Genomic DNA, 144,179 nt, shown 5'->3' on the forward strand with positions numbered 1-144,179 from the left:
GGACCTGTCTACATGATACTGGTGGAGCTTCAAACTAGGGGGCCTAGAAATATTGAATTTCTTGTCCACCGGTCTCCCACCCCGTAATTCGAGTACCTCATCTATTGCTAAAGGGTATGGTACTAATCCTGACTTGCTCTGACCTTGAGGTACTTGTGAGCACACCCAGCATTCTGTCTGGTTAAAGACCTTACCCACTAGTGAGTGGTAATCACTCAACGGATGACGGTCCATGTCGATATTAAGGTTGGACTGACATCTCTGGATGCACCCATCCTCAACTATATTCTCACAATTCCTACAAATACAATATTCATCAGACAATAACCCCTCACAGTGCCTCCGAGCTCCCTGACTACCAGAGCGTTTACTGATTCCAGCCTTTACCAAAATGATGTGCTGATCCTGAGATCCTACAAATTCATACTTGCCATCAGAACCCATTCCAGATCCCTGCTCGACCTCTCTGGGACCCTCACCAAAACACACTGTCCTTATCAAAACCAGAATTACTAATAGAACCCGAAACGCAGTCTCTTGTGATCGATCCTTTTCGTTAGGGGAAAGGAGGAAAATAAGAAGGAGAAAAGAAAGGAAAAATGCAGGGGGAGGTGAAAAAAAGAAAGTGGTATGACAACCGTTCTAGCTCTTGTTACTCTTTGTGCTCAGATGCCTTTCAACAGTCCTGCCTCTCAACTTTCCCGGAACAAACACTCTAGTGTCTCTTTGCTTTGCTCTTTGAACACACAGTTACCACACCACACAAACTTGATGAAACTGCACGAGTTCTCTCCGGGTCAGCGACCTGCTTGCAGTGGGACGAGTGGATCCAAGTCTCTCTTTCGGCGACCTTCAATGCTGTTGTGCTGGTTAACAAGACTTGATATGGTCCTTCCCACATGTCTATGAGGCAACCTGAGCGTAAGAAATTTCTAATCATCACATAATCCCCAGGTTCAATGTTATGACAATTACTGTTCGGTAGGTCAGGAATCACCAGCTTTAAATTTCTTTGTTGATTTCTCAGCTGCTGGCCCATCCCAACCAAATATTTCACAGTCACTTCATTATTACATTTCAAATCATCCTGGGGGTCTATCATTACATGAAGGTGTCGACCAAAAAGAATTTCAAAGGGTGGTAGGTTAAGGGGAGACCTGGGAGTGGTTCTGATGCTGTACAACACCAGTGGCAAAGCTTCTGGCCACGACAATCCAGTTTCAACCATTAATTTGCTCAGCTTGTTCTTAATAGTGCTATTCACTCTCTCCACCTTTGCACTCGCCTGTGGACGGTACAGAGTATGCAGCTTGCTATTAATTCCCATCAGTTTGCACATGACCTGAAAGACTTCACCTGTAAAATGGGTACCCCTATCACTTTCAATTATTCTAGGGATACCATATCTACACACAAATTCCTGCACAATTTTTTTTGCAGTGAACGTAGCAGTATTTGTGGCAGCAGGGAACGCTTCTACCCAGTTAGAAAATACATCAATACAAACTAACGCATATTTTAAATTCCTACAGGGTGGTAACTGTATGAAATCGATTTGTATTACCTGAAAAGGTCCGTCGGAGGGATATGGGATGGCTCTGTTGGTATTGACTTTCCAATATTCTTCCTCAAGCAAGTAAAACATGTCATTGCTCTCTTACCTGCATGAGAAGAGAATCCTGGCGCACACCAGTAGGCTCTCACCAGCTTACACATACCCTCTTTACCCAGATGAGTCAGACCGTGTGCCGCCTCAGCTAAGCTTGGAAGATATGCTCTGGGGGCCACTGGCTTACCTTGTCCACCTGTCCACAGTCCCGAGGATTCCTGGCCATATCCCCTTGACCTCCAGACTGCCTTTTCCTGTAATGAACACAAATCTTGCATTTCAATTGTGTTTAACTGTTGTGTATTATCAGTTGTGTGAAGTAAACCGTCTGTGGAAAATAAAAAGAGAGGGGAAATAATAATACAATTTTTTTTATCAGATTTGCGTTCACCATCAGGCTGTTACACCATCATGCATATCGGTGTCTATGCACAGTCTCCCTTCACAGTATTCTCATTCTCCACCCTTTGTGCATGACCAGGCACACTGCGTTAATACTGCTGTCCCTATGCTGGTGAGATATACTGGATTTGGGCAGAGTTCTGAAAGACCGAGTAGGCATGTGGCGTTTGAACTGTAATCCTGTCGGTGAACATAAGAGATGAAGAGGAAACTTTGAAGACAAATCACATAGAGTTTAGTAACAGATAATTTTGTAGAGGCAAAGAATATTTTACAAAATTTGACATCTGGATTGGGCACCACGGGGGAATGGTTCTCTACTCAGTCTGACCCCTAAAAGAAATTCTATGTGTGTTATATCTCTACTGGGACTATCCCAGCCATCAATCCAGTGTCCTGTCCATTCTAAGTTCATAGGGAACCCGGTATCTTTTAGATAATTTCCTCTACCTGTGATGGACATGCATCTAGAACAGTGAAATGCAACGTTAGTCTTCGTGAGTATCCCACATACTTTGTGCTTCCTGGGTGGGAGCACTCTATATGTATACCATCTCTAACAAAACTCCTGTTAAGTTAATTAGAGGTCACTTCTGCTAGAGAGAGAAGCAGAAGTTTAGAGACCTCCTCCTAACCCCAGTAAGTTCTGTCAAAAGAGTAAAGTTGCATTTATTCTGTTCTTCCCATTAACCGAATCTGTGTTTTCTATATGGCTCGTGATTTCTTACTATATGTCCCTTGATCCCGTCTATGTGTTTAATAACGTGGCTTGTTTTCTCTGTCTAGGGGTCTATATTGACTATGTGTTCTACTATACCTACAATCTCTGGCAAAATGCCCTTCCTTTTTACAACTGTAACATATTCTTGGTCTTTTCCAAACAGCAGGGGTCTGGGGTTTAGGCTGAAGAGACTTTGGCTTAAGAGCCTGTATACTTTCAATCCTCAGCTTCTCCTCCTGTTGTTTTCTACACCTAACAATATTCTTGTGGTGTACAATTGCGCACTCTCTAAGGCAAGCTACTGTGACCCCTTTCCAATTAGGCAAATATGTTTGTACCCTGTCCCTTACTGTCTTATTGAGTCCGTCCATTAGCACAGAGACAGCCACTTCCCTATAATTCGCATCGTTCCCTGTATCTGATACCCCAATGTATCTATCCATTATTTGTAGGGCTCGATGGAAATATTCAGATGTCATTTCATTTTCCCTCTGTTTTATGGAGAAAATTCTTCTCCACTTAACATTAATGGGGAAACACAACTCTAGTTGTCTATTAATTCATTCTAAGTTCTCCTGATTGTATTTGTCAGTCATAAGACTATCCGACTCTAACCAACAATCAGTGATACATTTTTGGGTGTCAATATTAGGGGGTAGGCACGCTTTCAAAAATATCCGCCAGTGTTTGTTTGTCGGTTTATACGCATTACCCAGATCTCTGATAAATTTCCGACATCTGGCTAAATGCTTCCGAGGGTCGGGGAATTCTGAAATGATTGATCGCAGCTCATTTCTGGGCCACGGGCAATACATTGCATTATTCCTAGTGAGGATTACTCCCTGACTATCGGTTCCCCCATTGGGAGTTACTATTTCTAAGACAGGGTGTAATTCTACCATTCCGTTCCTAATCTGTTTACTGTGAGGTGTTGTTGTCTCTGTGCAATGAACTGTCTCACACTTACCGGTAGCTGTGACCTCACCAGTTCTTTCATTGGGGAATATTGTTACTGCTCTACCTGGTTGGACAGGCCCCACCTGAGTTTCCTGCAAAGTGACTGCTTGGAGGAGAGCTGCGATTTGGCTGGATCCTTCATCTTCCTGTGACCTATAACCTTGAAAAGACTTCAAAACAGGATACATCTTGCAAAAATTAGGGTTAATACATTGTTTTTGCATACTACTATCATTTACGGATATACCATTGATTGTAGCCATCTTTTCCCCTTCGACCTGTGTCGACAATGGTGTGTTTGTGTTCTCATTCCCGCTAGGTTTTGAACCTGTTTTGCGAATTTGTTCTCTTTGCATATCCCCCTCTTGCTGCCATAATTTTAAACAATCATTATGTGTAATCCTTTGTTTTCTGGATTTAAGAAGACATATTTTACTGCTTACATTCTGCAGTACCTCTGGTTCAAAGCTGCCCACCCTAGGGTATGGTCACACGTTCCCATTCAGACAAAAAGTTTTCAATACTTTTTTCTTTAAACTTCGCTGACCCCCTGGGCCGCGGCTCTTCAACCTGAACCCTGGTTACAAAACGTCCCTTACTTGAGCAACTGGCTCCCATTATTGTGGGCCTTTTCCCACAAACACCAAAATACTCAATATAAGGCAACGGTGAAAGTTCTCAGAGCGCTCTTCACCCGCTCACCGCCCACGTTGGCCAGTACTACCATACACTGTCGATAGCGAAGGCAATGTACCCAACTTAGGGCCCTATGTGACCTATATTTACTGGAAGTTTTTAGGAATAACTTACCCTTTCCAGTAAAGTATCGGCCGTTGGAGATTTTCCTGAGAGAGACCAGCGAAAACTCCCTATGCACTTTATTATACACAAATCACGCTTGCGTATGCTCTATACAGTGCTGATAATACCACGATTTTACGCAAAAGCTCGTACAAAGGATATCACGTTGCGCTATATATCGCACCCACTAACGCGTGGTCCAATCGCACAGCATATAGGTACTTGTTACTTATCTGCCGTACGACCACTGGAATCGAATTTCAAGCTGCGAAACCTCAGCCGGAGCGTATAAAAAAAAACTAAATGGGTCACAACACAATTCACAATTCCATACCACGCTCCTGTAAGTCTCCTCATGACTTACGTATTAAACCTTATACTAACGTGAGTCAGCCTTCTCACGCCACCAAGTCTCCACTCACTTGATGTACCAAACAACGGGATCCTGGGTTCGAATTTCACTCACTCCTACGTTCGCTCACTCAGGTATACTTTGTTTTTCTGTACAGAAAATTTGGATTCATTCAAGTTGGCAGCTTTACCCCCAGAGGCAATTTAAAGAATATTTATACTAAATTTTGTTTTTATACTAAATTTCTTTAGAAACCGGGTAGTTTGGTGCTATTGTAGCGTGGCTACTGTTCCACCTTTAAACTAAACGAACTATTGCGTAATTTGTACTTAGCGACCGTATTCTTACACAATTTGCGTAAACACGCGACCGTGCGTGTTTCTTATGCTGCGTGTGCAGTTCCGTACTTTGTCCGAGACACGTGTACAAAACCGTACGTCCGCAATAGCACAAATCATACAATTCTATAAATGTGAGCAATAAAACTACTATTGCCCACTAAACACAATCCACACTTGTTCCGTTTTAACCCTCTTTACTACTGGGCCAGAACTGCGTTTTGTGATTTTACTCTTACTTCCTTAGATACTTATTTTAGTTTTAACTATATAGCAACAAATAACTCCGGTTTCACACAGGTCTAAATGAATCTAGCAATCTGAATGTTATGGCAACAATGTGAGAGAGTATGCAAAGTATGGGTGCCGTGTACGCTTTTGGCGCCAAAATTTTTTTCACAGATTTTAAATAGCTTTTTTTCCTGTTTACCTTACGAGTTCTACCAGCATCTCTACAAACCATACAGAGCAGACGCCATCTAATCAGCAATCAAGTAGGGTTTTCAGTGCATCCATCGACCAGGAAAAGGATACGTAGGATACTTTCTGTCAACCCTTTGCTGATAGATGAAGTCTGCAGTGACCTGTTAGGTAGTAAGTTTGTGGAAAACCGGAGGAGCCCCCAATTGATAATGCTGATTTATCCTTAGGAATGAAAGCTATACCTTAAACACACCTTAAATACACTTTATCATGGAGTCGCTGCGGCTGCTGTACTTAATACACACTCTACGTACTTTGTACGCTATTAGCGTACAAAGTCCCGTGCTGTGTACGGACTTAGCGTACAAACGCAGCGCTGGCGGTACAAAGTACTCACAGCGCGTACACACCCAATGAACACACTTTAAACCTTATACAGCAATGTGATGCGTTACTAATACACTTTAAACCTTATACAGCAATGCAATGCGATAGCAATTCACCTTTAAACCTTAGCAGGGAAAGGAAGACACAACACCGGTTTGTAATTTACCGCTGGGTTCCGTCACCACAGCGTATTATTGCTGAAATGGGGTTACAATACAATCAATACAATACAATGTGTAACCTGAATAATATTTACTACCCATAGTTTAGCATTAAATTAATATATTTTAAATAAAGGAGCGCTTGTTATGAATGTTACCGCTCATACCTGTAAAAAAAGGGTTGGTTAAAAATAATGTTTACAGCCCCTTTTAGAGGTGTTTTTGTTTAAGATGAGGATATGGAGTATTGAGGATTCCAAATGTATAATGGTCCGGTACTAGAAGTGGGTAAGGTGCATATGAAGCTGTCCCGTCTTATCTAGCCCTGCTATCCCTACCTTGCAAGCCGCTGACCGCGGCTTGCTTCCGGTCTCCGGACCTGGTTTCCTCACCGCCTGTTAGCGGTATGCGAGCAAGTTGCTTTGCCGAGCGTCCAATGATGACGTGTAGCGGTACCTCCTTCCTCCGTCTCTCTCTCTCCAACGCGTTTCGGGGTTCAACCCCTTTCTCAAGAATGAGGGAGTGTCATTTCCTTTTCCTTTTTATTTGTTAAATTTTTAAAAAAACTTTCAAAAAACTTTATTGTTCTTCTGTTTAAAACCGGAAATGGTCATTCCGGAAGTTATATATTTGGCGGCAACCATGTGCCAGATTAGTTAGTTCTATTAAAAAGGTTTATTATATGGTATGGCGGTATTTTCAGTAGCTAAAATAATAGAATAGGTTTAGGATAAAAAATGAGGTTTATATGAATTATGGAAAACATATTAGGTTTTCAAAAAAGCATTTATATCTATTTCTACATTCAAGCCAGAAGGTTGCAATGTTTGCATGAAATAGATCCATTTAGTTTCCTTTCTTCTAAGATCCAAACTTAGATTTCCTCCTCTCCAATTTTTTTGGACTTTTTGTATGCCCATGAACTTCAAACTAGATGGTTCCTGTTTATGGTAGTCTTTGTAGTGTTTTGATACGCTGTGAGTCTCCAGGCCTTTTCGTATATTGTATATGTGTTCTGAAATTCTGATTTTTAATTTCCTTTTTGTTTGTCCGATATACTGATATCCGCAAGGACATTCCAGGAGATAAATGACTCCTTCTGAGTCACATGTGATTCTTTCTCTGATTTTATATGAGACACCTGTAGTCTTTGATTTAAATTCTGTTATTGGTTGAATGGAGTTTTTACTTGTCGTTTTGCATGCGTTGCAATTCAAACAGAAAAAATTACCATTGTGTTCCATCCGATTCATTCCTTCCTCATGTAAGTGGCTCCGTACTAGATTTTGTTTTAAGTTCTTTGCCTTTTTATATATAATTTGTGGTTTTGATTTGATATATGGAGTCAGTTGTTTGTCCAAAAGTAAAACATGCCAATGTTTCTGTAAAATATCTTCTAAATGATGGAATTGACTGTTGAATTGGGTGATAAAAGCTGTGTTATAGTTATTGTTGACTGTTGTGTGGTTGTATTGAATCATGCTTTTCCTGTCCATGGTCTTTATTTTTTCTATCTCTTTGTTTAGTAATGTTTCATCATATCCTTTCTTCATAAATTGATCTTTCATCTTTGTACATTGTTGATGAAAAGTGTCTTCTTGTGTACAGTTCCGTTTGAGACGTCTGAATTGGCCTCCTGGGATGTTTTGGAGCCAATTTTTATGATGATTGCTCGTACGGTTTAACATGTTATTTCCACTGACTTTTTTTAGTATGGTTCCTTGTATGTAATTGGTTATTCTGTACAAAAATTTCTAGGTCTAAATATATCACCATTTGGCACATGGTTGCCGCCAAATATATAACTTCCGGAATGACCATTTCCGGTTTTAAACAGAAGAACAATAAAGTTTTTTGAAAGTTTTTTAAAAAATTTAACAAATAAAAAGGAAAAGGAAATGACACTCCCTCATCCTTGAGAAAGGGGTTGAACCCCGAAACGCGTTGGAGAGAGAGAGATGGAGGAAGGAGGTACCGCTACACGTCATCATTGGACGCTCGGCAAAGCAACTTGCTCGCATACCGCTAGCAGGCGGTGAGGAAACCAGGTCCGGAGACCGGAAGCAATCCGCGGTCAGCGGCTTGCAAGGTAGGGATAGCAGGGCTAGATAAGACGGGACAGCTTCATATGCACCTTACCCACTTCTAGTACCGGACCATTATACATTTGGAATCCTCAATACTCCATATCCTCATCTTAAACAAAAACACCTCTAAAAGGGGCTGTAAACATTATTTTTAACCAACCCTTTTTTTACAGGTATGAGCGGTAACATTCATAACAAGCGCTCCTTTATTTAAAACATTGTTGGTATTCTTAGTATGTGGAGCAGCTAATATACATAAGCGCAGTTATAATCACATAATTTATTCTCTTGCTATTTTAATTACTGCAGCTATGACTAGTCGTATAACACACCCCAGTAGATTAAACATAATAGACATTTTTACAATAGACAAACCACCCCCTGAACAAAATGACCAGGAGGAAGGGTTTTGTACACAGTTTTTAAAATTAGAAAAAGACTACCAACAAGAAATTAAATATTGGTGGGAGGTTACAACCCTCACCAAATATTTGGAAAAGGGTTTTATACCTAGAGGTTTACGGATACAAAAAAATCCTACTTTTGACCCGATAGACTCAAATAACTTTTTTTCGAAATGGAACACCATTTTGGACAATTGTTCAAATGCACTAATTGCTTTAATTATAGAGGAAAGAAAAAAATCTCTGGAATTATTAAGCGAAAAAATTAAAACAACTGAAAATAAATTTGAATCATTGAAAAATATGCCAGATTATATTAATTTAATGAAAATGACAAATGTCAAAATGGAAAAAATGGAGGAAGACATAATTCAACAAAAACAGAGAAAATTCTATAGGGACTATCAAGAAAATCCACAATATCTGAAGAATGACAGAAGAATGTCCAATCCACACATCACAAATATAAAACAGAATAAGAGAGATCCTTCGCAAGTACGGCAACAACAAAAAAATTATACTTCTTATAGACCACAAATGAAGAAAACATACCAGGAAAACATATCAACTAAAACCTTGATAAAGGAGAAACCACGAACACCCTACCAGAAAAAAGAATATCCCCCGTACAATCCTAGAAACTTTCAATATGATCGAAAAGAGAAATCAACGGTGGAATTGAATTCTTTCAATAAAGGTCGAGAAGAAGCCAAGAAAGAGGAAAGACTGGAATATCAAGCTCTTATGAAAAATGTGGAAACAAACAAATCAATAAGTACATCAAAAAAGAGAACACTTAGAAAAGAGGAAGAAGATGAAGAAGACCAAGAAGAGGAGCTACATTTTTTAGGGGAGCTGATGGAGGTACCACAACCTCCAACGTGGAAACAGGCTTCAGGAGAACCGAAAACAAAACGACTGGCCCTCTCAACAGGAGAAGGGGGGTCAGGGGTGGAAAAAAGCTACACAAAAAGAGACTTACAACAGAAAAAATAATCAACCTGGAGGACGAAGGAATATACAACTTAAGTAAGAAGAACCTATCTGTGCACCACATATCCCTATTAAGGAAAGGACTTAAGTTTTCACCACATTCAAATGCAAACAGCTTTGATATATACATAGATGTCCACAAATTCATACGCAAATTGTGCATTAGAAAGTTTTATTCAGAGAAATCAACAGAACCTTTTTTGGGTGAACAATCAACAGAATTTCAACATAGTCAATTAAAACCAACGTCAACATTCTTCCCTGCACATGTAAAAGGCCCTCATATAGAAACCTTTCAACGATTAGTTGAGAAAGACATTGTTAACATTTCAAAAAATACAAAGAAAAGATATAATCTCACAAAAGAAGAGAAAGAAGCCCTACAGGAACTCAAGAAAGATACATCTATAGTCTTGAAGCCTGCGGATAAGGGTGGTGGCTTAGTAATAATGGAAAAAGAGAAGTACCAACAAGAAGTTCTTAATCTATTATCTGATACAAATACCTACAAGACTCTAAAAGGAGATCCAACAGGAGTATACCAAAAAGAACTTTTGGAACTTTTAGAAGAAGGTAGAGACATAGGAATCCTGACAGAGAAAGAAAAGGAATTCATATATGTTGAACATCCTAAAATTCCCACCTTCTATCAACTTCCCAAACTCCACAAGAGCCTGACTAATCCCCCTGGCCGCCCCATAGTATCGGGGATAGGGTCACTTTCATCAAACCTTTCCCAATACGTTGATTCTTTCCTGAAAGATCTGGTTCAACAACAGAAGAGCTATCTCAAAGATACCTTGCATATTTTACAGATAATTGACACTTTTGAATGGCAAGAAGAATACATTCTATGTACCTGTGACGTAAGATCCCTCTACACATGTATAAACCATGACTTGGGATGTGAAGCAAGCAGATTTTTTCTTTCAACTGGTACACAGATACCCAATGCACAGATAAATTTCCTTATTGAATGTATACAATACATACTCAATAGGAATTACTTTTGGGATCATGAAGTTTACTACAACCAAGTAAAAGGAACTGCAATGGGTTCTTCCTTCGCGCCTAGCTACGCAAACTTATTTGTGGCTAGGTGGGAGGAGGAAAAAATTTGGAACAGCAACCCTTTTCAAGAACATCTAATCTTATGGAAAAGATATATAGATGACCTACTGATCATCTGGAAAGGGCCAACACAACTACTTATAGAATTTTTGCAGTACATAAACAACAATAAATATGGATTAGAATTCACATTCACAATTAGTAAACAAATGGTGATATATTTAGACCTAGAAATTTTTGTACAGAATAACCAATTACATACAAGGAACCATACTAAAAAAGTCAGTGGAAATAACATGTTAAACCGTACGAGCAATCATCATAAAAATTGGCTCCAAAACATCCCAGGAGGCCAATTCAGACGTCTCAAACGGAACTGTACACAAGAAGACACTTTTCATCAACAATGTACAAAGATGAAAGATCAATTTATGAAGAAAGGATATGATGAAACATTACTAAACAAAGAGATAGAAAAAATAAAGACCATGGACAGGAAAAGCATGATTCAATACAACCACAAAACAGTCAACAATAACTATAACACAGCTTTTATCACCCAATTCAACAGTCAATTCCATCATTTAGAAGATATTTTACAGAAACATTGGCATGTTTTACTTTTGGACAAACAACTGACTCCATATATCAAATCAAAACCACAAATTATATATAAAAAGGCAAAGAACTTAAAACAAAATCTAGTACGGAGCCACTTACATGAGGAAGGAATGAATCGGATGGAACACAATGGTAATTTTTTCTGTTTGAATTGCAACGCATGCAAAACGACAAGTAAAAACTCCATTCAACCAATAACAGAATTTAAATCAAAGACTACAGGTGTCTCATATAAAATCAGAGAAAGAATCACATGTGACTCAGAAGGAGTCATTTATCTCCTGGAATGTCCTTGCGGATATCAGTATATCGGACAAACAAAAAGGAAATTAAAAATCAGAATTTCAGAACACATATACAATATACGAAAAGGCCTGGAGACTCACAGCGTATCAAAACACTACAAAGACTACCATAAACAGGAACCATCTAGTTTGAAGTTCATGGGCATACAAAAAGTCCAAAAAAATTGGAGAGGAGGAAATCTAAGTTTGGATCTTAGAAGAAAGGAAACTAAATGGATCTATTTCATGCAAACATTGCAACCTTCTGGCTTGAATGTAGAAATAGATATAAATGCTTTTTTGAAAACCTAATATGTTTTCCATAATTCATATAAACCTCATTTTTTATCCTAAACCTATTCTATTATTTTACCTACTGAAAATACCGCCATACCATATAATAAACCTTTTTAATAGAACTAACTAATCTGGCACATGGTTGCCGCCAAATATATAACTTCCGGAATGACCATTTCCGGTTTTAAACAGAAGAACAATAAAGTTTTTTGAAAGTTTTTTTAAAAATTTAACAAATAAAAAGGAAAAGGAAATGACACTCCCTCATCCTTGAGAAAGGGGTTGAACCCCGAAACGCGTTGGAGAGAGAGAGACGGAGGAAGGAGGTACCGCTACACGTCATCATTGGACGCTCGGCAAAGCAACTTGCTCGCATACCGCTAACAGGCGGTGAGGAAACCAGGTCCGGAGACCGGAAGCAAGCCGCGGTCAGCGGCTTGCAAGGTAGGGATAGCAGGGCTAGATAAGACGGGACAGCTTCATATGCACCTTACCCACTTCTAGTACCGGACCATTATACATTTGGAATCCTCAATACTCCATATCCTCATCTTAAACAAAAACACCTCTAAAAGGGGCTGTAAACATTATTTTTAACCAACCCTTTTTTTACAGGTATGAGCGGTAACATTCATAACAAGCGCTCCTTTATTTAAAACATTGTTGGTATTCTTAGTATGTGGAGCAGCTAATATACATAAGCGCAGTTATAATCACATAAATTAATATATTTATTGATAGTATAATAAATGTTTGGTTCATATATATATATATATTGTGTTAAGGGAAATATAAACTAAATATATGTGTGTAATAGAATATTATATATGATAAAATATAAGTATATATATATGTATATAGATGGATTTTGAGGGGATAAATATCTGTAATTTATTTATTAAATATATAGTCTGTCATGTGGTAATGCTTGTGTGATAGTAGAGACCTGGTGGGCTAGCAATAGTCTGCAGCTGCAGATGGGGTCCTTGTGTGGTCCGCGCGCTGCTGGAGTAATCACCTGCAGGGCGGGAAAAGCAGGTCCACGAGCAGGGGATACAAGGCTGCCCACGAGCTTAGGGAGAGACAGATACTGATTGGCGGCTGCTAGGGGATAGCGTGCGGCTCTGGCGGGACAGGGGCCGCACGAGCCGGAGGTCGGGAGAGAATAAATAGAGCTCCCCTCCGGCGGTGAGGCAGACTGCGGTTCCCCCTGTGAGAGTACACACCTGGATCTACTGTGCAGCTGCACTGCCAGTGGAGTCCAGGTGATGTGACCGGCGCAGGGCTGACGGAGAGGTGCGGATGGGCGGCAGCGGGAGTACTAGTTAAGTGCTCACCGTATTGCCGGAGCTGCTGAGGACGCCAGCGGGTTCCTGGAGCTGTGAGGTCCGGCGCTGGTGCCAGCAGAGGAGTGCCGATGATCCCTGCAGCGACGCCCGCGAGGTTCGGGAGGAGGCAAGTGTAGCAGTGTCCCTGCAGCTAAAGAGGGAAGAGGAGGGCTGGTGCTGGCGGACGTGACGGCTCATAGCAACCAGGGATGCTACTCTGGTTGCTGAGGAGTGAGCAGCGTCGGTGTCTGTGAAATGAAGAGAGTGATCTCCGCCCCAGTATTCAGTTCCATTGAAAAGGAGGATGAGTCGGGGAAGCGCTTAGCACAGCAAAAGCACAACTGAAGCGTGAGTGACCCACCAATCATTTTGCACCCATTTTACACTTAAGCCAAAGCACCTCCTTCACAGATAAACTTAGCACAGGAATGCCAGCCATAAACTGTCCTAGCACCTCTTTAAGCTAATACTATAAATAGGCATAATGTGCCTGGAGTGAACTATATTTTGCATTACTAAAAGTGAGAGACATATTATTGCTAAAAGTGTTGAAAGGATTCAAACAGCCTACTGCAGTTGTAAATCTTAACTCAAATGGCAAAGAGGTCCGACTGACCCAAAGAAATAACATCAATTGTATAACATAACCTATATATAGACTACTATTAGGGGATAATCATTCACTTACAGCATTTCAATCTAATGGTGCCATATATATATTTTCCCTGTATATATATATTCTGAAAGCAATCTGAAAGAACTGTCAGCTGAGAAGAGGCGGAGGGACAGTGTTTTATTACTGCCGCAGCCAGAAGCATAGGTGTAAATGCATTTACCGGCTGTATGCACCATATACTAACTGTCATATAACTCTAGTTATCACTATAGAGGAATCAACTAAATTAAACGGCACTAAAGACTATGGAAATCCCAGATGTCCACACTAATGTAGTACAGAATGTAGTGTATTAAAGGAACACAGAATCCAGTTATAAGAAATTCCAATTCTTTTATTGCATATATTAATGGACAGCTGATGTAATATACATCTGAGGAAAAACAACCCTTTTCTCCACTAATAAGAAGAGAAACATAGTTGGAAATTCATTGCAACATAGTTGTCAGTACTTGTTACAATAGCATTCTGCATGGAGAAAATCACATTCCTCACAGACTGAGAAAAAGAGAGGAGATTCTTATATGACTAAATATGTAATGTGAAATGTTTAGTATCCATTTTTTTTCCACTTTTATTAGTTTTTACCATTGTAGTGCACTACTATCTTATGAGTACCCGGGTCACTCTTATACTAGCATTAAGGTAATTTTTGTGTATGCATGCAGACAATTTGTATAGGGTCCTGAATGGGAAATAGTTGTATGGGATAAACATATAATTATTTTTACCAGGATTTAAAGTAAAGGTATACATTCACCATTACATTGTGTTTGGGATAAATAAATACTTGTGTTTATACTTACCATGTGTTAATGTGAATATTGAAATTCCATCTGGAGACCCTGGAAGTGGAAACCGAAACAAAGGTATACTAACATACTGACAAGAATGTAATCATATATACAGTTATGGTATAGATCCATTTGCATTTAGAGTACATATAAAGGACGCAAAGCCAGGGTGGGGGCTTACCCAGGCAAGCCTAGATAATCGGCTTGGGTGGAGGCACAAATACTAAGTAATCATCCCTTAGTGATAAGTAAATGGCTACAGTCAATGTTACATACGTGAGTGGATTCGCCGCGCTACCCAGTCTGGTCCTCCGTCATCTGATAGATAACATTGTGAGTCTTGTGTCTGACCAGGCCTGCTACAGGCTCTCTTTATACACTTCATCCAAAACATAACACAATGGATACTGTAATCTCTTTGTCCATTGGACACAGGGATGGTCATTTACAGTACAGGAGAGGTCATAGGTCGGTTTGAATAGGTAGGCGATGTCTTTTCCAACTGCTCTTGTGGGTGGTCTCCTCTGGATTCCCGCCGCATACATAATGTACAGTAAATACAGTTTATATCTATATCCTGCTCCTGCACATAACTATCCGCAGGAACATGCAATATTTCTCAAACCAACACCGGAATGTCACCCTTAAAATACCCTACAGCTGGATACCAAACACCACCTTATAACCTTGTTCTGTCCCCTCCTATCCTGTAAAGGTGAATCCCTTTGTTCTGTTACCATTTAAACTGCTGTTACTTTCTGATGTGGTGCAGGGATACTATGTGTACATTGTGCACTATTTGGATTAAATATGTAATGTGTTTTGATAGCCTTCCATGCGTTCACAAACTCTACCGTAAATACCAATACCACACGCTAATGCGCAGGACCGCGAGAGCGACCATACGCAAATTGCGAATATGTGCACGCACAGCAGAGCAAGTACGCGCTCAGAGGCCATCTGTGTGTAGTTTGTACGTGATGTGTGTACTGCAATATTTTTCGACTTTGACAGTCCGACACCCTTCTTGCAGATGCAATAGCCAGTAAAAACGAGACATTGGCCGTGAGCCATTTAAGGTCCACAGACCAGGTTCAAATGAAGACTCTTGCAGGGCATTCAGGATAACAGACAGATCCCATGGAGCCACAGGAGGGACATAGGGAGGCTGAATCCGTAAGACACCCTGAGTGAATGTATGAACGTCAGGTATAGACGCAATCTTTCTCTGAAACCAAACCAACAAGCAGATATGTGAACCTTGAGGGAGGCCAGACGAAGCCCTAAGTCCAGGCCGCATTGTAGAAAAGCCAGAAATCTGTAAGTTCTGAATCTGTAGGTATCATAATTCTTATCAGCACACCAGGTGAAGGTAGAATTCCAGACCCTGTAACAAATCCGGGCAAATGCCGGTTTGCGGGCTTCCAACATAGTTTGGATGACCGCCTCAGAGAATCCTTTGGACCTCAGGAGTGATGCTTCAAGAGCCACACCATCAAAGCCAGTCGGGTCAGGTCCGGATAAAGACAAGGGCCCTGTACGAGGAGGTCTGGGCACTGAGGAAGTAGAAGGGGACGCTCTGTCGTTAGACCCTGCAGGTCTAAGAACCAATGCCGTCTGGGCCATGCTGGAGCGACTAGAAGTAGAAATCCTGTTTGAACTTCCGCAGAACCTTGGGCAGAAGTGACACTGGAGGGAAAACGTAAGGCAGCCAAAAGTTCCACGGAATTGCCAGTGCATCCACGAACGCTGCTTGAGGATCCCTGGGCCTTGATCCGAAGACAGGAACCTTGTGATTGTGTCGAGACGCCATCAGGTCTACATCCGGTAGGCCCCTCTTGTCCACTAGGAGTTTGAAGACTTCTGGATGAAGACTCCATTCTCCGGCGTGCACGTCCTGGCAACCGAGGAAGCCCGCTTCCCAGTTTAGGACGCCCGATATTGCTGGCAGATGGCATTCCACCCAACAAAGGATTTTTGACACTTCCATCATAGCCATGCGGCTTTGATTGCCGCCTTGATGGTTTATGTATGCCACTGTGTTGGCATTGTCTGACCGTACTTGAACTGGCCTGTTCTGTACCAGAGGCAGGACGAGAGTCAATGCATTGAAAACCGCCCACAGCTCCAGAATGTTTATTGGCAGGAGTGATTCCTTCTTGGTCCAGCAACCCTGAAAAGAGTGTTGCTCCAACACTGCACCCCATCCCCTCAGACTGGCGTCCGTTGTCAGCAGGTCCCAGTCGGGGATCCAGAAGGGACGGCCCCTGCTCAATTGCTGGTCCTGTAGCCACCAGGTCAGTGACAGACGAACCTCCAGAGTCAAAGTGATCATGTGAGATCGGATCCGATGAGGTAGTCCGTCCCACTTGGAAAGGATTAACCTCTGCAGAGGGCGGGAATGAAATTGAGCGCACTCTACCATGTCGAATGCCGACACCATCAGGCCAAGAACTTGCATCGCCGAGTGTATCAACGCTCTGGGGCGACAAAGGAAGCATCTTATCCTGTCTTGAAGCCTCAGGACTTTTTCTGGAAACAGAAACAGTCGCTGACTGTGTGTGTCCAGGAGTGCCCCCAGGTGCACCATGCTCTGAGCTGGGACCAGCGAGGATTTCTTCCAATTGATGAGCCACTCATAAGCTTGTAGGAAGCATACCGTCAGCTACAGATGACTGAGGAGGACATTGTGGGAGTTTGCCAAAATCAGCAAGTCGTCCAGATACGACAGGATCCTGACTCCCTGGCGACGGAGATGGACCGTCATTACGGCATGACCTTAGTGAAGATCCGAGGAGCCATAGCCAGTCCAAATGTCAGAGCCTGGAACTGATAGTGGAGGTCGCCAATAGCAAACCTCAGATACTGCTGATGCGACATGGCCATAGGTATATGCAGGTATGCATTCTGTATATCCAGGGACACCATATAGTTTCCGGATTACATAGCCAGTACAATTGAGTGCAGTGTTTCCATACGAAACTTGGACACTCTCACAAACTTGTTCAGTGATTTGAGGTTGAGTATATGCCAGAAAGACCCATTGGGGTCGAGTAGTAACCTCTGCCTCTGTGGGACAGAGGGAACGGCACTACCACTCCTATATTCAGGAGGGAACTCACAACCTTTTGCAGAGCTTACGCCTTTAACGGATCCGAAGGGATAACCGTGGTGCAAAACTGGTGATGGGGACGTCTCATGAAGGAGATTGCGTACCCGTGAGAGACAACTTCCGGCACCCATGCACCTGCAGTGGTCTTTAACCATATCTGGGTGAACTGCAGAAGTCGGCCTCCCACCATGTGGTCCCCCAGGGGGAGGCCCGCCCTGTAATTCGGCAGGCTTGTCTTGTTTAGAAGCAGGCTTACGGGCCGCCCAGGATTGTTTAGCCTTGGGCTTTGTGGTTTTGGGAGCACGAGACTGTCTCGGTATGCCTGACCTTTTGCTTTACCTTGAAGCCAAAAGGAACGAAAAGTGTTACCTTTTGACTTCAGACACAATTTTATTAAGGTCTTCCCAGAAGAAAATGTCCCCCTTAAAGGGTAGTACCTCCAAGGTCTTTTTGGAGTCTAGGTCCACCTTCCATGACCTCAACCACAGAATACGGAGAGCCAGGACAGACGTAGTCGACGTCTTGGCTGCCAACACACCCGCCTCAGAGGACGTCTTCTAAATGTAATAGGCAGCGATGATAATGTGAGACAGGTATTGTCTGGCATTGTCAGATATATCGTGGGGCAGCTCTTTCTCTAATGCCTGAACCCATGCTTCAATTCCTTTTGCAGCCCAAGAGGCTGCAATAGTGGATCTATGTACAGCACCTGTAAAGGAGTAAATAGATTTCAGGCATCCTTCCACACGCTTATCTGTCGGTTCCTTCAGTGAAGTGACAGTGGTGACAGGCAGAGTTGATGACACCACTAGGCGGGTGACATCAGAATCCACCGGTGGTGAATTTTCCCACTTGTTACATAACTCTGCTGGGAGAGGATAGTGAGCTAAGGCCCGTTTAGACAGAGGGAATTTCTTCCCTGGATTAGACCAGGGTTCCTGCCTGATGTCCACCAAATGGTCAGAATGGGGTAATAGATTTCTTAACCACCTTCTGCCATTTAAACACATCAGTTTTCTTAGCACAGTAGTGGAATCCTTATCATCAGTGATTTATAGAATCTGATTGATAGCAACCACTAGGGCAGGGAAATCAATTTGCAATGGAGAATCCTCATCAGAAATGCCTGATTCAGTGTCTGACAGGACAGTATGCTCCCCCTCCTCTTCAGATGAAACATCTGAGAGATCTGTGGATTGTGAGGAGGAAGCAGCCCGCTTAGAGGAGCCAGAGACATGGGAGTGAACTGGAGTAGATTTTTGTCTGACCAAGGATTGATTTAATTGATGCAACTGGTTAGACAAATTGACGAATGGATTAACCATAGAGACAACTTGTGGCTGTAGTGGCACAGGTGGTCCCATAGGGGGTGTAAGGTGTTCCACCAGAGTACCCAGTACGCTTGTGAACGCAGCCCAGGGTGGCTCCTGTTACAGAATCTGCGGACTGACTGGGAGATGTATGACACACAGGGGGTAATTCATCCTTGATCATAGATGTGCTAAATTTACGGGTGGTCTTCAGGTTGCCGAATGTCGGGATCCCGGCGCACAGTATACCGGTGCCAGAATCCTGACACCAGGCATACCGACAGATATTCTCCCTCGTGGGGGTCCACGAACCCCCTGGAGGGAGAATAAATAGTGTGGCGCTACCCGCAGCGAGCCCACAAGGGGCTCATTTGCGCTTGCCACGCTGTCGGTATGCCAGCAGTCGGGCTCCCGGCGCCGGTATGCTGGTCTCTGGGAGCCCGGCCGCCGGCATACCATACCACACCCAAATTTACAGATCACTTTCACAGACATGTGGGGGGACACCCAGCACAGTGCTAGTCTGCCCTGCATGTCTGGCACTGCCCCCCCCCCCCCCCGCACAGGTACAAAAGCATCACACAGTGCTGCCGTCCCGCCCCCTCTCGCCTCTGCCTGTCAATCAGAGGCGATCGCTGGGCTGAGATGCCAATTGCATTTCTTACATGCACCGGCACACTGCGGCACCTGCGCATGCGCAGTTCAGACCTGATCGCCCGCTGTGCGAAAACGCAAAGCAGCGATCAGGTCTGAATTAGCCCCAGAGTACACAGACCATCATACAAAACTTCCCCCTCTGGTAAATCTTTGGCACATGCTCTGCATGATGCAGGAGCGTCCAAAGACTTACTGCCCTTCTTGTTAGACATTGTACACAAATGCAACAACAGAGCGGTTTAGTACGTTTAGTACGATACAGCCAGACATAGTACAATATCTGCAAATAAATCCGTTTGTATGTGACTGAATACACAGTACACAACACCTGCGAATAAATCCGGTATTATGTGACAGAGTACACAGTAATAATAATGGGTAAATACTGTGACGCACTATATATATATGACCCAGACACACCTAGTCCCTTAGGGTGCAGAATATAGTGATCGATATAGCTGGGAAACACTGAAAGTGAAACCACACAGCAAATACAGGCACACACAGTCACAGGCAATGCAGATAATTATTATGACAATAAAACTTCACTGGACTAGTATACGTACAGATATATATATATATATATATATATATATATATACACTGCTCAAAAAAATAAAGGGAGCACTTAAACAACACAATGTAACTCCAAGTCAATCACACTTCTGTGAAATCAAACTGTCCACTTAGGAAGCAACACTGATTGACAATCAATTTCACATGCTGTTGTGCAAATGGAATAGACAAGAGGTGGAAATTATAGGCAATTAGCAAGACACCCCCAATAAAGGAGTTGTTCTGCAGGTGGTGACCACAGACCACTTCTCAGCTCCTATGCTTTCTGGCTGATGTTTTGGTCACTTTTGAAAGCTGGCGGTGCTTTCACTCTAGTGGTAGCATGACACAGAGTCTACGACCCACACAAGTGGCTCAGGTAGTGCAGCTCAACCAGGATGGCACATCAATGCGAGCTGTGGCAAGAAGGTTTGCTGTGTCTGTCAGCATAGTGTCCAGAGCATGGAGGCGCTACCAGGAGACAGGCCAGTACATCAGGAAATGTGGAGGAGGCCGTAGGAGGGCAACAAACCAGCAGCAGGACTGCTACCTCCGCCTTTGTGCAAGGAGGAACAGGAGGAGCACTGCCAGAGCCCTGCAAAATGACCTCCTGCAAGCCACAAATGTGCATGTGTCTACTCAAACGATCAGAAACAGACTCCATGAGGGTGGTATGAGGGCCCAACGTCCATAGGTGTGGGTTGTGCTTACAGCCCAACACCGTGCATCCTGCCCACAAAGTTGTTAATTTGACACTAGCAAAACACTTCTGTCACTGAGGAAGTGTCAAAGCTTTATTACAGGCATGATATGGGAGGCAGAAGGAACAAATAGGTTTGGACTAAACAAGAAAGGTACAGTATGTATGCAAAGACAGGAAATAAAAGCTTAATTAGATGTATTATAGCAGATCACTGTTGCAAACTTTGGAATAAGTCCTGTTTTTGCTTGTCTGACGGGAAAACCTGAGCCTATTACTGGGAAGTATGTAAGAATGATAATCATCTGCATGAGATGTGTTTCTTAGCTGAATGGAGATAAATGAATTAGGCTCTTGTTACGCAATGAGTCAGACGCATTGCCAGGAATTATGTAAGTAAATATGTACTCTGGCTGGTCTGAGATTCCCGCTGCTGTAGTGTCTGTATTAGTGGAGGACCAGGACCTGGAGACCATCCAGATGATATACAAGCCAGCAGAAGACACCTGAGTCTGGTGGTCCGTCAGCCCCACTGTCCATCTTTCCTTCCCGACCAGGATGTTCCCTTACTGCCTTGTCTCTGTGCCACATATATCGGTGCTGTCAACGTGCCCATCTGTCTCCACATTTCTCTCCTTCTCTCTCCTACGCTTCTGCATACAGATGTCTCCCACATGTCTCCCCTGCCACGCTTTCCTGTCCTGAAAGTAATCGTACTTCCATTAGGAATGTAGTCAATATGTTGACATTACAATGTCAACAGTTATAATGTCAACATTGTTAAAATGTTGACATTGAACATGTCGGCAAGAGCAGAATGTCAACATGTGAAATGTTGACATGTGAAACATGGGAATTCGGCAAGGACCAGCAGCAGAGGGTTTGGGTTAGGCTATGATGTTTTGCGTACATCTCCGATGGTGGGGAGTCTGCGCAGAATGGGTCCTGTGACGTCGTACAAGTGCCCACCTGAGCCACATCCTGACTGACAGGCTGCAATCCTTTAGGATTGGCTGGAGCTGGGCAGTGTTCCCTGGATGTGCCGACTCAAGAGTCTACTGACAGACTGCCTGGCCCCACCTACACAGCTGCCAAGACCAATCTGAGTAACCTCAGGGTTTCTCAGATGTCCGGATGATCTTGCAGATGTTCCGATGCTGTGTCTTAGGATGCAGCACTCAGATCTGCGATGCCGGCAAGAAGCCTCCTGCGGCATTACCATATTTTCACATCATTGCTGCTTTCATAGATATAGCAGTGATGTGCACTGCATCCACCTCTGAATCAGCCCCAGAGACCAAAAGAGGCTGTCATTATACCAGCAGCACTGTGTCCATGTAGTTCTTCATTAGGAAGCCAATTGCAGGATTCTATTATCAGCCACTTAATACAGACCTTCAACTGCCAGCCATTTGCCACAGAGCCCACGCTGCGCCATGTCACACAGAGCCCGACTGTACAGATACAGGCAGCATCAGACTGGCTGACTGGGGAACCACTTCCGCTCCATTTATGCTGGTACAATGATTAGGAGCACCAGCCCTGCATCGCAGGTAATTGCAGGAGCGAGTACAGAGAACAGGGTGCCTCTAAACATTGTCCCAGCATAACTGGACCAGAGGCGGTTACCCGGTCAGGCAACACGCACACACCTACACACACTGCGGGTTTTTTTTTTGTCAGAAGCTAATTGACCTACCAGTATATTTTTGGATTGTGGGAAGAAACCAGAGCAACTGGAGGGAACCCATGCAAGCACGGGAAGAACATACAAACTCCACATAGTTAGGGCCTTGGTGAGACTTAAACTGAGGGCCTCACTGCCCTTATTTAAGTGTGTAAAGTGCTTTCATTTTTAATGTTCGACAATACCATTGCCAGTAGTATAACTCTCTAGAAATTATTAGGGATTTTCATATTTATATACAATATACAGTAAAAATAGGATTTTAATTACCTTTTCTCAGAGTCCGTAGGGGATACTGGGAATCCATTTAGTACCATGGGGTATAGACGGGTCCACTAGGAGCCATGGGCACTATAGAAGTTTGATTGTGTGTGCTGGCTCCTCCCTCTATGCCCCTCCTACCAGACTCAGTCTGGGAAACTGTGCCCGAGGAGACAGACATACTTTGAGAGAAGGATATAGGAAAGGCAACCAGAACAAGAGGAAAGCATGCTAACCAAACTTGCAAACAGGGACAGCAACAGCTGAACCAAACAACATTACTGGCTTGGATCATAGGGGTATATTTACTAAGATTCGTGTTTCTGCCAATTAGGTGGGAGTTTGAACTTGAATTTTATTGGACGTATTTTTCTGCAACTTTTTGTAATCATTTTCGGGAATTTACTAAGCTGCCGAGTTTTCGGTTTTCGTATTTTTCGATGTCGATGTTAATCATATTTTTTCCCCTAAAATCACGGCCGGATTAGTGTTTTCCGGCCGAAGATGGGGTTTTCCCCCCGGATTCGTAGTTTACATTCGCGGTAGTGTTTTAGGATGTTGCGACAGCATTTCCACTTGTACTTTCGTTTTTATCACTCGAACGTGATTGGTTGTGTTTCAGATGCCGGAGTGTCTGTGCAGCATAGTATAAATACGCCCCAAACCGTCCGAACCTCGTGGGTTTAGTTAGTGGAGAGGTGAGAGGTTGTTTTGTGGAGTTGGTGAGTTGGTTTGTGGATTTGGTGAGGTTTTGAGAGTTCTGACTGCTGTATTGTGTATGAGAGTAGTCTTGTCATTCTTGTTGTGTTGTTTTTTTGGAGTTTGTCTTATTTTTGGTCCTTGACAGATTTTATTTTAGTCTATTGTCAGTGTTTGTTTGTTTGTTTGTTTGTTTGTGTGTGTGGTGTGTAGTAGTAGTAGTAGTGGAGGACTGTGTTATTTGTTTTTGTTTTTCTCAGTGTTAATTATTGTTTGTCTTTAGTATGTCAGACTTAGAGGTGGGTGAAGTGGAGGAGGTCAGTGAGGTGGAGCAGCTTAGTGAGAGGGAGGAGGTGAGTGAGGTGGAGGAGGTTAGTGAGAGGGAGGAGGTAGGTGAGGTTGCTGCTGCAGCCTCTAGTGACAGTGACAGTGATGCAGCTCCGCAGCCATGCACCACTACTAAGACTGGCCGCAATGTCAAGTTTAGTTATGCAGAGAATGTGGCTTTGGTGCGTAAGCTGATGAAATATCATCATCAGCTGTTTGGCCGTGAGTCAGCAAAGGTCACATCACGCAAGAAGAGTGTCTTGTGGGGAAAAGTGGTTGCGGCTGTCAATAGCGAGGGTGCGGTCAAGTAAACAGAGGACACGTGTTGCAAACGCTTTTATGATATAAAGTGTGGCATGTGAAGGCGAAAATGGCCAAGGAGGCGATGTCTGCTCGACAGACAGGTGGGGGACATCCCTTTATTGCAAAATATCTGGAGTACGAGGAGCCCATGAGGAGCATAATTCCTCCTGAAGTTGTCGGGGCTACTTATGTCCGGGGTTTGGATCGGTCCAGGCAGGATGGTGAGGTTTTTAAAAAAATATATTTTGTCATTTCTAAGTGCGTTTTACAAACATGACATCTTCTATTCACTGTATTTGTTTGTGTAAATTACTTTATGCATTTCTGTTTAGTAGTTGTGTTTTTCCCCCCACACAGATTGGAGTATGCATATTTAATTTGTGTCTGGAAAAACATAATCACATTACTGCAGTTGTTTGTTTTTGTTGAATGGCTATGTTTTCATACTGTATACTTTTTTGTGTGGATCATGAGGCAGAGGCACTTACTCTTTGCATTTTAAAATTGTCTGCAAATGTAAAATGTGGGATCCGGTCTGAAGATCGACAGTATCTAGGTCGACAATGTTTAGGTTGACCACTATAGGTCGACAGTCACTAGGTCGACATGGATGGAAGGTCGACAGAGTTTCTAGGTCGACATGTGCTAGGTCGACAGGTCTAAAGGTCGACATGAGTTTTTCACATTTTTTTTCTTTTTTTGAATTTTTTCATACTTAACGATCCACGTGGACTACGATTGGAACGGTAAAGTGTGCCGAGCGAAGCGGTAGCGGAGCGAAGGCACCACGCCCAAAGCATGGCGAGCGAAGCGAGCCATGCGAGGGGACGCGGTGCACTAATTTGGGATCCCGGTCACTCTACGAAGAAAACGACACCCAAAAAAAAAAAAACCTCATGTCGACCTTTAGACCTGTCGACCTAGCACATGTCGACCTAGAAACCCTGTCGACCTTCCATCCATGTCGACCTAGTGACTGTCGACCTATAGTGGTCGACCTAAACATTGTCGACCTAGATACTGTCGATTTGATGAACCACACCCGTAAAATGTATGTCTTGCATTCCAAAATAGCTAACTTTGGTATTTTGGCGTATTAAGCGTGTTTGTCCTTTTTTACTGTTGTTTTACGTTATTTGGTGGTGGTGTTCACTTTGTTTGTCATGTGAGAAAAGTACTCTTTTTGGTTTGCTTGTTTGTTTGTTTGTGGACAATGTGTTCTGCATTTAGTTTTTATTTTTAAATGGAGCACTATTTTTTTTTTACATTTTTGGGATGGTGTAATAGTGTTTGTGGAATTGAACACATCATACTGTTTTGTTTCCGCCTACGTTAATTCTTTTACACTCCACATTCTTTAAAAACATGATTGTCATTTGTAGTGTTGTGTGTTAATGTATGTGTTTTTTTGTGTGTTGCTATTAGTGCTTAAACATTAGAGTGGTTGGAAATGTGAACTAAGCACATGGACCAATTATGTGTGCATTTTTCTACGTTTGGTTCCCGGACAAAGTACACACAATATACACTTTAAAAAATGTGGCTGCGTTTTTAATTTTAAAAATATGTAATTACTTAAGAAATAAAGAAAAGGTAATGATGTACAAATTTGGATTACACAGTATTCACAAAAAAAAACACGCTTGTCATATCTTCACAGTGGCCAAAAAAAACAACAGGGCACCCTGCCTCCACTCAGGCACAAGATGATGTTGTTGATGATGATGGTGAAGCAGCTAAAGTTACAATTTATGGACATATTATGAGTGCAAATGATTTCGCACAACATTAATTTTTTTGGGGGGTATAGGACCATCCACACAACGGCTCATTTCCAGAAGGAGGCGTCCTGAGGATACTGGCAGGCAAAGACATATGGTTCACAAGAGACACAGGCTGGATGTGCACACCAGACAACACGAGTCACCACCTCAACGACGCGTATCAAATGTGTCCTCAAGGCCACCATTCCAACTATTGGAGAGTCCGCAAACACGGGAACCACAATCCCCTCAGCTGCCTGGTGAGTAGAAAAAAACAAACATTAGTACACATACTTACACAGGGCACTTTAGAAATAATTAGCCTGGTTGGAGACAACACAATAACATACGTATGGCTGAACAACAACAACAACAAAATGCCTAACAAATGTTATGGATTTAAAGCTCTACACTAATTATATGTGTGTCCACTTCAGCCATAGAGTAGCATATTAAGATGAAGATGCTGCGACAAAAGCACAAGTGCAAGCTTCACAAGGATTAGATCAGTAAAAAATGGTGTGTGGTGATGTAGTTAGATGTAGTGTGGATATCCTGCATACCCATATAAAATGTTGTGTAAGCAATCCTAGTTTAACACACGTTTAAACAAGCCATAAACAGTGTTTGCACAGTAAGGGGGTAATTCCAAGTTGATCGCAGCAGGAAATTTTTTAGCAGTTGGGCAAAACCATGTGCACTGCAGGGGAGGCAGATATAACATGTGCAGAGAGAGTTAGATTTGGGTGTGGTGAGTTAAATCTGCAATCTAAATTGCAGTGTAAAATAAAGCAGCCAGTATTTACCCTGCACAGAAACAAAATAACCCACCCAAATCTAACTCTCTCTGCACATGTTATATCTGCCTCCCCTGCAGTGCACATGGTTTTGCCCAACTGCTAACAAACTTGCTGCTGCGATCAACTCAGCATTACCCCCTATGTTGTGTATTTCTGAGATGGATTCGGATTAATATTACATTCTAAAGCAACACATCTAATATAGTAGAGAGGCATGGCCTTAATGTAACTGGAGTATTGATGTTGTTGGCAACAACCCCCATTTGAATCATCTTTATCATGTCTTGTCCCAAAAAAATTAAAAACACATATTAAACCAATATATGTCTACATAAACTCAAATGTTGTTCCATTACAGCCCATACAGATGACGACAACAATACCCCAGACCCCCAGCATGCACACAAATGGAGGAAAGCTTTGTATTACATCTCCAGCCAATCAACCAAACAATACCTACAACACTACCTGTGAGTACGCCTCCAACAGAAACAACACCTGCACCACAAATCAGTCCACCATCACCACAAGTGACAACACAGGATCAGGTTTTTTGGAATACTTGGTCAACCCAGCAAGCAAATAACCTGGTTTGTCTGCTTAGTCAGACGCAATTTCTAGCTAGTCTGCCACATCATCTTCCCTGAATTAGTCGAAATAGTAGTCAGCTAAATGTGCAAGTCACTCGAATCGCCAACACAATGGAATTAATGCGTGCCAACAACATACATATGATGAACACATTCCAGAGAGTAATGGATGAACAATTGAACAATACAGACAGCATCAAAACTACCTCAACATTTTGGAAACCAACCAAATGTTAATAGAAAGCATCAGACACATTATGGAGAGTCACACTGCAGCTACCAGAGAACACAATGCTACTCTGAGTAACCTGAGCCAAAACCTCAGTTCCCAACAAGCATTACAACCAAGCACCAGCTCAGGAACCACAACTCCTATCATTTCCCCACCAAGGCGATCCAGCCGTACACGGACACACGTCACTGGGAAAGGTACATCAGCCCCCAAAGTGGCCCCAAAAAAATTGCCTTTAGGTGTTGGTGTTCATTCTGTTTTGGAGGCAAAAACTGGGTCAGTTTAAGTGTATGAAGGAGACTGAAAATGTAAATTTGACATCATTAATCACTCCCATAGTGTGATTTCTTAAAATTCCTAATCACTCTCAGTATTACATTACCATTATGACACTTCTTTACAATAACAATCATAATCAGTATTCCTTGGTCAGTATCCATATTCTTTCAATTTACAATCAGAATCAGTATTCCTTGGGCAGTATCCATATTCTTTCAATTTACAATCAGAATCAGTATTCCTTGGTCAGTATCCATATTCTTTACAATAACAATCAGAATCAGTAATACCTGAGCATTATGTCATTTAATTGGTAAAAAAAAACCCCAATCACATTGTTAGCAGGACATGTATTTGCATTATGTCAATGTCATGACTAATTCTGTTAAATGTGCCTTTATTGGTATTTGATACAATGTTTTTTTTTTGTAGAGGTGTGATTATGCCATGTTTTATCACAATTACAATGCCATGTATCCACATTATGAAGATGTTAATTGTAACCATTATGTTTTAAAAAAAAACATTGCGCAGTTTCATAGAAAGTAAACAAACTAATGTCTTAGTTAATGGCTTGTATTTGTACTCTGTGGTTTGGCCACAGAGTATACACACAATCATACGGCCTTAAACAAGGAAAACAGCCCAATAAAATTTTGTGCTACAAAACACATGCTTGTCTACCTGAAAAACCCATGAGCACCACACATATTACGTTCACACATATCCAACAAATATATTACACATGCATCAATTGTATGTCAGTAATGCATTGTTCAAAAAAATAAAATTATATATATATATATATATATATATATTTATTTGTTAAACCCAACAAAAAAAACATAACAGAGTTAGACACATATACTTACCAGAAAAATTATACTGGGTTAGTTCTTGCCTTACCTGCCTCCCTACATCTGTACTCCAAGTGTCGGCAGATGTTTCTAAGGGTGTGTACACACGGTGAGATAAATCTGTGAGATTTTGACTATATAGTCAAAATCTTATGAAAAGTTAGTGCATATCTCATGGTGCTAAGCAGCTTGTGATACAGATTCGATCTCGATGCGCGCTCCCGTGGGGTCGGTATCGTAAGGCTAGATAGACTGTGCAGGCAAGTCAATCTTGACTATCTAGTGTACAATCTAGTACAAAGTCAAAATCGTTCATAGACAAAATTATAAGCACAGATAGTCAAAATCTGTACTATCTGTGCTATCTGGGCTCTGGGGGAGTTCAAGGGAAATCGCATAGTCAAAATCGAACATAGCAGGGATCTCACCGTGTGTACACACCCTAACTCCTCTACTTGCTGACTGTTTTCTTCATACTCCTCATCCTTATCAACATGTGGCAGATGTTGTTGCAAACACATGTTATGAAGAAAACAGCAGCAGAACACAATCCTAGTCACCTTTAAGGGACTATACAATAAAAGGCCAGCAGACTTATCAAGACACCGAAACCTAGATTTCAGTACCCCAAAACATCTTTCTATCACATTCCGATTGACCTTATGTGCATGATTGTAATTGTGTTAAGAAGGGGAATCAGGACGGGTCATGGAGTCAGAAGCCAAGTGAAACAGCCATATCCCCCATCACCTGAAAGACATATATAGTATAGACTGAAAAGTAGGTATTCAGCAACACATTGCTGGGCATTTATAAAATATATACATTTATACACATATCTAGTTACATACCCAGTAGCCATCCATCGGGCATTTATCTGGCCTCAAATTTGTCAAAGAGGGATGACTGACTGAGGATGAAGGAGTCATGGCAGCCACCAGGGTAACCAGCAACAACACTCATTATTTTAAGTTTTGCATCACAAACCGCCTGGACATTAGTAGAGTGGTCCAGATGACGATTAGTATAAATATACTGCCTTCCCCTAGGTGGTCTCAGCTCAACGTGTGTGCAATCTATGGCACCTAGCACATTGGGCCTGCCAGCAGGGCCACAGAAAGCTATCCTGACTCCATGCCACTGAGACACCTGGGTAGGGAAGCAGATAGAGGCATCTATGTGTGGTTGCAAAGCATCCAACTCCTGTGTGTACATTTGAACAAATGAAGTGAGTGAGATTAGTACAACTAACAACAACAACAACAACACTGTGTAATGTAACATTCTGCATAAACTACTTTGGCATAGATGAGTATGTATGGTATACATCACCTGATTTAAGTATTTTGAAAAGGTGGGCTGTGAGATTCCAATGACATTGCCACACACAGCCTGAAAGCTGCCAGTAGCCAGAAAGTGCAACACAGCCAGGAGTTTGTGCAGGCCTGAGACAGAGCAAGAGCATGCTGTCTGAGGGTCTAGGTCCAGTTTTACAAGGTCATATAGACGGAAAATGTTGTTTCTATTTAGCCAGAACATCTGTATGACCTGGTAATCAGCCAATGCGTTTAAGTTTAAACGCCCTCTAAAAAAACGAGGCCTGCGCAGCCACCGCAGCACCTGTACAACCTGCTGATCATGTTCAGTTTCATGACCCTGGTTTTGTTATGAACCACAGGTAGTGGTTCATTCCTATTTTATGTTTATAAAGTTGTCTTGCATGCCAGGATTTCCTGTTGCTCTGTTTTAGAATACTCTTGTCTGCTGCCGCTGGTGAGTCTGTGTAATTGCAGCTTATTCCCATGTGTTCAGCCTCACCTGGCTGCTAATTGCATCTTGTCAGTTTGGAGTCATGCAACAGGGCAGCTGCATGAGATTATTAATTAGGCCTCTCTGTTATATGCTGGCTGACTGCAATTCACAGACGCTGGTGATATTTCTGGGTATCCAGTCTGCTTGAGTTCTGAGCTTGGTTCCTGCTAGTTCCTGAGCTTCCTGTGTCGATTCCTGTGTCAGTCCCTGTGTCGATTCCTATGTCTGATCCCGTGTCCTGCCGTGAGGCGTTCCTGTCCTGAGGTCCAGTGCCTTTGCCTGTGCCTGGTCAAGTTTCTGGCTTCTTGGTGTCCACCGGTCTTTCGTTTGGGATTCCGCCTGTCCTCCAGTTCTAAGAGTCTGTGTCAGCAGCATTGGGAGTTCCTGTCCGTTTGCCAGTATTCGTACCGGTTCCGTGAGTAGCGGCTCTGCCGCGTCCGTCGGCCTAGGCCGCTGTATTCCATTATTATTTCTGTCACTGGTGTTTTGCAGAGGGTTCTGCTTATGCTGTCACCGCCGGTACACAAAAGTATTGTGTGGGCGTGTGGTCAGCATTTCCTTTGTTGTTCTTTTCCTTTGGCGGCAAACCGCACATACATTTAGTTTTAGGCTAGTTAGTAGCCCCTGGCTTTTGGTTGTTTCAGTAAGAGGGCCCCTTGTTATCACCCTGTCTCAATACACTCTTTGTCTCTCATTAAGACCTGAGGGGGCATCGAAGTTGGGCAGACGTAATCCGCCCGGCTGCCATGGGCTCAAGCAACCATAGTCTCGCAAGAGTGTACTGACAGCACGGGCGAGACAACGGAGATAGGGCGCCAGGGGCTATTCCCTTTCCATTCCCCTTTCCCAGCATTACGTTCCCAGCCATACCACAAAAAAGAAATAAAACTTTTTTTCTTTTTTGGCCCAGTCCAGTGTCTAGTCTAGAATCCAGTCCGGTGTTTAGAATCCAGTCCGGTGTTTAGAATCCAGTCTGGTGTTTAAAAAAAAAAAAGTCTTGTTTTGTTTAGCAAAAATTTAGTCCTGCCTTGTCTAGTCCTGCCTTGTCTAGTCTTGTCTAGTTTTAAATCCTCCTATGTCTACTATGCAAGCCCTGCAGGCATCTCTCGCAGCCCTGAACTCTGTTTTCAGTGCTTTGAGACCAGAGCGACTAGAAGTTTTGCAGCAATCCCTAAAGCAACTGCAAAACCTTCTGACTAAAATCTTGCTCATCTTGCCAGAAGTCGTTGAGAGTACATCTATCTCTAAAGAGACTCTTGTTCACAGTATGATGACAAGAGAATCCTCTGGTTTAACTGAAGAGAAAAGGTTTAAAAGTTTTCTGCGGCCCAGGCTCTCAGAAGAGGAGCGTCTGCGTCGCAGAAACTTAAACTTATGCCTATATTGTGGGGGTTTAGGCCACTATCTGCAGACCTGTGAGTTGCGCAAGCCAAAGTGTGGTGACGAGTCTTGCCCTCTGGCCAAGTTGAGTCAGGATACAAGACCTACTCCTGTCTCTACTGTGGCAGAGGTACTTGTCACACAACCCACACTAAAAAGCTCTCTGTCCTATAATTGGGGTCCTTGGGCAAGGGAGCCCCATCATAGATTTAGGAATCAAAAGAGAATGTTTCTCTCCTCTCTTGAGGTTCCTGTTGAAGCAGAGTTGCAAGCCCCTGGAGTGGTGCCCGATGCCCAGGTTCCTGGAGTGGTGCCTGATGCCCAGGGTCCTGGAGTGGTGCCCGATGCCCAGGGTCCTGGAGTGGTGCCCGTTGCCCAGGGTCCTGGAGTGGTGCCCGTTGCCCAAGGTCCTGGAGTGGTGCCCGTTGCCCAGGTTCCTGGAGTGGTGCCCGTTGCCCAGGTTCCTGGAGTGGTGCCCGTTGCCCAGGGTCCTGGAGAGGTGCCCGATGCTCAGGATCTTGGTGCGGTACCCGATGCCCAGAGTGCTGGAGCGGTACCCGATGCCCAGAGTACTGGAGCGGTACCCGATGCCCAGAGTGCTGGAGCGGTACCCGATGCCCAGAGTGCTGGTGCGGTATCCGATGCTCTAGCTTATAGAGGGACATCAAATATTTTAGCTCAGGTTTCCATACCAGAAGGGGTCTCAGAAGCTGTTACTCCAGGTAGGGACTTGAAGAGCGCAACCCCAGAAAGGGTATCTGAAACCATAGTTCTAGAAGGGAACTCGAGAAGCAAAACCCCAGAAGGGATCTTTGAAGTAATATCCCCAAGTGGGGTCTCGAGAGACGCAACCTCTAAGAAGGGTCTAGAGGTCGCTTCCCCAGGAAAGAACTTAAGAGGTGTAGCATTAGTGGAGGTGCTGAAGGTTATAGCTTCAGCAAAAGTTCCGGAAGTCATAGTCCCGGGAGAAGTTTTGATAATTATCGACTCAGAGAGGGAGGCCGATGGCTCGGTCCCAGTGGGGGAGGCCGACGGCTCGGTACCAGTAAAAGAATCGGAGGCCACTGCCCCAGCGGGGTTCCCGGAGGCCACTGCCCCAGCGGGGTTCCCGGAGGCCACTGCCCCAGCGGGGTTCCCGGAGGCCACTGCCCCGGGTGGGGTTCAGAAAGTCACTGCCCCGGGTGGGGTTCAGAAAGTCACTGCCCCGGGTGGGGTTCAGAGAGTCTCAGCCTCGAGTAAGGTCAATAGTGACCAGGTCCTAGCAAAGCACTCCAGTCAGTCAGATGGGAAGGAAACAGATCCTGACTCTGATATCTCAACATCCATAATCTTTGATGGGGACTTAGCCCATTTTCTGGTGCTTTACAAACACTATTACATTATTATGTTGTCTAGACCATTTCTGGGCATCACTTCAGAGAACCTTGTGCTTTATCTGATTTATTCTTTTAGAGGAGAGGCTTTTGAGTGGGCGACCAGCCTAATGAAAGCTGAAGATCCCATTCTTCAGGATCCCCCAGCATTCAGTGATGCAATTATTAAAAGATATGGTTCCAAAGAAAATGGTTCAGGTTCCTCTAAGTCACCCGTCTTGTCTGTTGAGAGTCCACCAAATACTGTAAACTCGGCACAAGAGTCCCAGCCCGTTGTTTTGACTGCAGGATGTGCTTTTCTGACTTCTTCTTCTTCTAATAATAGTACTTTGCCAGAAAGTTCAGCTCCCAAGGGTAAGAAACCTGTCTCTGATTTGAACGCAGCCTTGCTGGGTGGTACCATCAGTTCAGACAATGTTTGGGGAATTACCTTGGTCAGACCTAAAGAGCTTTGTAAAAAGAAGAAGAAGAAAAAGAAATAATTTTTGACTCTTGCCTTGATATTAAAAAAAAAAGAAAAAAAAAAGATTTTTTTTTCCTTATCTTGTGTCAAGTGGCCACCGTCAGGGGGAGGGCACTGTTACAAGCTGTGGTTGCAGCTTGTGTCTGTTTTCGTGTCTGTTAGACCAGTGTCTCAGGTTTTTTTTTGTGTATCCCTTGTTTTGGATAGTCTGTATTTTGGGGTCCTTTGACCCCTCCTCAAGGGGGGGGGGGGGGTAATGTTATGAGCCACGGCTGTGGCTCATTTCCATTTTTGCATTTTGGTTATGTATTTTATGTTATACTTCTGTTCATGTTCCCCGTGGGTGTCATGGGGTGCTCGGAGCTCACCCTTAAGGAGGGGATACTGTTATGAACCACAGGTAGTGGTTCATTCCTATTTTATGTTTATAAAGTTGTCTTGCATGCCAGGATTTCCTGTTGCTCTGTTTTAGAATACTCTTGTCTGCTGCCGCTGGTGAGTCTGTGTAATTGCAGCTTGTTCCCATGTGTTCAGCCTCACCTGGCTGCTAATTGCATCTTGTCAGTTTGGAGTCATGCAACAGGGCAGCTGCATGAGATTATTAATTAGGCCTCTCTGTTATATGCTGGCTGGCTGCAATTCACAGACGCTGGTGATATTTCTGGGTATCAAGTCTGCTTGAGTTCTGAGCTTGGTTCCTGCTAGTTCCTGAGCTTCCTGTGTCGATTCCTGTGTCAGTCCCTGTGTCGATTCCTATGTCTGATCCCGTGTCCTGCCGTGAGGCGTTCCTGTCCTGAGGTCCAGTGCCTTTGCCTGTGCCTGGTCAAGTTTCTGGCTTCTTGGTGTCCACCGGTCTTTCGTTTGGGATTCCGCCTGTCCTCCAGTTCTAAGAGTCTGTGTCAGCAGCATTGGGAGTTCCTGTCCGTTTGCCAGTATTCGTACCGGTTCCGTGAGTAGCGGCTCTGCCGCGTCCGTCGGCCTAGGCCGCTGTATTCAATTATTATTTCTGTCACTGGTGTTTTGCAGAGGGTTCTGCTTATGCTGTCACCGCCGGTACACAAAAGTATTGTGTGGGCGTGTGGTCAGCATTTCCTTTGTTGTTCTTTTCCTTTGACGGCAAACCGCACATACATTTAGTTTTAGGCTAGTTAGTAGCCCCTGGCTTTTGGTTGTTTCAGTAAGAGGGCCCCTTGTTATCACCCTGTCTCGGTACACTCTTTGTCTCTCATTAAGACCTGAGGGGGCATCGAAGTTGGGCAGACGTAATCCGCCCTTCAAACGCGGCTGCCATGGGCTCAAGCAACCATAGTCTCGCAAGAGTGTACTGACAGCACGGGCGAGACAACGGAGATAGGGCGCCAGGGGCTATTCCCTTTCCATTCCCCTTTCCCAGCATTACGTTCCAGTGCTCCGGTCCTTGCAATAAGATCTCCTCAGACCAGAGTGCTGAAATCATAACAGGTTTCTTCCAGACTGATGGAGCAGTCTCAGGAATCCCACAGCACACAATACTTCACTGCTACACAGCCCAGCAGCCATTTCAGAGTGAGGGTTGTGAATAATGTGCTTAGGCCCCTTTTAAAGGCTCCAAAATTCAGGTGTGATTAAAGGTGAAGTTGAAACACATGTAAACATGCCAGCCAAAAGCAGGTCTATTTTTTTCCTGCGTTTTTTTACGATTCACAATTTTCTCACGGTCGCAACTGCAAATACGAAACCCTGGTAAATTACCGTGTTCTATACATAAACAGCCGCGTTTTACCGATGGTCTATTCATTCGTATTTGTGAACTCTGCCGGGAAAAACCATACGATTAGCCCCAACACTGCCGAGATTTGTGTATAGTAAATTCTCGAGATCACACTTAGAAGAAAAATACAAACTCAAATGAAATCGGGACCTTAGTAAATATACCCCATAGTTGGGATGACCTAGTCAGGAATCTCTTTCCTGGCTAGAATCAGCCATTCAACTTTCATGCCATTAAACGTAGCCATGGTAAGTTTTGATACACGAACGGGCCCTGTTGCAGAAGATCCTCTCGAAGAGGCAGAGGCCACGGATCTTCGATCAGCATCTTGAGAAGATCCATATACCAGGCCCTTCGTGGCCAGTCCGGAGCATTGAGGATTGCTTGAACTTTTTCCCTTTTTATTCTTTTTAGAATCCTTGGGATAAGAGGAATGGGAGGAAACAAGAACACCAGCTGGTAGACCCACGGAGTTGTCAGAGTGTCTACTGCCACTGCCTGTGGGTCCCTCAACCTGGAACAATACCGCTTGAGCTTCCATCATGTCAATTTGTGGATACCCTCACCGACGTGTCAACCACCGGAACACCTCCGGGTGAAGGCCCCATTCCCCCGGGTGCACATTGTGTCTGCTGAGGAAGTCTGCTTCCAGTTGTCTACTCCCGGAATGAAGATCGCCGACAACGCCACACCGTGTTTTTCAGCCCAGAGAATTCTTGACACCTCTGACACTGCGGATCTGCTTTTCGTTCCGCCCTGTCAGTTTATGTACGTTACGACCGTCATATTGTCCGACTGGACCTGAATGGCCTGATTCTGAAGAAGAGATGAGGCCTGCAGGAGGAATTGTAGATAGCCCTGAGTTCCACTATGTTTATTGGAAGAACGACTTCCTGACTTGATCATCTTCCCTGAAACTGCACCCCCTGGGTGGCTGCTCCCCAACCTCTGAGGCTTGCGTGTGTGGTTAGCAGAATCCAATTCTGAATTCCGAACCTTCAAACCTCAACTAGGTGAGAAGTCTGTAGCCACCACAGGAGGGAGATCCTGGCTTTTGGTGACAGACGAATCCTCTGGTTCATGTGAAGATGCGATCTGGACTACCATACAGTGTACTTAGTCAGGAGACTCAGTCCGTCCGGTGTAGAAGCTGCACGTCTCCATACCCTCATGCCACCATAATGGCTGACGACCCGCCGGCTTAGTACTCACCACTCTTCATTCTTCTAGCTCTGTTCAGGGGGCGGCGTGCTGCGGGAATGTACGCTCGCCGTGGTGGGACTTGCAAATAGTTCCCTCAGGAACTAGCATCCTGTCAGCGGGGAATGGGACCATTAACCCTTAATGGGATTGGGCTGTTCCCCCCACTAAGTCCCACGAAGTAGGCAGGCTGGTGCTATCCAGTCCTGCCTGAAAATAACAAATTTTAAAAATAAATGCAGAAAACTCTTCAGGAGCTTCCAGACACGTGACCGGCTCCTCCGGGCACATTTTCTAAACTGAATCTGGTAGGAGGGGCATAGAGGGAGGAGCCAGCACACACAATCAAACTTCTATAGTGCCCATTGCTCTTAGTGGACCCATCTATACCCCATGGTACTAAATGGATTTCCAGTATCCCCTAGGACATAAGAGAAATATACAATAATAACAGAGACCATAACAGAAGTAGAAAATTGGAGTGACAGTCCAAGGAATATAGGCAGAACATGCTGTATAGTACTCCTCACTTGTGGGGACCCTACAAATAAAATTGACAATAAGATATGCTAGTAATGCATACTTGCCTACTTTTAAAAACTAGTTTCAGGGAGATAATAGTTGGTAGTAGCCCCCCCATCGAGGGGGCTTGTCATGCTCCACCCAAAGGGTGTGTCTAACTCCACCTATGGGCGTATCTGTTGTCATTGTGGGGTGTATTCTGCAGTGGCAGGTTAAAAAACTAAAGTATTAAGTACAGCATGCAGCCAGAGGGAGTTTGTGTATGGGTGGCACGTGTAGTTGCAAAAATCATTACGTCATCATTGGCATTGCATCCAAGTCAGAATAAGCCCCAGGATGTGACACTGGTCTTAAATAAATGTATATTTTGATGCACACTCAGTTGCAGACATTAACATTAAATAATCAAAATAATAATCACAGATTCAGCATTACAATACTTGTGTTAAAGAAAAGCATGTCATTGCTTCCAGGATTTAGTTTTATTCCCCAAGGATTGTAATACTAAAATCTGTGATTAATATTTTGATTATTTTTAGTGTGTTTGCTCTTTTCAGGCCGGGGTTAAACAAATGAAAGATGAAAGACATAATAAACAAGGATCCGAGGCAGCTGAGTAGGTGAGGTCACCTTCAGCACGGTGGAAATACAATGGATTAGTACAGAGGTTCCCAAGCTGTGTGCCGTGGCTCCCTGGGGTGCCTCGGGACACTTGCAGGGGTGCCCTGGGTTGGTGGTCCAGGACCAATTCAAATTATTCATGGTCAATATAATAGGCAAAACCAGTGCTGGTGGCTGCCAGTCATAAAATATGTGGCCAAACCCTAAGGATGACATATAAATGCGATCTACTTAATGTAATATTTCTTTCTAAATTTCTCAATAAGAAATTTTTGGCCTAGGGGTGCCATGAAAAAAATGCTGATATTCTAGGGCGCCGTGATTCAAAAAAGTTTGGAAACCACTGGGCTAGGGTAAGTACTCAAGCCATACCTCCCAACATGACCCTCTCCAGGAGGGACACAATGCTCTGCTTCTGGACTTTTCTCTTAATTTATAATTGCTGGTACCCGTGTTGAACAGGTTGATGGATAAGAAAGGTGTTTCAGCACATGTGATGGCAATCATACACTAAGAGGGAAGTCCAAGAGCAGAGCATTATGTCCCTCTTGGAGAGGGTCATGTTGGGAGCTATGCCCAAGCTCTTTGGACTGTACTGACTTACAGATTGGACATTAATAAGCTGGGCTTACCCGCATACACTACCTTCTCAGCTGGTCACACATCCATGTCCTTGTTATAAATATATCATTTTTTTTTTTTTTTTTTGTTAAATTACCATAAATTGATATACTAATCCAGTGGTTTCCAAACTTTTTTGAATCACGGCGCCCTAGAATATCAGAATTTTTTTCACGGCACCCCTAGGCCAAACATTTCTTATTGAGAAATTTAGAAAGAAATATTACATTAAGTAGATCGCATTTATATGTCATCCTTAGGGTCAGTTGTGTGGTGAGGGACAAGATTTGCTTCTGTTTGGCCACATATGTTATGACTGGCAGCAACCAGCACTGGTTTTGCCTTTTATATTGACCATGAATAATTTGAATTGGTCCTGGACCACCAACCCAGGGCACCCCTACAAGTGTCCCGAGGCACCCCAGGGAGCCACAGCACACAGTTTGGGAACCTCTGGGATAATGGGTTTTCATTTCGAAGAGTCATTTTTCATTGATAAATGGTTACCCATGGGTTGCGCAATCTCTTGCGCCTTATTTGAGACCTTCAGTTCCTTTTTGCAGTGGTGCTTGGAAGCACGCACAGGATCGAAGGCAGTAGCGCATTATCTAGATGATTTTTTTCTGGTGGGGCCAGCACAGTGTGGCCGGTGCGGTCTGCTGTTGCGGGAACTCAAAGTCATGTTGGACGAGTTTGGTGTCCCCATAGCAAAAGATAAAACCGAGGGCCCGTCCGAAGTAATTACTTACCTAGGCATAGAAATTGACTCTCAGCTTATGCAGTGCAGGCTGCCAGCAGAAAAATTGAAGAGGCTGGGTAGGAAGGTCCCCTCAGCGCAATTGAAGTCACTTCTGGGTTCACTCAACTTTGCTTGCCGAGTCATTCCCATGGGCCGGATTTTCAAACGGCGCTTGGAGAGGGTGACGGCAGGGGTAAGAAGGAAACACCACTACGTCAGGATAAGCAGGGAGTTGAGGGAGGACCTGTGGGTTTGGGAGACATTTTTGCAGGAGTTTAACGGAGTTCAGCTGCGGCCCAGCAAACCTCTGCCAAACCACGAGCTGCAGCTCTACACTGATGTGGCAGGGGCGGTAGGCTTTGGCGCATACTGGAAGGGAGAATGGTGCACAGAGGCGTGGCCAGAAAGGTGGGCAGTCAAGGGCCTTACAAGGAACTTGGCAGCCCTGGAGCTGTTCCCAATTGTAGTGTCATCGGTCATCTGGGGGCAGAAAATGGCCAACAAGCACATACAGTTCTGGTGCGAAATAACATGGGGGTGGTACAAGCCATCAATAGCCAAAGCGCATCATCACCCCCAGTGATCAGGTTACTTAGGGAGCTGGTCTTGACTTGCCTACGGCATAACGTCACATTTAAGGCCAAGCATGTCCCGGGTGTGCAAAATGTCATTGCCGACGCACTCTGGGCAGCATTTAGGGCAGAGGCGCCACTGGCGAGCAAAACAGGCTTGACTTGCCCATCTCAACTTTGGCAGACAGTGGAGCCGATCTAGGGGAGCTGGTGGTGAGATCCCTGGCACCAAGGACTTGGGCGGCCTACGAGGCGGCTTGGAGGAGGTGGAAGCGGTTCCAGGCAGAAGGGGTAAGGTACCGGATTGGTACCAGACAGCGGCTATTGGCCTTTTTGAATAAGCTAAGGAGGGAAGGGATGTCGAGAGCCGTGGTGAGTGCTACAGGGAAGGAATGATTACACTAAGGATTTTTTAGTGCACACAATCTTGAGGAGGTGGGGCAGGTCAGAGGCCAGAGCCCCAGACCCCTGTGAGCCAGTCACCACCGACAGGCTGTGGGCGTTGGTGGGAGTGGTGTGCCAGGTATGTGGCAGCGAGCACGAGGCCATCCTCTTTAGGATGGTATTTCTTATAGCATTCGCCGAGGCTTTCACAGTGGGGGAGCTCGTGGCGGAGTCACGCAGGCGCACAGGCACAGGTTTGCTGAACGCGAATGTGGTACTGAGTGAGGAGTCCATCATCTGTAGAATACACAAGTCAAAAACTGGCCAGGCGGGTAGGGGTTGGTGGGTCCAGCTTAAGAAACGGGCGGACCCACGGGTCTGCCCAGTGGAAGCAGTGCGGTGATATGCGAGAGTCAGGCCACCGAGGGGAGGAAATTTTCTTGTGCAAGAGGACGCAGCTGCGTTAACAAAATATAAGTTCACTGCGGTCTTTAAAAGGTGCATAGCTGCGCTGGGCTGGGATGCAAGTTCAGCATGCATTCCTTCCGGATAGGGGCAGCTACATCAGCAGCCGTCAAAAGGCTGGCGGTGGAGAATATTAAGTGGCTGGGCAGGTAGAAGTCGGGCTGTTATAAAAGGTACGTTAGGCCGGTGGTCCCCACAGGCAGCAGGTATCCTGGTACGCCATGCATTCACATCCCCCCTTCCACCCCCCCCCCCCCCTCCTTCTTTCCGCAGGCAGAGCAGGCATTAAGCAAGTATGGATCATGGGGCACTCGTTCGTCCACTGGGCAGGAGCCTGGGCCGCCACCAGTCCTTACAGGCGTCACCTGGGGTTGCAACAAGAGAGTTGGTCAGTCAGCTGGTTTGGAGTCAGAGGCAAGGGTTGGCCGCAGTTGAGGAAGGCAGTGTTCAGAGCAGAGGTAGTGGTTGGCCAACCCCCGGATGTATTAGTCCTGCATCTGGGTGGGGAATGACCTGGGTAAGGAAAATTCACTAGACAGAACCAGGTGGATGAAGGAGGATCTGGTTTGATTGACGGAGGGGGGCTGTCATTACGTGCCTACTAGGTGGGCCGAACGCGTCCCCAACCACTGGTAGGCGGGGAGGCGGGATGCGGCATGCTCACAAGGTTGGGCCGAGCACGCCTTCACCCATAGGTATTCGGGGGGCGGGACGTGGCGTGCCCACTCAGTTGGGCCGGACACGCTCCCAGCATCTCAGTCAAGACCCTTGCTAACCTAGTTTTTCCTTGCCCTGCGAGTGTGTTGTGTTTTGGTATTTTGTGAAATAAAGCTGTGACCAAGGTTGCCCAAAAAGCGGTGTGGTCTCAAGTCATTGGTTAGTCACACGGGGGGGAAGGGGGTAGGGGTCACGGGTCACCGGTTAGTCAGCCTCTCCCCCTTATGGTCAGGATGGAGAGGGTAGGCAACTATGACTTAGGATCATGTTACATGTTGACAAAATTGAATTATCACAGAGAATGAACAATAATCCTGATGTAAGACACACAAATTATATATATATATATATATATATATATAGTAGAAAATATACCGCGGCACTCAGGGATTTGAATGAGTCAATTTATGTGTCAAAACTGCAACATGCAAGCTCCAACGTTTCGGGGCACAGCCGCCCCTTTGTCAAGGTGCATATAACCATAACAAGTGTACACACTTACCTAAATAACCAAGAAGCCCGCCACAGTGCTCGATGCCGTCCGGGTCCCGGCGTGTCCGTCCCCGGCTCGGCGCCTTCCAGCCGCATCATTAGGTGCGTCGCGTCGGGTTGCTATGGAAATCCGGCCGCCCGGCCCGGCGCCCCGTCCACGCTGGAAAAAAGAAAAGTGTACTTTACAGTTCCCTCATACCACCTTAATTATGAATACAACACAAGCATCCTTTATAAGCATGTAATAGACATATCAGCAATATAGTTAATTTGCAATATCCCTCCTGGTATAAACCAACATATATACTGAACTGTTGTTATAATGTCTAAATCACGAATCTGATTTAGACATTATAACAACAGTTCACTATATATGATAGTGATGAGCGGGTTCGGTTCCTCGGAATCCGAACCCCCCCAAACTTCACCCATTTTACACGGTTCCGAGGCAGACTCGGATCCTCCCGCCTTGCTCGGTTAACCCGAGCGCACCCGAACGTCATCATCCCGGTGTCGGATTCTCGCGAGATTCGTATTCTATATAAGGAGCCGCGCGTCGCAACCATTATCACTCGTGCATTGGAGATGATAGGGAGAGGACGTGCAGCGTTCTCTCAGTTTCTGTGTTTAGTGTGCTGCAAATATCTGTGCTCAGTGTGCTGCAAATATCTGTGCTCAGTGTGCTTGCAAATATCTGTGCTCAGTGTGCTTGCAAATATCTGTGCTCAGTGTGCTGAAAATATCTACGTTCTCTGCCTGAAAAACGCTCCATATCTGTGCTGCATTGTAGTATATAGTAGGAGGACAGTGCAGAATTTTGCTGACCAGTGACCACCAGTATTATATAGCAGTACGGTACAGTAGTCCACTGCTCTACCTACCTCTGTGTCGTCAAGTATACTATTCATCCATACCTGTGGTGCATGTTAGTTGTGCGCAATATATATAGTTGAGGACAGTGCAGAATTTTGCTGACCACCAGTATATAATATATAGCAGTACGGTACAGTAGTCCACTGCTCTACCTACCTTTGTGTCGTCAAGTATACTATCCATCCATACCTGTGGTGCATTTTAGTTGTGCGCAGTATATATAGTAGGAGGACAGTGCAGAATTTTGCTGACCACCAGTATATAATATATAGCAATACGGTACAGTAGGCCACTGCTCTACCTACCTCTGTGTCGTCAAGTATACTATCCATCCATACCTGTGGTGCATTTTAGTTGTGCGCAGTATATATAGTAGGAGGACAGTGCAGAATTTTGCTGACCACCAGTATATAATATATAGCAGTACGGTACAGTAGTCCACTGCTCTACCTACCTCTGTGTCGTCAAGTATACTACCCATCCATACCTGTGGTGCATTTTAGTTGTGCGCAGTATATATAGTAGGAGGACAGTGCAGAATTATGCTGACCACCAGTATATAATATATAGCAGTATGGTACAGTAGTCCACTGCTCTACCTACCTCTGTGTCGTCAAGTATACTATCCATCCATACCTGTGGTGCATTTTAGTTGTGCGCAGTATATATAGTAGGAGGACAGTGCAGAATTTTGCTGACCACCAGTATATAATATATAGCAGTACGGTACAGTAGTCCACTGCTCTACCTACCTCTGTGTCATCAAGTATACTATCCATCCATACCTGTGGTGCATTTTAGTTGTGCGCAGTATATGTAGTAGGAGGACAGGGCAGAATTTTGCTGACCACCAGTATATAATATATAGCAGTACGGTACAGTAGTCCACTGCTCTACCTCTGTGTCGTCAAGTATACTACAAAAGTTCAGTAAAATGACCCAAAAATCAAAATGAAAAGCGCCTGATGAGAAGCGAAAACTTGCCAATATGCCATTTACGACACGGAGTGGCAAGGAACGGCTGAGGCCCTGGCCTATGTTCATGGTTAGTGGTTCAGATTCACATGAGGATGGAAGCACTCATCCTCTCGCTAGAAAACTGCAGTGCCACTCCTAGATGGGCCAGGTGTTTGTGTCGGCCACTTATGTCGCTTAGCTTAGCCACACAGCTACCTCCTTGCACCTCTTTTTTTCGGGTGGTCTTCTGTTTGCCGGCGGTCGGGCTCCCGGCGCTCAGTATACCGGCGCCGGGAGCCCGACAGCCGGCATACCGACACTTATTTTCCCTCGTGGGGGTCCACGACCCCCATAGAGGGAGAATAAAATAGTGTGGCGCGCGTAGCGCGCCACCGTGCCCGTAGTGTGGCGAGCGCAGCGAGCCCGCAAGGGGCTCATTTGCGCTCGCCAAGCTGTCGGTTAGCCGACGGTCGGGCTCCCGGCGCCGGGATGCTGGTCGCCGGGAGCCCGACCGCCGGCCAGCCGTAGTGAACCCCTTTTTTTCTTTGCATCATGTGCTGTTTGGGGACTATTTTTTAAATCTGCCATCATGTCTGACACTGCAGTGCCACTCCTAGATGGGTCAGGTGTTTGTGTCGGCCACTTGGGTCGCTAAGCTTAGTCATACAGCTACCTCATTGCACCTCTTTTTTTCTTTGCATCATGTGCTGTTTGGGGACTATTTTTTAAATCTGCCATCCTGTCTGACACTGCAGTGCCACTCCTAGATGGGCCAGGTGTTTGTGTCGGCCACTTGGGTCGCTTAGCTTAGCCATCCAGCGACCTCGGTGCAAATTTTAGGACTAAGAATAATATTGTGAGGTGTGAGGTGTTCAGAATAGACAGGAAATTTGTGGAAATTATGGTTATTGAGGTTAATAATACTATGGGATCAAAATGACCCCCAAATTATATGATTTAAGCTGTTTTTGAGTTTTTTTTGTAAAAAAACACCCGAATCCAAAACACACCCGAATCCGAGAAAACATTTTCAGGGAGGTTTTGCCAAAACACGTCCGAATCCAAAACACGGCCGCGGAACCGAATACAAAACCAAAACACAAAACCCGAAAAATTTCAGTTGGTTTATACCAGGAGGGATATTGCAAATTAACTATATTACTGATATGTCTATTACATGCTTATAAAGGATGCTTGTGTTGTATTCATAATTAAGGTGGTATGAGGGAACTGTAAAGTACACTTTTCTTTTTTCCAGCGCGGACGGGGCGCCGGGCCGGGTGTCCGGGTTTCCATGTCAGCCCGACGCGACACACCTAATGACGTGGCTGGAAGGCGCTGGGCCGGGGACGGACACGCCGGGACCCGGACGGCGTCGAGCACTGTGGCGGGCTTCTTGGTTATTTAGGTAAGTGTGTACACTTGTTATGGTTATATGCACCTTGACAAAGTGGCGGCTGTGCACCGAAACGTTGGAGCTTGCATGTTGCAGTTTTGACACATAAATCGACTCATTCAAATCTCTGAGTGCAGCGGTATATTTTCTAGAGATGAGCGGGTTCGGTTTCTCTGAATCCGAACCCGCACGAACTTCATGTTTTTTTTCACGGGTCCGAGCGACTCGGATCTTCCCGCCTTGCTCGGTTAACCCGAGCGCGCCCGAACGTCATCATGACGCTGTCGGATTCTCGCGAGACTCGGATTCTATATAAGGAGCCGCGCGTCGCCGCCATTTTCACACGTGCATTGAGATTGATAGGGAGAGGACGTGGCTGGCGTCCTCTCCATTTAGATTAGAAGAGAGAGAGAGAGAGATTGACCTGATTTACTGGAGCTTATGAGTACTGTAGAACTGTAGAGAGTGCAGAGTTTACTAGTGACTGACCACAGTGACCACCAGACAGTGCAGTTTTATTTAATATATCCGTTCTCTGCCTGAAAAAAACGATACACAGTGACTCAGTCACATACCATATCTGTGTGCACTGCTCAGCCCAGTGTGCTGCATCATCTATGTATATATCTGACTGTGCTCAGCTCACACATCTTATAATTGTGGGGGAGACTGGGGAGCACTGCAGTGCCAGTTATAGGTTATAGCAGGAGCCAGGAGTACATATTATTATTAAAATTAAACAGTGCACACTTTTGCTGCAGGAGTGCCACTGCCAGTGTGACTGACCAGTGACCTGACCACACTGACCACCAGTATAGTTAGTAGTATAGTATACTATATTGTGATTGCCTGAAAAAGTTAAACACTCGTATCTGACTGTGCTCAGCTCACACATCTTATAATTGTGGGGGAGACTGGGGAGCACTGCAGTGCCAGTTATAGGTTATAGCAGGAGCCAGGAGTACATATTATTATTAAAATTAAACAGTGCACACTTTTGCTGCAGGAGTGCCACTGCCAGTGTGACTGACCAGTGACCTGACCACACTGACCACCAGTATAGTTAGTAGTATAGTATACTATATTGTGATTGCCTGAAAAAGTTAAACACTCGTCGTGTGACTTCACTTGTGTGGTGTTTTTTTTTTTATTCTATAAAAAACTCATTCTGCTGACAGACAGTGTCCAGCAGGTCCGTCATTATATAATATATACCTGTCCGGCTGCAGTAGTGATATATATATATTTTTTATATCATTATTTATCATCCAGTCGCAGCAGACACAGTACGGTAGTTCACGGCTGTAGCTACCTCTGTGTCGGCACTCGGCAGTCCGTCCATAATTGTATACCACCTACCCGTGGTTTTTTTTTCTTTCTTCTTTATACATACATACTACTACTACATCTCTTTATCAACCAGTCTATATTAGCAGCAGACACAGTACAGTACGGTAGTCCACGGCTGTAGCTACCTCTGTGTCGGCACTCGGCAGTCCGTCCATAATTGTATACCACCTACCCGTGGTTTTTTTTTCTTTCTTCTTTATACATACATACTACTACTACTACATCTCTTTATTAACCAGTCTATATTAGCAGCAGACACAGTACAGTACGGTAGTCCACGGCTGTAGCTACCTCTGTGTCGGCACTGGGCAGTCCGTCCATAATTGTATACCACCTACCCGTGGTTCTTTTTTCTTTCTTCTTTATACATACATACTACTACTACATCTCTTTATCAACCAGTCTATATTAGCAGCAGACACAGTACAGTACGGTAGTCCACGGCTGTAGCTACCTCTGTGTCGGCACTCGGCAGTCCGTCCATAATTGTATACCACCTACCCGTGTTTTTTTTTTCTTTCTTCTTTATACATACATACTACTACTACATCTCTTTATCAACCAGTCTATATTAGCAGCAGACACAGTACAGTACGGTAGTCCACGGCTGTAGCTACCTCTGTGTCGGCACTCGGCAGTCCATCCATAATTGTATACTAGTATCCATCCATCTCCATTGTTTACCTGAGGTGCCTTTTAGTTGTGCCTATTAAAATATGGAGAACAAAAATGTTGAGGTTCCAAAATTAGGGAAAGATCAAGATCCACTTCCACCTCGTGCTGAAGCTGCTGCCACTAGTCATGGCCGAGACGATGAAATGCCAGCAACGTCGTCTGCCAAGGCCGATGCCCAATGTCATAGTACAGAGCATGTCAAATCCAAAACACCAAATATCAGTAAAAAAAGGACTCCAAAACCTAAAATAAAATTGTCGGAGGAGAAGCGTAAACTTGCCAATATGCCATTTACCACACGGAGTGGCAAGGAACGGCTGAGGCCCTGGCCTATGTTCATGGCTAGTGGTTCAGCTTCACATGAGGATGGAGGCACTCAGCCTCTCGCTAGAAAAATGAAAAGACTCAAGCTGGCAAAAGCAGTAGCACCGCAAAGAACTGTGCGTTCTTCGAAATCCCAAATCCACAAGGAGAGTCCAATTGTGTCGGTTGCGATGCCTGACCTTCCCAACACTGGACGTGAAGAGCATGCACCTTCCACCATTTGCACGCCCCCTGCAAGTGCTGGAAGGAGCACCCGCAGTCCAGTTCCTGATAGTCAGATTGAAGATGTCAGTGTTGAAGTACACCAGGATGAGGAGGATATGGGTGTTGCTGGCGCTGGGGAGGAAATTGACCAGGAGGATTCTGATGGTGAGGTGGTTTGTTTAAGTCAGGCACCCGGGGAGACACCTGTTGTCCGTGGGAGGAATAGGGCCGTTGACATGCCTGGTGAAAATACCAAAAAAAATCAGCTCTTCGGTGTGGAAGTATTTCACCAGAAATGCGGACAACAGGTGTCAAGCCGTGTGTTCCCTTTGTCAAGCTGTAATAAGTAGGGGTAAGGACGTTAACCACCTTGGAACATCCTCCCTTATACGTCACCTGCAGCGCATTCATAATAAGTCAGTGACAAGTTCAATAACTTGGGCCGACAGCGGAAGCAGTCCACTGACCAGTAAATCCCTTCCTCTTGTAACCAAGCTCACGCAAACCACCCCACCAACTCCCTCAGTGTCAATTTCCTCCTTCCCCAGGAATGCCAATAGTCCTGCAGGCCATGTCACTGGCAATTCTGACGAGTCCTCTCCTGCCTGGGATTCCTCCGATGCATCCTTGCGTGTAACGCCTACTGCTGCTGGCGCTGCTGTTGTTGCTGCTGGGAGTCGATGGTCATCCCAGAGGGGAAGTCGTAAGCCCACTTGTACTACTTCCAGTAAGCAATTGACTGTCCAACAGTCCTTTGCGAGGAAGATGAAATATCACAGCAGTCATCCTGTTGCAAAGCGGATAACTGAGTCCTTGACAACTATGTTGGTGTTAGACGTGCGTCCGGTATCCGCCGTTAGTTCACAGGGAACTAGACAATTTATTGAGGCAGTGTGCCCCCGTTACCAAATACCATCTAGGTTCCACTTCTGTAGGCAGGCGATACCGAGAATGTACACGGACGTCAGAAAAAGACTCACCAGTGTCCTAAAAAATGCAGTTGTACCCAATGTCCACTTAACCACGGACATGTGGACAAGTGGAGCAGGGCAGGGTCAGGACTATATGACTGTGACAGCCCACTGGGTAGATGTATGGACTCCCGCCGCAAGAACAGCAGCGGCGGCACCAGTAGCAGCATCTCGCAAACGCCAACTCTTTCCTAGGCAGGCTACGCTTTGTATCACCGCTTTCCAGAATACGCACACAGCTGAAAACCTCTTACGGCAACTGAGGAAGATCATCGCAGAATGGCTTACCCCAATTGGACTCTCCTGTGGATTTGTGGCATCGGACAACGCCAGCAATATTGTGTGTGCATTAAATATGGGCAAATTCCAGCACGTCCCATGTTTTGCACATACCTTGAATTTGGTGGTGCAGAATTTTTTAAAAAACGACAGGGGCGTGCAAGAGATGCTGTCGGTGGCCAGAAGAATTGCGGGACACTTTCGGCGTACAGGCACCACGTACAGAAGACTGGAGCACCACCAAAAACTACTGAACCTGCCCTGCCATCATCTGAAGCAAGAAGTGGTAACGAGGTGGAATTCAACCCTCTATATGCTTCAGAGGTTGGAGGAGCAGCAAAAGGCCATTCAAGCCTATACAATTGAGCACGATATAGGAGGTGGAATGCACCTGTCTCAAGTGCAGTGGAGAATGATTTCAACGTTGTGCAAGGTTCTGATGCCCTTTGAACTTGCCACACGTGAAGTCAGTTCAGACACTGCCAGCCTGAGTCAGGTCATTCCCCTCATCAGGCTTTTGCAGAAGAAGCTGGAGGCATTGAAGAAGGAGCTAAAAGGGAGCGATTCCGCTAGGCATGTGGGACTTGTGGATGCAGCCCTTAATTCGCTTAACAAGGATTCACGGGTGGTCAATCTGTTGAAATCAGAGCACTACATTTTGGCCACCGTGCTCGATCCTAGATTTAAAACCTACCTTGGATCTCTCTTTCCGGCAGACACAAGTCTGCTGGGGTGCAAAGACCTGCTGGTGACAAAATTGTCAAGTCAAGCGGAACGCGACCTGTCAACATCTCCTCCTTCACATTCTCCCGCAACTGGGGGTGCGAGGAAAAGGCTCAGAATGCCGAGCCCACCCGCTGGCGGTGATGCAGGGCAGTCTGGAGCGACTGCTGATGCTGACATCTGGTCCGGACTGAAGGACCTGACAACGATTACGGACATGTCGTCTACTGTCACTGCATATGATTATCTCAACATTGAAAGAATGGTGGAGGATTATATGAGTGACCGCATCCAAGTAGGCACGTCACACAGTCCGTACTTATACTGGCAGGAAAAAGAGGCAATTTGGAGGCCCTTGCACAAACTGGCTTTATTCTACCTAAGTTGCCCTCCCACAAGTGTGTACTCCGAAAGAGTGTTTAGTGCCGCCGCTCACCTTGTCAGCAATCGGCGTACGAGGTTACATCCAGAAAATGTGGAGAAGATGATGTTCATTAAAATGAATTATAATCAATTCCTCCGCGGAGACATTGACCAGCAGCAATTGCCTCCACAAAGTACACAGGGAGCTGAGATGGTGGATTCCAGTGGGGACGAATTGATAATCTGTGAGGAGGGGGGATGTACACGGTGATATATCGGAGGATGATGATGAGGTGGACATCTTGCCTCTGTAGAGCCAGTTTGTGCAAGGAGAGATTAATTGCTTCTTTTTTGGTGGGGGTCCAAACCAACCCGTCATATCAGTCACAGTCGTGTGGCAGACCCTGTCACTGAAATGATGGGTTGGTTAAAGTGTGCATGTCCTGTTTATACAACATAAGGGTGGGTGGGAGGGCCCAAGGACAATTCCATCTTGCACCTCTTTTTTCTTTTCTTTTTCTTTGCGTCATGTGCTGTTTGGGGAGGGTTTTTTGGAAGGGACATCCTGCGTGACACTGCAGTGCCACTCCTAGATGGGCCCGGTGTTTGTGTCGGCAACTAGGGTCGCTAATCTTACTCACACAGCTACCTCATTGCGCCTCTTTTTTTCTTTGCGTCATGTGCTGTTTGGGGAGGGTTTTTTGGAAGGGACATCCTGCGTGACACTGCAGTGCCACTCCTAGATGGGCCAGGTGTTTGTGTCGGGCACTTGGGTCGCTGAGCTTAGTCACACAGCTACCTCATTGCACCTCTTTTTTTCTTTGCGTCATGTGCTGTTTGGGGAGTGTTTTTTGGAAGGGCCATCCTGCGTGACACTGCAGTGCCACTCCTAGATGGGCCAGGTGTTTGTGTCGGCCACTAGGGTCGCTTAGCTTAGTCATCCAGCGACCTCGGTGCAAATTTTAGGACTAAAAATAATATTGTGAGGTGTGAGGTATTCAGAATAGACTGAAAATGAGTGGAAATTATGGTTTTTGAGGTTAATAATAATATGGGATCAAAATGACCCCCAAATTCTATGATTTAAGCTGTTTTTTAGGGTTTTTTGAAAAAAACACCCGAATCCAAAACACACCCGAATCCGACAAAAAAAATTCGGTGAGGTTTTGCCAAAACGCGGTCGAACCCAAAACACGGCCGCGGAACCGAACCCAAAACCAAAACACAAAACCCGAAAAATTTCAGGCGCTCATCTCTAATATTTTCTACTATGTGACACCATTGGAACTGAGTTCACCGGAGTCCAGTGATTTAACAGTGGGAGTGCCGGTCTGAAGGATCAGTTTATATATATATATATATATATATATATATATATATATATTTATACATATATATATATATATATATATTTATACATATGTATATATAAATAAATATATATATATATATATATATATATATATAGCAAGCTTGGAGACTGCGGCACTCGTGGTTAATGAAGAAGAAATGCTGTTTATTAAGTCAAGCCCATGTTAGAAATGCCATGCAAGGCCGACGTTTCGGTGCCGAGCACCGTTTTCAAGGCAGGCAGAAATAATGGACAAACATACATAACACAGAAATTGCACTCACCTAAATAGGAGACAAGTCTCTACCCCACGGGAGTGCCGGGTCCGGCGTGAGATTCCGCCTTCCGCAGCCGTGGGTGCGTCACGTCCGGTGATGTCAGACGGCATCCGCTGTGGTTACCTTGGCGACGCGTCCCGTTTCCCTGGCGACGCGTCAATTTGCCGGGCCAGCTGCAGGATACCTCCGACTCATCTCCCTGGCCCTCACCGCGGGCGCCTACAAACAAACAGAAGTGCATGATCACAGAATGAGAGTTAAACATGCAGTTATATGTGTTAAGCGTATGCACTGAAATATAACTCATTACTGTAGAAAATGCATATAGTGAACAGCAAATGGTCACACGGCCCATGTCAGCAGCAGTCAAGGCACCTATAGGTGGACTGAAGTTCCCAATACTGGCATAGCTAAGGTGCTGGTCAAACGAATTACAGGAACATAGATGTTACTGAAGTCAAAGTTCCACTGGGCAATGAATAAAATTAAAGAATAAGCAATGTGAAATAAATAATAAAGAAACGACAACAAGGTGAAAAACATTACATAAGACAACCTCACAAAGAGGCTATCAGCGAAATACGTTCCAGTTAAGTCGCTCGTTCATTCCATAGGGGGCTACAGTGTTCAGGACGTGAATCCACCTGCTCTCACACTTGAGCAGTTTACCGTCCCGATCACCTCCTCTAAGGGACACTGGTATATGGTCAATCAGGATGTGTTTCAGTTGCGCCAGAGTATGTCCAGCTGAGAGAAAGTGACGGGCCACAGGTTGGTCCGCCACCTTGGTCTTCAAGGCTCTATTGATTGATGAACGATGTAAGGCCATGCGTTCATGGACCGTCCGTGTTGTCTTGCCCACATAATACTTATTGCATGGGCAGATGATGATATACACCACATGTGTCGATAGACATGATAACGCAAAATTAATCTTAAAGCTGCGTTCAGTGTGTGGGCTTTTAAAGCAGCTGCCTGTGATCATATGATTACAAGTAGTGCACCTTGGGCATTTGTAGCAGCCGGGGGGTCTTGTCATAAAGTGTGGTTCCACTGGTGTCTGGCTGAAACCCGTGATGTCGGTGTGAACCACCATATCACGTATATTCCAGCCCCTGGTAAAACAAGCCATCGGTTTCTTTTGTCTAAAGCACTGTAGGTCTTTGTCTGTCGCGACAATTGGCCATAGTGCCCGGCTGGCCCTTTGCACAACCTGGCTTGAAGTGTTAAACGCCATTTTCCATGGTATAACTGTATTATTAGTGCGTTCTTGTGGGCGCAGCAGCTGGTCTCTGCCCATTGATAATACCTCCTGTTTTTGTTGCTTCAAGGAGGTCAGGCTGTATCCCCTTGTGATGAATTTATCTATAACAGCATCAATCCCTCTGGCAGCTGTGTCGGGGTTATCTGCAATTCTCGCCACCCTCATGATTTGAGACTTCGGCAGACCCTTTTTGAGGGGTTTAGGATGGTGACTTGATGACAATAGAAGTGTATTTCTGTCCGTTGGCTTGGAGTATACCTCCGTATGCAGGCCGTCCGGTTGAAGTGTAACAAGTACATCCAGGTAATGAATCGAGGACATACTCTGTTGGAAGGTAACCTTGATAGTGGAATCTCTGCTGTTTATTTCTTCAACCATCTGATGAAGCAATTCCTTACTACCAGTCCACAGGATGAACAAATCATCGATATAGCGCATGTAGATTTTAATGTGCCGTCGATAATCTTCTCTGTGAAAGAACATGGAAACATCTTCCTGAAACATGAAAATGTTTGCGTAGCTGGGTGCCACATGGCTACCCATGGCGCAGCCTGACAGTTGGCGATAGAAGTGGCCATTGTAAATGAAATAATTTCTGGTCAGGGTGAGTTCTAAGAGCTGCATGAACAGGTCTATATCCATGTCGTTGATGCCTTGGGATTCATAAAACCACCTGGTTGCCGCCAATCCCTGCTGGTGGGGGATAGATGTATATAAGCTATTGATGTCTAACGTGCACAAGATGCTGTTTGGTGGCACTTCACCGATTGCTGATAGCCGTAGGAGAAAGTCTGTGGTGTCCTTAATGAGAGTGGGTTGGCGCATCACATGCGGTTGTAGTATACAGTCAAGAAACATGGAAATGGGGTGGTACAGGGAGTTGCGTGCTGAAATTATGGGGCGTCCGGGCGGCTGGATCTGATTTTTGTGAATCTTTGGAACAGTATACAAAACTGGACTCACAGGAAACGACTGTTGTAAAGCTTTCAAGAGTTTTAAGTCCACGTCACCCCGCTGATGTGCCGATTGTAGTATATCTTGTAGTTCTTTTTGATACTGGATAGTTGGATCTCCAGGTAATAATTGGTATACTTGTCCGTCGGCAAGTTGTCTATCAATCTCGGCCATGTAGTCAGTTAGGTTCTGAATCACAATAGCGCCTCCCTTATCGGCAGGGCGCACTGTGATGTCACGGTATCCTGATAGATCACGTAGGGCCTGGGACTCCTGACGACTCAAGTTATGATGAACTTTGGGTTGCGCTTGGACAAATTTCTGTACTGAATTATCCATGAGTCGAGTGAAGGTCTTAATTGAGCTATTAACGGAAACTGGATCAAACGTAGATGTGCTTCTTTTAGACAGGAACGCCTGTGTGGGTGTGTCCTGTCTGAGAGGGTCTGAATGCTGGAAGAATTCTTGTAATCGAAGTGACCTTGAAAACTGATGTAATTCGATGTTCCAATTAAGGTCGTTATATGGATTAGTGGGGACGAAGGACAATCCTTTGTTTAAAACTTTTTCTTCAAATTCGGTGAGGCGTCTGGAAGATAAATTGTATATTATTTTTTCTTGTTCTTTAGAGAGTTGCCGTCTCTTTTGCCTCTCGTTTTGACCCCCGCGGCGGGGTATTGTGAGGTGTGAGGTGTTCAGAATAGACAGGAAATTTGTGGAAATTATGGTTATTGAGGTTAATAATACTATGGGATCAAAATGACCCCCAAATTATATGATTTAAGCTGTTTTTGAGTTTTTTTTGTAAAAAAACACCCGAATCCAAAACACACCCGAATCCGAGAAAACATTTTCAGGGAGGTTTTGCCAAAACACGTCCGAATCCAAAACACGGCCGCGGAACCGAATACAAAACCAAAACACAAAACCCGAAAAATTTCAGTTGGTTTATACCAGGAGGGATATTGCAAATTAACTATATTGCTGATATGTCTATTACATGCTTATAAAGGATGCTTGTGTTGTATTCATAATTAAGGTGGTATGAGGGAACTGTAAAGTACACTTTTCTTTTTTCCAGCGCGGACGGGGCGCCGGGCCGGGTGTCCGGGTTTCCATGTCAACCCGACGCGACACACCTAATGACGTGGCTGGAAGGCGCTGGGCCGGGGACGGATACGCCGGGACCCGGACGGCGTCGAGCACTGTGGCGGGCTTCTTGGTTATTTAGGTAAGTGTGTACACTTGTTATGGTTATATGCACCTTGACAAAGTGGCGGCTGTGCACCGAAACGTTGGAGCTTGCATGTTGCAGTTTTGACACATAAATCGACTCATTCAAATCTCTGAGTGCAGCGGTATATTTTCTACTATGTGACACCATTGGAACTGAGTTCACCGGAGTCCAGTGATTTAACAGTGGGAGTGCCGGTCTGAAGGATCAGTTTATATATATATATATATATATATATATTTATACATATATATATATAAATATATATATATATATATATATATATATATATATATATACAGGGGTTAAAGTGAGCCGAAACGGGGCGTAACTGCATTCCGTCAGTTACACTTGGAGACAGAACACAATTCCGCCTCCTCCGGCTCACCTAACCCGATGTGTGGCCGGCGCTGCAGGGAGATGCCAGGCGCCCGCTGAGATTGTGTTACCAGCAAGCGCCCGGCTTCTCTCTCCACAGCGTCAGCCGGAGCTCACTACTGAGCTCCGGCTTCCGGCTCTGTCAGGGCACGCTATAGGAGAGACGTCATGACGCCTCTCCCATAGTGCCGAGAGGACGCCGAGAGGAATGCAGCGGTGGGACGCAGGAGCGGGGATCAGTGAGTATGGTGTGTTTTGTTGTTTTTTTCTCATATGTGTAGCGGCGCTTCTACTATTGGGGGGCTTTACTACTGGGGGCAACCTACAAGGGGGCAAGCTACTGGGGGGCATAACTACAGGAGCATTACTACGTAGGGGCATTACTACAAGGGGGCTAAACTACAGGGGGGCAAACTACAAGGGGGCAAACTACTGGGGGCATTACTAGTGGGGGCATAACTACAGGGGCATTACTACAAGGGGGCTAAACTACTGGGGGCTAAACTACAGGGGCTAAACTACTTGGGGGGCATTACTAATTGGGGGGCATTACTACTTGGTGGGCATTACTACTGGGGCAAACTTCAAGGGGGCATAACTACAGGGGCTAAACTACAAGGGGCAAACTACTGCGGGCTAAACTACTGGGGGCATTACTAACAGAGGTTAACTACTGGGGCAAATTACATGGGGCTAAACTACAGGGGCTAATCAACTGGGGGCATTACCACTGGGGGCTAAACAACATGGGGCAAACTACATGAGGGCTAAACTACTGGGGGCTAAACTAAAGGAGGGGTTAACTACTGGGGTCATAACTGCAGGGGCATTACCACTGGGGGATTATAAAGCCAGCCTGGTCCCAGATCCGCTGCAGCCGCCCTCAACCTCCCTCGCCACCCTCAGACCTCTGCACGCCCACAGCCTCCTCCTCCGCAGTATCTCCGAGGCCCACAGCCTCCTCCACCCCACGCCTACCACAGCCTCCTCATCCACCGCACTGCAAACCACCGCCGCTGCTAAACAGGTAATCTTACCCTGCTGCCTTTCTCTCTCCCTAGTCCCTACTGTATGCCCTTGCTGTCCCTCTCTCTGTCACTCTCCCTGTCCCTGCTGTCACTTTCCATGTCCCTGCTGTCACTCTATAATGTGAATTTCGGCTCATACCGTGTGCTATAATGTGAATTTAGGCTCATACCATGTGCTATAATGGGAATTCGGCTCATACTGTGTGGTATAATGAGAAAGGGGCACCAGTAAGGGGTCCTACTATTGTGGTGCATAATGTGTATAAGGCATTTATGGTGTGGTAAACTACACTGAAGGACATGCCCCCTTTTAAGTGGCCATGCCCCCTTTTCCTTCGGCGCGCACATAATTATGACCTTCACTTGTCCATACCCCCACTTCAAAATTTCCACATCAACCACTGGGTGCTACTACTGGGGGTAAAATTACCATTGCGTGACCACGCCCCTTTCTTTTCGAGACCAACCCCCCATTTTTGCTCAAAACCTTTATTACATGGGCGCCGTGGGGAGGGGGGTTGAGTTCCACCACCTATCTAGGACCACTTTAAGCACTGTATTGCTGTTCCCGATGCCCTCCTCAACGTCAGCCCTCGGGTTGCGTGTTATATATTCTTCAATGGCGGCGCTCAGGATAAGTAAATGGACACTTAGTAGGCACTGTTTCAGCGGCTGGCAAATACGTGTAAGCCGCACAACACCAAAGTCATCCATCGGAGGGTGCCAGGTCAATGAATTCAATATAATTACATCCACACCATGAGGTATGCTGCAGAAGAGACCAGCACTCCATTTATACCATAAAATTATTTAATGTCATCCAGGACAAGAAGTGCCAAAAATTGTGCAAAATCAGCATGCAGAAAAATAGGATTTTAATTACCTACCGGTAAATCCTTTTTTCGTAGTCCGTAGAAGATGCTGGAGTCCACATTAGTACCATGGGGTATAGACAGGTCCCTTGGGAGCCATGGGAATTTTAAGAATTTAATAGTGTGGGCTGGCTCCTCCCTCTATGGCAATCCTACCCGACTCAGTCTAGAAACTGTGCCCGAGGAGATGGACATACTTCGAGAGGAGGAAATACACAGATAGTGGCAAGATTCACACCAGCTCACACATAACAAGGCAAACCAAGCTAACCAGCTTGAATAAGTCAGCAACAGCTGAACAACAGTACTTAACCAAGTAACAAGGCAGTACTGAACCAAGGAACTACTGCAGGAAAATGAAGTGCTGGGCAGGCGCCCAGCATCCTCCGGGGCGGGGGGGGGGTGGAGGGTTTAACCTATTAGCAGCCAAAGGACTCTGCATTCTCTGTTTGCAGATCTCACTCATACACTCATACAGGGAGCAAGGGGCAGTCTGCAAAGGACTTGCTACTATACAACTGTAACTGTATTCAACAGTGTTTGAATAACTTGTGAAAGTGGCAAGTAGTTTGAAGACTGCCCCTTCTGAACAGCATAAGATCTGCAGCTGGAGAAATCAGATTAATCACTAAACTGAAGCAGGAGCCAGAGGTCAGCAGTCATCCACCCCGGCTGATAAGTTTTACGATACTGTCGGTGTCATCTCCTTTTATAGTTTACTTCATCCTGTGTGTTACTGGATGCTCTCACAATCCCCAAGGTAGCACTAGCTGGCTGCTGCTACTAGTGTTGCTGTATGCTGCTCACTCTCAGCTCACCTTCAGACATACCTCCCAATGACCCTCTCCAGGAGGGACACAATGCTCTGCTTCTGGACTTCCCTCTTAATGTATGATTGCCATCACCTGTGTTGTACAGGGTAATGGATAAGAAAAATGTTTCACTACAGGTGATGTCAATTTTAAATCAAGAGAAAAGTCCAGAAGCAGAGCATTGTGTCCCTCCTGGAGAGAGTCATGTTGGGAGGTATGTTCATACAGCAAGCGAACGCGATGTGATAGTGCGTCAGGGCGTGCCGTAAATAACCTGCTGACTGAGCAGCCTGAAACTGAAAGTAAGTAGGCGGATCTGCTGTTCTGTGCTGCCCCCGAGCACGTCGCTAGAGATTGTGAATACAAAAATTAAATTAAAAAAAGCGACCGCATTCTCCCGGTTTTTCAGACCAAATACTCAAAAACCGAGGGGACTGGGAAGGTTTGCGGGGGAGCGAGAAGTTAAATTTAAAAAACGGAAGCGCGGGAGGGTAGACAAGCCTGTGGTAATGTAAATTCTCCCAGCATCACAAATGTATTATACACACTCAGGCCCGGCGACAGGGGGAGACAAAGTACCAGTCCCAGTACCCCGAGGGTCCCCAAGATTCTGAGTGCACTAATACTAAACACGGCTGCGGCATTAAAAACAGTGAGATCACGCTGACCTCTCACCTGGTGCGAGACAGCACAGGTGCTATGGTAGGCCAAAAAACATAATTTCTCTTATGTCCAGGATACTGGGGTCCATATTAGTACCATGGGGTATAGACGGGTCCACTAGGAGTCATGGGCACTTTAAGAAATTGATAGTGTGGGCTAGCTCCTCCCTCTATGCCCTTCTGTGTCGTCAGTGCACTCGTCGTCCATAAGTAATATAATACTATACTATCCATCCATCTACATTGTATACCTGTGGTGGCTTTTTTTTTCTTCATACTAGTTTAGCAGTCTGCTGACAGTGTCCACCAGGTCCGTTATTATTATACAGTATATTATATATATATATATATATATAGCAGTACGGTAGGTCACGGCTGTACCTACCTCTGTGTCGTCAGTGCACTCGTCGTCCATAAGTAATATAATACTATACTATCCATCCATCTACATTGTATACCTGTGGTGGCTTTTTTTCTCTTCATACTAGTTTAGCAGTCTGCTGACAGTGTCCACCAGGTCCGTTATTATTATACAGTATATTATATATATATATATATATATAGCAATACGGTAGGCCACGGCTGTACCTACCTCTGTGTCGTCAGTGCACTCGTCGTCCATAAGTAATATAATACTATACTATCCATCCATCTACATTGTATACCTGTGGTGGCTTTTTTTTTCTTCATACTAGTTTAGCAGTCTGCTGACAGTGTCCACCAGGTCCGTTATTATATTATACAGTATATTATATATATATAGCAGTACGGTAGGCCACGGCTGTACCTACCTCTGTGTCGTCAGTCGTCCTCCATAAGTAATATAATACTATACTATCCATCCATCTACATTGTATACCTGTGGTGGCTTTTAGTTGTGCGCATTAAAATATGGAGAACAAAAATGTGGAGGTTAAAAAAATAGTGAAAGATCAAGATCCACTTCCACCTCGTGCTGAAGCTGCTGCCACTAGTCATGGCCGAGACGATGAAATGACATCAACGTCGTCTGCCAAGGCCGATGCCCAATGTCATAGTACAGAGCATGTAAAATCCAAAACACAAAAGATCAGTAAAATGACCCAAAAATCAAAATTAAAAGCGTCTGAGGAGAAGCGTAAACTTGCCAATATGCCATTTACGACACGGAGTGGCAAGGAACGGCTGAGGCCCTGGCCTGTGTTCATGGCTAGTGGTTCAGCTTCACATGAGGATGGAAGCACTCATCCTCTCGCTAGAAAAAAGAAAAGACTTAAGCTGGCAAAAGCACAGCAAAGAACTGTGCGTTCTTCGAAATCCCAAATCCCAAAGGAGAGTCCAATTGTGTCGGTTGCGATGCCTGACCTTCCCAACACTGGACGGGAAGAGCTTGCGCCTTCCACCATTTGCACGCCCCCTGCAAGTGCTGGAAAGAGCACCCGCAGTCCAGTTCCTGATAGTCAAATTGAAGATGTCAGTGTTGAAGTACACCAGGATGAGGATATGGGTGTTGCTGGCGCTGGGGAGGAAATTGACAAGGAGGATTCTGATGGTGAGGTGGTTTGTTTAAGTCAGGCACCCGGGGAGACACCTGTTGTCCGTGGGAGGAATATGGCCATTGACATGCCTGGTCAAAATACAAAAAAAATCAGCTCTTCAGTGTGGAATTATTTCAACAGAAATGCGGACAACTGGTGTCAAGCTGTGTGTTGCCTTTGTCAAGCTGTAATAAGTAGGGGTAAGGACATTAACCACCTCGGAACATCCTCCCTTATACGTCACCTGCAGCGCATTCATAATAAGTCAGTGACAAGTTCAAAAACTTTGGGCGACAGCGGAAGCAGTCCACTGACCAGTAAATCCCTTCCTCTTGTAACCAAGCTCGCGCAAACCACACCACCAACTCCCTCAGTGTCAATTTCCTGCTTACCCAGGAAAGCCAAAAGTCCTGCAGGCCATGTCACTGGCAAGTCTGACGAGTCCTCTCCTGCCTGGGATTCCTCCGATGCATCCTTGAGTGTAACGCCTACTGCTGCTGGCGCTGCTGTTGTTGCTGCTGGGAGTCGATCGTCATCCCAGAGGGGAAGTCGTAAGCCCACTTGTACTACTTCCAGTAAGCAATTGACTGTCCAACAGTCCTTTGCGAGGAAGATGAAATATCACAGCAGTCATCCTGTTGCAAAGCGGATAACTCAGGCCTTGACAACTATGTTGGTGTTAGACGTGCGTCCAGTATCCGCCTTTAGTTCACGGGGAACTAGACAATTGCTTGAGGTAGTGTGCCCCCGTTACCAAATACCATCTAGGTTCCACTTCTCTAGGCAGGCGATACCGAGAATGTACACGGACGTCAGAAAAAGACTCACCAGTGTCCTAAAAAATGCAGTTGTACCCAATGTCCACTTAACCACGGACATGTGGACAAGTGGAGCAGGGCAGACTCAGGACTACATGACTGTGACAGCCCACTGGGTAGATGTATTGCCTCCTGCTGCAAGAACAGCAGCGGCGGCACCAGTAGCAGCATCTCGCAAACGCCATGTTAGGTTCCTGGTGCTCAGAACAAGGGAGATGTTATGAAGCGAGTCCAGAGCACCAGGACGTAATGCTGGGAAAGGGGAATGGAAAGGGAATAGCCCCTGGTGCCCTATCTCCGTTGTCTCGCCCGTGCTGTCAGTACACTCTTGCGAGACTATGGTTGCTTGAGCCCATGGCAGCCGCGTTTGAAGGGCGGATTACGTCTGCCCAACTTCGATGCCCCCTCAGGTCTTAATGAGAGACAAAGAGTGAACCGAGACAGGGTGATAACAAGGGGCCCTCTGACTAAACAACAAGGCCAGGGGCTACTAACAAACCTAAAACCAAAGTATGTGCGGCTTGCCGCCAAAAGGAAAAGAACAACAAAGGAAATGCTGACCACACGCCGACACAATACTTTTGTGTACCGGCGGTGACAGCATAAGCAGAACCCTCTGCAAAACACCAGTGACAGAAATAATAAGGGAATACAGCGGCCTAGGCCGACGGACGCGGCAGTGCCGCTACTCACGGAACCGGTACGAATACTGGCAAACGGACAGGAACTCCCAATGCTGCTGACACAGACTCTCAGAACTGGAGGACAGGCAGAATCCCAAACGACAGACCGGTGGACACCAAGAAGCCAGAAACTTGACCAGGCACAGGCAAAGGCACTGGACCTCAGGACAGGAACGCCTCACGGCAGGACACGGGATCAGAAATAGGAATCGACACAGGGACTGACACAGGAATCGACACAGGAAGCTCAGGAACTAGCAGGAACCAAGCTCAGAACTCAAGCAGACTGAAAACCCAGAAATATCACCAGCATCTGTGAATAGCACTGAGCCAGCATATAACAGAGAGGCCTAATTAATAATCTCATGCAGCTGCCCTGTTGCATGACTCCAAACTGACAAGATGCAATTAGCAGCCAGGTGAGGCTGAACACATGGGATCAAGCTGCAATTACACAGACTCACCAGCGGCAGCAACCAAGAGTACTCTTAAACAGAGCAACGGGAAATCCTGGCCTGCGAAACAACTTATAAACATAAAATAGGAATGAACCACTACCTGTGGTTCATAACAGTATCCCCTCCTTAAGGGTGAGTTCCGAGCACCCCATGACACCCACGGGGAACATGAACAGAAGAATAACATAAAATACCTAACTGACATGCAAAACAGGAATGAGCCACAGCCGTGGCTCATAACACGCCAACTCGTTCCTAGGCAGGCTACGCTTTGTATCACCGCTTTCCAGAATAGCCACACAGCTGAAAACCTCTTACGGCAACTGAGGAAGATCATCGCAGAATGGCTTACCCCAATTGGACTCTCCTGGGGATTTGTGGCATCGGACAACGCCAGCAATATTGTGCGTGCATTACATCTGGGCAAATTCCAGCACGTCCCATGTTTTGCACATACTTTGAATTTGGTGGTGCAGAATTATTTAAAAAACGACAGGGGCGTGCAAGAGATGCTGTCGGTGGCCAGAAGAATTGCGGGCCACTTTCGTTGTACAGGCACCGCGTACAGAAGACTGGAGCACCACCAAAAACACCTGAACCTGCCCTGCCATCATCTGAAGCAAGAGGTGGTAACGAGGTGGAATTCAACCCTCTATATGCTTCAGAGGATGGAGGAGTAGCAAAAGGCCATTCAAGCCTATACATCTGCCCACGATATAGGCAAAGGAGGTGGAATGCACCTGTCTCAAGCGCAGTGGAGAATGATTTCAACGTTGTGCAAGGTTCTGCAACCTTTTGAACTTGCCACACGCGAAGTCAGTTCAGACACTGCCAGCCTGAGTCAGGTCATTCCCCTCATCAGGCTTTTGCAGAAGAAGCTGGAGGCATTGAAGGAGGAGCTAAAACAGAGCGATTCCGCTAGGCATGTGGGACTTGTGGATGGAGCCCTTCATTCGTTTAACCAGGATTCACGTGTGGTCAATCTGTTGAAATCAGAGCACTACATTTTGGCCACCGTGCTCGATCCTAGATTTAAAACCTACCTTGGATCTCTCTTTACGGCAGACACAAGTCTGCAGAGGTTCAAAGACCTGCTGGTGAGAAAATTGTCAAGTCATGCGGAACGCGGCCCGTCAACATCTCCTCCTTCACATTCTCCCGCAACTGGGGGTGCGAGGAAAAGGCTACGAATTCCGAGCCCACCCGCTGGCGGTGATGCAGGGCAGTCTGGAGCGACTGCTGATGCTGACATCTGGTCCGGACTGAAGGACCTGCCAACGATTACTGACATGTCGTCTACTGTCACTGCATATGATTCTCTCACCATTGAAAGAATGGTGGAGGATTATATGAGTGACCGCATCCAAGTAGGCACGTCAGACAGTCCGTACGTATACTGGCAGGAAAAAGAGGCAATTTGGAGGCCCTTGCACAAACTGGCTTTATTCTACCTAAGTTGCCCTCCCTCCAGTGTGTACTCCGAAAGAGTGTTTAGTGCCGCCGCTCACCTTGTCAGCAATCGGCGTACGAGGTTACTTCCAGAAAATGTGGAGAAGATGATGTTCATTAAAATGAATTATAATCAATTCCTCCATGGAGACATTCACCAGCAGCAATTGCCTCCAGAAAGTACACGGGGACCTGAGATGGTGGATTCCAGTGGGGACGAATTAATAATCTGTGAGGAGGGGGATGTACACAGTGAAAGGGGTGATGAATCGGACGATGATGATGAGGTGGACATCTTGCCTCCGTAGAGCCAGTTTGTGCAAGGAGAGATTGATTGCTTCTTTTTTGGTGGGGGCCCAAACCAACCAGTCATTTCAGTCACAGTCGTGTGGCAGACCCTGTCGCTGAAATGATGGGTTGGTTAAAGTGTGCATGTCCTGTTTTTACAACATAAGGGTGGGTGGGAGGCCCAAGGACAATTCCATCTTGCACCTCTTTTTTCTTTCATTTTTCTTTGTGTCATGTGCTGTTTGGGGAGTATTTTTTTGAAGGGCCATCCTGCGTGACACTGCAGTGCCACTCCTAGATGGGCCAGGTGTTTGTGTCGGCCACTAGGGTCGCTTAGCCACACAGCTACCTCATTGCGCCTCTTTTTTTCTTTGCGTCATGTGCTGTTTGGGGAGTATTTTTTTGAAGGGCCACCCTGCGTGACACTGCAGTGCCACTCCTAGATGGGCCAGGTGTTTGTGTCGGCCACTAGGGTCGCTTAGCTTAGCCACACAGCTACCTCATTGCGCCTCTTTTTTTCTTTGCGTCATGTGCTGTTTGGGGAGTATTTTTTTGAAGGGCCATCCTGCGTGACACTGCAGTGCCACTCCTAGATGGGCCAGGTGTTTGTGTCGGCCACTAGGGTCGCTTAGCTTAGTCACACAGCTACCTCATTGCGCCTCTTTTTTCTTTGCGTCATGTGCTGTTTGGGGAGTATTTTTTTGAAGGGCCATTCTGCGTGACACTGCAGTGCCACTCCTAGATGGGCCAGGTGTTTGTGTCGGCCACTAGGGTCGCTTAGCTTAGCCATCCAGCGACCTCGGTGCAAATTTTAGGACTAAAAATAATATTGTGAGGTGTGAGGTGTTCAGAATAGACTTAAAATTAGTGGAAATTATGGTTATTGAGGTTAATAATACTATGGGATCAAAATGACCCCCAAATTCTATGATTTAAGCTGTTTTTTAGTTTTTTTTTTTTAAAAACACCCGAATCCAAAACACACCCGAATCCGACAAAAAAAATTCGGTGAGGTTTTGCCAAAACGCGTCCGAACCCAAAACACGGCCACGGAACCGAACCCAAAACCAAAACACAAAACCCGAAAAATTTCAGGTGCACATCACTAGTTTTAACCCACTGTAGAACAGAAATTACCTCAGCCAGTATAAAAAAACCGGGAAGACCGCGTGCCATTAAAGGGGCGGGGCTTCACTATGAGCGGCTCCAGCAGCTCATCAATGCCATTTTCCCTCGGCAGCTGCAAACGGACAGTCTGGCAGGGAAGCACAGCTCCTCCACAAGGACTCCAGCGCACCTCAGCGGTACCAGGCGGTCATAGCAAAGAGGGGGAGCAATATTTGGTGTACTAAACCCTATTAAGGGTACTTGGTTTGCAACCCAGCTGAACTTGTACTTTAGCTATAGGGGCGCTGTGTGGCTGGCTCCATTATACTCTGTGTCTCCCTAGAGGGCTCTGTGTGGGTAAACTGTGTTTTACCCTATTTTCCTGTGTGTGTGTTTTCTTTCACATTAATTATGTCAAAAGAGTGTGTATCATGCACAGCAGAGTGTTTTTCTCAATCTGGGGGATCACTGCCATGTACTGAGGATAGTACACATTCTCAGGCTAGGGGATCTGAACCAGTATGGTTAGAGTCATTAAAAGGGATGATTTCAAATATTTCAAATAAATTATCCCAAAATGAGGAGACGCAATACTTAGGGCAATCTGTTGATAAACTGATGAATAGAGATTCAGTGGTTATTCCAGCGTCTCAGGCCCCTGCCATTTGTCCACAGAAACGTACTCTGACCCAAATCATGCAGGCTGATACCGATGATGATAATGTATCAGACCCAGAGGAGCGCGAGGTGGACTCGGGAGGGGGGATGCAGCTTTGTCACAGGGAATAAAGGCCCTGATAGAAGCTATTAGAGATGTCCTGCACATCTCTGACAAAGTAACAGAGGAAGATGAGGAATCTTATTTTAATGTAAAAAAGAAATCCTCAGCTACTTTCCCTGCATCTAAGGAGTTAAATTCCCCATTTGAAGCAACTTGGGAAAATCCTGACAAGAAGTTTCAGATCCCAAAATGGTTACTCACATCCTTTCCGTTTCCTGAGGATGATAGGAAAAAATGGGAAAACCCACCGATAGCTGACGCATCGGTTTCTAGGCTGTCACGTAAGATAGTTTTACCTGTTCCTGGGGCAGTTTCCTTGAAGGATGCTGCAGACCGCAAGATTGAGACCACTCTCAAATCTCTGTACACAGCTGCGGGGGTGGCCCAGAGACCCACAATAGCTTGTGCATGGATCTCTAGGGCCATTACAAAATGGTCAGGTAATCTAATTGACGGGTTAGATTCCTTATCCAGGGGGGAGATAATTTACTCCTACAGCATATACAGGATTCTGCTAACTTTATGGTGGAGACCATAAAGGAAATTAGTTTACTCAACGCACGCACCACTGCCATGGCAGTGTCAGCACGCAGGGGCTTGTGGCTACGCCAGTGGACTGCAGACGCGGATTCTAGGAAAGGCATGGAAAACCTACCTTTCACAGGTGAAGCCCTATTTGGAGATGACCTGGATACGTTAATATATCCAAGACTACGGCGGGTAAGTCTACATATCTTCCTTCCACAGCTAGAAAATGCTCCTACTCTGCAGTCCTTTCGGACAGCAAAATTTAAAAACAAAACCAAAGGTTCTTCTACGGCCTTCAGAAGCAATAGAGGTAAACCCAGAAAACCAGCAACTGCAGGTTCACAGGTTCACAGGAACAAAACCCCGGTTCTGCTTCCTCTAAGCCTTCAGCATGACGGTGGACCACACTACCTGGAAGACAAGCAGGTGGGAGCCCATTTGAGATTCTTCAGTCACATATGGGCAACGTCATGCCAGGATCCCTGGGTCAAAGATCTTATAGCCCAGGACTACAGACTGGAGTTTAAGGAACTCCCACCTCACAGATTCTTCAAATCAGGCTTACCAGCTTCTCAAGAAGCAAGTATGACTTTACAGGAAGCAATTCTGAAACTGGTACAGACTCAGGTCATTTATTCCAGTTCCACTTCAGCTGCAAAACCAGGGTTATTATTCCAACCTGTTTGTAGTTCTGAAACCGGACGGTTCGGTAAGACCCATTTTAAACCTCAAGTCGTTGAACCCATACTTACGGATGTTCAAGTTCAAGATGGAGTCTCTGAGAGCGGTGATCTCAGGTCTGGAGGAGGGGGAATTCTTGGTGTCTCTGGATATCAAGGATGCGTACCTTCATATTCCAATTTGGCCGCCTCATCAGGCTTATCTAAGGATTGCATTACAGGACTGTCACTACCCGTTCCAGGCCTTGCCATTTGGCCTCTCTACAGCACAGAAGGTGCTCCCCAAGGTAATGGCAGAAATTATGTTTCTCCTCTGCAAACAGGAAGTGAACATAATACCGTACCTGGACAATCTGCTGATAAAGGCACCATACAGGCAGAGGTTGTTAGTCAACATTGCCCTCTCAACCCGCCTACTCCAGGATCATGGGTGGATTTTGAACCTACCAAAATCTCATCTGGAGCCAACACGGAGGCTTCTGTTCCTGGGGATGATATTGGATACGGAGGCACAGAAGGTATTCCTTCTGTTGGAAAAGGCATTGGTGATCCAGTCGATGGTGCGGGATGTTCTAAGACAAACCCGGACTTCGGTGCATCTATGCATTCACCTTCTGGGAAAGATGGTAGCCGCTTACCAAGCGCTGCAGTATGGAAGGTTTCACGCAAGGCCCTTCCAGCTGGATCTGTTGGACAAATGGTCCGGATCGCATCTTCACATGCACCCAAGGATCCGTCTGTCACCAAAAGCCAGGATTTCTCTTCTGTGGTGGCTTCAGACTTCTCACCTGACTGAGGGCCGACAGTTCGGGATTCAAAATTGGATTCTGCTAACCACAGACGCAAGCCTCAGAGGTTGGGGAGCAGTCACCCAAGGGGAACAGTTCCAAGGAAAATGGTCAAGTCAGGAAGCCATTCTTCCAATGAACATAATGGAACTAAGGGCCATATATAACGCCCTTCTACAGGCATCGCATCTTCTTCAAGATCAAGCCATTCAGGTCAGTCGGACAATGTGACGGCAGTAACGTACATAAACTGACATGGCGGAGCGAAGAGCAGGGCAGCAATGGCAGAGGTAACAAGGATTCTTCTCTGGGCAGATAGACACGCTGTGGCATTGTCCGCGATCTTCATTCCGGGAGTAGACAACTGGGAAGCAGACTTCCTCAGCAGACACGACCTCCACCCAGGAGAGTGGGGCCTTCACCCGGAGGTGTTTGGGTGTTTGACACACCAGTGGAAAATGCCAAAAATCAACATTATGGCCTCTCGTCTCAACAAGAAGCTCATGCGGTATTGTCCCAGGTCAAGGGACCCGCAAAGCAGTGGCGGTGGACGCTCTGGTGACTCCATGGGTCTACCAGATGGTGTATGTGTTTCCACCACTCCCACTGATCCCAAAGATTCTCAAAAGAATAAAAAGGGAAAAGGTTCAAGCAATTCTCATTGCTCCGGACTGGCCAAGAAGGGCCTGGTATGCGGATCTACTGGAGATGCTCCTAGAGGACCCGTGGCCTCTACATCTTCGCGAGGACCTTCTTTAACAGGGGCTGTTCGTCTATCAAGACTTACCACAGCTACATTTGACGGCATGGAGGTTGAGCGTCAAATTCTAGCCCAGAAAGGGATCACGGATAGGGTTATTCCAACACTGATCCAAGCCAGAAAGGGGGGTAACGTCTAAAAATTACCACTGTGTTTGGAAAAGATACGTCTTTTGGTGTGAGAACAGGAAATTTCCTGCGGTGGAATTTAAATTGGGGTGTTTTCTCCTTTTTCTGCAGTCAGGTGTGGATGTGGGCCTACGTTTGGGCTCCATAAAAGTCCAGATTTCGGCCTAATCCATTTCCTTCTCTCCCTGAGGTTCAGACATTTTTGAAGGGGATTCTGCACATCCAACCGCACTTTGCGCCTCCTACGGCACCTTGGGATCTCAACGTGGTGTTGCAGTTCCTGTAATCGGATTGGTTTGAGCCTTTACAGGACGTTGACAAAAAGTTTCTTATGTGGAAGGTCGTCACACTGTTGGCCTTGGCTTCTGCAAGGAGAGTGTGTCGGAGCTGGGGGCGTTGTCTCACAAAAGCCCCTATTTGATTTTCCATGAAGATAGGGCTGAACTCAGAACTTGTCAGCAATTTCTTCCAAAGGTGGTGTCTGCGTTTCATATCAACCAACCTATTGTGGTTCCAGTGGTTACCGACACCTCTGCTACTTTAAAGACCTTGGATGTTCTGAGGGGTGTGGTATGGAAGGTAGATAGTAACTAGGTCAACAGTGTCTAGGTCGACCACTATTGGTCGAAAGTAACTAGGTCGACAGGGATGCTAGGTTGACAGGGTCTCTAGGTCAACATGTTCTAGGTCAACAGGTCAAAAGGTTGACATGAGTTCTTTATAGGTTTTTTTGTGTCATTTTTTTCGTACAGTGACCGGGAACCCCAATTAGTGCACCGTGTCCCCTGGCATGGCAAGCGAGCTTCGGGCAAGGTGCCTCGCTTCGCCACCACTGCGCTCGGCACAGGTTACTGTTCCCAATTGTAGTCCACGTGGATCGTTAAGTATGAAAAGGTTTAAAAAAAAAAATTGTGAAAAACTCATGTCGACCTTTTGACCTGTCAACCAGGAACATGTTGACCTAGAGACCCTGTCGACCTAGAAACCATGTTGACCTAGTTACTGTTGACCAATACCAATACTGTTGACCAATACCGTTGACCTTGTTCATGTCGACCTTTTGTCCATGTTGACATATTTCAAGTGTCGACCTTTGGTGTGTCGACCAATTGGTGTTGACCTTTTTGGTGTCGACCTGGAGTCCCATACCTTAGCAGAACAGTCGGGATGTCGTTGCAGGACTTGATTCCAGACCGTGAACAGGTGTGGATTGCAGGGAAGCCGGGACACGGCTACAGACTTGATTCCAGCCTGTGGAGCAGATCTGGATTGCAGGAAAGCTGGGCTGCAGCTACAGACTTGATTCCAGCCTGTGGAGCAAGTCTGGATTGCAGGAAAGTTGGGCTGCGGCTACGGACTTGATTCTAGATTGTGAGCAGGTCTGGATTGCAGGAAAGTTGGGCTTTGGCTACGGACTGAATTCCAGCCTGTGGAGTAGGTCTGGATTGCAGGAAATCCGGGTTGCAGCTACAGGAGCAATGTCAGTGATTGCCAGATAGTATTGCACCAGAGTCCTTGGGCAGGAACCTGGAACAGGGAGACACTGCTTGGCGCCTTTAGCAGACTATGGACAACAAAGCACTGACACCAGGAAGGGGTAATGAAAGTTTCCTGTGAGTGACCATTGGTGCTTAGTGGAAGGAGAACCCGGAAGTAACATGGTGGCGTCCGGAGCCAGCCCCACATGAAACGCTAGCCGAAGCAGCAAGATGAGGAAAGAGTCAGGACTTGCGCCCGCCAGCATGGCGACCAATGTGCGCCAGGAGATGAGCGGGTTCGGTTTCTCTGAATCCGAACCCGCCAGAACTTCATGTTTTTTTTCACGGGTCCGAGCGACTCGGATCTTCCCGCCTTGCTCGGTTAACCCGAGCGCGCCCGAATGTCATCATGGCGCTGTCGGATTCTCGCGAGGCTCGGATTCTATCGCGAGACTCGGATTCTATATAAGGAGCCGCGCGTCGCCGCCATTTTCACACGTGCATTGAGATTGATAGGGAGAGGACGTGGCTGGCGTCCTCTCCATTTAGATTATAAGAGACTGAGAGAGATTTACTGGAGCTGACTAGGAGGAGTACTGTTACTGTAGAAGTGTAGAGACTGAGTGGAGAGAGTTTACTAGTGAGGACAGTGCAGTTTACTTTATAATCCGTTCTCTGCCTGAAAAAAGCGATACACAGCACACAGTGACTCAGTCACATACCATATCTGTGTGCACTGCTCAGGCTCAGGCCAGTGTGCTGCATCATCTATTATCTATATATAATATTATATATATCTGTCTGACTGCTCAGCTCACACAGCTTATAATTGTGGGGGAGACTGGGGAGCACTACTGCAGTGCCAGTTATAGGTTATAGCAGGAGCCAGGAGTACATAATATATTATATAGTGAGTGACCACCAGACACACAGTGCAGTTTATTTAATATATCCGTTCTCTGCCTGAAAAAAGCGATACACACAGTGACTCAGTCAGTCACATACCATATCTGTGTGCACTGCTCAGGCTCAGGCCAGTGTGCTGCATCATCTATTATCTATATATAATATTATATATATCTGTCTGACTGCTCAGCTCACACAGCTTATAATTGTGGGGGAGACTGGGGAGCACTACTGCAGTGCCAGTTATAGGTTATAGCAGGAGCCAGGAGTACATAATATTTTATATAGTGAGTGACCACCAGACACACAGTGCAGTTTATTTAATATATCCGTTCTCTGCCTGAAAAAAGCGATACACACAGTGACTCAGTCAGTCACATACCATATCTGTGTGCACTGCTCAGGCTCAGGCCAGTGTGCTGCATCATCTATATATATTATATATCTGTCTGACTGCTCAGCTCACACAGCTTATAATTGTGGGGGAGACTGGGGAGCACTACTGCAGTGCCAGTTATAGGTTATAGCAGGAGCCAGGAGTACATATTATATTAAAATTAAACAGTGCACACTTTTGCTGCAGGAGTGCCACTGCCAGTGTGACTGACCAGTGACCTGACCACACTGACCACCAGTATAGTTAGTAGTATACTTATATTGTGATTGCCTGAAAAAGTTAAACACTCGTCGTGTGACTTCACTTGTGTGTTTTTTTTTTTTTTATTCTATAAAAATAAAACTCATTCTGCTGACAGACAGTGTCCAGCAGGTCCGTCATTATATAATATATAATATATACCTGTCCGGCTGCAGTAGTGATATATATATATTTTTTATATCATTTATCATCCAGTCGCAGCAGACACAGTACGGTAGTTCACGGCTGTGGCTACCTCTGTGTCTCTGCACTCGGCAGGCAGTCCGTCCATAATTGTAATACCACCTAACCGTGGATTTTTTTCATTCTTCTTTATACATACATAGTTACATAGACATCTTCTCTTTATCAACCAGTCTATATTAGCTGCAGACACAGTACAGTACGGTAGTTCACGGCTGTGGCTACCTCTGTGTCTGCACTCGGCAGGCAGTCCGTCCATAATTGTATACCACCTAACCGTGTTTTTTTTTCATTCTTCTTTATACATACATAGTTACATAGACATCTTCTCTTTATCAACCAGTCTATATTAGCTGCAGACACAGTACAGTATGGTAGTTCACGGCTGTGGCTACCTCTGTGTCTGCACTCGGCAGGCAGTCCGTCCATAATTGTATACCACCTAACCGTGGATTTTTTTCAGTCTTCTTTATACATACATAGTTACATAGACATCTTCTCTTTATCAACCAGTCTATATTAGCTGCAGACACAGTACAGTACTGTAGTTCACGGCTGTGGCTACCTCTGTGTCTGCAGTCGACAGGCAGTCCATAATTGTATACTAGTATCCATCTCCATTGTTTACCTGAGGTGCCTTTTAGTTGTGCCTATTAAAATATGGAGAACAAAAATGTTGAGGTTCCAAAATTAGGGAAAGATCAAGATCCACTTCCACCTCGTGCTGAAGCTGCTGCCACTAGTCATGGCCGAGACGATGAAATGCCAGCAACGTCGTCTGCCAAGGCCGATGCCCAATGTCATAGTACAGAGCATGTCAAATCCAAAACACCAAATATCAGAAAAAAAAAGGACTCCAAAACCTAAAATAAAATTGTCGGAGGAGAAGCGTAAACTTGCCAATATGCCATTTACCACACGGAGTGGCAAGGAACGGCTGAGGCCCTGGCCTATGTTCATGGCTAGTGGTTCAGCTTCACATGAGGATGGAAGCACTCAGCCTCTCGCTAGAAAAATGAAAAGACTCAAGCTGGCAAAAGCAGCACAGCAAAGAACTGTGCATTCTTCGAAATCCCAAATCCACAAGGAGAGTCCAATTGTGTCGGTTGCGATGCCTGACCTTCCCAACACTGGACGTGAAGAGCATGCGCCTTCCACCATTTGCACGCCCCCTGCAAGTGCTGGAAGGAGCACCCGCAGTCCAGTTCCTGATAGTCAGATTGAAGATGTCAGTGTTGAAGTACACCAGGATGAGGAGGATATGGGTGTTGCTGGCGCTGGGGAGGAAATTGACCAGGAGGATTCTGATGGTGAGGTGGTTTGTTTAAGTCAGGCACCCGGGGAGACACCTGTTGTCCGTGGGAGGAATATGGCCGTTGACATGCCAGGTGAAAATACCAAAAAAATCAGCTCTTCGGTGTGGAGGTATTTCACCAGAAATGCGGACAACAGGTGTCAAGCCGTGTGTTCCCTTTGTCAAGCTGTAATAAGTAGGGGTAAGGACGTTAACCACCTCGGAACATCCTCCCTTATACGTCACCTGCAGCGCATTCATAATAAGTCAGTGACAAGTTCAAAAACTTTGGGTGACAGCGGAAGCAGTCCACTGACCAGTAAATCCCTTCCTCTTGTAACCAAGCTCACGCAAACCACCCCACCAACTCCCTCAGTGTCAATTTCCTCCTTCCCCAGGAATGCCAATAGTCCTGCAGGCCATGTCACTGGCAATTCTGACGAGTCCTCTCCTGCCTGGGATTCCTCCGATGCATCCTTGCGTGTAACGCCTACTGCTGCTGGCGCTGCTGTTGTTGCCGCTGGGAGTCGATGGTCATCCCAGAGGGGAAGTCGTAAGCCCACTTGTACTACTTCCAGTAAGCAATTGACTGTTCAACAGTCCTTTGCGAGGAAGATGAAATATCACAGCAGTCATCCTACTGCAAAGCGGATAACTGAGGCCTTGACAACTATGTTGGTGTTAGACGTGCGTCCGGTATCCGCCGTTAGTTCACAGGGAACTAGACAATTTATTGAGGCAGTGTGCCCCCGTTACCAAATACCATCTAGGTTCCACTTCTCTAGGCAGGCGATACCGAGAATGTACACGGACGTCAGAAAAAGACTCACCAGTGTCCTAAAAAATGCAGTTGTACCCAATGTCCACTTAACCACGGACATGTGGACAAGTGGAGCAGGGCAGGGTCAGGACTATATGACTGTGACAGCCCACTGGGTAGATGTATGGACTCCCGCCGCAAGAACAGCAGCGGCGGCACCAGTAGCAGCATCTCGCAAACGCCAACTCTTTCCTAGGCAGGCTACGCTTTGTATCACCGCTTTCCAGAATACGCACACAGCTGAAAACCTCTTACGGCAACTGAGGAAGATCATCGCGGAATGGCTTACCCCAATTGGACTCTCCTGTGGATTTGTGGCATCGGACAACGCCAGCAATATTGTGTGTGCATTAAATATGGGCAAATTCCAGCACGTCCCATGTTTTGCACATACCTTGAATTTGGTGGTGCAGAATTTTTAAAAAAACGACAGGGGCGTGCAAGAGATGCTGTCGGTGGCCAGAAGAATTGCGGGACACTTTCGGCGTACAGGCACCACGTACAGAAGACTGGAGCACCACCAAAAACTACTGAACCTGCCCTGCCATCATCTGAAGCAAGAAGTGGTAACGAGGTGGAATTCAACCCTCTATATGCTTCAGAGGTTGGAGGAGCAGCAAAAGGCCATTCAAGCCTATACAATTGAGCACGATATAGGAGGTGGAATGCACCTGTCTCAAGTGCAGTGGAGAATGATTTCAACGTTGTGCAAGGTACTGATGCCCTTTGAACTTGCCACACGTGAAGTCAGTTCAGACACTGCCAGCCTGAGTCAGGTCATTCCCCTCATCAGGCTTTTGCAGAAGAAGCTGGAGGCATTGAAGAAGGAGCTAAAAGGGAGCGATTCCGCTAGGCATGTGGGACTTGTGGATGCAGCCCTTAATTCGCTTAACAAGGATTCACGGGTGGTCAATCTGTTGAAATCAGAGCACTACATTTTGGCCACCGTGCTCGATCCTAGATTTAAAGCCTACCTTGGATCTCTCTTTCCGGCAGACACAAGTCTGCTGGGGTTGAAAGACCTGCTGGTGACAAAATTGTCAAGTCAAGCGGAACGCGACCTGTCAACATCTCCTCCTTCACATTCTCCCGCAACTGGGGGTGCGAGGAAAAGGCTCAGAATTCCGAGCCCACCCGCTGGCGGTGATGCAGGGCAGTCTGGAGCGACTGCTGATGCTGACATCTGGTCCGGACTGAAGGACCTGACAACGATTACGGACATGTCGTCTACTGTCACTGCATATGATTCTCTCAACATTGATAGAATGGTGGAGGATTATATGAGTGACCGCATCCAAGTAGGCACGTCACACAGTCCGTACTTATACTGGCAGGAAAAAGAGGCAATTTGGAGGCCCTTGCACAAACTGGCTTTATTCTACCTAAGTTGCCCTCCCACAAGTGTGTACTCCGAAAGAGTGTTTAGTGCCGCCGCTCACCTTGTCAGCAATCGGCGTACGAGGTTACATCCAGAAAATGTGGAGAAGATGATGTTCATTAAAATGAATTATAATCAATTCCTCCGCGGAGACATTGACCAGCAGCAATTGCCTCCACAAAGTACACAGGGAGCTGAGATGGTGGATTCCAGTGGGGACGAATTGATAATCTGTGAGGAGGGGGATGTACACGGTGATATATCGGAGGGTGAAGATGAGGTGGACATCTTGCCTCTGTAGAGCCAGTTTGTGCAAGGAGAGATTAATTGCTTCTTTTTTGGGGGGGGTCCAAACCAACCCGTCATATCAGTCACAGTCGTGTGGCAGACCCTGTCACTGAAATGATGGGTTGGTTAAAGTGTGCATGTCCTGTTTTGTTTATACAACATAAGGGTGGGTGGGAGGGCCCAAGGACAATTCCATCTTGCACCTCTTTTTTCTTTTCTTTTTCTTTGCATCATGTGCTGATTGGGGAGGGTTTTTTGGAAGGGACATCCTGCGTGACACTGCAGTGCCACTCCTAGATGGGCCCGGTGTTTGTGTCGGCCACTAGGGTCGCTAATCTTACTCACACAGTCAGCTACCTCATTGCGCCTCTTTTTTTCTTTGCGTCATGTGCTGTTTGGGGAGGGTTTTTTGGAAGGGACATCCTGCGTGACACTGCAGTGCCACTCCTAGATGGGCCCGGTGTTTGTGTCGGCCACTAGGGTCGCTAATCTTACTCACACAGCTACCTCATTGCGCCTCTTTTTTTCTTTGCGTCATGTGCTGTTTGGGGAGGGTTTTTTGGAAGGGACATCCTGCGTGACACTGCAGTGCCACTCCTAGATGGGCCCGGTGTTTGTGTCGGCCACTAGGGTCGCTAATCTTACTCACACAGCTACCTCATTGCGCCTCTTTTTTTCTTTGCGTCATGTGCTGTTTGGGGAGGGTTTTTTGGAAGGGCCATCCTGCGTGACACTGCAGTGCCACTCCTAGATGGGCCCGGTGTTTGTGTCGGCCACTAGGGTCGCTAATCTTACTCACACAGCTACCTCATTGCGCCTCTTTTTTTCTTTGCGTCATGTGCTGTTTGGGGAGGGTTTTTTGGAAGGGACATCCTGCGTGACACTGCAGTGCCACTCCTAGATGGGCCCGGTGTTTGTGTCGGCCACTAGGGTCGCTTATCTTACTCACACAGCGACCTCGGTGCAAATTTTAGGACTAAAAATAATATTGTGAGGTGTGAGGTATTCAGAATAGACTGAAAATGAGTGTAAATTATGGTTTTTGAGGTTAATAATACTTTGGGCTCAAAATGACCCCCAAATTCTATGATTTAAGCTGTTTTTTAGTGTTTTTTGAAAAAAACACCCGAATCCAAAACACACCCGAATCCGACAAAAAAAATTCGGTGAGGTTTTGCCAAAACGCGTTCGAACCCAAAACACGGCCGCGGAACCGAACCCAAAACCAAAACACAAAACCCGAAAAATTTCAGGCGCTCATCTCTAGACAGAGCATGAGTGGGTGAGGTAAGAGAGCGCCTGTCAGGGCAGAGCTGAACACGTTCTCTTTGTGACACCAACACCACAAGCTCGCTGCCTAGGTGTCATTTTTGACTATGAACTGTCCTTTGTTCCCCACACTCAATCTGTCTTGTAATCATGTTACATACAGCTAAGAAACCTATCCAAAATACAACCATATCTTACACAAGACAGAGCAAAGGGGGTAATTCCAAGTTGATCGCAACAGGAAATTTTTTAGCAGTTGGGCAAAACCATGTGCACTGCAGGGGAGGCAGATATAACGTGCAGAAAGAGTTAGATTTGGGTCGGTTATTTTATTTCTGTGCAGGGTAAATACTGGCTGCTTTATTTTTACACTGCAAATTAGATTGCAGATTGAACACACCACACCCAAATCTAACTCTCTCTGCAAATGTTATATCTGCCTCCCCTGCAGTGCACATGGTTTTGCCCAACTGCTAAAAAATTTCCTGCTGCGATCAACTTGGAATTACCCCCAAAAACTCTAATCCATGCACTCATTATCTGCCGCATTGATTATTGCAATAGTCTTTTGACTGGTCTACCCAAACATAGGCTCTCACCACTACAATCCATTTTGAATGCAGCTGCAAGGCTGATTTTCCTTGCTAGACGTTCGTCTGCAGATCCGCTCTTTCAGTCCCTCCATTGGTTACCGGTATTCTACCGTATTCAATATAAAATACTTTTACTCACATACATCTATTAACCAAACTGCACCAACATACATCTCTTCACTCATCTAAAAATATCTCCCTACCAACCTCTCCGCTCTGTACAAGATCTGTGTATCTCATCCACACGCATTACTTGCTCCCACTCAAAATTACAGGACTTTATCCGGGCTGCGCCCACCCTGTGGAATGGTCTCCCATGCACAATAACTGTGGAATGGTCTCCCATGCACAATAAGACTCACCTCTTGTCTCCAAACCTTTAAACGTTCCCTGAAAACAGGCAAGCTTCCAGACCGACCTATATATCCTTCAATACTTTCCTATCTAATTACATCCCCACAGTACAGTCCACACATAACCTCACATATTTTATTTATTTATTACCAGTTATTTATATAGTGCACACATATTCTGCAGCGCTTTACAGATAATATTTGCCTATTCACATCAGTCCCTGCCCCAGTGGAGCTTACAATCTAGATTCCCTATCACATGTACACTCACACACATTCATGCTAGGGTTAATTTTTGTTGGGAGCCAATTAACCTACCAGTATATTTTTGGATTGTGGGAGGAAACCCACGCAAGTACAGGGAGAATATACAAACTCCCCACAGTTAGGGCCATGGCGGGAATTGAACCCATGACCTCAGTGCTGTGAGGCAGTAATGCTAACCATTACACCATCCGTACTGCCCATATCTTTCTTTACTTTTACACCCTCCTGACCCTTGGCCAACATTGCTGGGTGATCATATCATACAGTCCATTAAGAACCTTTGCAATCTGGTGGACCATTATGCTATAGGTAGCATCTATCCTTGTTTTATTACTGTTGTTTCAATTGTAAAGTGCAACGGAATATGCTGTGCTATATAAGAAACGTTTAATAAATCTATCTAGCTATATCAGATCCTGCCACCAGAGGGCAGCATTGCACTACTAACTCATGCATGTAGGCTACTTTCTCAGATTCCATTTAATTCCTGATGAATGACGAGACAGATTTAGTGAAACATTTAGAATTATCAGGTAATTAATCAGTACTAAACAAAAAAATCTGCATTTATCTTGTAATACAATTTACAGATAATAAACAAAGGAGCATTTCTTACAGACCAATTCATGAAGTCTTGTATGACTGCCACAATAGTTTTTACAGGGTGGTCTTCAGTATGCCGACTGACGGGATTCCGGCGCACAGTATACTGGCGCCGGCATACCGACACTTATTCTCCCTCGTGGGGGTCCACGACCCCCCTGAAGGGAGAATAAAATAGCGTGGAGCGCGTAGCGCGCCACCGTGCCCGTAGCGTGGCGAGCGCAGCGAGCCCGCAAGGGGCTCATTTGCGCTCACCACACTGTCGGTAAGCCGGCGGTCGGGCTCCCGGCGCCGGTATGCTGGTCGCCGGGAGCCCGACCGCCGGCATATCGTAGTGAACCCGTTTTTACACTTACAACATATATGTCCTTTCAAGCGGGGATTTCAGTAGGAACGCTGTCCCTTAAATATTAGAGAAAAATGTTTTACTGTATGATGATAACAGCAGTGCAAATAAATTACTGGTTGCCACCTTTCTGACAGCTCCCTGCGGGTGGGTGTATCCAGGTTGGCACAGTGGGGTGGGCGTAACATAGATGGGCAGTGCAAGGGAGCATGATGGGACAAACAATATACAGTGTTCTAAGCACTGATATCAGCTTGTAGCATATATCTGGGTTGCTTCCCAGATATGTTACAAGCAGACATCAGTGCTTAGAACAGTTTGTTATCTTGAAAAAGACACCACAGAGTGTCGAAACGCGTAGAAATAGTGTTCTTTGAAAATTGGGCTGTTAACCAGATACCACATTGCTGTTCCCACTGTTATAAATACCCGGGTTACATCTTCAGTGAATTGTATTTAATATCTACAACATATGGTACGGTTGTTTGTCCCATTTTTTATTGATTTTATTATTTTGAATAAATATTAATTGGTTTTAAAAGTGGTCCCCTAATACGGTCCCTTTTTTGGCTTCATATACATGTCTTGAGAGATCCCAGTCTCCATACATATCCTGCCAATACATATTGAGAGCCCCTAAAGAAACCTTTATGTGCTTCACACACCTTCTAGTTACAAGTAAGCATACATGTAAGAAGTTATTCAAGTTTCCTTCACCACTTTGGGGTTGCACATAAAAGGAAGAGGATCTGTTCTTTTGGATTGGGACTGTTTACAAATCCATCTTCTCCCTGTTTACACCGTGGATGGAACTTTGCTCATATACAGTATTACACTATCATATGTTCATTCATTTTTTACATGTGAATATTTCCGGATAACATGTGAATTCATGTGAAAATTTCCGGTTAACGTGTGACCTGACTACATCAGCTAATCACATCACATCAAGGATCTACTATATTGTTGGACAATTTTGAAGCGCAAGTGAGATCGTACCTTTTTCTGCTATACTGTCATAGGCGTTTCTATAATGGGTGCAGTGTGTGCGGTGCACACAGGCCCCTAGGTCCGGGGGAAGGCCCACACACACACACTGCACCCATAGAGTATACTTACCCCTTTGGAGACCCATGGCGGCGGCTCTGCAGTGCGGGCACAAATCACTTGGAAAGTGGCCGCTGCACACTGGAGGTGTCCCTGGGAACAATGGGAGTAATTCTGAGTTGATCGCAGCAGGAACTTTGTTAGCAGTTGGGCAAAACCATGTGCACTGCAGGGGAGGCAGATATAACATGTGCAGAGAGAGTTAGATATGGGTGTGGTGTGTTCAATCTGCAATCTAAATTGCAGTGTAAAAAGAAAGCAGCCAGTATTTACCCTGCACAGAAACAAAATAACCCACCCAAATCTAACTCTCTCTGCACATATTATATCTGCCCCCCCTGCAGTGCACATGGTTTTGCCCAACTGCTAACAAAGTTCCTGCTGCGATCAACTCAGAATTACCCCCAATCTAAATCTCTCTACACATGTTATATCTGCCTCCCCTGCAGTGCACATGGGGGTAATTCTGAGTTGATCGCAGCAGGAACTTTGTTAGCAGTTGGGCAAAACCATGTGCACTGCAGGGGAGGCAGATATAACATGTGCAGAGAGAGTTAGATATGGGTGTGGTGTGTTCAATCTGCAATCTAAATTGCAGTGTAAAAAGAAAGCAGCCAGTATTTACCCTGCACAGAAACAAAATAACCCACCCAAATCTAACTCTCTGCACGTTATATCTGCCCCCCCTGCAGTGCACATGGTTTTGCCCAACTGCTAACAAAGTTCCTGCTGCGATCAACTCAGAATTACCCCCAATCTAAATCTCTCTACACATGTTATATCTGCCTCCCCTGCAGTGCACATGGGGGTAATTCTGAGTTGATCGCAGCAGGAACTTTGGCCCTCATTCCGAGTTGTTCGCTCGCAATCTGCTTTTAGCAGCATTGCACACGCTAAGCCGCCGCCTACTGGGAGTGAATCTTAGCTTAGCAAAATTGCGAACGAAAGATTCTCAAAATTGCGAATAGAAATTTCTAAGCAGTTTCTGAGTAGCTCGGGACTTACTCAGCCACTGCGATCAGTTCAGTCAGTTTCGTTCCTGGTTTGACGTCACAAACACACCCAGCGTTCGCCCAGACACTCCCCCGTTTCTCCAGCCACTCCCGCGTTTTTCCCAGAAACGGCAGCGTTTTTTCACACACTCCCATAAAACGGTCAGTTTCCGCCCAGAAACACCCACTTCCTGTCAATCACATTACGATCACCAGAACGAAGAAAAAACCTCGTAATGCCGTGAGTAAAATACCAAACTTCTTAGCAAATTTATTTGGCGCAGTCGCAGTGCGAACATTGCGCATGCGCAATTAGCGGAAAATCGCTGCAATGCAAAGAAAATTACCGAGCGAACAACTCGGAATGACCACCTTTGTTAGCAGTTGGACAAAACCATGTGCACTGCAGGGGAGGCAGATATAACATGTGCAGAGAGAGAGATAGATTTGGGTGTGGTGAGTTCAATCTGCAATCTAAATTGCAGTGTAAAAATAAAGCAGCCAGTATTTACCCTGCACAGAAACAAAATTACCCACCCAAATCTAACTCTCTCTGCAAATGTTATATCTGCCCCCCCCCCCCCCCCTGCAGTGCACATGGTTTTGCCCAACTGCTAAAAATTTTCCTGCTGCGATCAACTTGGAATTACCCCCATGGTTTTGCCCAACTGCTAACAAAGTTCCTGCTGCGATCAACTCAGAATTACCCCCAATGTGCGGGGCCATGTTCCCGGAGACCTGCACATGCGCAGTAGGTTCTGGCTTTAAGTCTACTGCTGCAGGAGAGGAGAGGGCCCGCAATGGAGGCTGCACGTGGGTCCCCTCCTCTCTTAAAACATCCCTGCATACTGTAATGTCATCAGAATGTTAACATTGCAAATGTCGGCAGTTAGAATTTGATAATGCATTTTAGGGTTAGGGTTAGGATTAGGCTGCGATAAGGCTTAAGATGAAGCTTAGGGTTTGATTTACAAAAATGCATTGTCGACATTCTGAACATGACAACATTTTCTTGTGGAAATTCTGAATGTCAGCCTAATATACCACACCCATTGAAATTCCGGGCAATGTTAAGTGCATACGCAGAGATCCGCTTGCTTTCTTGCATCAAGGATAGGACTGGTGATTGTGATGACTGCTATTTGGACAAGGGTATGGTGAAGTGGTCACATAGATATGTACATGTCGGCATATGGCTGAATATCTTTGTTAAGTTCTGTGCACGCAGTGCACATTTAATTGTGGCGACTTTCATGCAAGTAAGACAAATATGGTGTCTACTAATATCCATATATCCTGGCTGTAAGTCCTTGTAATACTGTAGGTGATTTTTCCTAATGAACTCCGAAATGACAAGCAGGTAATGTAAATATTATTCACTGAAGTCTGGAAAATATACTGACATGTAATGGATCGTTTTAATATGTGAGCAGGAATATCATCATTACAGTATTTATTAATTGAGACATTGTTACAACGTGTATTATAGGAGAAATTCCCTATTGTAGATTCTGATGCATCCCACCATATAAAGCAGGGGTGGGGAACCGTATAAGGCCCGCAAAGCCACTTGTTCGGGCCCGCTACTGTGTGTCAGGGAAGGAGAGCACAGAGTGTGCCTCTTCTGCCCCTTTGTGCTCAGTCCGGCGGCGTGTCTCAGCTGTCAGGGCAGGGAGGAGAGCGCAGCTATGTCCGGCGGCAGCGGCGTGTAGGATCTCAAACCAGCCGCTGGTTTGTGAGCCAATCAGAGCTCACGGACCGGCAGCCAATCAGGAGCACTGGCACTGTGGGGCATTTGTGTATCTGGCACAGTGGTGGCATATGTGCATCTGGCACTGCACTACTGGGGGCATATGTGTATCACGTCTCATTTTAATTGGCCACGCCCTGTGTGGCATGTGGCCGCACGCACACAGTACCACTGAGGGGCATAACTACTGGGGCATAACTACTGGGGAGCAAGCAAATTTTTAAGTTGATAATTTTTGTATGGCCCTCGAAGGTTTTTTTAAATATCCAAATGGCCCTTTGGTGGAAAAAATGTTCCCCATCCCTGATATAAAGGAATGGTGCATCAGGTCACAGACCTGCAACATGACGTAGGGTAAGGCCACAGAGACCTAGGTCTAAGGCCAGTTCTAGCATTGGGAGAACCTAGATCTTGGGGTCTGGGACTGAGGGTCGACAGCACAAAGGTCGACACACCTTAGGTCGACACCTTATGTCGACATGGCCAAAAGGTCGACATGGACAAAAGGTCGACATGGAAAAAGGTCGACATGAGTTTTTTAAGTTTTTTTGGTGTCGTTTTCTTCATAGAGTGTCCGGGAACCCCAATTAGTGCACCGCGTCCCCTCGCATGGCTCGCTTCGCTCGCCATGCTTCGGGCATGGTGCCTTCGCTCCGCTACCGCTTCGCTCGGCACACTTTACCGTTCCAATCGTAGTCCACGTGGATCGTTAAGTATGAAAAGGTTCAAAAAAAGAAAAAAAATCGTGAAAAACTCATGTCGACCTTTTTCCATGTCGACCTTTTGTCCATGTCGACCTAAGGTGCGTCGACCAATTGGCGTCGACCTAAGGTGTGTCGACCTTTGTGCTGTCGACCTGGAGTCCGGATACCTAGATCTTGGCCTAGGGCACTGATAGTTAAGGAGCACCAAAAACATGTGGAATTCCTGAGTTCCAGAGGTGCGGGAGTTTTTTGTGAGTCTGACCATTTTTTCTTTTTAAAGCAGCAATCATTTACAAAGCAAAACCAGGTTGCTTTTGCCTTGTAAATGATTGCTGATTTTAACAAATGGGCATATTTCCCTATCTCCAGAATTCGGAGACTATTACATTTAGCCGATGGTGTCACAGCAGCCTGCTCTGGCTCTGTCTAAGTCTACATACAACTATAGATGTGCGCTGACCACCATGTTTGGTTTATAATCTGTATTAACTTCATGTTTTGGTTTTGCCAAAACTGCCCTCACGTGTTTTGGGTCGGTTTTTTATTTATTTATAAAAACAACTAAAATCACATAATTTAGGCCTTTATTTTTGTTCCTACGGTATTATTAGCCTCAATAACATTCATTTCCGGTCAATTTTGACCACCTCACAGCTCATAATATTGTACGCAACATAGGCCAAAGGCTGGCTGGGTAAACTAAGCAACAGAGCAGCGGCACAAACACACGGCAGTTATTTCTCTTAAAAACTGAAAATGAAACTGGGCATACACTGTGACTATACAGATTATCTGCCAGATAATTGTATAGTGTATGCCCAGCTTTAGTAATGTATTAGCAGTAACCAATCAAACCAACTTGCAAGTACTTTTAATAGAAAACAGTCAAACACAGAAATTTACTAAGAATCATGTGTGGAATATCTTTACTCAAAAGTAGTAGTACAAACAGCAAAGAAAAAAATAACTAAAACCATGTGTAAAATAGCAACAGCGGATGTGGCTGCTCCCTGCACAAGTGCACATGCCTATTCCCAGTGCCCAATCCAGCCTGGAGGCTCCTAGGCCACTGATGACTGGCACTCTGTGCCCATGTAAAGCCCTGATCGGTCAGCCTTTTTGTTGAGTAGCTCCCCAAAATTTCCACAACCATAAAAAGTGTTCTGTACCTGCGGGATACAGTGTGGGGGAACAGTGCAGAATATTTTGGGACACACAGTTAAATATTGAGCGGACAGTACCGGACACACAGTGCGGGATGGATGCAGTGCGGCTCAGATACAGGACAGGTTGGATAAAGTGCTGGTTACATTGCAGGTCGGATACAGTGCAGGTTATAGTGCAGGTTGGATAAAATGCAGGTCAGATACAGGGCCTTATTCAGGTTGAACTGAAGTTACCCAATGGTTGGGAAACTGCACATGTGCAGGATTCGTTCTGCGCATATGCAGAACGGGCCCTGTGATCCAGTGACGTGCGGTGAGGTCACTGGTTGGGGAGGCACTGGCAGCTAACAAGCCCCCCCCCCTGGAAAAAAAAAAGTGTGGTCCCCCGACACATCAGTAAAACCAGCACTAGGCAGAACCAGCCAGGGGGGTAATGCCATAGCAGGGGAGACACTCAGTGTGGGGTCCCCCTGCCATAACATTAATCATCCCCCCGAGCCAGTCACCCCAGGGTTGGAATTCCTCGGAAAGTGGGAACCCCAAAAAATAAAAATGGGGTCCTCCCTCCCGAGCAATAACCAGCTATGCCCCGCACCCCTGGTGGCGGTGGGTGCGGGGTTCATTGTATGTTAATATTGTTCTTTACAGGTGGCCTACAGGTCCCAGCAAGCCTGCCCCAGCATGCTGGCACTTGGAGAACCACAAGTGCCAGCATGCCCAGACATAAAGGGCCCGTTGGCACCTGTAGTCCACCTGTAAAGAAAATATTAAAATAAAACACCACACGTCTTAAAAATAAGTTTTATTAAACTGGATCTTTACCTGGGGGCGGCGGCCTTTAAGCTCTTTTGCGTGGCCGCCGCCTTCCCAGGGCTTCCTGCGTCTTCACCTGGGGGGCGCCACATCTCCAGGGCTTCCAGCGTCTTCACCTGGTGGGCGGCGGCTGCTAAGCTCTTTTGCATAGCCGCCGCCCATCCAGGACTTTCGGCGTCTTCTTTCTTCAGGAGCTCTTCACAGCTCCTCCTCCGCCGTCGGACTGACGCTCCTCTGCCTCGCGCTGACTTATATAAGTCAGCCGGAGGGGGCGGGGCGATGACGCGGTGATTGGCTCGCGGTGGCCATCTTGAATTTCAAAAATGACGCTGAGGCGCCATTTTGGAAACTGGTACCGCTCCGCTGCCAAACTCTGCAGGCTAAAGGTAAACTTCCGCCGCCCGCACCGCCGCCGCCCGCACCACCGCCGCATCCCGCCGCCCGCACCACCGCCGCATCCAGCCGCCCGCACCTCCTCCGCCAGCGTCGCCCACACAGTGATTGACAGCGGATCCAGTGACGGATCCGCTGGCCAATCACTGTGGCCCCTGTGACAGGGACGTGCTTTCATAGGTTGAAAGCACGTCCCTGTATGAAAGCGGCACCTCTAATGGTGCCGCTTTCCCATATATTTTCAATGGGCTATTACTGCCCATGACTAGTCCCCGCCCGTGCCCGCCCCCCCGCCCCCATACCTTTCCCCAGTGACAACAGGAGGCACCACGATTGGTGCCTCCCAAACACATAAAGAGAGGAGCAATGATAAGATTAATATTAAGAGGATACATATGACACAGAATATGTGTCATATGCATATTCTTTGTTTATCTTAATCATTAATGACAGGGGAGGCACTGCCTCCCCTGCCTCCCCTGACTGCACGTCCCTGCAGTGTGATCGCATTGTTATAATGCAAACGCCTCTGCCTGATTGACAGAGGCGTTCGGGGGGTGGGGCGGGTGAGGCCAAGGACTGTGTCACAGACGCTGTTTCCTTGGCCTCGCAAGCCGCACTGTGACTGCTAGTCTGAGTAAGCTCAGGCTCTTACTAGTGATGAGCGGGTTCGGTTCCTCGGAATCCGAACCCGCCCGAACTTCAGCTTTTTTTACACGGATCCGAGCGACTCGGATCTTCCCGCCTTGCTCGGTTAACCCGAGCGCGCCCGAACGTCATCATGACGCTGTCGGATTCTCGCGAGGCTCGGATTCTATCGCGAGACTCGGATTCTATATAAGGAGCCGCGCGTCGCCGCCATTTTACACGTGCATTGAGATTGATAGTGAGAGGACGTGGCTGGCGTCCTCTCCGTTTAGAGAAGAAATAGATAGGAGAGTGAGAGTGAGACAGTGACACTTCATTTACTGGAGCTTAGGAGGAGTACTCAGACAGAGAGTGCAGAATTTTGCTGATAGTATTAGTTAGTTATACTAGTGACAGAGTGAGACAGTGACACTTCATTTACTGGAGCTTAGGAGGAGTACTCAGACAGAGAGTGCAGAATTTTGCTGATAGTATTAGTTAGTTATACTAGTGACTGACCAGTGACCACCAGTGCAGTTTTATATTATTTAATATAATCCGTTCTCTGCCTGAAAAAACGATACACAGTGACTCAGTCACATACCATATCTGTGCTCAGCCCAGTGTGCTGCTGCATCATCTATGTATAATATCTGACTGTGCTCACACAGCTTAATTGTGGGGGAGACTGGGGAGCAGTTAGGTTATAGCAGGAGCCAGGAGTACATATTAAAATTAAACAGTGCACACTTTTTTTCTGCAGGAGTGCCACTGCCAGTGTGACTGACCAGTGACCTGACCACCAGTATATAGTATACTATATTGTATTGTGAATGTCTGCCTGTAAAAGTTAAACACACGTCGTGTGACTTGTGTGGTGTTTTTTTATTCTATAAAATAAAAAACTCATTCTGCTGACAGACAGTGTCCAGCAGGTCCGTCATTATATAATATATACCTGTCCGGCTGCAGTAGTGATATATATATATATTTTTTATATCATTATTTATCATCCAGTCGCAGCAGACACAGTACGGTAGTTCACGGCTGTAGCTACCTCTGTGTCGGCACTCGGCAGTCCATCCATAATTGTATACCACCTACCCGTGGTTTTTTTTTTCTTTCTTCTTTATACATACTACATCTCATTATCATCCAGTCTATATTAGCAGCAGACACAGTACAGTACGGTAGTCCACGGCTGTAGCTACCTCTGTGTCGGCACTCGGCAGTCCGTCCATAATTGTATACCACCTACCCGTGGTTTTTTTTTTCTTTCTTCTTTATACATACTACATCTCATTATCAACCAGTCTATATTAGCAGCAGACACAGTACGGTAGTCCACGGCTGTAGCTACCTCTGTGTCGGCACTCGGCAGTCCATCCATAATTGTATACCACCTACCCGTGGTTTTTTTTTCTTTCTTCTTTATACATACTACATCTCATTATCATCCAGTCTATATTAGCAGCAGACACAGTACAGTACGGTAGTCCACGGCTGTAGCTACCTCTGTGTCGGCACTCGGCAGTCCATCCATAATTGTATACCACCTACCCGTGGTTTTTTTTTCTTTCTTCTTTATACATACTACATCTCATTATTATCCAGTCTATATTAGCAGCAGACACAGTACAGTACGGTAGTCCACGGCTGTAGCTACCTCTGTGTCGGCACTCAGCAGTCCGTCCATAATTGTATACCACCTACCCGTGGTTTTTTTTTTCTTTCTTCTTTATACATACTACATCTCATTATCAACCAGTCTATATTAGCAGCAGACACAGTACGGTAGTCCACGGCTGTAGCTACCTCTGTGTCGGCACTCGGCAGTCCATCCATAATTGTATACCACCTACCCGTGGTTTTTTTTTTCTTTCTTCTTTATACATACTACATCTCATTATCATCCAGTCTATATTAGCAGCAGACACAGTACAGTACGGTAGTCCACGGCTGTAGCTACCTCTGTGTCGGCACTCGGCAGTCCATCCATAATTGTATACCACCTACCCGTGGTTTTTTTTTCTTTCTTCTTTATACATACATACTACATCTCTTTATCAACCAGTCTATATTAGCAGCAGACACAGTACGGTAGTCCACGGCTGTAGCTACCTCTGTGTCGGCACTCGGCAGTCCATCCATAATTGTATACCACCTACCCGTGGTTTTTTTTCTTTCTTCTTTATACATACATACTACATCTCTTTATCAACCAGTCTATATTAGCAGCAGACACAGTACGGTAGTCCACGGCTGTAGCTACCTCTGTGTCGGCACTCGGCAGTCCGTCCATAATTGTATACCACCTACCCGTGGTTTTTTTTTCTTTCTTCTTTATACATACATACAACATCTCTTTATCAACCAGTCTATATTAGCAGCAGACACAGTACGGTAGTCCACGGCTGTAGCTACCTCTGTGTCGGAACTCGGCAGTCCATCCATAATTGTATACCACCTACCCGTGGTTTTTTTTTCTTTCTTCTTTATACATACTACATCTCATTATCATCCAGTCTATATTAGCAGCAGACACAGTACAGTACGGTAGTCCACGGCTGTAGCTACCTCTGTGTCGGCACTCGGCAGTCCGTCCATAATTGTATACCACCTACCCGTGGTTTTTTTTTCTTTCTTCTTTATACATACATACAACATCTCTTTATCAACCAGTCTATATTAGCAGCAGACACAGTACGGTAGTCCACGGCTGTAGCTACCTCTGTGTCGGAACTCGGCAGTCCATCCATAATTGTATACCACCTACCCGTGGTTTTTTTTTCTTTCTTCTTTATACATACTACATCTCATTATCATCCAGTCTATATTAGCAGCAGACACAGTACAGTACGGTAGTCCACGGCTGTAGCTACCTCTGTGTCGGCACTCGGCAGTCCATCCATAATTGTATACCACCTACCCGTGGTTTTTTTTTTCTTTCTTCTTTATACATACATACTACATCTCTTTATCAACCAGTCTATATTAGCAGCAGACACAGTACGGTAGTCCACGGCTGTAGCTACCTCTGTGTCGGCACTCGGCAGTCCATCCATAATTGTATACCACCTACCCGTGGTTTTTTTTTTCTTTCTTCTTTATACATACTACATCTCATTATCATCCAGTCTATATTAGCAGCAGACACAGTACAGTACGGTAGTCCACGGCTGTAGCTACCTCTGTGTCGGCACTCGGCAGTCCATCCATAATTGTATACTAGTATCCATCCATCTCCATTGTTTACCTGAGGTGCCTTTTAGTTGTGCCTATTAAAATATGGAGAACAAAAATGTTGAGGTTCCAAAATTAGGGAAAGATCAAGATCCACTTCCACCTCGTGCTGAAGCTGCTGCCACTAGTCATGGCCGAGACGATGAAATGCCAGCAACGTCGTCTGCCAAGGCCGATGCCCAATGGCATAGTACAGAGCATGTCAAATCCAAAACACCAAATATCAGTAAAAAAAGGACTCCAAAACCTAAAATAAAATTGTCGGAGGAGAAGCGTAAACTTGCCAATATGCCATTTACCACACGGAGTGGCAAGGAACGGCTGAGGCCCTGGCCTATGTTCATGGCTAGTGGTTCAGCTTCACATGAGGATGGAGGCACTCAGCCTCTCGCTAGAAAAATGAAAAGACTCAAGCTGGCAAAAGCAGTAGCACCGCAAAGAACTGTGCGTTCTTCGAAATCCCAAATCCACAAGGAGAGTCCAATTGTGTCGGTTGCGATGCCTGACCTTCCCAACACTGGACGTGAAGAGCATGCGCCTTCCACCATTTGCACGCCCCCTGCAAGTGCTGGAAGGAGCACCCGCAGTCCAGTTCCTGATAGTCAGATTGAAGATGTCAGTGTTGAAGTACACCAGGATGAGGAGGATATGGGTGTTGCTGGCGCTGGGGAGGAAATTGACCAGGAGGATTCTGATGGTGAGGTGGTTTGTTTAAGTCAGGCACCCGGGGAGACACCTGTTGTCCGTGGGAGGAATATGGCCGTTGACATGCCTGGTGAAAATACAAAAAAAAATCAGCTCTTCGGTGTGGAAGTATTTCACCAGAAATGCGGACAACATTTGTCAAGCCGTGTGTTCCCTTTGTCAAGCTGTAATAAGTAGGGGTAAGGACGTTAACCACCTCGGAACATCCTCCCTTATACGTCACCTGCAGCGCATTCATAATAAGTCAGTGACAAGTTCAAAAACTTTGTCCGACAGCGGAAGCAGTCCACTGACCAGTAAATCCCTTCCTCTTGTAACCAAGCTCACGCAAACCCCCCTACCAACTCCCTCAGTGTCAATTTCCTCCTTCCCCAGGAATGCCAATAGTCCTGCAGGCCATGTCACTGGCAATTCTGACGAGTCCTCTCCTGCCTGGGATTCCTCCGATGCATCCTTGCGTGTAACGCCTACTGCTGCTGGCGCTGCTGTTGTTGCTGCTGGGAGTCGATGGTCATCCCAGAGGGGAAGTCGTAAGCCCACTTGTACTACTTCCAGTAAGCAATTGACTGTCCAACAGTCCTTTGCGAGGAAGATGAAATATCACAGCAGTCATCCTGCTGCAAAGCGGATAACTGAGGCCTTGACAACTATGTTGGTGTTAGACGTGCGTCCGGTATCCGCCGTTAGTTCACAGGGAACTAGACAATTTATTGAGGCAGTGTGCCCCCGTTACCAAATACCATCTAGGTTCCACTTCTCTAGGCAGGCGATACCGAGAATGTACACGGACGTCAGAAAAAGACTCACCAGTGTCCTAAAAAATGCAGTTGTACCCAATGTCCACTTAACCACGGACATGTGGACAAGTGGAGCAGGGCAGGGTCAGGACTATATGACTGTGACAGCCCACTGGGTAGATGTATGGACTCCCGCCGCAAGAACAGCAGCGGCGGCACCAGTAGCAGCATCTCGCAAACGCCAACTCTTTCCTAGGCAGGCTACGCTTTGTATCACCGCTTTCCAGAATACGCACACAGCTGAAAACCTCTTACGGCAACTGAGGAAGATCATCGCGGAATGGCTTACCCCAATTGGACTCTCCTGTGGATTTGTGGCATCGGACAACGCCAGCAATATTGTGTGTGCATTAAATATGGGCAAATTCCAGCACGTCCCATGTTTTGCACATACCTTGAATTTGGTGGTGCAGAATTTTTAAAAAAACGACAGGGGCGTGCAAGAGATGCTGTCGGTGGCCAGAAGAATTGCGGGACACTTTCGGCGTACAGGCACCACGTACAGAAGACTGGAGCACCACCAAAAACTACTGAACCTGCCCTGCCATCATCTGAAGCAAGAAGTGGTAACGAGGTGGAATTCAACCCTCTATATGCTTCAGAGGTTGGAGGAGCAGCAAAAGGCCATTCAAGCCTATACAATTGAGCACGATATAGGAGGTGGAATGCACCTGTCTCAAGTGCAGTGGAGAATGATTTCAACGTTGTGCAAGGTTCTGATGCCCTTTGAACTTGCCACACGTGAAGTCAGTTCAGACACTGCCAGCCTGAGTCAGGTCATTCCCCTCATCAGGCTTTTGCAGAAGAAGCTGGAGACATTGAAGGAGGAGCTAACACGGAGCGATTCCGCTAGGCATGTGGGACTTGTGGATGGAGCCCTTAATTTGCTTAACAAGGATTCACGGGTGGTCAATCTGTTGAAATCAGAGCACTACATTTTGGCCACCGTGCTCGATCCTAGATTTAAAACCTACCTTGGATCTCTCTTTCCGGCAGACACAAGTCTGCTGGGGTTGAAAGACCTGCTGGTGAGAAAATTGTCAAGTCAAGCGGAACGCGACCTGTCAACATCTCCTCCTTCACATTCTCCCGCAACTGGGGGTGCGAGGAAAAGGCTCAGAATTCCGAGCCCACCCGCTGGCGGTGATGCAGGGCAGTCTGGAGCGACTGCTGATGCTGACATCTGGTCCGGACTGAAGGACCTGACAACGATTACGGACATGTCGTCTACTGTCACTGCATATGATTCTCTCAACATTGAAAGAATGGTGGAGGATTATATGAGTGACCGCATCCAAGTAGGCACGTCACACAGTCCGTACTTATACTGGCAGGAAAAAGAGGCAATTTGGAGGCCCTTGCACAAACTGGCTTTATTCTACCTAAGTTGCCCTCCCACAAGTGTGTACTCCGAAAGAGTGTTTAGTGCCGCCGCTCACCTTGTCAGCAATCGGCGTACGAGGTTACATCCAGAAAATGTGGAGAAGATGATGTTCATTAAAATGAATTATAATCAATTCCTCCGCGGAGACATTGACCAACAGCAATTGCCTCCACAAAGTACACAGGGAGCTGAGATGGTGGATTCCAGTGGGGACGAATTGATAATCTGTGAGGAGGGGGATGTACACGGTGATATATCGGAGGATGATGATGAGGTGGACATCTTGCCTCTGTAGAGCCAGCTTGTGCAAGGAGAGATTAATTGCTTCTTTTTTGGGGGGGGTCCAAACCAACCCGTCATATCAGTCACAGTCGTGTGGCAGACCCTGTCACTGAAATGATGGGTTGGTTAAAGTGTGCATGTCCTGTTTATACAACATAAGGGTGGGTGGGAGGGCCCAAGGACAATTCCATCTTGCACCTCTTTTTTCTTTTATTTTTCTTTGCGTCATGTGCTGTTTGGGGAGGGTTTTTTGGAAGGGACATCCTGCGTGACACTGCAGTGCCACTCCTAGATGGGCCCGGTGTTTGTGTCGGCCACTAGGGTCGCTTATCTTACTCACACAGTCAGCTACCTTATTGCGCCTCTTTTTTTCTTTGCGTCATGTGCTGTTTGGGGAGGGTTTTTTGGAAGGGACATCCTGCGTGACACTGCAGTGCCACTCCTAGATGGGCCCGGTGTTTGTGTCGGCCACTAGGGTCGCTTATCTTACTCACACAGTCAGCTACCTCATTGCGCCTCTTTTTTTCTTTGCGTCATGTGCTGTTTGGGGAGGGTTTTTTGGAAGGGACATCCTGCGTGACACTGCAGTGCCACTCCTAGATGAGCCCGGTGTTTGTGTCGGCCACTAGGGTCGCTTATCTTACTCACACAGTCAGCTACCTCATTGCGCCTCTTTTTTTCTTTGCGTCATGTGCTGTTTGGGGAGGGTTTTTTGGAAGGGCCATCCTGCGTGACACTGCAGTGCCACTCCTAGATGGGCCCGGTGTTTGTGTCGGCCACTAGGGTCGCTTATCTTACTCACACAGTCAGCTACCTTATTGCGCCTCTTTTTTTCTTTGCGTCATGTGCTGTTTGGGGAGGGTTTTTTGGAAGGGACATCCTGCGTGACACTGCAGTGCCACTCCTAGATGGGCCCGGTGTTTGTGTCGGCCACTAGGGTCGCTTATCTTACTCACACAGCGACCTCGGTGCAAATTTTAGGACTAAAAATAATATTGTGAGGTGTGAGGTATTCAGAATAGACTGAAAATGAGTGTAAATTATGGTTTTTGAGGTTAATAATACTTTGGGATCAAAATGACCCCCAAATTCTATGATTTAAGCTGTTTTTTAGGGTTTTTTGAAAAAAACACCCGAATCCAAAACACACCCGAATCCGACAAAAAAAATTCGGTGAGGTTTTGCCAAAACGCGGTCGAACCCAAAACACGGCCGCGGAACCGAACCCAAAACCAAAACACAAAACCCGAAAAATTTCCGGCGCTCATCTCTAGCTCTTACTCAGCCTGCAGTCGCAGATAAATAGCACGTCCAATGGTTGCGATGTTCAACCAGAACTGCGGTTGCATCGGAGTGTACAGATTTAATTTGGTTTTGAAAATGTCAGGGATCGACCTCACATTGTGTTTAGAACAGGGGTGGGGAACCTTTGGCCCTCCAGCTGTTGTTGAACTACAGATCCCAGCATGCCCTGCAACAGTTTTAGCATGGCCAAAGAGCAAAACTGTAGCAGGTCATGCTGGTATGTCCAGTGTCGGACTGGGGCATGAAGGGCCCACCGGGGGGATGCTGTTGTAGGGGCCCATGCTTAAGGGTGTGGCCAGGCTCCAGTGGGGGCGTGGCCAGCCACCACAGAGGTTTGGCTAACCATTACAGAGTACATGTGCTGTGCCTCTGGATAAATATATAATAAAACCTATTCTTGTGAAGTATTATGAGCGGGATGTACTAAGCGGAAAATGCGGTAAACCCCCTGTTTACCGCATTTTCCTGATGTACTAACCCACGTCCGGCAGGTCAGCGCCGCGGCGGGGTTCGCCAGCTTTAGCTGGCGATAGTCCATAGAAGCCTATGGGCTTCTCTCCGCGGCGCTGTGTGAGGGATCCGATCGGATCCCTCCCAGCATGCCCTGCGGCCGCCCCCGTCACCCCGCGCATGCGCAGACTGACTCCTGGGGCCGAATCCCGGAAATCAGGCTGCCGCTGCGCATCGCGGAGGACAGCTCTTATCGGAAGAGCTGTCCTCCGCAATGCTGATCGCATATGTTAGTACATATGCGATCAGCATCGTGGCGCAGGGCGGCGATGGGCGGCGATGTACATTAGTACATCCCGCCCAATGTATCATATGTATAATGCATAATTCAAGTGCACTAGCATAGAGTCTGGAACCTGATCCCTAAAGAAGGAGGAGGGCCCACAGGCAATAGGGCCTACCGGGGGTTTCCCCTGTTCCCCTGTGGGCCAGTCCGCCCCTGGGTATGTCTAGTTCAACAACAGCTGAAGGGCCAAAGGTTCCCCACCCCCGGTTTAGAAGGCCAAACTAGCAACACACAGAGATATCTGGGGTTGAGATGGATGGGATATAGAGGAGGTGTACTTCGTGAGCACTGTGGATCTGACAGGTGTATTTTGCAATGGAGGAAGGGAGAGTAAATTTAGCTTTCCGCACACAGAGTCCTCACCATGCTATTGGCACACACACTTCAATTGTATTGCAGGCTACGTCATTGTGATATCGTCTATACAGGGCATTTACGCACATGAGCTTCTAAGCAATACAATAGAGCTATGAGGAGAGCCAGGGGAAAGACAGGGGGGGACAGAAGTCAGTCTGAGCGGAGCCAGAGGGTTTGAGGTAATCCCCATCCCTCCCTCTCCTTCCTGAATGCAGAGTCCAGTGGGAGCAAGGAGTCAGGAAGTGCTGGCTCAGCACCAGTAACTCACACTTCACACACTCAGACTGTTACTCACCACTCTGGTAAAGGATTTTGTCTGGTCGCTATGGACTACCACACTATCATTGTATTTAACATCATTGAACTTTTCTAGTTATAATGAATACAATATGACATGGTTAAAAAAATGTATTTATTAATTTGTGCTAATGGTCCTAATTAATCAGTGAACTATTCTTACCAGTCATTAGCTTTCATGCTTTTTTTAAATTGTAAGCTCTTTTGAACAAAATACTGTACGTTTCACCAACTTTGTTGGTCAGTAAGTAAAGCCCTACACATATAATTATGTGTACATGACTGGGGTGTTTAACCCAACTTATATATACTTGTGCGGTGTGTGTGAATGGATCTACAAGTGCCAAAATCCTATGTCCTGAGGGCACTGCATTGTCATATCTTATACTATGCATATTTTCCCATAATGCACTTGCTTATGCTCCTGTGAAAGGTCTGTTCGTCCATTTCTACAGTATGTGGCTGTCAGACTGGGTCTTTCTGCGTCTGAGCTGTGTGAGGATGGCTAAAGGTTCTGAGGGTGGGATGTACTATGTTTTGCATCCCCGATGCGATACATCCCGCCACTTATCAAGTATATACTGGCATTAATAACGCCAGCACGTACCTAGAACTGTGATTAAAATCGCAAAGGACAGGTCTCCTGATAAGAGTTGTCCTTTGCAATAGAAGGACTTCTGGGTTTAGGACACATGCGAAGAGTGATATGTTCCGCAGAGTGGATCAGGGACAATGTGAAATGAAGCCCTTGGGCTTCTATTGGGGTATGCCACATAAAGATAGTGTTTCCCACTGGCACCAAGCTCTACAATGTATTGCATTCTGGAGCTTGGTACATATGGGACTTGGAAATACTGGATATTCAGAGTTTTGGATGCATTTCTGCCCTTAGTACATCCTGTCCAGAGGGTGAAAAGAAACATAACAGCTGCTATAGAAGTCACACGTGACAATATAGGATCTCATTTAGCCGTTCACAGACTTTTCTTGAGATTTTATAGTTGAGATGTAAGACTAAACCTTTACTAACTGAAATGGCCAGACGCCATACAATAACATACCTCCCAACTGTCCCGATTTTCGCGGGACAGTCCCGTTTTTTGGGGACTGTCCCGCTGTCCCACCCGCGGGCAACAGTGTCCCGCGGTGGGGCAATTGGGAGGCTACTGCACTCGCTGCTCTGCTAAGCACACGCGCACAGCGTCTATTCAGTGCAGACAGAGGGAGAGAGGGCATGCCAGCAGCTCACAGAGCGCTGGGCATGCCCCCTCAGTGACGAAATCGGGGCGTGGCTCGCGATCGTGGGTCCTCCGCGAAGCCATGCCCCCTTTTCATAGGCCATGCCCCCTTTTCGGGGAGCGTGTGTCCCTCTTCATAGGTGGACAAAGTTGGGAGGCATGCAATAAGGATTTGCTGCTATAGTGGGTGGGATACACTAGAATGCAGAACTCATTCCGCCTCACATCGCATCATCATCGCATCAGTACTAATCCCATATGCACTAACATATGCGATTAGTACTGCAAAGGACAGCTCTTCTGATAAGAGCTGCCCTTTGCGATGCGCTCCCACTGGTATCAGCCCCGGGAGTCCATCTGCAGATGTGCAGAGTGATGGTGCAGCAGCGGGGCATGCTGGGAGGGATCTGATCGGATCTTTCTCACAGCACAGGGGGTCATTCCGAGTTGTTCGCTCGTTGCCGATTTTCGCTATATTGCGATTAGTCGCTTACTGCGCATGCGCAAGGTTCGCAGAGCGCATGCGCTTAGTTATTTTACACAAAAGTTAGGTATTTTACTCACGGCATAACAAGGTTTTTTCATCGTTCTGGTGATCGTACTGTGATTGACAGGAAGTGGGTGTTTCTGGGCGGAAACTGGCCATTTTCTGGGAGTGTGCGAAAAAACGCTGGCTTTTCTGGGAAAAACGCGGGAGTGTCTGAAGAAACGGGGGAGTGTCTGGGCGAACGCTGGGTGTGTTTGTGACGTTAAACCAGGAACGAAACTGACTGAACTGATCGCAATGGCTGAGTAAATCTCGAGCTACTCAGAAACTGCTAAGAAATTTCTATTCGCTAATTCTGCTAATCTTTCGATCGCAATTCTGCTAAGCTAAGATACACTCCCAGAGGGCGGCGGCTTAGCGTGTGCAATGCTGCTAAAAGCAGCTAGCGAGCGAACAACTCGGAATGAGGGCCACAGTGCGGAAAGAAACCTATAGGCTTTTATAGGGTAGCTGGCGTTACTCTCCGCACCGAAGCCCAGGGATTGGTAAATGCAGTACCGCATTTTTCTCTTTTAGCGCATCCCGCTCAGTAACCGTTTAGTAGATTATTGTGTCAACTTTGTCACGTTCACTGTAGACATGTCGACATTTAGATCAAGTCTACACTTTGAATATGGACTCTCTAAGAGGGGTATTCAATTGTTTGAAAAGTCAGTTGGGTGTCTGTTTTTTCCTATCTAATAGACAGGAAAAAACAGACACCCAACCGACTTTTCAAACATTTGAATTACACCCTAAATGTCTAGTTGCCCTGCCCGATTTTTAAAGGCCAAAATGTGCGCTGCCCTTTTAGTGGCACCCTTCTAAAACAGCCTGCCCATTGCCATGTTGCCACCGCGTGAATAGATGCATGCGCACACCCGCACACGGCATCTATTCACATTAAAGGGAAAGCTTGGGGGAGCCCAGCACCTCTGTAACATGTTGGGAATGCTCCCATTAGTCACACTGAAGGGAGGACATGCCCTCATTAGTGGTGCTGACGGCTGGGCACGGCTTCATTAGTGATGCTGATGGGGCTGCACAACCCCCAAAAGTCAGGGGCAAATGCAGAATTTCTACAAGGGTATTTCCAAATGCATTCCACAATCTCGTGCTCCACGGGACATTGGAGCAAGTGCGGGAGTCTGGGATAGTTGTTGACGAACCTAGCACCGACCCTGGTATCGGTTACATGACCTCCAGCATCCTGGCTACCGGTATGCTGAACGCAACCCAATAGAACCTGTAGGAGACAGAATTGCAACATTATAAGCACACATTCTCCCACTTCATGGTAAGGCTCCTGCCTCTTCTTCCTGACAGCTACTCTCTGGTCCAACAGGTTCACAGGTGTATTAATTACTCAATAGCACATTTTAGAAGGTCCACAGGTGGAGCTAATTATTTCACTTGCGATTCTGTGAGGAGACCTGGAAAACATGCACTGTGTGGGGTCGAGGATCAAGTTTGAGAACCAGTGCCCTAAGGCATCGAGCATTCCCGAATCCCCGTGGTAACGAGCATGGATCCCAGTGCATAAAACCCCTGGCAAAAAGCTTGACACAGCACGTGAAACCTCGGGCAACACGCATGAAACCCATGGAAACGCGCAGGTAAAAATAAATAAAAAACCAGCCCTAGGAGGTTTGACCAAATTCCAAAAAGTCAACACTGAAGGGGTTAAGGGTTCCACCGCTGGCCATAATAGCAATGAGTTTTCCCCTGCCTTCCCGCCTGTCCATTTTGAGCAGTGTGATAAGACTGGTCCAGACTGAAGGAATTTATATGGGAAAAATATGTCAACTTCAGTTTTGTACGAACCGATTTCCCAGCGGGACCGACCATTTTGAGGTGTGAAGTCCCACCGATGCAATTTTCCAGTACAGCTTATATTTCACTTCCTGCACTGCATTTGTAAATTTACATTTTGCAGAATGATTAGAGCTGGGATAACAATGGTAAGTTCATTTTGCAAATCAGCAGCCATTTTCCCGGAGTTTCGCTCATGCGCACTAGACTCTGGGACATTGCTAGACTTTCCTAGTGCCCACTGCCCAGAGTCTCTGCGCTGCTGGCTAGAGAGGTGGGGACACAGACAAAAACTGCACACGGGCCCCCTCCTCTCAATATGCCCCTGTCTGGAAATGAGGCCAAATTCAACACTGCAAAAAAAATTCTGAGTTAAGGCTATATGCCTATGAAATTAGTTTTTTCTTCATACACCGTCTGTTGCTTTCTCAAAAATTGGACAGAGGAGATACAGATACTCAAGCAGAAATCATCAGCTCCTATGGACTATGGGGGATATTCCGACCCGATCGCTCGCTGCAGTTTGTCGCAGCGCAGCGATCGGGTCAGAACTGCACATCCGCCGGTGCCGCAGTGCGCCGGCGCATGGCAGTCGTCGTTGCCTAGCGATCGCCTCTGAGACAAAGACTGGGCGGGAGGGGGCTGGACGGCGGCGTTAAGGGGGAGCGGTCCGGCCAACGCAGGCGTGGCCGGACCGTTGGGGGGGGGCTGCGTCGGCTGCGTGACGTCTCACGCAGCCGCTTCGGCCAGCGGCAGCGACAAACAACTCCCGTCCAGCCGCAGGAGCTGCGCTTGCCGGGAGTTACTCCAGAAATACAAAAGCATCGCCGCTGTGCGATGCTTTTTTATTTGTGCGGGGGCAGCCGGACTGACATGCGGGGCGGACTAGCCCTGTGCTGGGCGTCCCCCCGCATGTCAGGGAAGATGATCGTAGCTGTGCTAAATTTAGCACAGCTACGATCAACTCGGAATGACCCCCTATGCACATGGACTGTCTTAAAGAGACAAGATCCTCCTGTCTTAAACCACCATTGCATCCCGATATATGAAAGAAAAGTTACCGCGCAGCTGACTTGGGCCTAAAGTTCCACTTTCATCTACTTTTGTAAAAATTACAAAGCATAAAACGCCATAATATAAAGAAGTAAAAAAAAATAATAATATGAAAATGTTTGAATATTTCAATATAAAAAATGCTTTATTTAATCAGTAATGTGTTGTGGTACCACTAATAGGCCCTACACACTGGGCGATAATACTGAAAGATATGAACGATCTCGTTCATTAATGTCGTTCATATCTTTCAGTGTGGAGGCACCAGCGATGAACGATGCACGGCCCCGCGCTCGTTCATCACTGGTGCCCCGTCGCTTGTGCAGGCAGGCCAATATGGACAATCTCGTCCATATTAGCATGCAGCGCTATGGAGCTGGGTGATGGGGGGAGTGAAGAAACTTCACTCCGCCCGTCACTGCCCCCCCTCTGCCGCCGGATCGCCCGTCGGCCGTATTCGCCGTCGGGCAGCTCGGCAGCGGATCGTGCTGTGTGTAGGGCCCTTAAGTGATAGGTAGACTACAACAGTACTAACAATACCAAACAGTACCAATAGGAACTAGCCAATAAGAAGAAATTCTCTCAGGTGAAAACAACCATTTTCACAGCTAGAATGCAACTCAATCTATTCCTCATGCGCTAACACCTGCTGCCAGTACAACAGGCTGCATGGCTAAACCAGAGCAGTGCAAGCAAAAGCATTAAAGCACACATCACGTTTCATGTATTACCAGTATTATCACAGATTCTCTGTGAGCAAGCACTGAGGGATTCCCCCATCCTGCCTGACGTCAGCGATTTGCAAACACCATGCTGTACTGCGGGCGGGAGGGAGTGTGGAACCAGTCTCAGCAAGCTTCTAATCTGCTTACACAATGACTCCTTCATGAGACTATCTACCTTTATCCTGGAGACACAAGGAAACAACTTCCACCCCCACTCATTTCCAGTCAGACAAGGATACTAACTAACCTTGAAGTATTTCTCTCACTATTAAACAGATTTTTGTGGAAAACCTGCATTAATTTCCCCCAAATATATGAAGATATGTCAGAGATATCTACTGCGGTGCCGCTCCAGATATCATCGGGTACAGGGGGTACCATTAAGGATCTGGACCCCGGTGGCAGTACTGCGATAAAATGATGGTGAGACAACAGAACTGCCCTCAGTCCTGTGCACAATTGCATACTGCTTGTTACCATAATAGAGGAAGCATGTGGGGTCATCAAGAGTGGTGATGGGCCCAGGTACTGGAAGTGTGGCCAAATCGAGGCAGGCGTGGCCATGTTCCCTACCCAAAAAATGTTATAAAATACTATGCGTGGGGCCGCTTTGCGTGCTGGAAAGGGGGCAGATCCAGGGGGGGCATCAGTGCAACCCCCCTCCCCCACTACATAACATTGCTGGCATAACAGGCAGGGAAAGAGGAGGCTCAATGGACCCCCCGCAGTCCAGCACACAGCAACACTGTGTGTCATATATATTTGGGGGACAGACAGGGTCAGACCGGGGATCTGAGGAAATCCCCAGTGGGCCCACTCCGCCCTCGAGTATACCTGTGCTGTGGCCAGCCGATGGCGGCGCCATCTTCCTGGTGATACCTTCAGGAAGATGGCGTCGTACATAGAAAGCAAAGACTCTGGCACTGTGTCGGGGATCAAGTAAGGTAGAAAGCGGGTGCCCTCCCTGCACGGTAACACCCACTTTATTAAGCCACGCCCGTGCCCGGGGCTCGGCTTGGCTCTCAATGGCTGTGAGTGGGCACCACTGATTTGTAGCCACACCCTCTATCATCTTCCTCTCAGTATCATCTCTATGCAGTTTTAGTAGCTTTTACTGCTTACCACATATGCACCAAGCTCCGGAATGCATTACATGCCTATGGGCTTCTTTTCGCATTTCCTCCCTGGGAGGGATCAAATGTGAACCCTCCCAGCACCCCCCGTATCATGAAGGGAGTTTATGTCTGCATTTATAATGCAGTGTCCACATCCTGAATGTCAACATCCAAACTAATATTGTTGTTCTGGTGAGAGTCTCTGTGTTGGTCCATCCAGGCATTCACTCCTAGACAGTGTTCTCCTTCTCGCTGGTACTCACACTCGGGTAAAATATGAATCCGTGAGGGAACTATTTGCTTCTAGGGACACCTGAGTGAGTCCCTCACCATAAGCCAGAAGAAAAATGGAAAGGCCTTCTCCCAGCAATTACCCCGAACACTACCACACGGGGAGTATGTGAAGGTATGCACCCTCCTGTTTTCTCACGCAGGCACATGGTGCCTGCCTGCTGTTGGTCAGCTATCCGGATCTGGGGAGTCCCCACTTCTGGGTGTGATATAGAAGATCTACAGTTATTAGGTCTAAAGTCATTAGGTTGACCCCATATGGTCTACATGCATTAGGTCGACATGGACTAAAGGTCGACATATAAAAGGTCAACACAGGACAAAGTCGACAGTACAAAAGGTAGACAGGTTCAAAAAGTCAACATGGACATGGTCGACACATTTTTATTATTTTTTGCATTTTTGGGGTTACTTTTAGTTTGGGATGGTTTTTCCATCTGGGGCCACTGTTTGTAGAAATGCTTCGCTCGCCACGCTTTGGGCATGGTGTCTTGCTCTACTCGACACAAGGTTACTAAAGGTTAAGATTTGTGACATAGATAGTCAAGAATGGAAAAAGTAAAAAAAAACGTTAAAAAAGTGTTGACTAAATGCGTGTTGACCATTTGAATCTGTTGACCTTTTTCAGGGTCGACCTTTCATATGTCAACCTTTTGTCCATGTTGACTTTTTGTCAGTGTCGGCTTAATGCATGTTGACTATATGGTGTCGACCTATTGACTATGGATCTAGACATTGTATAGTCCCACCACTTCTGCAGCTGCATAAGAACATGAGGCTCCTTTTACCCTAATGATGGAAGCTCTCTATGAAAGGAAAGTTATACATCTGACTTGCTGATGTACAGTACAATACGGGAATGCATAGAATGCTGAATAATCATCTCACTTTATTGTGCACGGACAAAGATCACCAGGCCGAGCTGGTAATTGTGACACAATGATAAAAAACACATTCTTTTACATGGACTTTACATGACATCATTTATGCTCTTTAAAAACAAAACTGTAAAAGAGAGCTATAAAGCAGGACGTCATACACTTTCTTTGTGAAGAGACACTTAACAGCTTATTAAAAACCTTCCCTCACTTTCACAAGCCACGTAGTCAGAGTGAGATGACATACCTTTACTGTATGAAAGATTGTGGCTGTTGCCAGAGCTGTAACGGATTGGTCGGACGATGCCAGGGCCTAGGAGACTACACTATTGCTGCTGCTATGTGGCACCTCCTTGTGAATGGCAGCCTAGCGAACCCCTGCAGAGCTGTCCAGAATTACCAGGGTGTTGCACTGGGATGGTGGTCGTTAGGTCGACAAGCATTAGGTCGACATACATTGGGCCGACGTGGTCACTAGGTCGACATGTACTAGGTCAACATGCAAAATGGACGACATCAGATTTTCACAATTTTTTTTTTTCATTTTTTTGACCTTTTTCATACTTAACGATCCACGTGGACTACAATTGGGAACGGTAACCTGTGTCGAATGCAGCGGTAGCGGAGCGAGGCACCTTGCCCGAAGCATGGCGAGCGAAGCGAGCTATGCGAGGGGACGTGGTGCACTAATTAGGGTAGCCCGTCACTTTTCGAAGAAAACGACACCAAAAACTCATGTTGATCTTTTTCCATGTCAACCTTGTACATGTCGACCTAATGACGATGTTGACCTAATGACCATGTCGACCTAACGCATGTCGACCTTCAGTGGTTGACCCAATGCATGTCGACGTAATGAACCACACCCGTTGCACTGCTCTCTGTGGCCCCGGAGCACATCATGCCGGCTGCTGCCGCTATTATTACAATGAGTCCGTCCACGCATGAAATTCCCACGAGCCTACTGTCCACCTAACAGTGGGCGTTCTTTGTATTAAATAGGGCTTAAGCCTTAATGTCCAGTGCCCATAATAAACAATACTAATATCCTTACAGAGCACATTAATTGCAATATAAAAACAATTACCAATAATATTTTACAATGCAATATATTATGGATTATGAATGCATTCTTGGGGGGTATCCATTAGCTCCGACATTTTCGGAGCTATCGAATTCACCCCCCTGCATATTCAATTGTGCCCGCTTTCACCCGTTTTTAAGGCATTTTTGCCAATGTCTTTTCACTTCTTTTTTGTTTAGTGAAAAGGCACTGGCGAAAAATGCCTCAAAATCTGTGATAAACAGCCCGCGTTTTTGCCGGCGCAGGTGTGAAAACACGTGGTTTCGCTGATCCACATGTTTTTTGCACCTGCCGAATTTTTCACTTAGGTGAAAAAATGGCTCTGCTATTTAATAGGGCGAATCCCCATTCGTCCTAAAAAATAAAGAAAAAAGCATTTTTTTCACCTAGGCGAATAAATGGCCCTAATTGAAAACCCCCCATAAACATGCAGAAGCACAGTTTATTTTAATGCCGAGATAGGACCTATACCCCCCGGGCCCTTCTCAGTGGGCCGCATACAGCTGAGCTGGTTGAGTAACAATATGAAGTAATGGGTCAAATGTAACAATTTGAAAGTGGGTGGACCCAAGTGCTTGGAGGGCTGCATTAGGCTTACAGGACGTATTTTGCCCTTATCCACCTCTAGTTTAAAGATTGTTTTTTCCTTTAAATGAATTGCCACTTTAAATCTAGTGACTATCTTGCTGGAAACGCTGCGGCTCCCACTAAACATGGGCTATTACATTTGGCCCATTACTTTCCACACTGACTTACAATTCCCTCCTTCCTGAGGAGCAATTAGACTTTCATTCGGGTTGGGTATGGTATCCTGGTGGCCGGGATCCCGGCTGCTAGAATGTCGGCAGCGGGGCGAGCGTTACAAGTCCCCTTGTGGGCTCAGTGGCTCTCTGCACTTTCCAAAGGTTCTATTCCCACTCTATGGGTGTCGTGGACACCCACAAGTGGGAATAGCCCTGGCGCAGCTGTCGGCATTCTAAGTAGTTGGGATCCCGGCGTCAGTATTCTGATCGCCGGGATCTCGACTGCCAGGACATTAACTACATCCCTTTCATTCCTATAATCTACTCTGAATGCAGCTGCTAGGCTAAATTTCCCTTTAACAAATTCTTCTACCGCTGCTTTGCTCTGTCATCCCCACATTGTCACCATTCACCTGTATTTTACCATCCTAACTATAAATAAAATACTAAAATATAAAACCATAAACAAATCGACAACAAGTCAACCCCTATTCTCTCATTCACGGACACAGGACTTTTTCAGACTGCACTCCGTGCGCGGAATTCCCTCCCTTCTACACAAAGACTTTCCTCTAGCCTCCAAACCTTTAATCATCCTGGACGTTCACCTCTGCCAGCATCTTACCAAATTTCCAAACTACCCTCCTAACCATCTTAAACTATTTTACATGAATACAACCCATCTCATTCTAGCCTCACACCCAGAAACCAACGTTATTGTGACTGGATCACAAAGTTCCATGTAACACATTTTACATTACAATCTGTCTGTACCAATATGCACTATGTGAGACTTATCCTCATGTATCGACCTCCCATTTTCTTGTACAGTGTGAGCTAGTGAGCAGGGCCCTCTCTCCTGTCTGCAAATACCCAGTCTCGTTTTATTACTGCGATTGCCCCTTGTAACACGCACACCTTCACCATAGACACTACAGGCGGGCGCAACCATCCTCTCCTCTCCAGGACTGAGCTTTCATATGGCTCCGCCTCCTCACCTAATTCATATCATGCCAGACTGTCAGTGGGTGAGGAGGCGGAGCCACGAATCAACCAGACACGCTGGCTCCTACAAATTGTGGACTATTACAGCTGCAGAACTTTTCTATTACAGATATTTTTTTTTTTCAGTATTGGATATTAACTACAATTTCACAGAAATTAATATTGCAGAGAAAAATCAAAATTAATTTGTGACACTAAAACCTTTGCTTTCTAAAGACCTCTGAAGTGTGTTTATCAATACCATAACTAGACATTTCTAGTGCCGTGTGCAAGAAATGGCATAAGCACCCCCCACCCCCCTTATTTAAAATTGTGCCAGTGTCAAAAATATAGGGGCGTGGCTTCATGGGGAAAGGGTGTGGCCACAAAATAATACCAATTCATACTACAGTGCACAGTAGTCTCCATTATTCAAATCATAGTAGCGCCACTACACCAGGTAGAGCCCCCTTTTACACATTACGTCAGGTAGAGCCTCCTTTTTACACATTACGGCCTGCAAAGTCCCCTTTTACACATTACTGCAGGCAGAGTCCCCGTTTACACATTACGGCAGGCAAAGTCCCCTTTTACACATTACAGCAGGCAGAGTCCCCTTTTACACATTACGGCAGGTACAGCCTCCTTTTACACATTATGGCAGGCAGAGTCCCCTTTTTACACATTACAGCAAGTAGAGTCCCCCATTTTACACATTACGGCAGGTAGAGTCCCCCTTTTTACACATTACGACAGGCATATGCATTGTGTGCCACCTAGTTACGGCCCTGGATAAATAGATAGATAGATATACAGTAAGAAGCATATCTAGAGAGGAGGGGACCCATGTGCAGTCTCTGGGTGTGGGCCAGAGGCGTCACTAGGGTTGGTGTCACCCGGTGTGGTAACTCATGGTGTCACCCCCCCATGGACCTCCTCCCATATCACACCACACACATCCTTAGTAATGTTTTTGTACTAGTTTTACTTGTAAATCATAATTCCTGTATATCACTGAATGCGATGGCAATAGTAGTGACATAGGACCCTAATCAGGTTGGTTTGCATATTCTGCTAAAAAGTAGTATCTGCAATCGTTTCTGCAGCATGCTGGGGGCTGTCCAGCATGCTAATTGGCATCCAGCGATGCGATCGCAAAATAATTGAGATCCCATCGCTGAAGCAGAAACTAAGGATGACCCCCTGCAGACGTAGCTAGGCTGCGTATTCAGGCGATGAACCGCCAATTTTTGTGTTGTAGTGGGCGCGTGTGATGTCACGTAGCCGCCCCCAAAAAGCTCTGACCCCCTTTTGCAGCTACGCCTGCCCCCAATGCCCGCCGCCAGTGGCGTAATTAGACATTTTAGTGCTGTGTGCAAAATAGGGCATTGGTGCCAACCTGCACGCAAAACAGTGACAGGGCGCGCCGTAGGCGCGCGCAAAAAATATAGGGGCGTGGCTTCATGGGAAGGGGTGTGGCCACAAAATAATAACGATTCATATTACATGGCACAGTAGTCTCCATTATTCAAATTACGCCGCACAGTAGCGCCACTACACCAGGTAGAGCCCCTTTTTACACATTACGGCAGACAGCGTCCCCCTTTTTACACATTACGGCAGACAGCATCCCCCTTTTTACACATTACGGCAGACAGAATAGATTATACTTACCATTTCTCCGCTGGCTCAGTCAGGCTCCTCGTTGCTGGCAGCTCCGGGTGCAGGGGAGAAGGAAGAGGAGGGAGGGGGAGGAGGGAGGGAGCCGCAGCAGTGCACTGTAATTGCTGGCGGTGCCGCTGCAGCTGTCCCTATCCTTCCGCATTGGCTGGCCGCCACTGCTGTGCATGCTGGGATGAGGGAAGCGCATCCCAACATTCACAGCAGCGGCAGCCAGCCTATGTGGAATGAGAGGGACAGCTGCAGCAGCGCTGCCACCAATTACATAGCGCTGCTGCGGCTCCTTCCCTCCACTCCCTCCCTCCTCTTCCTTCTCCGCTGCTCCCGCTGCTGCTCCTCTCCTCCTCAGGCACAGGCGGCTTGTAATGAGTCAACTTGACTCATTACAAGCTGCTGACTTTAGGGAATCGGGGCCGTTGCGCCCTCAGGGCGACTGCGCTGTGTGCCAGGCACACCTGACACACACATAGTTACGGCACTGCCCGCCGCTGTCAATGAAAGTGCAGTCGCATCCTTCAGGGATGCAAACGCGCTTTGATTGCATGCACACTGTTACCGTGGCATATTTTTGCAAAAATCACTCTATTGCGATTATTGCTAAAATGAAATGCGACCAGAATTAGGTCCATAAACAGCTAATGGGCCCTACACATTAGGCGATATAACTGCACGATATGAACGTTCTCGTACGTAGGCACCAGCGATGAACGATGTGCGGCCCCGCACTCGTTCATCATTGGTGCTGGGTCACTTATGCATGCAGGCCAATATGGACAATCTCGTCCATATTAGCATGCACTGCTATGGAGCCGGGTGACGTTATACCACACAGTACGAGCCGAAAATCACATGATAGCACACGGTATGAGCCAAAATCACATGATAGCACACGGTATGAGCCGAAAATCACATGATAGCACACGGTATGAGCCGAAATTCACATTATAGCACACAGAATGAGCCAAAATCACATGATAGCACACAGTATAAGCCAAAATCACATGATAGCACACAGAATGAGCCGAAAATCACATGATAGCACACAGAATGAGCCGAAAATCACATGATGGCACACAGAATGAGCCAAAATCACATGATAGCACACAGAATGAGCCAAAATCACATGATAGCACACAGAATGAGCCAAAATCACATGATAGCACACAGAATGAGCCAAAATCACATGATAGCACACAGAATGAGCCAAAATCACATGATAGCACACAGAATGAGCAGAAATTCACATTATAGCACACAGAATGAGCAGAAATTCACATTATAGCACACAGAATGAGCAGAAATTCACATTATAGCACACAGAATGAGCCAAAATCACATGATAGCACACAGAATGAGCCAAAATCACATGATAGCACACAGAATGAGCCAAAATCACATGATAGCACACAGAATGAGCCAAAATCACATGATAGCACACAGAATGAGCCAAAATCACATGATAGCACACAGAATGAGCCGAAATTCACATTATAGCACACGGTATGAGCAGAAATTCACATTATAGCACACAGAATGAGCCAAAATCACATGATAGCACACAGAATGAGCCAAAATCACATGATAGCACACAGAATGAGCCAAAATCACATGATAGCACACAGAATGAGCCGAAATTCACATTATAGCACACGGTATGAGCAGAAATTCACATTATAGCACACAGAATGAGCCAAAATCACATGATAGCACACAGAATGAGCCGAAATTCACATTATAGCACACAGTATGAGCCGAAAATCACATTATAGCACACAGAATGAGCCGAAAATCACATGATAGCACACAGAATGAGCCGAAAATCACATGATAGCACACAGAATGAGCCAAAATCACATGATAGCACACAGAATGAGCAGAAATTCACATTATAGCACACAGAATGAGCAGAAATTCACATTATAGCACACAGAATGAGCAGAAATTCACATTATAGCACACAGAATGAGCCAAAATCACATGATAGCACACAGAATGAGCCGAAATTCACATTATAGCACACGGTATGAGCAGAAATTCACATTATAGCACACAGAATGAGCCAAAATCACATGATAGCACACAGAATGAGCCAAAATCACATGATAGCACACAGAATGAGCCAAAATCACATGATAGCACACAGAATGAGCCGAAATTCACATTATAGCACACGGTATGAGCAGAAATTCACATTATAGCACACAGAATGAGCCAAAATCACATGATAGCACACAGAATGAGCCGAAATTCACATTATAGCACACAGTATGAGCCGAAAATCACATTATAGCACACAGAATGAGCCGAAAATCACATGATAGCACACAGAATGAGCCGAAAATCACATGATAGCACACAGAATGAGCCAAAATCACATGATAGCACACAGAATGAGCAGAAATTCACATTATAGCACACAGAATGAGCAGAAATTCACATTATAGCACACAGAATGAGCAGAAATTCACATTATAGCACACAGAATGAGCCAAAATCACATGATAGCACACAGAATGAGCCGAAATTCACATTATAGCACACGGTATGAGCAGAAATTCACATTATAGCACACAGAATGAGCCAAAATCACATGATAGCACACAGAATGAGCCAAAATCACATGATAGCACACAGAATGAGCCAAAATCACATTATAGCACACAGTATGAGCCGAAAATCACATGATAGCACACAGAATGAGCCGAAAATCACATGATAGCACACAGAATGAGCCAAAATCACATGATAGCACACAGAATGAGCCAAAATCACATGATAGCACACAGAATGAGCCAAAATCACATGATAGCACACAGAATGAGCCAAAATCACATGATAGCACACAGAATGAGCCGAAAATCACATGATAGCACACAGAATGAGCCAAAATCACATGATAGCACACAGAATGAGCCAAAATCACATGATAGCACACAGAATGAGCCAAAATCACATGATAGCACACAGAATGAGCCAAAATCACATTATAGCACACTGAATGAGCCAAAATTCACATTATACAACATACAGTAGATTTAGACAAGGGCCCTCATTCCGAGTTGTTCGCTCGGTATTTTTCATCGCATCGCAGTGAAAATCCGCTTAGTACGCATGCGCAATGTTCGCACTGCGACTGCGCCAAGTAACTTTACTATGTAGAAAGTATTTTTACTCACGGCTTTTTCTTCGCTCCGGCGATCGTAATGTGATTGACAGGAAATGGGTGTTACTGGGCGGATACACGGCGTTTCAGGGGCGTGTGGCTGAAAACGCTACCGTTTCCGGAAAAAACGCAGGAGTGGCCGGGGAAACGGTGGGAGTGCCTGGGCGAACGCTGGGTGTGTTTGTGACGTCAACCAGGAACGACAAGCACTGAAATGATCGCACAGGCAGAGTAAGTCTGGAGCTACTCTGAAACTGCTAACTCGTTTGTAATCGCAATATTGCGCGTACGTCGGTCGCAATTTTAAGAAGCTAAGATTCACTCCCAGTAGGCGGCGGCTTAGCGTGTGTAACTCTGCTACATTCGCCTTGCGAGCGAACAACTCGGAATGAGGGCCAAAATTCACATATGCCACACAGTATGATCCACAACTCAGGGCCAGGGAGATTGGCAGCAGGGACAGTGACAGGGAGAGGGACACAGGGAAGCAGGGTAAGAGTACCTAAGATGAGCAGCGGAGGACGAGGGCGGCGGCAGTGTGCAAAATGTGGCTGGCGCGGGTGAGGAGAATAGCAAGCCGCAAGAGCATCCTCACACTTCTCCCTCCTAGAATCCCGGCGGCGTGATGACGTTCAGACCCGGCCGCGGCGGAGTCCTCCTCTTCCAGCAGGGGGGAGGGGGGGGGGGGGATTGGGATGCGATCAAAACTGAGCCGCGGCGGAGTCTTCTTGTTTCAGGCGGGGGTATATGATTTTGCGGAGGGGCGATCGTAATGCAAATAGAGCACTGCAGTTACGATCGCACCCTCGCCGAATCAAAATCATATACCCCCGCCTGCAACAAAAAGACTCCGCCGCGGCTCAGTTTTGATCGCATCCCCCCCTAGCAGGTGCGAGTGCGGCTCTTGTTTGGTGTCACCCCACTGAAGGGTGACACCGGGGTGCGGGCGGCACCCCCCCGCACCCGCCACTGCCGGTAGCAGAGGTACAGATGGGGAAAGGAGCAGAGACAGACAAGCACACATGGAGGGGGAGAGGAGCACACGGCGCATGGGGGCAGAGTCACAGAGGGGGGGAAGGGGGGGGGGGAGTATCAGAGACACAGATGGGGAAAGTACCAAAGATATACAGACTGTACAGATATAGGAAAGTGAGCGAGGCACTTATGGGAAAGGGAACTGCGGCATAGAAGGGTTGAGGGGCAGAGGCACAGACGGAGGGGTGACAAAAACACAGCTGATATAGGTGAAAGGTTCACTTGGGTAAGTAGGAGCAGAGGCACACATGCGGATATAGGGAAAGAGTAACACATGGGTATACAGGGGAAGGAGGCACACATGGGGATACAGGGGAAAGAGGCACACATGGAGATACAGGGGAAAGAGGCACACATGGAGATACAGGGGAACACCTGGGGATTCAGGGGAAAGAGGCACACCTGGGGATACAGGGGAAAGAGGCACACCTGGGGATACAGGGGAAAGAGGCACACATGTGGATACAGGGGAAAGAGGCACACCTGGGGATACAGGGGAAAGAGGCACACATGTGGATACAGGGGAAAGAGGCACACCTGGGGATACAGGGGAAAGAGGCACACATGGAGATACAGGGGAAAGAGGCACACATGGAGATACAGGGGAACACCTGGGGATTCAGGGGAAAGAGGCACACCTGGGGATACAGGGGAAAGAGGCACACCTGGGGATACAGGGGAAAGAGGCACACATGTGGATACAGGGGAAAGAGGCACACCTGGGGATACAGGGGAAAGAGGCACACCTGGGGATACAGGGGAAAGAGGCACACCTGGGGATACAGGGGAAAGAGGCACACATGTGGATACAGGGGAAAGAGGCACACCTGGGGATACAGGGGAAAGAGGCACACATGTGGATACAGGGGAAAGAGGCACACCTGGGGATACAGGGGAAAGAGGCACACCTGGGGATACAGGGGAAAGAGGCACACCTGGGGATACAGGGGAAAGAGGCACACATGTGGATACAGGGGAAAGAGGCACACCTGGGGATACAGGGGAAAGAGGCACACCTGGGAATGTAGGGGAAGGAAGCATACCTGGGAAACTTGTGAGAGCTAGAAGAAGCAGGAGAAGGAGGAGAACAGAGGAGCAGCAGGAGACCTGGGGGCGGGGCAACATGCAGTGCAGTAAATATAACTGAAGAGAGGAAACTACTGAGCTAGTCGGGACTCGGGAGAGATTTAAGTGAATGCCCTGAGAGGCTGCTGCGACTGGAGAGTGGGGGAGGGGGGCACACAACCCCCATGCTGGTAACTACAACCTGCATGTAAAGATAAAATGCTGCCAGTGGGGCCACTAGCACTGATGATCCCAGCCCTGGGCTGCTTCCTCCTCACAGACATCTGCCTGCCTGCAGCCGCGATCATCAGCACAAGCATGGCCCCTGTACACAGTGACACTGTACTTCCCCCACACTTCTCAGCTGTACCTGCCGCCGGCCACTTCAATCAATCCTGCCCCTCAGCAATGCCAGCATTCGCCAGCTTGTAAATAGCTGCCCTCCGCCTTGCCCCACATAGCGCTGATGGGAGCCGCGCCTCTGAGGGGAGGGGACTCGGAGTGAAGAGTCTGAAGATCCGGCCAGGGGGATCGTGCTGACAGTCAGTGCCCCGTCCTGTGCTGTCATCTAGCTTGCCGCTGCCTGTCAGCTGTTGACAGGCGCAGAAAGCAGCGGAGCGCGGGGTGAGCTCCTATTGAGCCTGCAGCGCTTAGTGCCGGGGAAGAGGAGGTGTGGACGTCGCTGCTGACATGTCTATGTCAGTTCTTTTGATGGGATTAGGGTGCGGCTGGGAGTGCAGGGCTCTATTTGGTGTCACCCTATTGAAGGGTTACACCCGGGTGCGGGCCGCACCCCCCTCATGACGCCACTGGTGTGGGCCCTCTCCTCTCCCATCCCGTAGCTGGCAGAAGCACTGTTATTGCTCTATCTGAGCACTAGAGACTCTGGCACAGTGCCAGATTCTACAGCGCATGCGCAAGTCTCCGAAAAAATGGCGCTGCTGCCATTTTTTCGGAGACCTGCACATGCGCTGTAGACTCTGGCACTGTGCCAGAGTATCTAGTGCTCAGACAAAGTGCTAACAGCGCTGCTGCCAACTACGGTAACGGGAGAAGGGGGGGCCCATGCACGGACACCAGAAAGGTAAGTATAGAAGAAATGGGTGCAGTGTGTGCGGTGTGGGCCCCCTCTGGACCCAGGGGCAAGTGTGCACTGCACACACTGCACCCATTATAGATACGCCACTGTATACAGTAAGTAGGTAGATAGATAGATACTTACTGGCTGTCTCTACACTTGTTCAGGCTCCTCGGTGCAGCTGCTGGCAGATACCGGGCAGGAGAGGAGGAGGACTCACTTGGGAGCCGCAGCAGCACACTGTAATTGGTGGCGGCACTGCTGCAGCTGTCCCTCTCCTTCCACATTGGCTGGCCGCCACTGCTGTGAATGCCGTCTGTGATTCCCGCATCCCAGCATTCACAGCAGCAGTGACCAGCCAATGTGGAAGGAGAGGGACAGCTGCAGCGGTGCCGCCACCAATTACAGTGCGCTGCTGCGGCTCCCTAATCCCCTTCCCTCCTCCTCCTCCTCTTCTGCCCCCAGAGCTGCTCCTCTTCTCGCTTCGGTGCCATCATACACAGTTTGACTCATTACAATGCCACTGACTTTAGGCTCCTTGGAATGGGGATGCAGTTGATGAGGGCAGTTGTGCCCTCAGGTCGACTGCGCTGTGTGACCACACCGCTGGCACACACGTAGTTATGACCCTTGTGTTTATTCTCAGATAAGACGTAGGAACAAATATTTTCTGCGTTATGTATTTACTATTGCATTTATTAATTTACAGGCAAAAATTTTTACCTTTCATAACATACATAAAATGTATTCCATTTATTATTATTATTATTATTATTATTCTTAGGCATTGTACTGTTCCCCAAGGTGCCATTTAGTCTGCGCCACCTGTATGCAGAGCATGCTGGGAGTTTTAGCTCAGTTATTTTCGAAGAGCCACTGGCCAGAGAAATGACTTATAATCTCTGAACAACCTTCCTTTCACACCTCTCCCCCAGATCATGTAAGAGCTACTCCCAGGTAAGTACACACAGGGAGAAATATTTTGTTGATCGTCGGTGTGGTATTAGGGAGGAAACTGTTTGTTCAGCTGTGATGTTTCTGTGCCAGTCTCTCCCTCCTCCCCCTAATGCCTCCACCCAGCCGGCAAATCTCACATACTTACCAGCTCTGATCGCTGAGGTTAGGAAACTGTAAGGTTATGTGCAGTCGACCTTATATCACCCTGTCCTGTACATAGATACTGATGTAATAACAATTTCTGTGTACAAAATTACATTCTTTAGTTAGATTTGTTACCTATACAGAAAGAACAAATTGAGAAGGAGTACTCTCTTTTGTCTTTCCAATCATAAACAGTGTACTCTAGCTGGTGGTCTCTTCTTGGTCCAGATCCCTTTATCACTCTTTCCTTCCCAACTAGGTTTATTTCCAGTGCTTGTACACATCTTTAGTATCATTAACATCCTTGACACTGATCCTCGGGGATCAGATCCAGTCCTCAGCAGTTATTAAAAAGGATCTGTTGTCTGCAGAGAGGGAGCAATTTTGTTGACTGAACTAATATTTTCTTGAGTATGCAGGATATAAGACTGAGTAGAACATCACTGGGAAGTCTACATCACTGGCCAGAGGCCAAGAAATTCAAATCTGCTTCATTAGGATCAATCCCACACTTCTGTCTGTTGCAGAGTCCTTAGGTGGTGTGCTTGCCAATAGATTAAGAAGACTAAACTATGTATGTTGGCTTTATGTAAGGGATGCTGGGATACTGGCATCCGAAAATCCCACCGGTCGGCATGCCGACCAACAGGGACTATGCTCGTGGGTGTCCACGATGACCACAGAGTGGGAATAAAACCTACAAAGCTCAGCTGCACTCGCCCCCCCCCCCCCCCTCTTAACAGCCATCTAACAGCCAGGATCCCGGCGGGCCATCCCAGACGCAGGTCCTGGTTGTTTCCAGATGACCGAGATGCGTCCCTTCCGGCCGCCTGAATCCGCAGCTCCTGCTCAGCGGCCGATCTGCCTTCTGGGAGCCACCGGGCCTAGGACCTGGGATGCTGGACACATGCGGCGTTATTGGTTGCTAGGCAATCAGAAGGACAGTGCCAGCACATAGTGAGGATGTGCAGCAATGCAGCTGTACGTCCTTCAATAATCATGATCCTTTCTCGACTCTGAGAGCTGATTGGAGCAGCTACCCTATATATACTCTCCATGACACCCCCTCAGTGCTGGTTATAGTTTACCCTGCTGTGTAAATCACTGGTCCATGCTTCCTGTCCTGATCATTGTTCTGTGATAACTCTGCCGGAATTCCTGCTTGTCAGTATCCTGTATCATGCCTAAGCCTAGTACCATCCAGGTTTAGTATGGCAATCACCATCTGCCAACCCCACCCCGTACCATCTGCACTGTACAGTCACCTGCCCAGACGGAGGTTAAGCCAACTTGTGCCTCATACCTTGGGCACCATGGTACCTAATTCTCATCTGCTACCCAGTGCAACTCATGACCCTCAGTCTATTGGGAGAGCTCCTACTGCTGGAGGTATCAAGTCCTGGGGGGGGCCTAAGTACTGGTGTGTGCAGCAAGCACTAAAGAAACAGCAGGGGGTTGATATTGGTGGAAACCCTCTTGAGGGCTCTAGGAGTATCACCTCAATAACACTGAGTTCCCTATAACACCAAGCACGTCCAAGTATCTTCACATCTATCAAGTCCAAGCATCTGTACACTTATCAAGTCCAAGTATCTTCATGTTTATCAAGTCCAAGTGTTTCCATGCTAATCAAGTCCAAGAACCAAAATTTTAAGGAAGACCAAGATAGGAAGTCCAAGATTCTGCGTCTGTAATCCGCTGCTTAAGTACAAAGACGCACTATTGGTGGCACCAACAAACATCTGAGATAACTCTATGGTTGCTCAGAATGTCCGTTAGAAGTAAGCCGACAGAGCCATTGCAACTGCATACACCAATACAGTCACTGGCTGAGACGCTGACAAAATGCTTGCAACACGCTTGTATTTGACTAGCCAGCCCCCGTTCCCCCCTCCGTAACCTCCGTTGCATCCACCTCTGACAAAGCCCTCATTCCAGTGAAATTTAAACTATTCAAGTAGAGTGAATAATCTAAAGTGCTACCAAGATAAGCGGTGTATTGCTAGGGGTTTAGCAAAAACTAAAACATGGGGCAGATGTATTAAACCTGGAGAAGTGATAAAGCAGTGATAAGTAGAAGATGATAACGCACCAGCCAATCATTACAGGTTTGAAAAATGACAGTTAGGAGCTGATTGGCTGGTGGGTTATCACCTTCCACTTATCACTGCTTTATCATTTCTCCAGGGTTAATACATCTGTTCCAGTGCTACTATGTGAACAAGTAATGGGATAAGAACTTATAGATGTTCTGCAGCAATGGAAGTAAATTAAGCCTTGAATGTTAATGCAAACAATTCCTACAGGTGTCCCAACTTCTGCTGATTACTTGGATACAAATCCCATCAGTATAGAAGCCATGTTGGAACCAGTGGTGCAAGTAGAAAAAATTGGTGTGGCCAAATGCTACATGGGGCGTGGCCAATGAAAATGGGGGCGTGATACACATATGGGGGGCAGATATACATATGACCCCAATAGTGCCAGATACACATTGCCCCACAGTGCCAGATATACATTGCCCCACAGTGCCAGATATACATTGCCCCACAGTGCCGGATACACATTGCCCCACAGTGCCAGATACACATTGCCCCACAGTGCCAGATACACAAATGCCCCCAGAGTGCCAGATATACATTGCCTCACAGTACCAGATACACATTGCCCCACAGTGCCAGATACACATTGCCCCACAGTGCCAGATACACAAATGCCCCCAGAGTGCCAGATATACATTGCCTCACAGTGCCAGATACACATTGCCCCACAGTGCCAGATACACATTGCCCCACAGTTCCAGATACACAAATGCCCCCAGAGTGCCAGATATACATTGCCTCCATTGTGTCGGATATACATTGTCCCCCAGTGCCAGATACAGAAATGCCCCCACAGTGCCAGTTTTGCCCCCAGTGCCAGATACATATATGCCCCCAGTGCCAGATACAGAAATTCCCCCAGTATCAGATACACATGTCCCCCAGTGCCAGATATGCCCACAGTGCCAGTTACAGAAATGCCCCCACAGTGCCAGATACAGAAATGCCCCCAGTGCCAGATACACATGTCCCCGCAGTGCCAAATATGCCGCCAGTGCCAGGTACACATGTCCTCACAGTGTCCCCCCCTCTTTCCCTGCTGCTTACCGCTCTGCTGCTGTCCTGTGTGTGAGGGGAATAGAGCGCAGCATGCGCCTCTCCTGTCCCTCAGTCCTACCTTCAATTAGGCGCCGATCCGTGAGCCAATCAAAGCTCGCAGTCCGGCAGCCAATCAGGAGCCTTGGCTGCCGGTCCGCGAGCTCTGTTTGGGTCACGGGCCGGTGCCGAATGAAGGTAGACACTGAGGGGCAGGAGAAGCGCACGCTGCACTCTCCTCCCCTCACAGCAGCAACGCTGTGAGCAGCAGCAGAGGGAGAGAGGGAGCGGTGGCCGGGAGGTGATCGAGCCGCATGCAGAGGTTGAAAGAGCCGCTGGTCTAGCTGGTGAGTGCAATGAGCGGCGGCCCGGCGGCGGTGGGTACAGCGTACCCACAGCTAAATACTTAAGGGTATGCCGTTCCTGCCCACTTGCACCACTGGTTGGAACAGACTGTTTTACTCCCTCTGAAGCATTATTTAGACCAGGGGTGGCCATACTTTTTGAGTCGGCGATCTACTTTGAAAGCTGAAAAGCTTTTGTGATCTACCTAGCAGTGGCGTGCGATGGGGTCAGTGGCTGGTGAGGCACTATAGCCATAATGTCCGACGGATCCTGCCGATGACCCCTACCGCCGCCGAGCCAATGCCCGCTACTGCCTCTGAGCTGATACCCGCTGCCACCGCCAATGGCTTACAAACTTGCCCACCATCAACTGACCCAGCCCTCCGCTACTAATTTGCATCTCAGTCCAATGCTGCCAATGCCTGCTGCCTGCCTGCTCATCATACTTGTGATATATTGTAAATTTTTATCGAAAATAAAAATAAAAATTTGTGTTTGGGACTGGGAAGGGAGTGGGAGGAGGACATGAGTGCAATTTTGTTGTCCGGGGCTTCCATGAACTTAATGGAGAAGGGTCTGAATGGGTTAAAAAATGTAAAGAAAAAATGCGTGAGGTCCCCCCTCCTAAGTATAACCAGCCTCGGGCTCTTTGAGCCGGTCCTGGTTGTTTAAATACTGGGAAAAAATTGGACAGGGGTTCCCCGTATTTAGACAACCAGCACCGGGCTCTTAGTCCGGTCCTGGTTCCAAAAATACGGGGGACAAAAGATGTAGGGGTCCCCCGTATTTTTAAAACCAGCACCGGGCTCCACTAGCCAGGGACATAATGCCACAGCCGGGGGACACATTTATGTAGGTCCCTGCGGCCGTGGCATTACCCCCCCAACTAGTCACCCCTGGCCGGGGTTCCCTGGAGGAGTGGGGATCCCTTAAATCAAGGGGTCCCCCCCTCCAGGCACCCAAAGGCCAGGGGTGAAGCCCGAGGCTGTCCCCAGCACCCCTGGGCGGTGGGTGCCGGGTTGATAGCCATAAGTGTGTAAAAAAAGAATATTGTTTTTTGTTGTGGAACTACAAGGCCCAGCAAGCCTCCCCCGCTTGCTGGTACTTGGAGAACCTCAAGTACCAGCATGTGGGGAAATAACGGGCCCGCTGGTACCTGTAGTTCTACAACAACAAAAATACCCAAATAAAAACACAACACACACACACCGTGAAAGTAAAAATGTATTAAAAATAAGATTTTACTTACCGATAAATCTATTTCTCGTAGTCCGTAGTGGATGCTGGGGACTCCGTCAGGACCATGGGGATATAGCGGCTCCGCAGGAGACAGGGCACAATAATAAAAGCTTTAGGATCAGGTGGTGTGCACTGGCTCCTCCCCCTATGACCCTCCTCCAAGCCTCAGTTAGGATACTGTGCCCGGACGAGCGTGCATAATAAGGAAGGATATTGAATCCCGGGTAAGACTCATACCAGCCACACCAATCACACCGTACAACCTGTGATCTGAACCCAGTTAACAGTATGATAACAACGAAGGAGCCTCTGAAAAGATGGCTCACAACAAGAATAACCCGATTTTTGTAACAATAACTATGTACAAGTATTGCAGACAATCCGCACTTGGGATGGGCGCCCAGCATCCACTACGGACTACGAGAAATAGATTTATCGGTATTGCTTTATGGAATCATATTTATGAATATTAATATTTAATATATCATATATGGTATTTAATATATGGATATATTTCAATTAATATGCATTTATCATATATATCTGCAAATATATTATGTCAGGCTTACAAACTAATTGGCTGATACATATATGCAGTCCTTATACATATGACTTATGAAGTTATTAAGTTAAGATTCCTTAAAGAGAGTTCAAGCTTGAATATTACCGCTCTTTTTATATGATTCTTTATTTACAGGCAGATCAAATCGTACAGAATAAGATATACACAGTAGTGATATATATACTAATTATAATTATATATGCTTCCTTCGTTACATAACATAAAACAACATGACATAAGTTTCACAAACAGTTTCAATTGCTAACATAAAATGTATACTTGCAAGTTAAAGATTGCCATCCCAAGAATCATTCCTTCTGCATGTTCTCCATGACTTCTCCTCCTGACTGACTTCCTTCCTTCTCCTTCTTCTTCTCCCTCTCCCTCTTCCTTCTAACTCCTAACTACAAGTCTGGTCCTTTTATCTCATATTTTACCAATTCAAACTATCATATTCTCATAGTTTCCAATGGAATAGGTAATTATAGGTTTGTCAGATTCCAAGGTGTAATAAAACAAACATTGAACTGGGCTGTCGTGTCCTGTTCACGGAGGCATGGTGTCATAAAAGTGTGGTGTCCACACTGCCTTAAGCAAGTATAGTATTGTAAAATCTGGAATGTCTTTTCATCCAAAGTTCTGTTGTATTGACAAGTTTTCCTGGGGTCGGTTACACAATGTTTTATCAATGGATGTGATCTCTTTTCATAGTAGTTAATTTATACTCCCTAGCTTTTAACCTTCACTGGACAATAGACAAACCAGTAGATTCTGATCTACTGTAAGCACACCTGTGAATTCCAATGACCAACAGAGCTCTGTCACATACCTATTATCATTTATGGCCTAATACCTTTTCTCTACAATGACTCTTGATCTTACTGTAACCTCTCTGGCCTTATTTATGACTAGAGCAGAATAAACCTGTTCCCTACACTATTTTTTACCATCTTGCTGTAAAACACAAATATACAGTATATCTATATAAACACATACACAAACCTAATCTCTTAAATCAGCTAAACATTACCTCATACATTCAAACTTATTTCATATCTATTCCTTACTATATATATCCAGTATACTGTCCACTATGGTAACATCGCCTATTTATAATGAATTATATTTTGATTCAGACAATATCCATTGCCCTAATATTATACTAAGTGCAGACAATTACCTATAAGGCAACAGTCGCCCCCTTGTGGCCATGAGAAATTCTTTTGATTGGCCACACATTAAACTAGCGTAATTGCTTCCAAATACATTTCAAAATATTCCTTCAAACATAACTTTCGTTGTAACCATAATATATACCATAAGTGTAATAATAATAACCATTATGATTTTAAAAATCTCTAAAAATTCTTAGCTTACCTAACCTTATTCTACTTTTTAACTAAAGCAGACAAAACTGAGGTTTTTATTCAGTATTCATGAGGAAAACTAATTTCTACAGACATTTGGAATACCATAGCCCAATTGTAGACCTTTTTTCTGTATCTGGATCAGTACGTTTGGACATTTTTGCTGTTCTTGTATGTAGCAATTTACTGGGATAAGACTGTCATCTGCGTGGTTTGCTTGCAATTGGAGATGCCTTGCGTTTGCATTATGGCCTTGCGTTTGCAACATTTGCACCATTACTAGAAGTAGAATTCTTCGTAGCAGCTGCTCCTTTGCTTGCCATTTCGCTGTTTGAGGCAGAGGGCTGTGTACGTCGAGTGCTGTGTCTTGAACATTCAGTACTTGTGACGACCCTCAGTAATAGTAATAGTCTTTATACAGTCTTTAGCAGTTCTGTTTCCTTTGCGTTTATCCAATGCCGCAGTTGTGACCAGTGTCCATATTGCTTTTGCACAAACAGGTTGTGATTTTGAATAGAACAGGCATATATGAAACAGTCTTTTTTTTTTTTTTCTTTCTTTCTTTCTTTCCTTGCTTGTTAATAGTAGGTCTTAATTGTCTTCGGGCAATAGTACCACAAATGGCTGTGAGTAGTACACCTACTCTGTTCTGTATTTCCTCACTGAATAAATTACCATGCAGTCTTAAATCTCCTTATTCTACCTTGTACCTATTTATACATCTCAATCTTACATAAACTTATACCAGTTTAACCCATATAAAGGCGTTTTCTATCCTACCTATATTTTGACTAATAATTATTTAAAATGCTTTTGATGTGTATATAGTAACATCCTATCAATACAATAAATGAATATAATTTTGCTTCAAACAGATATTAAATATCATTTAGGAATGGCTTTAAATATATCTAATTCCATCCAATATTATTTTATATGCAGCCATGTGCATATACAGTGACCCTGTTATGCTTCAAATAATTATCTTAGACTTGTGACAGTCTTTATTAAGAGAATTATTCATCCCACTTAATAATCTCGGCCCAATTTGTTATAACGTGGTATACCATCCTGTATTAGATATTTAATTACTTTTGAAGCTTTTACGAAGGAAGCATAGGTAGTATCTATTGTGTAATATATAAAAAAAACATAAAATATTTACAAGGTATATATGCAATGATATAAAATATATCTCAGACAAATGTTTACATATATGTGATTAAGGTATATGAAGGGATGAGACAGTTCTGTATAATCACAGTGATGAGATGTGCTGTACACTGTTGTGGGAGTGTACATGTAGTTTGAAAGACAAGTAAATGATTACTTGTGATGAAAGGGTTAATGAAAACCTTCCCCTTTCTTGTGAAACTGGAAAACTCCTTGAGGATTTGTCCATATATCAGTCTTTAGGGATGCTATGTAGATTTTGCTGGATAGCAGCGATGAAAGGGTTAATGAAGACCTTTTCCCTTGTAAATTGGAGTCTTTTTGGAGTCTTGCACCATTCTGTATACAGGTTGCCAGGATTACTATGAATCAAACAAAAATACATACAATGACTATCACAGATATTTATACAGTGATTTAACATAGCTTGCTATGCATTCTGTCCTATCTGCTGCATGTTATCAGGTACAGAATTTACAAATGTGTCTTTTAACGATTGAATAACAAACAAACAATTGTTTCTGGCCTGTGCCAATCTTTCCTGTCACATTGTGTGTCAATGACAGCACAATTGTCGCTGCAGATATGATGCAGGTTTAATTTGGAAACTGTGGCTGTTTGAACATCAAAGCAAACAATGGCTTCATTGGATCTAACAAGTAAAGGAATGATACTACCGTATTCACTTGTGACCATACTCCCTTGTGATGCAGCCTGGTCCCAGACTGTCTTTAACCATAGCGTTTGCTGCTTGGTGTGGCTCCTTAGTTTGGAAGAATCTTGGAGCTTCTGAAAAAACCTACTTTTGTGGGGAGAGAAACTTGTTAAACTTTGCCAAATATGTATTGCAGGTCCCAGGGCTTTCTGTCTTTCCACACCTGTAATAAAATGGTTATGGCACCAGGGCATAAAAACATTTTCATCCTGGTGATCCTTTTTGTCATTGTTAATTGGTGTGTGGTTTGCAGAATGACACTCTGCATGTGGTCTCTCTGAGAGCATGCAAACATTTGCACCATCACTAGAAGTCTCTGAGTGCTCTGTGGGGGTTACATAAGTTTGGGAACTTTGTTTGTAAACATGCATTCCTGAATTAATTTCATGGATTTTCCCTTTAAACATGTTTCCAGGTGAATACATTTCAAGGTTTGCAACTCTGGTTGCCATGGGAGTTTTCACCATGGGGAACTTCCCCACCCCTGTGTGCACTGTACTGCTGCTATCAGTGTTTAAATCTGCTGACAATTCACCTTTGCCTAAGGGCATAACAAATTCTTCATTTACATTGGGAACTCTGAGAGTGTATTCAGCAGAATACTCATAATCTGAGTTACAATGATCTTCCCCCTTACTAGACACAGTATAGGGGACATCTCCTATTGCTGCTACCTCCTTTACATTAATGTGCTGTCTGATGATAGACACATCCGGCACATTGCTACTTTCTTCCTTTACCACAGAGGCTGTTCTGCTGGTGGTCTGTGTGACCATAGCAGACTCCATGCGCTGCACATTGATGCAGTCCTGCAACATGTAACTTTCCTTAATTTTAGGATCTTGACTGATTAAGTCATTTCTGACTCCTGTAGACTCTGTGTACAGAGTTTCACATACCTCAACACTATTCCTGTTTGGTGTTTCTATCTCAGCTTGCTTGCTGGATGTTATCTCTTCATCAGAGATCTTGACAATTTGATTACAAACTGTCAGGCTTTTCGCTTCTGCCCCAAACTTTTTCTGTTTATTTTTCTGTTTAAGGGACTTAAATAACGAATGCATTTTTGCATTAATGGTCAGGCACGCCTTACGAAGACGTGAACCTGATTCTTCTTTACATTTCTGTTTGGCTTCTAGAGCCGCAGTTCTGCGCATTTTTCTAAATGCTACAGAAAACTTTTGCATTTTTAACATTTCAATGCTAAATTTATATATTCTTTGTTTTTAGTACTGAAGGTATCCTCTCCTTAAGATTGACCGGTGTCTTAAGGTTAAACTCTAATACCTGGTACATTTATACATTTATTTGGAAATACTCTTTTCCACTGTGCACATTTTCTATTCTAGGCCTTTAAATTCTTTATTCTCATTTGTAACCTATTCCACTGTGATCTTGTATTTTGCCAGCAGGCTTATAGCCTTTGGTGCTGCTTCCTAATAGATATTATGTTAGTTAAAATAACGTATATTGCACTAACACATTTATCCTAGGTTATACAGAATACAAAATTGACATTACACAATGGTAATAAATTTTCATAGATACATCCCCACCGTGATTCTGCAGATTTGGTAGCCAGCTTATAGCATTTGCTACTCCTCATAAATATTATAAATCAGATAATCAGATTCAGTAATAACAAGTCCAATTCGTGGTCGCCAATATTGATTTATGGAATCATATTTATGAATATTAATATTTAATATATCATATATGGTATTTAATATATGGATATATTTCAATTAATATGCATTTATCATATATATCTGCAAATATATTATGTCAGGCTTACAAACTAATTGGCTGATACATATATGCAGTCCTTATACATATGACTTATGAAGTTATTAAGTTAAGATTCCTTAAAGAGAGTTCAAGCTTGAATATTACCGCTCTTTTTATATGATTCTTTATTTACAGGCAGATCAAATCGTACAGAATAAGATATACACAGTAGTGATATATATACTAATTATAATTATATATGCTTCCTTCGTTACATAACATAAAACAACATGACATAAGTTTCACAAACAGTTTCAATTGCTAACATAAAATGTATACTTGCAAGTTAAAGATTGCCATCCCAAGAATCATTCCTTCTGCATGTTCTCCATGACTTCTCCTCCTGACTGACTTCCTTCCTTCTCCTTCTTCTTCTCCCTCTCCCTCTTCCTTCTAACTCCTAACTACAAGTCTGGTCCTTTTATCTCATATTTTACCAATTCAAACTATCATATTCTCATAGTTTCCAATGGAATAGGTAATTATAGGTTTGTCAGATTCCAAGGTGTAATAAAACAAACATTGAACTGGGCTGTCGTGTCCTGTTCACGGAGGCATGGTGTCATAAAAGTGTGGTGTCCACACTGCCTTAAGCAAGTATAGTATTGTAAAATCTGGAATGTCTTTTCATCCAAAGTTCTGTTGTATTGACAAGTTTTCCTGGGGTCGGTTACACAATGTTTTATCAATGGATGTGATCTCTTTTCATAGTAGTTAATTTATACTCCCTAGCTTTTAACCTTCACTGGACAATAGACAAACCAGTAGATTCTGATCTACTGTAAGCACACCTGTGAATTCCAATGACCAACAGAGCTCTGTCACATACCTATTATCATTTATGGCCTAATACCTTTTCTCTACAATGACTCTTGATCTTACTGTAACCTCTCTGGCCTTATTTATGACTAGAGCAGAATAAACCTGTTCCCTACACTATTTTTTACCATCTTGCTGTAAAACACAAATATACAGTATATCTATATAAACACATACACAAACCTAATCTCTTAAATCAGCTAAACATTACCTCATACATTCAAACTTATTTCATATCTATTCCTTACTATATATATCCAGTATACTGTCCACTATGGTAACATCGCCTATTTATAATGAATTATATTTTGATTCAGACAATATCCATTGCCCTAATATTATACTAAGTGCAGACAATTACCTATAAGGCAACATCGGTAAGTAAAATCTTATTTTCTCTGACGTCCTAGTGGATGCTGGGGACTCCGTCAGGACCATGGGGATTATACCAAAGCTCCCAAACGGGCGGGAGAGTGCGGATGACCCTGCAGCACCGAATGAGAGAACTCCATGTCCTCCTCAGCCAGGGTATCAAATTTGTAGAATTTAGCAAACGTGTTTTCCCCTGACCAAGTAACTGCTCGGCAAAGTTGTAAAGCCGAGACCCCTCGGGCAGTCGCCCAAGATGAGCCCCCTTCCTTTTGGAATGGGCTTTTACCGATTTTAGGCTGTGGCAGGCCTGCCACAGAATGTGTAAACTGAATTGTATTACAAATCCAGCGAGCAATCGTCTGCTTAGAAGCAGGAGCACCCATCTTGTTGGGTGCATACAGGCTAAACAGCGAGTCAGATTTTCTGACTCCAGCCTTCCTGGAAACATATTTTTCAGGGCCCTGACAACGTCAAGTAACTTGGAGTCCTCCAAGTCCCTAGTACCCGCAGGTACCACAATAGGTTGGTTCATGTGAAAAACAGAAAACACCTTAAGGAGAAATTGAGGACGAGTCCTCAATTCTGCCCTGTCAGAATGAAAAATTAAGTAAGGGCTTTATATATGATAAAGCCGCCAATTCTGACACACGCCTGGCTGAAGCCAGGGCTAATAGCATCGTCACCTTCCATGTGAGATATTTTAAGTCCACAGTGGTGAGTGGTTCAAACCAATGTGACTTTAGGAAACTCAAAACAACATTGAGATCCCAAGGTGCCACTGGGGCACAAAAGGAGGCTGTATATGCAGTACCCCTTTTACAAACATCTGAACGTCAGGCACTAAAGCCAGTTCTTTCTGGAAGAAATTCGACAGGGCCGAAATTTGAACCTTAATGGACCCTAATTTTAGGCCCATAGACAGTCCTGTTTTCAGGAAATGTAGGAAACGACCCAGTTGGAATTCCTCTGTAGGGGCCTTCTTGGCCTCACACCACGCAACATATCTTCGCCAATGCGGTGAAAATGTTTTGCGGTTACATCCTTCCTGTCTTCGACCAGGGTGGGGATGACTTCATCTGGAATGCCCTTTCAGGATCCGGCGTTCAACCGCCATGCCGTCAAACGCGGCCGCGGTAAGTCTTGGAACAGACAAGGCCCCTGCTGGAGCAGGTCCTTTCTTAAAGGTAGAGGCCACGGGTCTTCCGTGAACATCTCTTGAAGTTTCGGGTACCAAGTCCTTCTTGGCCAATCCGGAACCACGAGTATCATTCTTACTCATCTCCCTCTTATGATTCTCAGTACTTTTTGTATGAGAGGCATAGGAGGGAACACATACTCTGACTGGTACATCCACAGTGTTACCAGAGCGTCCACCGCTATTGCCTGAGGGTCCCTTGACCTGGCGCAATATCTAGTTTTTTGTTCAGGCGGGACGCCATCATGTCCACCTTTGGTTTTTCACAACGGTTTACAATCATGTGGAAGACTTCCCGATGAAGTCCCCACTCTCCCGGGTGGAGGTCATGCCTGCTGAGGAAGTCTGCTTCCCAGTTTTCCACTCCCGGAATGAACACTGCTGAGAGTGTTATCACATGATTTTTCGCCCAGCGAAGAATCCTTGCAGTTTCTGCCATTTCCCTCCTGCTTCTTGTGCCGCCCTGTCTGTTTACGTGGGCGACTGCCGTGATGTTGTCCCACTGGATCAATACCGGCTGACCTTGAAGCAGAGGTCTTGCTAAGCTTAGAGCATTGTAAATTGCCCTTAGCTCCAGTATATTTATGTGGAGAGAAGTCTCCAGACTCGATCACACTCTCTGGAAATTTTTTCCTTGTGTGACTGCTCCCCAGCCACTCAGGCTGGCATCCGTGGTCACCAGGACCCAGTCCTGAATGCCGAATCTGCGGCCCTTTCATAGATGAGCACTCTGCAGCCCCCGCAGAAGAAACACCCTTGTCCTTGGAGACAGGGTTATCCGCTGATGCATCTGAAGATGCGATCCGGACCATTTTTCCAGCAGATCCCACGTAAAGGTTCTTGCGTGAAATCTACCGAATGGGATCGCTTTGTAAGAAACCACCATTTTTCACAGGATCCTTGTGCAATGATGCACTGATACTTTTCCTGGTTTTAGGAGGTTCCTGACTAGCTCGGATAACTCCCTGGCTTTCTTCTCCGGGAGAAAACATCCTTTTCTGGACTGTGTCCAGAATCATCCCTAGGAACAGTAGACGTGTCGTCGGAAAAAAATGCGATTTTGGAATATTTAGAATCCACTCGTGCTGTCGTAGAACTACTTAAGATAGTGCTACTCCGACCTCCAATTGTTCTCTGGACCTTGCCCTTATCAGGAAAGCGTCCATATTTCTTTTAAGAAGAATCATCATTTCGGCCATTACCTTGGTAAAGACCCGGGGTGCCGTGGACAATCCAAACGGCAGCGTCTGAACTGATAGTGACAGTTCTGTACCACGAACCTGAGGTACCCTTGGTGAGAAGGGCAAATTTGGACATGTAGGTAAGCGTCCCTGATATCCAGTGACACCATATCGTCCCCTTCTTCCTGGTTCGCTATCACTGCTCTGAGTGACTCCATCTTGATTTGAACGCTTGTATGTAAGTGTTCAAATATTTCAGATCTCACCTAGCCGTCTGGCTTCAGTACCACAATATAGTGTGGAATAATACCCCTTCCCTTGTTGTAGAAGGGGTACTTTGATTATCACCAGCTGGGAATACAGCCTGTGAATTGTTCCCAATACTGCCTCCCTGTCGGAGGGAGACGTTGGTAAAGCAGACTTCAGGAACTTGTGAGGGGGAGACGTCTCGAATTTCCAATGTACACCTGGGATACTTCGTGTAGGATCCAGGAGTCCACTTGTGAGTGAGCCCACTGCGTGCTGAAACTCTTGAGATGACCCCCTACCGCACCTGAGTCCGCTTGTACGGCCCCAGCGTCATGCTGCGGACTTGGCAGAAGCTGTGGAGGGCTTCTGTTCCTGGGAATGGGCTACCTGCTGCAGTCTTCTTCCCTTTCCTCTACCCCTGGGCAGATATGACTGGCCCTTTTGCCCGCCTGCCCTTATGGGGACGAAAGGACTGAGACTGAAAAGACTGTGTCCTTTTCTGCTGAGATGTGACTTGGGGTAACAAAAGGTGGATTTTTCAGCTGTTGCCATGGCCACCAGGTCCGATGGACCGCCCCTTTATACGGCAATACTTCCATGTGCCGTCTGGAATCTGCATCACCTGACCACTGTCGTCTGGCAGATATGGACATCACATTTACTCTTGATGCCAGAATGCAAATATCCCTCTGCGCATCTCGCATATATAGAAATGCATCCTTAAAATGCTCTATAGTCAATAAAATCTTGTCCCTGTCAAGGGTATCAATATTTTCAGTCAGGAAATCCGACCAAGCCCCCTCAGCGCTGCACATCCAGGCTGAGGCGATTGCTGGTCGTAGTATAACACCAGTATATGTGTATATACTTTTAGGATATTTTTCAGCTTCCTATCAGCTGGCTCCTTGAGGGCTGCCGTATCTGGAGACGGTAACGCCACTTGTTTTTATAAGCGTGTGAGCGCCTTATTCACCCTAAGGTGTGTTTCCCAACTCGCCCTAACTTCTGGCGGGAAAGGGTATACCGCCAATAATTTTCTATCGGAGGAAACCCACGTATCATCACACACTTCATTTAATTTACCTGATTCAGGAAAAACTACAAGTAGTTTATTCACACCCTACATAATACCCTTATTTGTGGTACTTGTAGTATCAGAAATATGTAACACCTCCTTCATTGCCCTTAACATGAAACGTGTGGCCCTAAAGGAAAATACGTTTGTTTCTTCACCGTCGACACTGGAGTCAGTGTCCGTGTCTGTGTCTGTGTCGACCGACTGAGGTAAATGGGCGTTTTTACAAGCCCCTGACGGTGTCTGAGACGCCTGGACAGGTACTAATTTGTTTGCCGGCCGTCTCATGTCGTCAACCGACCTTGCAGCGTGTTGACATTATCACGTAATTCCTAAATAAGCCATCCATTCCAGTGTCGACTCCCTAGAGAGTGACATCACCAATACAGGCAATTTGCTCCGCCTCCTCACCAACATCGTCCTCCTACATGTCGACACACACGTACCGACACACAGCACACACACAGGGAATGCTCTGACAGAGGACAGGACCCCACTAGCCCTTTGGGGAGACAGAGGGAGAGTTTGCCAGCACACACCAAAAACGCTATAATTATACAGGGACAACCCCTTATACAAGTGTTTTCCCTTATAGCATTTTTATATATGTAATCATATCGCCAAATAAGTGCCCCCCTCTCTGTTTTAACCCTGTTTCTGTAGTGCAGTGCAGGGGAGAGCCTGGGAGCCTTCCTCACAGCAGAGCTGAGCAGGAAAATGGCGCCGTGTGCTGAGGAGAATAGGCCCCGCCCCCCGGCGGGCTCTTCTCCCGGAGTTTGTGAGATCTGGCAGGGGTTAAATACATCCATATAGCCTCAAGGGCTATATGTGATGTATTTTAGCCATAAAAAGGTATTATACATTGCTGTCCAGGGCGCCCCCCCCAGCGCCCTGCACCCTCAGTGACAGTTGGTGACTGTTGGTGAAGTGTGCTGACAACAATGGCGCACAGCTGCAGTGCTGTGCGCTACCTTATGAAGACTGAAAGTCTTCTGCCGCCTGTTTCTGTACCTCTGGACCTCTTCAACTTCGGCATCTGTAAGGGGGGTCGGCGGCACGGCTCCGGGACGAACCCCAGGGTGAGACCTGTGTTCCGACTCCCTCTGGAGCTAATGGTGTCCAGTAGCCTAAGAAGCAAATCCATCCTGCACGCAGGTGAGTTTTCTTCTCTCCCCTAAGTCCCTCGTAGCAGTGAGCCTGTTGCCAGCAGGACTCACTGAAAATAAAAAAACCTAACTTAAACTTTTATTCTAAGCAGCTCAGGAGAGCCACCTAGATTGCACCCTTCTCGTCGGGCACAAAAATCTAACTGAGGCTTGGAGGAGGGTCATAGGGGGAGGAGCCAGTGCACACCACCTGATCCTAAAGCTTTTATTATTGTGCCCTGTCTCCTGCGGAGCCGCTATATCCCCATGGTCCTGACGGAGTCCCCAGCATCCACTAGGACGTCAGAGAAACACACTTACACACTCACACATACTTACCTACATCCCACGCTGAGAATCACGTCCACTTGTCCAGTAGAATCCAATAGGGGTATCTGTAAAAATGAGAGAGATCAGTGGCGTAACTACTGCCCCCGCAGTCCTCGCGGTGGCTTGGGGGCGAGGGGCTGCGGGGGCGCCACTGACTTAGAACAGATTGACATGCGGACGAGCGTCCGCATGTCAATCTGCGGTCTCCTCTCCCTCACTGCTGTGTTGGAGGGACACGGAACGCACATCGCGCGTCTCTCCTGTGTCCCTCCCTGGCTCTCCCCCGGCCGGTCTAAGGAAGTGCCGTTCGTGAGCTCTGATTGGCTCACGAACCGGCACTTCCTTTATTAGACCAGCCGGGGGGAGAGCCAGGAGGGACGCAGGAGAGACGCGCGATGCGCTCCGTGTCCCTCCAACACATGGGGGAGGGGGGAGCAGGCACTTGGGGCATATACCTGGCACTGTGGGGGGCAGATCTGGCACTGGGGGCATATACCTGGCACTGTGGGGGGCAGATCTGGCACTGGGGGCATATACCTGGCACTGTGGGGGAAAGATCTGGCACTGGGGGCATATACCTGGCACTGTGGGGGCAGATCTGGCACTGGGGGCATATACCTGGCACTGTGGGGGGGAGATCTGGCACTGGGGGCATATACATGGCACTGTGGGGGGCAGATCTGGCACTGGGGGCATATACCTGGCACTGTGGGGGAAAGATCTGGCACTGGGCGCATATACCTGGCACTGTGGGGGCAGATCTGGCACTGGGGGCATATACCTGGCACTGTGGGGGGGAGATCTGGCACTGGGGGCATATACATGGCACTGTGGGGGGCAGATCTGGCACTGGGGGCATATACCTGGCACTGTGGGGGGCAGATCTGGCACTGGGGGCATATACCTGGCACTGTGGGGGGGAAGATCTGGCACTGGGGGCATATACCTGGCACTGTGGGGGGCAGATCGGGCACTGGGGGCATATACCTGGCACTGTGGGGGGAAGATCTGGCACTGGGGGCATATACCTGGCACTGTGGGGGCAGATCTGGCACTGGGGGCATATACCTGGCACTGTGGGGGCAGTTCTGGCACTGGGGGCATATACCTGGCACTGTGGGGGCAGATCTGGCACTGGGGGCATATACCTGGCACTGTGGGGGGAAGATCTGGCACTGGGGGCATATACCTGGCACTGTGGGGGCAGATCTGGCACTGGGGGCATATACCTGGCACTGTGGGGGCAGATCTGGCACTGGGGGCATATACCTGGCACTGTGGGGGCAGATCTGGCACTGGGGGCATATACCCGGCACTGTGGGGGGAAGATCTGGCACTGGAGGCATATACCTGGCACTGTGGGGGCAGATCTGGCACTGGGGGCATATACCTGGCACTGTGGGGGCAGATCTGGCACTGGGGGCATATACCTGGCACTGTGGGGGCAGATCTGGCACTGGGGGCATATACATGGCACTGTGGGGGGAAGATCTGGCACTGGAGGCATATACCTGGCACTGTGGGGGAATATCTGGCACTGGGGGCATATACCTGGCACTGTGGGGTAATATTTGGCACTGGGGGGAGCAGGCACTGAGGGGGCATATGTGGCACTGTGGGGGAATATTTGGCACTGGGGGGAGCAGGCACTGAGGGGGCATATGTGGCACTGGGGGGGGGGTATATGTGGCACTGGGGGCATGTACCTGGCACTGTGGGGGAATATCTGGCACTAGGGGCATATACCTGGCACTGTGGGGGAATATCTGGCACTGGGGGCATATGTGGCACTGGGAGCATGGCCCTAGCAACAAGCACTACCCCCTTAGCAACGAGCATGACACCCAGTGCATGAAACCCCTGGCAACGAGCATGACACCCTGAGCATGAAAACCCCTGGCACCGTGCATGGAACCAAGAGCATGAAACCCCTGGCAACGAGCAGGTAATTTAAAAGTAATTAGAAGCCTTACTGTAGAACTTAATGTGTAATGGGCATTACGGTGTGTGTCATAATGTATCAGGCATTACGGTGTGTTGTATACTATATCACGGGCATTGTGGTATGTGGTATAATGTCTCAGGATCATTGTGGTGTGTGTCATATTGTGTCACAGACATTGTATGTGATATAATGTATCAGGGGCATTGCAGTGTGTAGCATAATGTATAACGGGCATTGCGATTCCTGTCATAATGTGTCACAGGCATTACGGTGTGTGGCATAATGTGTCGGGGGCATTACGGTGTGTGCATATTGTGTCTTGTACATTATTGTGTGTGGCATAATGTCTAAGGGCCATTGCAGTATGTGGAATAATGTATACTGGGCATTACTATAAGGAGGAAAAATGACAAATAATGTAAGGGGCATGAATCAGGATTATTTTTCTTTCCTGTGGTGGCCAACGTCTGGGCGTGCAGGTAGCAAAACTGGGGTATAAGGTAGTCTTTTCCTGCAATGCCACGCCCTCCACGCAAAGCCACGCCCATTTTGACAAAGCCACACCCCCTCTTTGCCGGCGCGCGCATTTTTCTACCTTTGCTAGTGCCAATTACGGGGGGTATGGGGGAGGGGGGGGGGGGGGGCGCCAAAGGATTTTTTGGCTTGGGGGAGAAAAATTTCTAGTTACGTCACCGAGAGAGATTACTTACCTACATCCAACGCTGAGATTCACGTCCACTTGTCCAGTAGAATCCAATAGGGCCGGTACCTGTAAAAATGAACATTAAACTTACAACCGAAGTAATCCACAGGAGGAGGGAGAGAGAGAGAGAGAGAGAGAGAGAGAGAGAGAGAGAGAGAGAGAGAGAGAAATTAATGAATATTATGCACTCGCTGACGCGGGAAGACGTTAGCACAGACAGGGGAGAGTGCTGCTGCTGGCTGGGAGGATGGAGCAAGGGCCCCATGTAGTTGTGACCCCTCTAGCTGTGCCCCCAGTAGCAGTGCCTGAGTCGTTGTGCCCGCTGTCGCTGTGTCCCAAGTAGTTGTGACCCCTGTAGCTTTGCCCCCAGTGGCTGTGCCCCCAGTAGTTGTGACCCCTGTAATTGTGCCCCCAGTCGCTGTGCCCCGAGTAGCAGTGCCCCGAGTAGCAGTGCTCCCAGTCGCTGTGCCCCCTGTAGCTGTGCCCCTTGTAGCAGTGCCCCTGTAGTTGTGCCCCCAGTCGCTGTGCCCCAAGTCGCTGTGCCCCCTGTAGTTGTGCCCCATGCGGCTGTGCCCCCAGTAGTTGTGACTCCTGTAATTGTGCCCCCAGTCGCTGTGCCCCCAGTCGCCGTGCCCCAAGTAGCAGTGCCCTGAGTAGCAGTGCCCCCAGTCGCTGTGCCCCCAGTCGCTATGCCCCGAGTAGTTGTGACCCCTGTAGCTTTGCCCCCTGTAGCTGTGCCCCTTGTGGCTGTGCACCCAGTAGTTGTGACCCCTGTAATTGTGCCCCCAGTCGCTGTGCCCCAAGTAGCAGTGCCCCGAGTAGCAGTGCCCCCAGTCGCTGTGCCCCGTCGCTGTGCACCCTGTAGCTGTGCCCCTTGTAGCAGTGGCCCTGTAGTTGTGCCCCGAGTAGCAGTGCCCCGAGTAGCAGTGCCCCAAGTCGCTGTGCCCCCAGTCGCTGTGCCCCCAGTCGCTGTGCCCCCTGTAGCTGTGCCCCCTGCAGTTGTACCCCCAGTCACTGTGCCCCTTGTAGTTGTGCCCCCAGTCGCTGTGCCCCTTGTAGTTGTGCCCCCAGTCGCTGTGCCCCCTGTAGTTGTGCCCCCAGTCACTGTGCCCCTTGTAGCTCTGCCCCCAATAGCTATGCCCCCAGTCACTGTGCCCCTTGTAGTTATCCCCCAGTCGCTGTGCCCCCTGTAGTTGTGCCCCAAGTCACTGTGCCCCTTGTAGCAGTACCCCTTGTGGCGGTGCCCCCTGTGGCTGTGCCCCAAAGCCCAAACACATAAAAAAAAAAACCACACACACATACTTACCGCTCCTGCAGCGCTGCCTCCGTCTCCGTCCGCCGGCTCCTCTCCCACTGTAGCGCTGCTCAGACACCAGGGGTCAATTATGACCTCTAGTGTCAGTCAGCGGCGCTGGCTGCAGCGGGCGCCCACACAGCCCACGGTGCCTGCTGCAGCCAGGAAGGGGGATCGCTAGTGATTGGACAGCGGATCCAGCACTGGATCCGCTGGTCCAATCACATCTGGGGGACTGACAGGGGCGTGCATTCATCGGGGCTGAATGCACACCCCTGTCATTGCGGCACCAGTAAAGGTGCCGCTTCCCCATGCATTTTCAATGGGCTTTCACAGCCCATTGCTGCGCCCCGCCCCCTGCCCGCCCCCCGCTGCCCGGACAGTAATCGTAGCAGCAGGAGGCACCTCTCCCGCTGCCTCAACCCAAGGCTGCAGCACAGTGACAGGGGGGAATGGTTAAAATAATAGAAGATATTTATACCAGACGCTGTGTCATAAATATCTTCTTTTTATTATTTTAATCATAATGACAGGGGAGGCACTGCCTCCCCTGCCTCCCCTGACTGCACGTCCCTGCTACCTAGGTGGGATAAAAGAGGTGTGGTATAACAAAAAGGGGGCGTAGTATAACAAAAAGGGAGCATGGTATAACAAAAAGGGGGCGTGGCCTTGCTGCACAGGGTGTAATGACTGTCTCGCACGATATCACGCATTGGCCCCCACAGGTAAAAACCTCAAACATATATGCCCCCACAGTGCCAGATATGCCCCTACAGTGGCAGATACACATATGCCCCCACAGTGCCACATATGCCCCCACAGTGCCAAATACACATATGCCCTCACAGTGGCATGTGCCCCCAGTGCCAGATATGCCCCCACAGTGCCAGATATGCCCCCACAGTGCTAGATATGCTCCGACAGTGCCACATATGCCCCCACAGTGCCATGTGCCCACAGTGCCAGATATGCCCCCACAACAGTGCCAGATATGCCCCCACATTGCCAGATATGCCCCCACAGTGCTAGATATGCCCCCACAGTGCCATGTGCCCACAGTGCCAGATATGCCCCCACAGTGCTAGATATGCCCCCACAGTGCCATGTGCCCACATTGCCAGATATGCCTCCACAGTGCTAGATATGCCCCCCACAGTGCCATGTGCCCACAGTGCCAGATATGCCCCCATAGTGCTGCCCACCGTTTGCTGCTGCGGTGAGGAGAGTGCAGTGCGCGCCTCTCCTGCCTGTCGCCCTGCCCCGGGCCTTCAGTCTGGTCCCTGGCAGTGACGGCAGCGTGTATATCTCAAATCAGGCGCCGGTCTGCGAGCTCTGATTGGCTAATGAACCGGCGCCTGATTTGAGATATACACTCTGCCGTCACCGCCAGAGACCAGACTGAGGGGCAGGGCGGCAGGCAGGAGAGGCGCGCGCTGCGCTCTCCTCACCTCTGTAGATGGGCGGCGTATATCGATCGACTGGTTGCATGTCCGCAGTTGACCAGTCGATCGCGATCGACTGTTTGGCCACCCCTGATTTAGACGATACTGCACTGCAGGAAGTAGTATATAGCTATCATAATGGCAAGAAAAATGCAATTAACAAAGTAAGATAAACAGACCATTATATAATTGATTTACATTGTAGATCGAATGTTCCGGTTATTTTCAGCAGTTATAGCTGCAAAGGAGGGCTATTATTTCAGAATACAGAGACATCAAACTGCGTAAATTCAATAACAAATGGCGTCATGGGGGGTTCTAAACCATTTGTCCGATAGTGTATATAAAACATCAAAATCAACATGAATCCACAAAAATAAATGTAAACATTCTCAAATGAACATTAAACAGTCTAAATTTATTATATACTCCTACAGTGTCCTGTTCCAAATGACACAAAAGTCCACAATTATAGGATTTGGAGACCAAACCTGGACAATTACCCCAATGTATATTACAATGTACATATACAGTAGTCAACCACTAGCAAAAGCTGTGTTTACATTGCTGTCTGATTCCATGACAGAGCTCCTTATGCAAGTACTGTACATCCTTTCTGTAACTCCCATAAGTGCCTGTCTGTTTCCGAAGTCCAATATAAAGGTATCCTCCCCTTGTACTATTCTGAGTGTTAGCGTATTGTGTGATCTATTGACCTTGGGGTTGGGGGTGAGCAGTGATTTATGTTATGCTGGATCCGGAACACTGTCTCTCTGTTTATATTTTGTACACTGTATGAACATACTATATATAGTTGAAACAGAAACACCTACCATAAACCCTTGATTCCCCCATTGAAATACATCCTTACATTTATTTATCGGTTTTAATTATTATTATTCCGTACACATAAAAGGACGTATATATAGCAGGGTCAGGGGAACAGGTACCATCTCCTGGGGTATATGGCAGGATGTAGCAGCTGGGAGATCACACAAGTGTGTTTGGTGCAACTGGCCTCAACCAGTTTTATTGTGCTGAAAAATAGAAATAAACATCAAGATAAATACTTTGCTGCCCGGTACTAACTATACGCAGGAGAAACCTAACTCACTAAAAAAAACAGTACAAGAAGTTTTTACCTGGCACAGCTCACTGAATATCAAGAGCAGGTTCTCCATGGGCTCTCCTTTTCCCCAAGCAGCGTGAGAGAGCAATGATCAGGCTGACAGCATTTTTACCACTCCCATACAGCAGAAAGCCCTAATTAGCCTCTGTGCAGCTAAAAGCCTCAAAACCCAAACTAGGCCTAAATGGATGGGGATCCCGCCCTCTTTTCTCATATCCAACCCCAGGACCCTAATCCGGTTCTTGCCAAAAGCTCACAGCAGAACCAACACAATATTACTGAGGTTTTAAAACACATAGATAAGAAACTTGGGGTAAATATAATTGCCTTCTACCACGATTCCAGTGATCTTGTCACTATCTATCTATCTATCTATCTATCTATCTATCTATCTATCTATCTATCTATCTATCTATCTATCTATCTATCTATCTATCTATCTATCTTGATGGAGTCTCTTTGACAACGGGCATATTTATCAACATTATTTTTACTAAAATATTGTGAAAACTAGTGTCTTCACACCCTTTTTACATTATTTTAGCATCATCTATCCACAATGTACTAATGCGCAATTGGAGGAGAATTTGTTAAATTCTCCTTCAAGTCTTTAATGTTGCATTTTTTAGTAACCAGATTGCATTTCCCATACTTGTTATGGGAACTGTAATCTGCCCTGATTTAGTCAAAATGATTTGTGAAAAAATACCCTGTGCCCTGTGATAACGCCAAGAGAAGATGGAGTTATGCAGGGTCCCCTCCGGTCCCCCGACTCCTGCACTGCCCTGCCTATCATCTGGCAGGCAGAACAGAAGCCCAGAACCGGTGTCTGTGATTAGTCTCTGAGTCTAAATAGACTACAAACTGATCACATAGGTGTAGAATAGAAAATGATAAGATAACTTACATGCACCGACCGGGGCAGGCACAGTGGGTACAGGAGAGGAAGCAGTAAGGCTGTAATGAGAGGAGAGAATGGGGAGACAGGCAGGAATAGGGGGTGATGGGATGACACGGAGGGAGGGGGTTTAGGGTGCATGCACAGACACATTATCACTGTATTTTTTCCAAAACATACAGTGATAATTGTGCTGAGGGGATTCGCAGGGACAGAGCTTTCTCGGAAACTATGTCTCTGCATGCGATAATCAGTGCCAGATTAAGGTCCACATGGGCCTGGAGCTGAAACTTATGAAGGGCCTATTGTGTGCCTCGGAAGGAGGTGTGACAAGCGCTGCGGTGGAATGACTAGTGATGTGACCAGTTTGGTATAAATAGGGGGTGTGGTCTGTGCCATGAGTGTGGCTATCACCGTGGAGGTCATACAGTAGCTAGTGCTTACCTTGAACTACTTAATAGTTAACTATAACAAGAAAAAGTTTGTGTGACCACCATATAATACAGAGCATCAGTGACCACCATATCATACAGGTAACATCGCAGCGACTGCCATATAATACAGAGAGCAGTATCAACATGCAAATAAGGTGGAAAGGGGAGCAAAGATGGGGCAATACAGAGCATATGTGGAAAGATTAGAAAAGATAGGGGCAATACAGAGCAGACCGGCAACTGAGGGCTCCTGGGACACACTTATCGACACAGACACCACTTACTGACAGACACACTAATACAGGCACACACACACACACACACACACACACACACACACACACACACACACACACACCACTTATTGACAAATACCACTGTCAAAGACTTACTGACACATACACACTGACACACCTTACTGACAAACACTTACTGATACACACATTTATAGACACAGACACCACTTACTGACAGATACCCCTTATGGACACAGACATCACTTACTGGCACATACATACTTAATGACAGACACCCATTACTGACAAAGATACAATTTACTGACACAAACATACAGGCACAAACACCCCTTACTGTCAGATAGAGATGAGCGGGTTCGGTTTCTCTGAATCCGAACCCGCCAGAACTTCATGTTTTTTTTCACGGGTCCGAGCGACTCGGATCTTCCCGCCTTGCTCGGTTAACCCGAGCGCGCCCGAACGTCATCATGACGCTGTCGGATTCTCGCGAGGCTCGGATTCTATCGCGAGACTCGGATTCTATATAAGGAGCCGCGCGTCGCCACCATTTTCACACGTGCATTGAGATTGATAGGGAGAGGACGTGGCTGGCGTCCTCTCCGTTTAGAATTAGAATAGATTAGAGAGACACTTGATTTACTAATTTTGGGGAGCATTAGGAGTACTCAGTAGTGTACAGTGCAGAGTTTTGCTGATAGTGACCAGTGACCACCACTTTTATTTATAATCCGTTCTCTGCCTGAAAAAAGCGATACACAGCACACAGTGACTCAGTCACATACCATATCTGTGTGCACTGCTCAGGCTCAGGCCAGTGTGCTGCATCATCTATTATCTATATATAATATTATATATATCTGTCTGACTGCTCAGCTCACACAGCTTATAATTGTGGGGGAGACTGGGGAGCACTACTGCAGTGCCAGTTATAGGTTATAGCAGGAGCCAGGAGTACATAATATATTATATAGTGAGTGACCACCAGACACACAGTGCAGTTTATTTAATATATCCGTTCTCTGCCTGAAAAAAGCGATACACACAGTGACTCAGTCAGTCACATACCATATCTGTGTGCACTGCTCAGGCTCAGGCCAGTGTGCTGCATCATCTATATATATATTATATATCTGTCTGACTGCTCAGCTCACACAGCTTATAATTGTGGGGGAGACTGGGGAGCACTACTGCAGTGCCAGTTATAGGTTATAGCAGGAGCCAGGAGTACATAATATTATATTAAAATTAAACAGTGCACACTTTTGCTGCAGGAGTGCCACTGCCAGTGTGACTAGTGACCAGTGACCTGACCACCAGTATATAATATTAGTAGTATACTATCTCTTTATCAACCAGTCTATATTAGCAGCAGACACAGTACAGTGCGGTAGTTCACGGCTGTGGCTACCTCTGTGTCGGCACTCGGCAGCCCGTCCATAATTGTATATACCACCTAACCGTGGTTTTTTTTTCTTTCTTTATACATACATACTAGTTACGAGTATACTATCTCTTTATCAACCAGTCTATATATTAGCAGCAGACAGAGTACAGTGCGGTAGTTCACGGCTGTGGCTACCTCTGTGTCGGCACTCGGCAGCCCGTCCATAATTGTATATACCACCTAACCGTGGTTTTTTTTTCTTTCTTTATACATACATACTAGTTACGAGTATACTATCTCTTTATAAACCAGTCTATATTAGCAGCAGACACAGTACAGTGCGGTAGTTCACGGCTGTGGCTACCTCTGTGTCGGCACTCGGCAGCCCGTCCATAATTGTATATACCACCTAACCGTGTTTTTTTTTTCTTTCTTTATACATACATACTAGTTACGAGTATACTATCTCTTTATCAACCAGTCTATATATTAGCAGCAGACACAGTACAGTGCGGTAGTTCACGGCTGTGGCTACCTCTGTGTCGGCACTCGGCAGCCCGTCCATAATTGTATATACCACCTAACCGTGGTTTTTTTTTCTTTCTTTATACATACATACTAGTTACGAGTATACTATCTCTTTATCAACCAGTCTATATATTAGCAGCAGACACAGTACAGTGCGGTAGTTCACGGCTGTGGCTACCTCTGTGTCGGCACTCGGCAGCCCGTCCATAATTGTATATACCACCTAACCGTGGTTTTTTTTTCTTTCTTTATACATACATACTAGTTACGAGTATACTATCTCTTTATCAACCAGTCTATATATTAGCAGCAGACACAGTACAGTGCGGTAGTTCACGGCTGTGGCTACCTCTGTGTCGGCACTCGGCAGCCCGTCCATAATTGTATATACCACCTAACCGTGGTTTTTTTTTCTTTCTTTATACATACATACTAGTTACGAGTATACTATCTCTTTATCAACCAGTCTATATTAGCAGCAGACACAGTACAGTGCGGTAGTTCACGGCTGTGGCTACCTCTGTGTCGGCACTCGGCAGCCCGTCCATAATTGTATATACCACCTAACCGTGGTTTTTTTTTCTTTCTTTATACATACATACTAGTTACGAGTATACTATCTCTTTATCAACCAGTCTATATATTAGCAGCAGACACAGTACAGTGCGGTAGTTCACGGCTGTGGCTACCTCTGTGTCGGCACTCGGCAGCCCGTCCATAATTGTATATACCACCTAACCGTGGTTTTTTTTTCTTTCTTTATACATACATACTAGTTACGAGTATACTATCTCTTTATCAACCAGTCTATATATTAGCAGCAGACACAGTACAGTGCGGTAGTTCACGGCTGTGGCTACCTCTGTGTCAGCACTCGGCAGCCCGTCCATAATTGTATATACCACCTAACCGTGGTTTTTTTTTCTTTCTTTATACATACATACTAGTTACGAGTATACTATCTCTTTATCAACCAGTCTATATATTAGCAGCAGACACAGTACAGTGCGGTAGTTCACGGCTGTGGCTACCTCTGTGTCGGCACTCGGCAGCCCGTCCATAATTGTATATACCACCTAACCGTGGTTTTTTTTTCTTTCTTTATACATACATACTAGTTACGAGTATACTATCTCTTTATCAACCAGTCTATATTAGCAGCAGACACAGTACAGTGCGGTAGTTCACGGCTGTGGCTACCTCTGTGTCGGCACTCGGCAGCCCGTCCATAATTGTATATACCACCTAACCGTGGTTTTTTTTTCTTTCTTTATACATACATACTAGTTACGGTATACTATCTCTTTATCAACCAGTCTATATTAGCAGCAGACACAGTACAGTGCGGTAGTTCACGGCTGTGGCTACCTCTGTGTCGGCACTCGGCAGCCCGTCCATAATTGTATATACCACCTAACCGTGGTTTTTTTTTCTTTCTTTATACATACATACTAGTTACGAGTATACTATCTCTTTATCAACCAGTCTATATATTAGCAGCAGACACAGTACAGTGCGGTAGTTCACGGCTGTGGCTACCTCTGTGTCGGCACTCGGCAGCCCGTCCATAATTGTATATACCACCTAACCGTGGTTTTTTTTTCTTTCTTTATACATACATACTAGTTACGAGTATACTATCTCTTTATCAACCAGTCTATATATTAGCAGCAGACACAGTACAGTGCGGTAGTTCACGGCTGTGGCTACCTCTGTGTCGGCACTCGGCAGCCCGTCCATAATTGTATACTAGTATCCAATCCATCCATCTCCATTGTTTACCTGAGGTGCCTTTTAGTTGTGCCTATTAAAATATGGAGAACAAAAATGTTGAGGTTCCAAAATTAGGGAAAGATCAAGATCCAC

At 46.3% G+C, this 144,179-nt stretch overlaps 1 long non-coding RNA gene across 2 annotated transcripts; it reads right to left on the reverse strand.

Moving 5' to 3' along the window:
• Window positions 1–25,802: 25,802 nt before the first annotated feature.
• LOC134935051 (uncharacterized) lies at window positions 25,803–113,975 on the reverse strand. 2 transcript variants are annotated; one of them, XR_010179866.1, is made up of 4 exons: window positions 113,799–113,975; window positions 51,700–51,912; window positions 41,960–42,109; window positions 25,803–26,337 (listed from the first exon to the last, which is right to left on the reverse strand). It is a non-coding gene; the product is annotated as an uncharacterized LOC134935051 (long non-coding RNA). The 2 variants fall into 2 exon arrangements; XR_010179865.1 differs by lacking the exon at window positions 41,960–42,109 and having other exon boundaries at window positions 25,810–26,337.
• Window positions 113,976–144,179: the final 30,204 nt, after the last annotated feature.

Source organism: Pseudophryne corroboree, chromosome 6 (genome assembly GCF_028390025.1).
Source record: "Pseudophryne corroboree isolate aPseCor3 chromosome 6, aPseCor3.hap2, whole genome shotgun sequence".
Lineage (NCBI taxonomy): Eukaryota > Metazoa > Chordata > Amphibia > Anura > Myobatrachidae > Pseudophryne > Pseudophryne corroboree.